This window comes from Heptranchias perlo, chromosome 8, assembly GCF_035084215.1.
Source record: "Heptranchias perlo isolate sHepPer1 chromosome 8, sHepPer1.hap1, whole genome shotgun sequence".
Lineage (NCBI taxonomy): Eukaryota > Metazoa > Chordata > Chondrichthyes > Hexanchiformes > Hexanchidae > Heptranchias > Heptranchias perlo.
Window position 1 is genome coordinate 62,246,214 of NC_090332.1, and position 144,179 is coordinate 62,390,392.

The 144,179-nt window shown below is 45.5% G+C and overlaps 1 protein-coding gene and 1 long non-coding RNA gene across 2 annotated transcripts; one reads left to right on the top strand and one right to left on the bottom strand.

The window, feature by feature from the left end:
• Nucleotides 1-10,622: 10,622 nt before the first annotated feature.
• Nucleotides 10,623-111,744, top strand: LOC137324642 (5'-nucleotidase-like). The gene is made up of 9 exons (XM_067989185.1): nt 10,623-11,125; nt 30,353-30,575; nt 30,654-30,842; nt 67,408-67,605; nt 70,133-70,287; nt 99,038-99,146; nt 105,817-105,966; nt 107,745-107,945; nt 108,050-111,744. The coding sequence occupies exons 1-9, from the start codon at nt 10,799-10,801 to the stop codon at nt 108,217-108,219; spliced, it is 1,722 nt and encodes a 573-aa protein (XP_067845286.1). The 5' UTR covers nt 10,623-10,798; the 3' UTR covers nt 108,220-111,744.
• Nucleotides 111,745-126,578: 14,834 nt separating this feature from the next.
• LOC137324214 (uncharacterized) lies at nt 126,579-132,721 on the bottom strand. The gene is made up of 2 exons (XR_010963556.1): nt 132,539-132,721; nt 126,579-126,869 (listed from the first exon to the last, which is right to left on the bottom strand). It is a non-coding gene; the product is annotated as an uncharacterized lncRNA (long non-coding RNA).
• Nucleotides 132,722-144,179: the final 11,458 nt, after the last annotated feature.

A 144,179-nucleotide genomic window follows, 5' to 3' on the forward strand; every position in this document is an offset into this window, starting at 1 on the left:
GTCAAGTAACTGAGCATGTCTGAGACCTGTTCTTCAGTGCATCTTAATCTTTGTATTTCTGCATACTAGTTGCCTCACAAGCAACATTTCACAGGAATATTAACATTCTGCTGGTCAGTTTCTTTTTCCTCATGGTATTTCCAAATGTGTTTCCATGGCACACGTCATATGTCCATAAGATTCAATCGTGTAGGAGCAACTGCTCTGTTTAAAGATTGGTTCCAATAGCTCACCAGGCCGTAGGCCTTTGTAATCATGTCCTTGATCCTGACCTCCATTTCCAATTGATGTCAACAAACATTTCTCACGTCCACGGTAGCCATTCAGGTTATCTTATCAAAAGATTAGTCTGGGCAGGAGGTCTTTACTTCTCTCCACCCCTTCCCCCCCCCCCCCCCGCCCCCCTGCATGGTCCCAGTGTCTCGGGTAGTGGCCAGGCAATCAAATGCAGTTTTCTCATTGTTCAGTATAGGCAAGGACACAAATATCTCCAAGAGAAAGCTGTCAATTAACTATTCTCAACTACACTTTCCTGACTTTCATTAGATTGTACATTTATACCAGATTAATATCTTTTGGTAAATCATGCCCAGGTCAGTGACTTTAAAGAAATTCCCATTTGGTGTAATTTCTCTGTTTCTATACTTTAATTCCCAATCACTCCCTCTCATCCAATTTTACACCATTTCATCTCACTCATGAGCACAGGAGGAACTTTACTGTCCAATACAATATTTATCTTCGAGTCCAATATCAATACATTTTTGGTTTATTTTACTTAAATTCTTCTTGGATCGCTTTTCATTTCCCAAAATATCCCGTTACGTTATTCCTGAGTCTGTTCCATCATTCCAAAATTATCCCAATTCCAGACAGCTGTATTGTTGGACTGACCGGACTTGTCAATGTACAATTTTATTTCCTCCCACAAAATACTTTCTTCCTTGATAAACAGCATTGGATAGGAACCAGTTAGGCTCAAATCCTTTTATTTTGAAATATAATTTGATTATCCCCTTAAACTACAGGTAAATTTTCCCTTCTTGAGTGCTTGAATTGCAACTCATATCAATTTATCTTATCAATTCCAATCAGGCTGGCTGCAGACAGGAGCTGCAATGCCTGGTGGGGGAGAGAAAGAGAGAGAGTGAGACGTCATCCGGCATTGGAAGAGAGAATGGAGGGCACTGAAGATCGGGGTGGGGGGTGGGGGGAAGATTGGGGAAGATCAGAGAGGGAGATCGGTGGGGCAAGAGGGGGAGATTGGGGGGGCGAGAGGGGGAGATCAGAGGGCAGAGGAAGATTTGTGAGGGACATTGGAGAGGAAGACATCAGGGGGAGGGGGGAGAGGGACATCGGAGAGGGAGACATCGGAAAGGGAGACATTGGGGGCTGAGAGGGACATCGGAGAGGGGAACATTGGGGGCTGAGAGGGACATCGGAGGGGGAGAGGGTCAGCGGAGAGGGAGACATCGGGGGCTGAGAGGGACATCGGAGAGGGGGACATAGGACATCAGAGCAGGTTTATTTTGTTTTTTAACTTTGTGCAATGGTTTTTTATTTAATTTGTCTCATGTATCCTGGATTCCAGAACGGTCCCAGTGGATTGGAAGGTAGCAAATGTGACCCCGCTGTTCAAAAAAGGAGGGAGAGGGAAAACAGGGAACTACAGGCCAGTTAGCCTGACATCAGTCATCGCGAAAATGATGGAAACCATTATTAAGGAAGTGATAACAGGGCACTTAGAAAATCATAGAGTCATAGAGTCATCGAGTCATAGAGTTATACAGCACGGATAGAGGCCCTTCGGCCCATCGTGTCCGCGCCGGCCATCAAGCCCTGTCTACTCTAATCCCATATTCCAGCATTTGGTCCGTAGCCTTGTATGCTATGGCATTTCAAGTGCTCATCCAAATGCTTCTTGAATGTTGTGAGGGTTCCTGCCTCCACAACCCTTTCAGGCAGTGAGTTCCAGACTCCAACCACCCTCTGGGTGAAAAAGTTCTTTCTCAAATCCCCTCTAAACCTCCCGCCTTTTACCTTGAATCTATGTCCCCTTGTTATAGAACCCTCAACTAAGGGAAAAAGCTCCTTAGTATCCATCCTATCTGTGCCCCTCATAATTTTGTACACCTCAATCATGTCCCCCCTCAGCCTCCTCTGCTCCAAGGAAAACAAACCCAATCTTCCCAGTCTCTCTTCATAGCTGAAGCGCTCCAGCCCTGGTAACATCCTGATGAATCTCCTCTGCACCCTCTCCAAAGCGATCACATCCTTCCTGTAGTGCGGCGACCAGAACTGCACACAGTACTCCAGCTGTGGCCTAACCAGTGTTTTATACAGCTCCATCATAACCTCCTTGCCCTTATATTCTATGCCTCGGCTAATAAAGGCAAGTATCCCATATGCCTTCTTTACCACCTTATCTACCTGTTCCGCCGCCTTCAGGGATCTGTGAACTTGCACACCAAGATCCCTCTGACCCTCTGTCTTGCCTAGGGTCCTCCCATTCATTGTGTATTCCCTTGCCTTGTTAGTCCCTCCAAAGTGCATCACCTCGCACTTTTCCGGGTTAAATTCCATTTGCCACTGTTCCGCCCATCTGACCAACCCATCTATATTGTCCTGCAGACTGAGGCTATCCTCCTCGCTATTTACCACCCTACCAATTTTTGTATCATCAGCGAACTTACTGATCATACCTTTTACATTCATATCCAAGTCATTAATGTAGACCACAAACAGCAAGGGACCCAGCACCGATCCCTGTGGTACCCCACTGGCCACAGGCTGCCAGTCACAAAAACAACCTTCGACCATCACCCTCTGCCTTCTGCCACTAAGCCAGTTTTGTATCCAAAGTGCCAAGGCACCCTGGATTCCATGGGCTCGTACCTTCTTGACCAGTCTCCTGTGGGGGACTTTATCGAAGGCCTTACTGAAATCCATGTATACCACATCCACTGCGTTACCCTCATCCACACGCCTAGTCACCCCCTCAAAAAATTCAATCAAATTTATAATATGATTAGAAATGTGAAGTTATTCAATTTGGTAGGAAGAATAGAAAAAAGTATATATTTTGAATGGTGAGAAACTATTAAATGTTCGTGTTCAGAGAGATTTGGGTGTCCTTGTACAAGAAACACAAAAAGTTAGCATGCAGGTACAGCAAGCAATATGGAAGGCAAATGGCATGTTGGCCTCTATTGCAAGGGGGTTGGAGTATAAGAGTAAGGAAGTCTTACTACAATTGTACAGGGCTTTGGTGAGACTACACCTGGAGTACTGTGTTTTGGTCTCCTTATGTACTTGCCCTAGGGGCGGTGCAGCGAAGGTTCTTATAGCAGAGATCTTTAACCATTCTTTTTCTTTTACATGGTCACTTTGGTTTGACCACCGTTAATCACAAGATCAAAGGGTCAGTTTGCTAACTATCACATTGCAGTATATCATAAAATACGATTAAACATAAGAACATAAGAAATAGGAGCAGGAGTAGGCCACATGGCCTCTCGAGCCTGCTTCGCTATTCAATAAGATCATGGCTGATCTTCGACCTCAACTCTACTTTCCTACCCGATCCCATATCCCTTGATTCCCCGAGAGTCCAAAAATCTATTGATCTATCTCAGCCTTGAAAAACTCAATGATTCAGCATCCACGCCCTTCTGGGGTAGAGAATTCCAAAGATTCACCACTCTGAGTGAAGAAATTCCACCTTATCTCAGTCTTAAATGGCTGACCTCTTATCCTGAGTCTATGCCCCCTAGTTCGAGGCTTTCCAGCCCAGGGAAACAATCTCTCAGCTTCTACCCGGTCAAGCCCCCTCAGAATCTTATCTGTTTTAATGAGATCACCTCTAATTCTTCTAAACTCCAGAGAGTATAGGCCCATTCTACTCAATCTCTCACAGGACAACCCTCTCATCCCAGGAATCAATCTAATGAACCTTTGTTGCACAACCTCCGAGGCAAGTATTTCCTTTAGATAAGGAGACCAAAACTGTACACACTACTCCAGGTGAGGACTCACCAAAGCCCTGTACAATTGGAAGACTTCCTTACTCTTGTACTCTAAAATGCCATTTGCCTTCCTAATTGCTTGCTGTGCCTGCATGCTAACTTTTTGTGTTTCTTGTGCGAGGACACCCAAATCTCTTTGAACACCAACATTTAATAGTTTCTCACCATTTAAAAAAATATGTTTTTCTATTCTTCCTACCAAAGTGAACAACCTCACATTTCCCCACATTACACTCCATTTGCCACTTTCTTGCCCACTCATTTAACCTGTCTACATCCTTTTACAGACTTTTGTGTCCTCCTTGCAGCCTACTTTCCCACCTAGCTTTGTATCATCAGCAAACTTGGATACATTACACTCGGTCCCTTCATCTAAGTTATTAATATAGATTGTAAATAGCTGTGGCCCAAGCACCGATCCTTGTGGCAACCCACTTGTTACAGCCTGCCAAACTGAAAATGACCCATTTATCCCTACTCTCTGTTTTCTGTCTGTTAACCAAACCTCTATCTATGCTAATATGGTTGCAAAAGACAAGGCTGAAGCATTTGCAACCATCTTCAGCCAGAAGTGCCGAGTGGATGATCCATCTCAGCCTCCTCCCAATATCCCCACCATCACAGAAGCCAGTCTTCAGCCAATTCAATTCACTCCGTGATATCAAGAAATGGCTGAGTGCACTGGATACAGCAAAGGCTATGGGCCCCGACAACATCCCGGCCGTAGTGCTGAAGATTTGTGCTCCAGAACTAGCTGCGCCTCGAGCCAAGCTGTTCCAGTACAGCTACAACACCGGCATCTACCCGACAATGTGGAAAATTGCCCAGGTATTTCTTGTCCACAAAAAGCAGGACAAATTCAATCCGGCCAATTACCGCTCCATCAGTCTACTCTCAATCATCAGCAAAGTGATGGAAGGTGTCGTCGACAGTGCTATCAAGCGGCACTTACTCACCAATAATCTGCTCACCGATGCTCAGTTTGGGTTCCGCCAGGACCACTCGGCTCCAGACCTCATTACAGCCTTGGTCCAAACATGGACAAAAGAGCTGAATTCTAGAGTTGAGGTGAGAGTGACTGCCCTTCACATCAAGGCAGCATTTGACCGAGTGTGGCACCAAGGAGCCCTAGTAAAATTGAAGTCAATGGGAATCAGAGGGAAAACTCTCCAGTGGCTAGAGTCAATCCGAGCACAAAGGAGGATGATAGTGGTTGTTGGAGGCCAATCATCTCAGTCCCAGGACATTGCTGCAGGAGTTCCTCAGGGCAGTGTCCTAGGCCCAACCATCTTCAGCTGCTTCATCAATGACCTTCCCTCCAACATAAAGTCAGAAATGGGGATGTTCGCTGATGATTGCACAGTGTTCAGTTCCATTCGCAACCCCTCAGATAATGAAGCAGTCCGAGCCCGCATGCAGCAAGACCTGGACAACATCCAGGTTTGGGCTGATAAGCGGCAAGTAACATTCGCGCCAGACAAGTGCCAGGCAATGGCCGTCTCCAACAAGAGATTGTCTAACCACCTTCCCTTGACATTCAACGGCATTACCATCGCCGAATACCCCACCATCAACATCCTGGGGGTCACCATTAAGCAGAAACTTAACTGGACCAGCCATATAAATACTGTGGCTGCAAGAGCAGGTCAGAGGCTGGATATTCTGCGGTGAGTGATTTTTAAAAAATTCGTTCATGGGATGTGGGCGTCGCTGGTGAGGCCGGCATTTATTGCCCATCCCTAATTGCCCTTGAGAAGGTGGTGGTGAGCCGCCTTCTTGAACCGCTGCAGTCCGTGTGGTGACGGTTCTCCCACTCTCCGACTCACCTCCTGACTCCCCAAAGCCTTTCCACCATCTACAAGGCACAAGTCAGGAGTGTGATGGAATACTCTCCACTTGTCTAGATGAGTGCAGCTCCAACAACACTCAAGAAGCTCGACACTATCCAGGACAAAGCAGCCTGCTTGATTGGCACCCCATGCACCACCCGAAACATTCACTCCCTTCACCACTGGTGCACCGTGGCTGCAGTGTGTACCATCTACAGGATGCACTGCAGCAACTCGTCAAGGCTTCTTCGACAGCACCTCACAAACCCACGACCTCTACCACCTAGAAGGACAAGGGCAGCAGGTACATAGGAACAACACCATCTGCACGTTCCCCTCCAAGTCACACACCATCCCGACTTGGAAATATATCGCTGTTCCTTCATCGCTGCTGGGTCAAAATCCTGGAACTCCCGACCTAACAGCACTGTGGGAGAACCGTCACCACATGGACTGCAGCGGTTCAAGAAGGCGGCTCACCACCACCTTCTCCAGGGCAATAAGGGATGGGCAATAAATGCTGGCCTTGTCAGCGATGCCCACGTCCCATGAATGCATAATAAAAAAAAATATTACTCCCAATCCCATGAGCCCTTATCTTGTGAAACAATCTTTTATATGGCACCTTATTGAATGCCTTTTGAAAATCCGAATATACCACATCCACTGCTAGTTACATCCTCAAAAAACTCTGATAAATTTGTCAAACACGATTTCCCTTTCATAAAACCATGTTGACTCTCCCTAATCATATTATGATTTTCTAACTGCCCTGTTACCACTTCCTTAATAATGGATTCCAGCATTTTCCCGATGACTGATGTCAGGCTAACTGGTCTGTCGTTCCCTGTTTTCTCTCCCTCCTTTCTTGAATAGTGGGGTTACATTTGCTACCTTCCAATCCGCTGGGCCCATTCTGGAATCTAGGGAATTCTGAAAGATCACAACCAATGCATCCACTATCTCTGCAGCCACCTCTTTTAGAACTCTGGGATGTACGCCAGCGGATTTATTGGCTTTTAGTCCCATTAATTTCTCTAGTACTTTTTCTCTACTGATGTTAACTACTTTAAGTTCCTCACTTTCATTTGCCCCTTGGTTGCTCACAATTTCTGGTATGCTTTTTGTGTCTTCTACTGTGAAGACAGATAATTTTTTAAAATATCTCTGCTATTTCCTTATTCCCCATTTTAATTTCTCCTGTCTCAGCCTCTAAGGGACCAACATCTACTTTTGCTACTCTCTTCCTTTTTACATATTTGTAGAAGCTCTTACAATCCATTTTTATATTTTTTGATAGTTTACTTTCATATTCTATTTTCTCCCTCTTTATCAATTTTGTGGTCATCCTCTGCAAGTTCCTAAAACTCTCCCAATCCTCAGGCTTACTACTTTTCTTGGCAACATTATAGGCCTCTTTTAATCTAATACTATCCTTAACTTCTTTAGTTAGCCACGGTTGAATCACTTTTCCTGTGGAGTTTTTATTTCTCAATGGAATGTATATTCATTGAGAATGTTGAAATATTTCTTTAAATATTTGCTATTGCTAATCTACCGTCATACCCTTTAATCTAATTTCCCAGTTTCCTTTGCCAACTTGCCCTTCATACCTATGTAATTGGCTTTATTTAAGTTTAAGACTCTAGTTTCTGACTTAAGTATGTCACTCTCAAACTCAATATGAAATTCTATCATATTATGATCACTCTTCCCCAGAGGATCCTTTACTGTGAGATTACTATTTAACCCTGTCTCATTACACAGTACGAGATCTAAAATAGCCTGTTCCCTGGTTGGTTCCATGACATATTGCTCTAGGAAACTGTCTCGAATGCATTCTGTGAACTCGTCCTCCAGACTACCTTTGCCAATTTGATTTGTCCAGTCTATATGTAGATTAAAATCCCGCATGATTATTTCATTACCTTTATCACAAGCTCCTATTCTTTCTTGATTAATACTCTGTCCAGCGGTATCGCTACAAATATGGGGCCTATAAACTACTCCTACCAGTGTTTTCTGCCCCTTGTTATTTCTTACTTCCACCCATACTGATTCTACTTCCTGATCTTCCTTTATTATCACGGCTACACCCCCACTTTTTCCACTCTGCCTGTCTCTTCGGAATGTCCACAGTCTCATCCCAGTGCCAGCCAGACTGTCTGCATGGCAAGTAGCAGATACCCATTTTGCGTGATAGCTGCAGTATAACTGCAGCTTTAACCTCTATCACTTTGGATCTTATCAGCCCTTTCACAGCTTACTCATGCAAACTGATATTAATTTTGCAAATTTGCAAATTTAAAATTCAAACCTTCAGGGTTGAAATGCAGTCTTTAAAGTACAGGAACTGACAGTTATTTGGTTATTAACCACTGGGAAGGGGAAGAGACAGCAATGGTCTATTCCTACAGCGTGCCACTTGACATTGTGGGAAAGGTATTTTGCAGAGGCCCAGGTTTGGGGTTTGCCAGCCCTGGCTTGATCCCTCCCTCTCCCCCCGCTGCTGTAGTGGTAGTGTCCACTTCTTCTTGAACGGGGCTGTTAAATTGGTGCAGTTCAGCACATTGCGGGGGTGATGGTTGGTTAATTAGACATTGTAGCATTTAAGTTACAGAGGCTATCAAATTTTGGGTACGGCGAGTACAAGGCACCCAGAGTAAGGGGCGATGGTGGGGGGGGGGGGGGGGAGGGGGGGAGGAAACTATTACTCCAGTTTGTTTTTTATCTTCTCTATTTAGATCTAAATTTCAGCAATCACTGTAGCAGCAGTAGTTCCAGTGCTGCTGTGTACTGAAGTTGGAGCTCAGGTTGGAGTCTTAAAAATTGACTTCTGCTTCCCCTCTCGTGACAGACCCTCACGGTGGTATTGTAACTAGTTAGCTGTGCATTATAAGTTTAAATGTAAGAACATAAGAACATAAGAAATAAGAGTAGGAGTAGGCCAAATGGCCCCTCGAGCCTGCTCTGCCATTCATCAGATCATGTCTGATCTTCGACCTCAACTCCACTTTCCCGCCCTATCCCCATATCCCTTGATTCCCCTAGAGTCTAAAAATCTATCGATCTCAGTCTTGAATATACTCAACGACTGAGCAACCACAGCCCTCTGGGGTGGAGAATTCCAAAGATTAGCAACCCTCTGAGTGAAGAAATTTTGGGGTGGAGGGAGTACGCCACAGTGGGGACCAGGAGGGACGACGAGGGAGCTTAAAGGGGCAGAAGCACGCTGCAAATAAACAATATTAACAACAACTTGCATTTATATAGCGCCTTCAATGTAGTAAATCATTCCAAGGCACTTCACAGGAGCGTTATCAGACAAAATTTGACACCGAGCCACATAAGGAGATGTTAGAACAGGTGACCAAAAGCTTGGTCATAGAGGTAGGTTTTAAGGAGTGCCTTAAAGGAGGAGAGGCAGAGAGGTTTGGGGAGGGAATTCTGGAGCTTAGGGCCTAGACAACTGGAGGTACAGCCGCCAATGGTGGAGCGATTAAAATCGGGATGCGAAGAGGCAAAAATTGGAGGAGTGCAGAGATCTCAGAGGGTTGTAGAGCTGGAGGAGGTTACAGAGATAGGGAGGGGCAAGGCCATGGAAGGATTTGAAAACAAGAATGAGCTCAGAAGAAAGGCTCCCATTGAAGACTATGGCCAAGACAGAGATCTTCAGTCGGCAGGGGTCTGGAGCAAACTGGAGGGAGAAGGAGCCGGATACTAGGCTAACATAACTTCCCTGCTTTTCAATTCTATTCTTCTAGAAATGAACACCATTGCTATGTTTGCATTTTTTATGGCCTTGTTAAACGTGCATTGCTACTTTTAATGATTTGTGAACGTGTACCCCAAGATTGCTTTGCTCCTCTACCCCATTGAGACTCTTATTTTCCAAGGAGTATGTGGCCTCCTTATTCCTCCTACCAAAATGCATCACCTCAACCTATATTGAAATTAATTTGCCAATTACACGCTCATTCTGCTAGTTTATTGTATTTTGTCACGGTCTTCCTCAGTATTAACTGTACAACCAATTTAATGTCATCCACAAATTTTGAATTTGTACTTCCGATTCCAAGTCAAAATCATTTATTTAAATGGTTAACAACAGTGGTCCCAGCACCGATCCCTGTGGAACACCACTTCCCACCTTCTGCCAGTCTGAGTAACTACCTTTAACCCCGACTCTCTGTTTTCTGTTTTGTAGCCAGCTTTCTATCCATTCTGCTACTCGTTCCCACTCCACTCTGATCTTAGTCATGAGTCTACTATGTGGTACCTTATTAAAGGCTTTTTGAAAATCCAAGTATATTACATCTACTACGTTACCCTTCTCTACTCTTTCTGTTACTTCTTCGATGAGACGTTGCACCCATGCTCTGTCTCTCCTCTCAGGTGGATGTAAAAGATCCCATGGCACTATTTCGAAGATGTGAAGCAGGGAAGAACTCTCCTGTTCTTCTTCAAAATAGTGTCATGGCATCTTTTACACCCACCTCGATTTAACGTCTCAGCTGAAAGACGGCACCTCCGACAGTGGAGTACTCCCTCAGTACTGCACTGGAGTGTTAGCCTGGATTTTGTGCTCAAGTCTCTGGAGTGGGACTGGAACACACATCCTTCTGAGCCCGAGCTACCAATCAGTGGCTTGTGAAAAGTTCCAGCCACATTTTAGTGGGAAAAAATGTAGAGATTGGAATAGGTACATGCAGTACAAAATTTTAGCTTTTTAATGTCAAAAATTGTTCTCAAACTCCTGCAGGTGATCTGCATCTCCCAGGGGCCATCAATGTGCTCAGTGTTTTACATTAGGAAGTACAGCCTAACTGGACTGCACGCTCCACCCACCCTGTGTGTGAGGGAGAGTCCAAGGCTCAAGTTCCTTTAAAGCTGGAGGAGCCGCGGGTCTGAAGCAGCCGCTCGCCGGTCTGATGCTCGCTCGCCATGGGCTGCGCTCCCACACTGTTCTCGTGTGTCTCCCTGCTCAGCGCCCTCTGTATCGGAACCACTGTCTCCTTGGACCTCACCATCCTCCACACCAACGACGTACACGCCAGGGTGGAGGAGACCAGCATCGACTCGGGCAAGTGCGGGTCGGACTGTTACGCCGGAGTGGCCAGGAGGTGGACTAAAATCCGCCAGATCAGAGCGAAGGAGAGGAACGTGTTGCTGTTGGACGCCGGGGATCAGTACCAGGGAACCATCTGGTTCAATTACTACAAGGGGGCTGAGGCTGCCCACTTCATGCACAAGCTGGGCTACGATGCAATGGTAAGAAGGCACCACTGTGCTGAAATTGCCTGTTTTTGAACCTGTGTAAGAGTAAGTGTATGTTCCCCCTGCAAATCCACTCTATTAAAGAAGGACTGTCTATTCTGATCAAGTGTTAGGCAAGCTTTTTTTCTAGTTTGAAAGAAAGAACTTGCATTTATATAGTGCCTTTCACGACCTCAGGAACGCCCCAAAGCGCCTTACAGCCAATGAAGTACTTTTGAAGTGTAGTCACTGTTGTGATGTAGGAAATGCAGCAGCCAATTTGCTCACAGCAAGGTTCCACAAACAGTCAATGTGATAATGACCAGATAATCTGCTTTAATGATGTTGGTTGAGGGATAAATGTTGGCCAGGACACCAGGAAAACTCCTCTGCTCTTCTTCAGTTAGTGCCATGGGATCTTTTACGTACACCTGATTTAACGTTTCATCCGAAAGATGGCACCTCCAATAGTGCAGCATTCCCTCAGTACTTTGGAGTGGGACTTGACTCCATGATTTTCTGACTCTGAGGCGAGAGTGCTACTAGCTGAGTCATGGCTGACACTGGACACAAAGCTGTATGAGTGTGGCATTGACTGGCATCATCACACCCTTTGCCCAAGTTTTAAAATAATGGACAACTCTTGTGCTTTCTCCTCAAAGTTTGACAAATATCCCCCCTCCCCCACAAAGGCAGCAGCCCTTTAAAATGCACTGGGTGCGAAGTGGTTCGCTTTTTATTGCAAACAGGCGTAAAGAAGGATGAGAAAAGAGCCATCAGACCCATCGAGCTGGCCCCATCCAGTCGCAGTGTAACCACGGACACCATTGACCCGTCCCCTTAACCACACAATCAGAGGCACAAAAAAAACTCAGGTAAACTCTGCAAAATTCCCATCCAGCTCCCTAAGGCAAATAAGCTGAACTCAGGAGATTACAGTAACTCACAACTCCTAATGACAGCTAACAACCAACCTACTCAATACAGTCTACCACTGAAAGTCATTGCTGAAAAAAATTGAATTATCCGATAATTTAATCAGGGCAAAGTGGGAATTTTGTGCTAAAATAAAATTGAACTGTCGGATAGTTTGAATGAAGTGATGATTTAGGAAGAGTAAGTTGTAATTGGAAATGTTTTCTTCATTCGGGAACCCGTCAGGTTCCCTGTTAAAGGACTGGAGCAAATCCACACCCACTGTATGTTCTGGTAGTCTGTTCCAGGGAGCGATGACTCTCTGTGAAAATAAATACTTCCTGGCCTCTAGCCTAACCCTTTGCCTGTGTATTTTATATTCATGCCCACTAGTCCTATCATCCTTATCCAACTCAAATAACCTATCCAACCTGACTGAGTTCAATCCTGTCATCATTATAAAACCCTCAATCATCTCCCCACTAAGCCTTTGTTTCTCTAAAGTAAATAGTCCTAACTCTTGGAGTCTGTCATCATAATTGAAAACCCGTGGACTAGGTACCTTTCTAGTCACCCACAACGAAGCCTCCATATTCTTCATCACGTATTGTTGTTCTGCAGGTGAAGGATTAGATAATTCTACCAGGGGGAGAGGCGTTCCTTCTTAGCACAGGAGAGGCATTAAATGAGTTAACTTATTCCTCCTCTTTTGTATGAACACCACAGTTAGCTTGGCTCAGTTAGTAGCAGCCTTGCCTCTGAGTCCGGAGATTGTGTGTTCAAGCCCTACTTGAGTATATAAGAGACAATTTTATGACTGTGTGCTCCCAGCCTGGAGCCTAGAAGTAAAGGGAATTAGGGGTTATGGGGAGCGGGCAGGAAATTGGACATGAATTTAGATTTGAGGTTAGGATCAGATCAGCCGTGATCTTATTAAATGGCGGAGCAGGCTCGAAGGGCCGATTGGCCTACTCCTGCTCCTATTTCTTATGTTCTTATGTTTTTCCACTGGGAGCATGCATCAGGATAGCGTGGAGGCGAAGCCTTTGATTTGTCATGTATCATAGGGCTGATTGAACAAAATATCTGTGAGCGTGATTCTGTAAAATCGCCCCTCATAATCTTCGGTGAGTTAGGGAGGGAATGCTGCATTGGCAGAGATGCTGCCCTTCGGACCAGGTGTTAAACCCGGGCCCTGTCTGCCTGTTCTGGAATTTAAATGGGCATCAAAGATCCCATGATACAAGCAGGGATTTAGTCCTGGTGCCTTGATGAACATTTTCACCCCAGTTTAAGATCAGATTAACTTGTCATTCATACAGTTGCTGTTTATGGGGATCTTGCTGTGTGCAGAATGCGTTTACTCACACAGCGACTGCACCGTTCAATCTTCAGGTGTTTCTCTGAGAGACTGGATAATGTGTAAAGTTCTCATTGCAGTTGCAGGAATGCACACCTTTCCACAGTGGACCCAGACTCCAGATTTAGCATTGGTATGGAATGCACCTTTCAGCATGTAACATTCCCAGTATCCCCTGACGTAGGATGGGATGGGGTAAAAGTTTTAATTTTTTTTTGAAGCCTTTATTTGTTTCTTTACAAATACATCTCTCTGTTTAACGTCTCACCTTACCCCCCCTCTTTTTTTTTTATCTTCCTTGTCATTCATTATCGTTTCTGTTGTCTTTTTCCCCTTTGCTGGGTTTCTTTTTATCCAGGTTTTCTGTTCATTGAGTGAGTGTCCATTTGTTCACAGGGTACTTTCCTGCCCGTGGAGCTGTCCATATTTCTCACACTTGGAGGAGTAGGATGTTTGACGCCAATGGTCCTGAAGTGTAGATGAGCGGGGAAGGGGGGGCAACATCACCTGGAATTTCCGAGGGGGTGTGGGGGATCGTTCTCCCGATCTTCACTGTAATTTCGGCGGCAGATTGGTGGAATCTCAAGAGAAACGACTAAAACAGCCGTCTGTTCAGGGTTTCCACCCATCTAGCAAAGTTACAGAGGGGGTTCAGGAGGATTAGCTGAAATTCTCCCTGTTGGTGATTTTATGGCCTTGTTTGAGAGTCCCATTGGGATCGTCCCCTCTTTACAACACAGGGCAGATGTTATACCCCTATCTTTCTTCTACTGTCGACCTGCCCTCTCCTTCCATTGTGAGGAGTGCTGGGGGCATGTGATTTCTGTTAATGGGGATTCATTGTGTGGACCTCCCAAAGGCCTTTGCCCTACCTCATGCATTTTCTTGACTTTTCTTCCACTCCAACATATACCGACTATAAAGTCCATATAAATAACATCCATTGACATTCCCCTGTCCACTACTTTAGTCACCTCTTCAAAAAATTCAATCAGGTTTGTCAGGCACGACCTACCTTTCACAAATCCATGCTGGCTCTCCCTGATTAACTGAAATTTCTCGAGGTGTTCAGTCACCCTATCCTTAATTATAGACTCCTGCAATTTCCCCACAACAGATGTTAGGCTAACTGGTGTATAATTCCCTGGTTTCCCTCTCTCTCCTTTCTTAAAAAGCGGAGTGACATGTGCAATTTTCCAATCCAGAGGGACAGTTCCTGAATCTAGAGAACTTTGAAAGATCATAGTTAGGGCATCTGCAATGTGCTCACCTACTTCCTTTAAAACCCTGGGATGGAAACCATCTGGTCCTGGGGATTTGTCACTCTTTAGTGCTATTATTTTCTTCATTACTGTTGCTTTACTTATGTTAATTTTATCGAGTCCCAGTCCCCGATTCAATATTAGTTTTCTTGGGATTTCCGGCATGCTATCCTCTTTTTCTACTGTAAATACTGACGCAAAGTAATTGTTCAACATGTCCGCCATTTCCCCATTGTCAACGACAATATCCCCACTTTCAGTTTTTAAGGGGCCAACACTGCTCCTGACCACCCTCTTTTTCCTAATACAACTATAAAAGTTCTTTGTATTGGTTTTGATATCCCTTTCGAGTTTCTTTTCATACTCTCTTTTTGTAGCTCTTACTATCTGTTTTGTGACCCTTTGTTGATCTTTGTATCAGTTCATTTTGATCCGTGCTGCAGTATTTGACCAGATGATGTATCATAATTGTAAGGAAAAACACCCTCTTCAGAGGGATGAACGTGCGAAAAATGACAGGCAGGAAAAGACCCTCTGGTCCATCCAACCTGTCCCACATAATTGTGATACACTCCCCACCCCACCAGAAACCACGTGATCTCCTGGGAGAGGCCAAAAACCAGATTAATAAAGCCAGGCCAATTTGGGGGGAAGAATCTGGGAAATTCCTCTCTGACTAAGGGCAAAGATAGACACATGGCAGCATGATATCATTGCTATAACGGAAACCTGGCTTAAAGAGGGGGATAATTGGCAGCTCAATATCCCTGGATACAGAGTTTTCAGGCAGGAGAGAGTGGGTGATAAAAAAGGAGGAGGGGTAGCATTATTGGTTAAAGAATCAATTACAGTTGTGAGAAGGGATGATATGCTAAATGGTTCATCAATCGAGGCCATATGGGTTGAGCTAAGAAATAAAAAAGGGGCAGTCACACTACTAGGAGTGTACTATAGACCCCCGAATAGCGAAAGGGAGATAGAAGAACAAATATGTAGGCAAATTTCTGAGTGCAAAAATAAGAGGGCAATAATAGTAGGGGACTTCAACTACCCTAACATCAGCTGGGATTCAAACAGTGTGAGGGGCACAGCGGGCGCAAAATTCTTGATCGGTGTCCAGGAGAACTATTTTCGCCAGTACGTGACAAGCCCGACAAGCCCAACAAGAGGGGATGCAATTCTAGATTTCGTCCTGGGAAATGAAGATGGGCAAGTGGGTGAAGTGACAATGGGTGACCATATTGGGGATAGTGACCACAATTCAGTTAGATTTCACATTATTATGGAAAAGGACAGAGTTAAATCAGGAGTAAACGTTTTAAATTGGGGGAAGGCAAATTTTACAGAACTAAGAGGTGATTTGGCAGAAGTGGACTGGACACAACTACTTGAGGAGAAATCAGTGGCAAGCCAGTGGGAGGCTTCAAAAAGTGAAATTCTACGGGTACAATGCAGACACGTCCCCTCAAAGAAAAAGGGTGGCACTGCCAAATCTAGAGCCCTCTGGTTGTCTAGAAGTATACGGGCCAAGATAAAGCAGAAAAAGAAAGCTTATGACTGTCACAGAAAACTAAGTATAGAAAGTACAGGGATGACGTAAAAAAGGAAATAAGGAGAGCAAAGAGAGGGCATGAAAAAATATTAGCAAGTAAGATTAAAGAAAATCTAAAGATGTTTTATCAGTACATTAAGAACAAGAGGATAGCTAAGGAAAAGGTGGGACCTATCAGGGATGATAAGGGTAACTTGTGTGTAGAAGCAGAGGATGTGGGTAGGGTTTAATATGAATATTTTGTCTCCGTATTCACAAAGGAAAGGGATGATCTGGACGTAGTAGTTAAAGTGGAGAGGTGTGAAATATTGGATAAGGTAAACATAATGAGAGAGGAAGTACCAGAGGGACTGGAATCCTTGAAAGTTGATAAGTCACCAGGGCCGGAGGGATTGTTTCCCAGGCTATTGAAGGAAGCCAGTGTGCAAATAGCGGATGCTCTGAGGATCATTTTCCAATCCTCACTAGGTACAGGGGAGGTACCGGAGGACTGGAAGACTGCAAACGTAGCACCATTGTTTAAAAAGGGTACAAGTGAAAGGCCGAACAATTATAGGCCGGTCAGTCTTGCCTCGGTGGTGGGCAAACTATTAGAATCAATACTGAGAGATAGGATAAACTGTCACTTGGAAAGGCATGGTTTAATCGGGGATAGTCAGCATGGATTTGTTCAGGGACGGTCACGCCTTTCAAATCTGATTAAATTCTTTGAGGAAGTGACAAGGAGGATTGATGAGGGTAGTGCAGTGGATGTCGTCTACATGGATTTTAGTAAGACATTTGACAAGATCGCACATGGCAGACTGGTCAGAAAGGTAAAAGCCCATGGGATACAGGGAAATGTGGCGAATTGGATCCAAAGTTGGCTTGGTAACAGGAAACAAAGGGTAAAAGTCGATGGATGTCTTTGCGAATGGAAATCCATTTCCAGTGGTGTGCCACAGGGCTCAGTGATGGGTCCCTTGCTGTTTGTGGTATATATTAATGATTTAGACTTGAATGTAGGGGGCATGATTGGCAAATTTGCAGACGACACAAAATTGGCCATGTCGTTGATAGTGAAGAGGATAGCTGTAGACTCCAAGAAGATATCAATGGGTTGGTGGAGTGGGTGGAAAAGTGGCAAATGGAGTTCAACCCAGAGAAGTGTGAGGTAATGCATTTAGGGAGGGCAAACAGCAAAAGGGAATACGCAGTAAACAGGAATATATTGAGAGGGGTCGAGGAAGTGAGAGACCTTGGAGTGCATGTGCACAGGTCCCTGAAGATGGCAGTACAGGTAGATAAGGTTGTGAAGAAGGCATATGGAATGGTCTCCGTTATTAGCCGAGGTATAGAATACAAAAGCAGGGATGTAATGATGGAACTGGTAAGGCCACAGCTGGAGTATTGTGCGCAGTTCTGGTCACCACATTACAGGAAGGACGTCATTGCTCTGGAGAGAATGCAGAGTAGATTTACAAGAATGTTGCCAGGGCTTGAAAATTGCAGCTGTGAGGAGAGATTGGATAGGCTGGGGTTGTTTTCCTTGGAGCAGAGGAGGCTGAGGGGAGACTTGATTGCAGTGTACAAAATTATGAGGGACCCAAATAGAGTAGACAGGGAGTACCAGTTTCCCATAGTGGAGAGTTGAAGAACTAGAGGACATAGTTTTAAGTTGATTGGCGGAAGGATTAGAGGGGACATGAGGAAAAACTTTTTTACCCAGAGGGTGGTGGGTGTATGGAATTTGCTGCCCGAATTGGTGGTAGAGGCAGGGACCCTCAACTCTTTTAAAAAGTATCTGGACCTGCACCTAAAGTGCTGTGAGCTGCAGGGCTACGGACTGGGTGCTGGAAGGTGGGATTAGAATGGGCACCTGGTTGTTCTTCAAGCCAGCGCGGACATGATGGGCCGAATGGCCCCCTTCTGTGCTGTACCTTATCAGCGGTTCTATGATTCAAGCTGACTCTGTGTTAACCAACTTCAGATGATGCCTACCACATAGCATGAGTACCTCATCCTTTATCTCCTGACTTAGAAGCTGCTTTTGTTCACAGAGACCGCAACTTTGTCTCCCCCAGCACCGCCCTTTTGCTAAATACCTAGATACTGTGTGAGATGGGAAACTTGACTCTGCTCAGTTTAAACTATATTTTTACATCTCCCTCCCTTTGAAACTACTCTGGGTCAATTTTCACCTTGCCCTGTAACTTTCTTCCCAGTCTTGTCTAAGATCACCTTGAGTTACATTTTATTACATAAACACACATAGAAATGTACAAATTGCATCTAAGTTTCATTTGGTTAATATTACACATCATGATATGGAGAAAAAAAATCATTGTGTCAGCTGTGGCTCAGTGGTAGTGCTCTTACCTCCGAGTCAGGATTCAAATCCCACTCCAGAGACTTGAGCATAAAATCGATGCTGATACCCTAGTGCAGTACTGAGAGAGCACTGCGTTGGAGGTGATGTCTTTTGGATGAGACGTTAAACCGAGGCCTCATCTGCCTTCTCAGATGGATGGAAAAGATCCCACGGCACTATTTCGAAGAAGAGCAGGGAAGTTATCCCCGGTGTCCAGGCCAAGATTTATTCCTCAACCAACATCATTAAAAACAGATTGGTCATTATCACTTACCTGTTTGTGGGACATTACTGTGAGCAAATTGGCTGCTGAGTTTCCTACATTACAACAGTGACTACACTTCAAAAGTACTTCATTGGCTGTAAAGTGCTTTGGGACGTCCTGAGGTCATGAAAAGTGCTATGTAAATGCAAGTCTTTCTTTCTTTTAATACACTATACAGAAAACTACAGTGTACCATATTATCAAGAAATCATGGACTTAAAAAATTCTCCAGCTCTCCTTTTACTAATATCCACCTTGTGGATATTTTTCCTCAGTTGTCCAACTCAAAGGAACCTAACCCTGAATTTTGAAAGTCCAAATTTCTATATCTTCCTTATTTTAATTTAAATCCCTCTGATAGGCACCAGTGTTCAACTCTATCCTGATTGTTTCAATATTAGTTGGTTTCTCTATGGAACATGTGTCAGTAGGTTGCTTAAAAGGTTTTCTCACTCTCCTGGGCCACATAAACTATTTCATGTCGTGCTGTTGTCAAGTAACTGAGCATGTTTTTGAGACCTGTTCTTCAGTGCATCTTAATCTTTGTATTTCTGCATACTCGTTACCTCACAAGCAACATTTCACAGGAATATTAACATTCTGCTGGTCAGTTTCTTTTTCCTCATGGTATTTCCAAATGTGTTTCCATGGCACACGTCATATGTCCATAAGATTCAATCGTGTAGGAGCAACTGCTCTGTTTAAAGATTGGTTCCAATAGCTCACCAGGCCGTAGGCCTTTGTAATCATGTCCTTGATCCTGACCTCCATTTCCAATTGATGTCAACAAACATTTCTCACGTCCACGGTAGCCATTCTTGGGCTTTCAGGTTATCTTATCAAAAGATTAGTCTGGGCAGGAGGTCTTTACTTCTCTCCACCCCCCTCTCCCCCCCCCCCCCCCCCCCCCCGCCCCCCTGCATGGTCCCAGTGTCTCGGGTAGTGGCCAGGCAATCAAATGCAGTTTTCTCATTGTTCAGTATAGGCAAGGACACAAATATCTCCAAGAGAAAGCTGTCAATTTACTATTCTCAACTACACTTTCCTGACTTTCATTAGATTGTACATTTATACCAGATTGATATCTTTTGGTAAATCATGCCCAGGTCAGTGACTTTAAAGAAATTCCCATTTGGTGTAATTTCTCTGTTTCTATACTTTAATTCCCAATCACTCCCTCTCATCCAATTTTACACCATTTCATCTCACTCATGAGCACAGGAGGAACTTTACTGTCCAATACAATATTTATCTTCGAGTCCAATATCAATACATTTTTGGTTTATTTTACTTAAATTCTTCTTGGATCGCTTTTCATTTCCCAAAATATCCCGTTACGTTATTCCTGAGTCTGTTCCATCATTCCAAAATTATCCCAATTCCAGACAGCTGTATTGTTGGACTGACCGGACTTGTCAATGTACAATTTTATTTCCTCCCACAAAATACTTTCTTCCTTGATAAACAGCATTGGATAGGAACCAGTTAGGCTCAAATCCTTTTAGTGAGAGACCTTAGAGTGCATGTGCACAGCTCCCTGAAGGTGGCAGTACAGGTAGATAAGGTTGTGAAGAAGGCATACGGAATGCTCTCTGTTATTAGCCGAGGTATAGAATACAAAATCAGGGATGTAATGATGGAACTGTATAAAACGCTGGTAAGGCAACAGCTGGAGTACTGTCGCATTTCTGGTCACCACATTACAGGAAGGACATCATTGCTCTGGAGAGAATACAGAGAAGATTTACAAGAATGTTGCCAGGGCTTGAAAATTGCAGCTACGAGGAGAGATTGGATAGGCTGGGGTTGTTTTCCTTGGAGCAGAGGAGGCTAAGGGGAGACTTGATTGAGGTGTACAAAATTATGAGGGGCCCAGATCGAGTAGACAGGAAGTACCTGTTTCCCCTCGCGGAGAGTTCAAGAACTAGAGGACATAGATTTAAGCTGATTGGTGGAAGGATTAGAGGGGACATGAGGAAAAACTTTTTTACCCAGAGGGTGGTGGGTGTATGGAATTTGCTGCCCGAATTGGTGGTAGAGGCAGGGACCCTCAACTCTTTTAAAAAGTATCTGGACCTGCACCTAAAGTGCTGTAAGCTGCAGGGCTACGGACTGGGTGCTGGAAGGTGGGATTAGATATGGGCACCTGGCTGTTCTTCGAGCCGGCGTGGACACGATGGGCCGAATGGCCCCTTTCTGTGCTGTATCTTTTCTATGTTTCAATGGTTCTATGGACCCTCTTAGGCAGTCGAAACTAATCCTGGAGAGGATGGCTGGGAGGCAGTGTGGCTTGTGGAGACTGCTACACTAGAAGAATGAAGAAGACTTAACCTAAGAGGGTGGTCCATCTTCTGCATTCTCCACACACCACAGGAGTACAACAAAGTAGTAAGAGTTTAGGAGGAGGGAGGACTCTGCAATGAGGACTCAACACTTGCTGAGAAGACAGATCCGCAAAGATTAGATCTGGAGAAGTTGTCAAATCCAGTGAATATTGCAAATGTGGGGCAATTCTTCTTATAAATAGATTTGATAGGCACAGGCTTAAAAGAAGCCCAAGAAAAAGCCATAGACTGGGTGGAATGGGCTTGAAATCAGGCTCTAAGTTCATTGGGGCACAAATCGCTCCCGAAATAATGGAGGAACTCAACAACGCTCTCCGTTGTTAGTGGTGAATTGAAGGAGCAAGTTCCCGCATTCGTATATTTGCAGTGAAACGTGGAAATCCGGAACTTGCTCCTGGTTTTCCGGTGATATGACAGCTTTGAATTAAAGGGACATTGCAGGTTGCAATCAGGGAAATCATTGAAAAAACGCCAACTTACTTATTTGCCCAGCTGGAAAGTAACTAATTACACCGCCAAACTGGTACGCTTAAAAATACAGGTCAAAACTAAGTTTTAACAGCGCGCTAAGTCTTAATGACTGCCAAACAACTAAAAATTAACTTTTAAAAATGTAGAGTCTCATTAATATCTTATTTTAATAGTTTTGGTCATTAAAAACATTTTTTTAAACTAAAAATTTTTTTTTTAATTTTTCCCTTCTGTCTTTTTATTTAATTCAATTATTTCTTTGGCATTTTAGAAAATAAATTTAAATTTTTTATTTACGAATAGAATACTAAGTTTCAAAGAATGAAGTCTGCTTGCCTGCTTGAGCAGTGCAGGCTGAATCTGTGGGCATGACTTCTCTTCCTGACAGATTTTGTGGGCGTGTCTTCTCTTATGTCGGGCAGTAGTGCTGCTCAGAGGCTGGGCTGATAGCGCACATTTTTAAAATTCAAATTCAATCAATTCAACGTCACAGAGCTCGCAGAAAGTAATTTCATTAATTTAATTCCCAGGAGCGGCGGTGACCGTTGCCTTGTTGCTCCGAGCGATTTCTGGCCCATTATCCATTAGCCTTTGACAGTGGAGAATGCCTTCCACTATTCATATAGCTCTGTGCTCTTTACTTAATGGCTGCCCCATGACTTTTGTTCCATTAAATGTAAATAACAGTTTTACATGGTGGAGAGGTTTTGTACAATTGATGTAAAATTCCAGGCACCGAGGAAATGGAGCGAGAATAAAACAAAAGAATAATAAACTCCTGATTGAAATTAAAGCAAGAGGTTATTTTGAGAAGGAAACTAGGGTGAATTTTGAGTGTTTCGATCAGGAAACCAGAGCAAATAGGGTTGATCTGTAATGGCTGCTTGCAGCTCACTGACTGTGCTGAGGGCACCCATTTTGAATTTTTGCTTCTTTATAAATCGATTTAGGTTGCTGTAAAATTGGGCGTAAGCCTCCCACCATTTTGGGTAACAGGATATGCCTAGAGTATAGATCCTGAGTGTCCTTTCCTGGGTCAGATCTACTCGATTGCAGTTAGCGTATTTCTGAAGATAGTGTGACAGTCTGAACAGCTACTAATCTAACTGGTGGATTTGAGGGAATAACCCTCCATTATGATCTCGAGCACCAATGCTTTCTTGGTGTTTTAAGGAATGTAGGAGTCAATTATGCACCTTGAGATCCAAGACACAGGAAAGCACGCCATTGAGAGATTGGATCTTAGCCTGCACCTCCACAGAATTCTCTAGAACTGGAGGAGGAGCCAGACTGATATGAAGGTTTTGAGAAAGGAAAATCAGAGACTGTTCCATAGGCAAGAAAGGACTGCTGCTGAGAATGTAGCGATTTGGGTTTATCCAACTGGCACAAAGGATTTATAAAAGGCGGTCTTCCTTTAGACATGCCTGACATAATGCTGATATCTTGCTGGATCTTCTAACAGAATTCCAACAGAATTTCTACTTGACTTCCAAGGGTGCCCTGCCCATTGATTGGGAGTTGCAGTAGTTATTGATGCAATTCATTCCGAGTGGATGCTAAATGAAGCTAGAAGACCCTAGACGGTGCTCTTTCAAAGTCTTAGGCTCCCAAGTTAGCTACGTGTTATCGTAATGCATCAGCCTAAATGTGATCCCATCAATTGGTAGGAACTAATCCCAGAGGAGGGATCAATCCTTCTCAGGACCAATAACAGTCTGAGATAGCATTGCTCTTTGGCATATGACTCCTGACTTGTGGGCTTGGTGACAACTCATGTGGATGTGATTAGAAACTTCAGTGTACAAATGTTTCTCATTGTATCCCAAAGTTTGGATTCATGTTCAACAGACTCTGGGTTGAACTCCTGAGCTTGAGGTCTTCCCAAATCGGGATAGGACCTGATGGACAACCATGGAATTTGCTTCAGGGATAGAATAAAATGGATCAGCCAACTCCTTGTACAATTTACAGTCTTTATCCCCTTGGGGCATGGGACTTGACAGTTTCTGTATGATCCAAGCAGATGGTGCAGATTATATCCCACGGAGCAATTGGCATCAGAGAACTGGGAAACATGATCTGCAGGAAAGGTTCCACTTTGGTGTTGGGAATGTCTGCCTGAACAGCGCTCACCATTATTTATGGGCAAATGGAGGAACAACTTCCGGCGAGCGCACATGCGCAGTCAAATGGGGAAATCCGGAAGTTGCTCTATGAGATTCCCTGCTCCACCGAAAGCTGCGTGGGAAGGAGATCTCACTGTCTGGAATGAATGGACCAGCACAAAGTTGCTCTCCTGTCTGGCTGGAAACAATCTGATCCACATAGAAAAAAGTATGCTGGGTTTTTAAGGTCTAAATTAACTTTTAACAGTGTGGTAAGTCTTAATGACTGCCAAACTACCTCTCTGGCACTGAAAAATAATTTTTAAAAATGTGGAGTCTCATTCCTTCCGATTTTAATTGTTGTCGGACATGTAACAAAAAATTAATTTTTTTTTCTTCTTTCTGTCTCTTTTATAAGAATATAAGAAATAGGAGCAGGAGTAGGCCCTAGAGCCCCTCGAGCCTACTCCGCCATTCACTAACATCAAAGCTGATCTTCTACCTCGACTCCACTTTCCCGCCCTATCCCGACATCCCTTGATTCTTTTAGTGTCCAAAAATCTATCGATCTTAGTCTTGAATGTACTCAACGACTGAGCATCCACAGCCCTCTGGGGTAGAGAATTCCAAAGACTCACAACCCTCTGAGTGAAGAAACCTTTTCTCATCTTGTTCCTAAATGGCCAACCCCTTACCTTGAGACTACGGCCCCTGGTTCTTGACTCTCCAGCGAGGGGAAAATCCTCTCAGCATCTACTCTGTCAAGCCCTCTAAGAATTTTATATGTTTCAATGAGATCACCTCTCATTCTTCTAAACTCCAGAGAAAATAGGCCCATTCTATTCATTTCTCCTCTCATCCCAGGAATCAATCTAGTGAACCTTCATCGCACCCCCTTTATGGCAAGTATATCCTTCCTTAGGTAAGGAGACCAAAACTGCACACAGTACTCCAGATGTGGTCTCACCAGAATCCTATATAATTGCAGCAAGACCCCCTTAATCTTATACTCCAAACTCCTTACAATAAAGGCTAACGTACCATTTGCCTTCCTAATTGCTTGCTGTATGTGCATGTTAACTTTCTGTGATTCGTGTACAACGGTACCCAAATCTCTCTGACTTGTGTGGCACCTTATTGAATGCCTTTTGAAAATCCAAAATGTACTACATCCACGGGTTCTCTCTCATCTGCCCTGCTAGTTACACCCTCAAAAACTCTAATAGATTTGTCGAACATGATCTCCCTTTCATAAAACCGTGTTGACTCTGCTTAATCATATTATGATTTTCTACATGTCCTGTTACTACGTCCTTAATAATAGCTTCTAGCTTTTTCTCTACTACTGATGGCAGCTAACTGGCCTATAGTTTCCTGTTTTCTCTCTCCCTCCTTTCTTGAATAGCAGGGATACATTTGCTACCTTCCAATCCACAGGGACCATTTTAGAATCCAGGGAATTCTGGAAGATCAAAACCAATGCATTCACTATCACTGCATCCACCTCTTTTAAAACTCTAAACGTGTAGGCCATCAGGTCCAGGGGATTTGCCAGTTTTTAGTCCCATTAATTTTTCCAGTACTTTTTCTTTACTAATCTTAATTACTTTCAGTTCCTCACCCTCATTAGACCCTTGGTTCTGCACTATTTCCGGTATGTGTTTTGTGTCTTCCACTGTGAAGACAGATACAAAATATATGTTTAACGTCTCTGCCATTTCCTCATTCTCCATTATAATTTCTCCTGTCTCAGCCTCGAAGGGACCTATGTTTACTTTCGCTACTCTCTTCCTTTTTATATACTTGTAGAGGCTCTTACAATGTGGTTTTGTATTTCTTGCCAGTTTACTCTCATATTCAATTTTCTCCCTCTTTATCAATTTCTTGGTCATCCTTTGCTGATTGCGAAAACCCTCCCAATCTTCAGGCTTACATCTCTTATTGGCAACATTTTAAGCCTCTTATTTTAATCTAATATTATCCTTAACTTCTCCAGTTAGCCACAGTTGGATCACTTTTCCCATGGAGTTTTTATTCCTCAAGGGAATGTATATTCATCGAGATTTATGAATTATTTCTTTAAATGTTCGCCATTGCTTATCTATCATCATATCTTTTAACCTGATTTCCCAATCTACCTTTGCCAACTCGCCCCTCATACCTACATAATTGGCTTTGTTTAAAATCATAGAATCATAGAAGTTTACAACATGGAAACAGGCCCTTTGGCCCAACATGTCCATGTCGCCCAGTTTATACCACTAAGCTAGTCCCAATTGCCTGCACTTGGCCCATATCCCTCTATACCCATCTTACCCATGTAACTGTCCAAATGCTTTTTAAAAGACAAAATTGTACCCGCCTCTACTACTGCCTCTGGCAGCTCATTCCAGACCCTCACCACCCTTTGAGTGAAAAAATTTCCCCTCTGGACCCTTTTGTATCTCTCCCCTCTCACCTTAAATCTATGCCCCCTCGTTATAGACTCCCCTACCTTTGGGAAAAGATTTTGACTACCTTATCTATGCCCCTCATTATTTTATAGACTTCTATAAGATCACCCCTAAACCTCCTACTCTCCAGGGAAAAAAGTCTCAGTCTATCCAACCTCTCCCTATAAGTCAAACCATCAAGTCCTGGTAGCATCCTAGTAAATCTTTTCTGCACTCTTTCTAGTTTAATAATATCCTTTCTATAATAGGGTGACCAGAACTGTACACAGTATTCCAAGTGTGGCCTTACTAATGTCTTGTACAACTTCAACAAGACATCCCAACTCCTGTATTCAATGTTCTGACCAATGAAACCAAGCATGCTGAATGCCTTCTTCACCACCCTATCCACCTGTGACTCCACTTTCAAGGAGCTATGAACCTGTACTCCTAGATCTCTTTGTTCTATAACTCTCCCCAACGCCCTACCATTAACGGAGTAGGTCCTGGCCTGATTCGATCTACCAAAATGCATCACCTCACATTTATCTAAATTAAACTCCATCTGCCATTCATCGGCCCACTGGCCCAATTTATCAAGATCCCGTTGCAATCCTAGATAACCTTCTTCACTGTCCACAATGCCACCAATCTTGGTGTCATCTGCAAACTTACTAACCATGCCTCCTAAATTCTCATCCAAATCATTAATATAAATAACAAATAACAGCGGACCCAGCACCGATCCCTGAGGCACACCGCTGGTCACAGGCCTCCAGTTTGAAAAACAACCCTCTACAACCACCCTCTGTCTTCTGTCGTCAATCCAATTTTGTATCCAATTGGCTACCTCACCTTGGATCCCGTGAGATTTAACCTTATGTAACAACCTACCATGCGGTACCCTGTCAAAGGCTTTGCTGAAGTCCATGTAGACCACGTCTACTGCACAGCCCTCATCTATCTTCTTGGTTACCCCTTCAAAAAACTCAATCAAATTCGTGAGACATGATTTTCCACTCACAAAACCATGCTGACTGTTCCTAATCAGTCCCTGCCTCTCCAAATGCCTGTAGATCCTGTCCCTCAGAATACCCTCTAACAACTTACCCACTACAGATGTCAGGCTCACTGGTCTGTAGTTCCCAGGCTTTTCCCTGCCGCCCTTCTTAAACAAAGGCACAACATTTGCTACCCTCCAATCTTCAGGCACCTCACCTGTAGCTGTCGATGATTCAAATATCTCTGCTAGGGGACCCGCAATTTCCTCCCTAACCTCCCATAACGTCCTGGGATACATTTCATCAGGTCCCGGAGATTTATCTACCTTGATACGCGTTAAGACTTCCAGCACCTCCCTCTCTGTAATATGTACACTCCTCAAGACATCACTATTTATTTCCCCAAGTTCCCTAACATCCATGCCTTTCTCAACCGTAAATACCGATGTGAAATATTCATTCAGGATCTCACCCATCTCTTGTGGTTCCGCACATAGATGACCTTGTTGATCCTTAAGAGGCCCTACTCTCTCCCTAGTTACTCTTTTGCCCTTTATGTATTTGTAGAAGCTCTTTGGATTCTCCTTTGCCTTATCTGCCAAAGCAATCTCATGTCCCCTTTTTGCCCTCCTGATTTCTCTGTTAACTCTACTCCGGCAATCTCTATACTCTTCAAGGGATCCACTTGATCCCAGCTGTCTATGCATGTCATATGCCTCCTTCTTCTTTTTGACTGGGGCCTCAATCTCCTGAGTCATCCAAGGTTCCCTACTTCTACCAGCCTTGCCCTTCACTTTATAAGGAATGTGCTTACCCTGAACCCTGGTTAACACACTTTTGAAAGCCTCCCACTTACCAGACGTCCCTTTGCCTGCCAACAGACTCTCCCAATCAACTTCTGAAAGTTCCTGTCTAATACCATCAAAATTGGCCTTTCCCCAATTTAGAATTTTAACTTTTGGGCCAGACCTATCCTTCTCCATAGCTATCTTAAAACTAATGGAATTATGATCACTGGTCCCAAAGTGATCCCTCACTAACACTTCTGTCACTTGCCCTTCCTTATTTCCCAAGAGGAGGTCAAGTTTTGCCCCCTCTCTAGTCGGGCCTGGTTTAAGACCCTGGTTTTGGACTTAACTACATCACTCTCAAACTCAATATGAGATTCTATCATATTATGATCACTCTACCCCCAGATTATCCTTAACTAAAAGATTACTAATTAGGCCTGTCTCATTACACAATACTAGATCTAAAATAGCTTGTTACCTAGTTGGTTCCTTGATATATTGTTCTAGAAAACTGTCTCCAATGCATTCCATGAACTTGTCCTCCAAACTACTTTTGCCAATTTGGTTTGCCCAGTCTATATGAAGATTAAAGTTCCCCACGATTATTGCATTACCCTTGTTACATGCTCCTCTAATTTCCTGATTTATACTCTGTCCAACAATATAACTACTGTCAGGGGGCCTATAAACTACTCCCACCAGTGTTTTCCGCCCCTTGTTATTTCTTAGCTCCACCGATACTGATTCTACATCCTGATTTTCTGATCTAAGATCCTTTCTCATTATTGCCTTTATCTCATCCTTTATTATCGGGGCTGCCACCATCCCCCACTTTTCCTTTTCCATTTTGCCTATCTTTTCTAATAGTCAAGTGAGTACACTGAATAATCTAGAGGTGTCACTCAGAAATAGCTGGTCTGGGCAGTTTCGCACAACTCTGAGCACAAGAGGGTCAGTCATTTCCTCACTAAACAAGTTTCCTCAAAAAAGCCTCAGATCCTTTCTCAATGGGTAGGTCGACACATTTTTGGTCAATTGTACCTTCCAGCAGCTGGAATGTAAACTGCAATCTCCTCCCCTTATCTGCTTGATTACCAGATCATCACTCTGGCCTGTTTCCCCTGACGGGCATATCAAACACGTAGACCATTTTCAGACAGACAATCACACCGATGAGAGACTAAAAGAAGGAAAGATTTGCATTTATATCACGCCGTTCATGACCTCAGGATGTCCTAAAGCACTTTACAGCCAACAAAATACTTTTGCAGTGTAGTCACTGTTGTAATGTAGGAAATGCAGCAGCCAATTTGCGCGCAGCAAGGTCCCACAAACAGAAAAGAGATGATGACCAGATGTTCTGTTATTAGTGATGTTGGTTGAGGGATAACTACTGGCAAGGAGACCAGGGAGAACTCTGCTGCTGTTTTTCGAAATAACACCATGGTATCTTCTGCATCCACCTGAGAGGGCACACAGCGCTTTGATTTAATGTCTCATCCAAAAGACGGCACCTCCAACAGTGCAGCACTCCCTCAGCACTGCACCGGATTGTCAGCCTAGATCATGTGCTTAAGTCTCTGGAGTGGGGCTTAGAACCCACAACCATCTGACTCAGGCGAGAGTGTTACCACTGAGCCTCGTCTGATGCTAGAAACGTGCCTCTACTTAGCATTTCAAAGACAAGGAATAATTTTAGGTGTGATTGGCTGAACACATAGACAATTGATAGGAAACTAACCAGTTGCTGCCCCTCAATACCAACAGCAATAGACTGAATTTGAGGATTTGGTTTACCTGCAGGCTTTCCAGCCAAAAGGACAAAGGCAAAATTAGCAGAAACAGTATCTATGGTTCCCATTGTAAAAGAAAATCCTAGCGCCCCAGCCTCATTATAATTCAAATGAAATAATATAACAGGGAAATGTTATCAGCTAAAGCAGGACAGATCTCTTATTCTTCCCCAAGCATTTTCCTTTATTTTATTCGGAATGAATATTTTCACCACTGTGTCAGCCAATGAGTTGGAGGCAGTGGCAGGACTTGTGGTTTTCATTACAGAGTCTCTGAACTCATGCCCGAAACTATAGCAAACAGTCTCCCAAGTACAGCAGAATTATTTCTCCAGCAAAATGCAGTGAGTGGAGGATAGTTGCATAATTATGTGCGGAAAATCAATGCCAATCACAGCAATACGGTCTGCAGGCTTGAATGATGGGGTGAGTTACCCAATCATCTCCATTCTGGCTGGGACTTGTGGTACCTCTATATGCAGCCAAAGAAGTTTGAACAAGACTGAATCCAGTTGTAGGAACAGAACGGTTTTGATTCCCTGAATGGGTTTGTATTTTGTTTTTAACGGTGTAACGTGACTCCTGTTCATTCTGTAGGCTCTGGGGAATCATGAATTTGACAATGGAGTGGACGGCCTCTTGCACCCCTTTCTTCAGAATGTTTCTTTCCCAGTGCTGAGCGCTAATATAAAAGCAGATCAACAGCTATCACCAAGCATCTCTGGCTACTATGAGCCTTATAAGATCCTAACCGTCGATGGACAGAGGATTGGTTTGGTTGGATACACCAGCAAGGAGACCCCGATGCTCTCAGACCCAGGTGAGTACTAATTGAAGCCGAGATTCACTGTGTTATGGAGCTTTGAAACGGCCACCAAATGTTTATTTTTGATTCCAGGCCCACATCTAATCTTCGAGGATGAGATTGAAGCCGTGCAGCGAGAAGTCGACAAACTCACAACCCTGGGGGTTAACAAGATAATCGCCCTGGGTCATTCAGGCTTCGAGGCGGACAAACAAATTGCAAGGAAAGTGAGGGGAGTTGATGTTGTAGTGGGAGGACACACCAACACTTTTCTTTACACAGGTAAAGTCTCAACCAACTCTTAATCGTCCAATCATAGAATCTTACAGCACAGAAGGAGGCCATTAGGCCCATCGTGCCTGTGTCAGCTCTTTGAAAGAGCTGTCCATTTAGTCCCACTGGCCTGCGCTTTCTCAATAGCCCTGCAAATGTTTTCTTTTCAAGTATTTATCCAATTCCCTTTTGAGAGTTACTAATGAATCTGCTTCCACCACCCTTTCAGGCAGTACATTTCAGATCATAATTCGCTGTGTAAAAAAAATTCTCCTCATCTCCCCTCTGATTCTTTTGCCAATTATCTTAAATCTGTGTCCTCTGGTTACCGACCCTCCTGCCGGTGGAAACAGTTTCTCCCTGTCTACTCTATCAAAATCCTGCATAATTTTGAACACCTTTATTAAATCTCCCCTTAACCTTCTCTGCTCTAAGGAGAACAACCCCAGCTTCTCTAGTCTCTCCACGTCACTGAAGTCCCTCATCTCTGGTACCATTCTGGTAAATCTCCTCTGCACCCTGACCAAGGCCTTGACATCCTTCATAAAGTGTGGTGCCCAGAATTGGTTGCAATACTCCAGCGGAGGCCTAATCAGTGCACCACATGTCCAAACTGCACTCAGTGTCTATACCAAATCACATGATTACTGGTCTAAGTATTAAGAAGCAATTAAGTTACAAGTTTTTACTGACATGTGAAATGGGAATGGTTTGCAGTGCGTTTCCAGTCAGGCCAGAAGTAACTCTTCCTACCTACCCATCCTGCAACACGACTCTTTAACGATTCATTTCCAGAGGGATAGAATTGAGAAGCAGAGAAATGGGGCTCGATTTTACCGTCGGGTTTCCTGTGCGTTTCCAGCGGGGGGGCCCTGAAAATCCCGATCTCCAGGCACGTGACCGGATCGCGCCACGATCCCGCCCACCTCCGGGTTCCCCGATGACGTGCGGGGGTGCCTGCGTAGCCCGCAGGCAATTAAAACCAGCGGGGTTCCACTTGAGGTTATTTATTTCGCTTGTTCAGGTCATTAACTGACCTGATTAAGGGACTGTGTGTGATTTTGGAGAAACATGGGACTGTTTCACACACTGGGGGAAACAGTCCCAGTTGAACTGGACGTGTTGCAGCCATCAGCCTGTGGCAGCTGCAAAGGTCCATTTGACAGGTGGGGGGGGGGGGGAGACCCTCAGCCATTGCAGGAGGCCACTCTGTCACTTGGGACAAAGTGTGGCCTCCACCACCCCCCTCCTGACGGTCAAAGTCACCAACCTGCACACTTACCCCGGGGTCCGGAGACATGTGCCTACCTTGCGGACCCCCTCAGATGTACATATTGCAGATGGGGGCCGTCGTAGCTGCAGTCATGACCCCCTCGGAGGGCGAACAGCATCACCAGCCTCGCCATCCACGCCGTCCACCTCTGACACCTGGAGCTCCACAACAGAGTGCTGTGACACATCCACCTGTGCAGCAGGAGGGAGGGCAACCGCAGAGAGAGACGCGTCGCAGAGGGCACTACCCTCGCCACAGGGTCCACAGACCAAGGCTCAGCTCCCCGGACCTCTCCGAGCAGCAGTGCACACGGAGGCGCAGATTCACTCGACATGTAGTCGTGGACATCTGCAGCCTCTTTCATGCCGAGCTGCTCCTGGCTGGCCCGAGCACCATCTGCTTACCTGTCGCTGCCAAAGTCACCACTGCCCTCAACAACTTCTCCTCCGCATCCTTCCAGGGTGCAGCCGGGTACACCGCCGATGTCTCTCAGTTATCTGCGCGGAAGAGCCTTGCAAATACACCTGCACCTACTCTGCAGTGACACAATGGGTGGCATCAGTGGTGGGTCCTCATAGTGATACCCAGGAGCGGGCATTATTGCACAAAACAGACAGGATTCGCGGAGACATGGCAGTGGTGGTGCCAATATAATGTGTGATGTGAGTTGTTCTGAAATTCAATATTGGTAACACCCATGACAAACTCTCAAACACCCTTGTGCATCCCCTTCATGCTCACGACACGTTTGCCTTACCCTGCCTACTGCACATATGTGATGCATGCCCTGTGGCTGCAGCACAGGTGGTGGCAGGTTGAGTGAGGCTGGCCGTGAGGGAGATGCACGAGAGGGTGAGTATGGGATAGAGCCATGAGATTGTATGAGGATTGGGTTGCGTGTTAGTGGCGGGGTGAGTACTGGCGAGGTGAGTAGGTGCAGGTAAGATGAGGATGGGGTTTGAGTGGGTATGAGGGGTGATGTGACAGAGTGGTGTTGGTGGTGCCGAAGGAGATGTGGGGTGGGGGCAGTGTTGTGGCAGACGGAGTGTAGGGGAAAGACTACGTGCACTCACTGTGGCTGACCTACTGCGGTCATTGGAGCGCCTCCTGCACTGTATGCAGGTGGGCGATATGTTGGTGGGGCAGGTGACCCCCTCTGCCACCTCGAGCCAGGCCTTCCTGGTGGCAGAGGCAGGCCGCTTCCTCCCGCCCCCGGGTGGAAGATCTCTGTCCTCCCCCTCCTCCTCACCCCATCTGATGATACCTGGGGTGAGGCATCATTAAACTGGGAGCAGCCTTCCCCCTGGGCTGCTCCATGCTGTAATGTGTTCTATTGGTTGCAGCATCTGTCAGTGGAGGACTGCCCCTTTAACCAGAGAGCCTCCAGCTGACAGATCGTACTGCGCATGCGCAGCTCGCCCGATGCGCAGACCAGCAGCGCGGAGCCCGGAGGAGCAGGTAATTGGATCCCATTAGTGGTTTGCCTGCTACGATCGCGCGGGCAACCCACTAATTTAACCGAGCGTGTTGCCCACGCTCCCGAAACCCAACCCGCCCGAAACCCGCAGGCCTGCTAAAATCAGGCCCATGATGTTAAACTTGTATAGAACCTTGGTCAGACCACACTTGGAGTATTGTGCACAGTGGTCTCCATATTACAAAAAGGATACAGAGGCTCTGGAGAAGGTGCAAAAAATGATTCACAAGGATGATACCAGAACTGAGAGGTTAGACATATCAGGAAAGGCTGAACAGGCTGGGACTCTTCCTGTCGAAAAAAGAAGGCTGAGGGGTGAACTGATAGAGGTCTTTAAAATTATGAAAGGGTTTGACAAGGTAAACGTAGAGAAGATGTTTCCACTTGTGGAGGAGACCAAAACTAGAGGCTATAAATATAAGATAGTCACCAACAAATCCAATTGTGAATTCAAGAGAAACTTCTCTACCCAAAGAGTGGTTAGAATGTGGAACTCACGATGACAAGGAGCAGCTGAGGCAAATAGCATAAGTGCATGAACATAAACTCATGAGGGAGAAAGGACTTGAAGGATATGCTGATAGGATTAGATGTAGAGGGGTGTGAGGAGGCTCGTGTGGAGCATAAATGCCGGCATAGACCAGTTGGACCGAATGGCCTGTTCTGTGCTGTAGATTCTATGTAATTCCACATAGTTCGATGTAATACACCGTGATTAGGGACACTGGACGTATGAACAACCGGTGTTCGGGTGACCCACTGATATCATCTTCCTGCACATGCGTCGGGCCACAAGGTGACATCACTGCGCACACGCCGGGCCTTCCGAGAATATCTTTCCCTGCGCATGCTCAAAAACGGTCTTCAAATTACACGTTTCAGGCAGTGCGCTGAGTGAGTGCCATCCAATTACACCTCCCCCTTCCCTGCATTCTCAGCACAGTTCAGCACTAGGCGAAATGTCGTGGTCATCAGACCCAGAGTGAACAAGAGCGCTTTATGTTACAGGGGCAATTCTTTGACCCCGCATTCACAGCGGGCAATCTTGCCCACAGGGAGCAGTTGTTAATTGTATGATTTATTTCAGTGAATGTTAATTGTATTCAAGCGGTGGGTATCAATTGGGGACTCTCTGGTATCCATTTTATAGGGTGTGGTGTGTGTGTAAGGGGAATCTCTGTGAATAAAGGCTCAGAAACAACAAAAGAACAGGCTCCAGTATTTGATCCCTCACCACAGGGCGATCCAATTACAACAGCAGTTGGTGGAAATTCAGGGACGCACGGTCAGAAGATTGTCAGCCGTGCTTCCGAATTTCCAATATGTGACCCGATGAGACAGAGTGAGACAATTCCCCCTGAGATGTGCAGTGGTCAGCTTTGAGTTTTTTTCAGTTGAGTATCACAGATGAAAGTGAGTGCTGGGTGCCGTTTATGTGAGTTCTTGATCTCTGCGCTTTGGAGTTTAGTGTTGAATCATGATCACTTTCATTTTGTTTCCAAATCTCTTTTAGATAAGTTGCCAGTAACTGAGGAGATGAGTATCAGCATTAGGAAAGACAGGCAAATCTCCCCACCTCAGTCATTCATCGAATCAGAGAACTTTTTAACACTGAAGGAGACCATTCACTTGCACTGACTCTGAGAGATCTGTTTATTGATTCCCATTCTCCTGCCCTTTCCACATACCCGTTTAATTTACCTTTCCTCAAACCCGTTTAATTTACCTTTCCCCATACCCGTTTAATTTTCCTTTCCCCATCCCCATTTAATTTACCTTTCTCCAGACCCGTTTAATTTTCCTTTCCCCATACCCATTAAATTTACCTTTCTCCACACCCAGTTAATCTTATCTTACCCCATACCCGTTGAATTTTCCTTTCCCCATAACTGTTCAATTTACCTTTCTCCATTCCCGTTTAATTTTCCTTACCCCATAACTGTTTAATTTTCCTTTCCCCATTCCCGTTTAATTTTCCTTTCCCCATAACTGTTCAATTTACCCTTCTCCAGACCTGTTAATTTACCTTTCCCCATCCACATTTAATTTACCTTTCCCCATACCCTTTTAATTTACCTTTCCCCAAACCCATTTAATTTACCTTTCCCCATACCCGTTTAATTTATCTTTCCCCAAACCCATTTAATTTACCTTTCCCCATACCCATTTAATTTACCTTTCCCCATACCCATTTAATTTACCTTTCCCCAAACCCATTTAATTTTCCTTTCCCCATACCCGTTGAATTTATCTTTCCCCAAACCCATTTAATTTACCTTTCCCCATACCCATTTAATTTTCCTTTCCCCAAACCCATTTAATTTATCTTTCCCCATACCCATTTAATTTACCTTTCCCCATACCCATTTAATTTATCTTTCCCCGTACCCATTTAATTTACCTTTCCCCATACCCATTTAATTTTCCTTTCCCCAAACCCGTTTAATTTACCTTTCCCCATACCCTTTTAATTTACCTTTCCCCATACCCATTTAATTTACCTTTCCCCATACCCTTTTAATTTACCTTTCCCCATACCCATTTAATTTACCTTTCCCCATACCCTTTTAATTTACCTTTCCCCATACCCATTTAATTTATCTTTCCCCATACCCGTTTAATTTACCTTTCCCCATACCCGTTTAATTTACCTTTCCCCATACCCGTTTAATTTACCTTTCCCCATACCCGTTTAATTGACCTTTCCCCATACCCGTTTAATTTACCTTTCCCCATACTCATTTAATTTACCTTTCCCCATACTCATTTAATTTTCCTTTCCCCATACCATTTTAATTTACCTTTCCCCATACTCATTTAATTTACCTTTCCTCATACCCGTTTAATTTACCTTTCCCCATACCCGTTTAATTTACCTTTCCCCATACCCGTTTAATTTATCTTTCCCCAAACCCATTTAATTTATCTTTCCTCATACCCGTTTAATTTACCTTTCCCCATACTCATTTAATTTACCTTTCCTCATACCCGTTTAATTTATCTTTCCCCAAACCCATTTAATTTACCTTTCCCCATACCCGTTTAATTTTCCTTTCCCCAAACCCATTTAATTTACCTTTCCCCAAACCCATTTAATTTACCTTTCCCCATACCCATTTAATTTACCTTTCCCCAAACCCATTTAATTTACCTTTCCCCATACCCATTTAATTTACCTTTCCCCATACCCATTTAATTTATCTTTCCCCATACCCATTTAATTTACCTTTCCCCATACCCATTTAATTTACCTTTCCCCATACCCATTTAATTTACCTTTCCCCATACCCATTTAATTTACCTTTCCCCATACCCATTTAATTTACCTTTCCCCATACCCATTTAATTTACCTTTCCCCAAACCCATTTAATTTACCTTTCCCCAAACCCATTTAATTTACCTTTCCCCATACCCTTTTAATTTACCTTTCCCCATACCCGTTTAATTTACCTTTCCCCAAACCCATTTAATTTACCTTTCCCCATACTCATTTAATTTACCTTTCCCCATACTCATTTAATTTTCCTTTCCCCATACTCATTTAATTTACCTTTCCCCATACCCTTTTAATTTACCTTTCCCCATACCCATTTAATTTACCTTTCCCCATTCCCATTTAATTTACCTTTCCCCATACCCATTTAATTTACCTTTCCCCATACCCATTTAATTTACCTTTCCCCAAACCCATTTAATTTACCTTTCCCCATACCCATTTAATTTACCTTTCCCCAAACCCATTTAATTTACCTTTCCCCATACCCTTTTAATTTACCTTTCCCCATACCCGTTTAATTTACCTTTCCCCAAACCCATTTAATTTACCTTTCCCCATACTCATTTAATTTACCTTTCCCCATACTCATTTAATTTTCCTTTCCCCATACTCATTTAATTTACCTTTCCCCATACCCGTTTAATTTACCTTTCCCCATACCCGTTTAATTTATCTTTCCCCAAACCCATTTAATTTATCTTTCCCCATACCCGTTTAATTTACCTTTCCCCATACCCGTTTAATTTACCTTTCCCCATACCCGTTTAATTTACCTTTCCCCATACCCGTTTAATTTACCTTTCCCCATACCCGTTTAATTTACCTTTCCCCATACCCATTTAATTTACCTTTCCCCATACCCGTTTAATTTACCTTTCCCCATACCCGTTTAATTTATCTTTCCCCAAACCCATTTAATTTACCTTTCCCCATACTCATTTAATTTTCCTTTCCCCATACCCTTTTAATTTACCTTTCCCCATACTCATTTAATTTACCTTTCCCCATACCCGTTTAATTTACCTTTCCCCAAACCCTTTTAATTTACCTTTCCCCATACTCATTTAATTTACCTTTCCCCATACTCATTTAATTTACCTTTCCACATACCCTTTTAATTTACCTTTCCCCATACCCTTTTAATTTACCTTTCCCCATACCCGTTTAATTTACCTTTCCCCACACCCATTTAATTTTATCTTTCCCCATACCCGTTAAATTTATCTTTCCCCAAACCCAGTTAATTTACCTTTCCCCATACCCGTTTAATTTACCTTTCCCCATACCCGTTTAATTTACCTTTCCCCCATACCTGTTTAATTTACCTTTCCCCATACCCATTTAATTTACCTATTCCCATACCCATTTAATTTACCTTTCCCCATTCCCATTTAATTTTCCTTTCCCTATACCCATTTAATTTACTTTTCCCTGTACCCATTTCATTTACCTTTCCCCACACCTGGGGCCCGAATTTAGCAGGCCTGCGGGTTCCCAGCGGGTGGTCCTCCGGGAGCGTGGTCAACACGCTCGGCGAAATTAGTGGGTTGCCCACGCGATCGTAGCAGGCAACCCACTAATAGGAATCAATTACCTGCTCCTCCGGGGTCCACGGCGCTGGCCTGCGCGTTGGTCGGGCTGCGCATGCGCAGTACGATCTGTCAGCTAGAGGCTCTCTAGTTAAAGGGGCAGTCCTCCACTGACAGATGCTGCAACCAATGGGACAATTTGCAGCATGGAGCAGCCCAGGGGGAAGGCTGCTCCCAGTTTAATGATGCCTCACCCCAGGTATCATCAGATGGGGTGAGGAGGAGGGGGAGGACTCAGATCTTCCCCCCGGCGGGCGGGAGGAAGCGGCCTGCCTCTGCCACCAAGAAGGCCTGGCTCAAGGTGGCAGAGGGGGTCACCTGCGCCACCAACATATGGCCCACCTGCTTACAGTGCAGGAGGCACTGCAATGACCGCAGTAGGTCAGCCGCAGTGAGAACACGAAGTCTTTCCCCTACACTCCGTCTGCCACAACACTGCCCCCACCCCACATCTGCTTCGGCACCGCCAACACTATTCTGTCACATCACCCTTCATACCCACTCACACCCCATCCTCATCTTACCTCCACCTACTCACCTCGCCAGTACTCACCTCGCCAGTACTCACCCTGCCACTAACACGCAACCCACTCCTCATACAATCTCATTGCTCCATACCATACTCACCCTCTCGTGCATCTCCCTCACGGCCAGCCTCACTCAACCTGCCACCACCTGTGCTGCAGCCACAGGGCATGCATCACATATGTGCAGTAGGCAGCGTAAGGCAAACGTCTCATCAGCATGAAGGGGGTGCACAAGGGTGTCTGAGGGTTTGTCATGGGTGTTACCCATATTGAATTTCAGAGCAACAAACAGCACACATTATATTGACACCACCACTGCCATGTCTCCGCGAATCCTGTCCGTTGTGTCCAATAATGCCCGCTCCTGGGTATCACTATGAGGACCCACCACTGATGCCACCCATCGTGTTACTGCAGAGTAGGTGCAGGTGTATTTGCAGGGCTCGTCCGCGCAGACGACTGAGAGACATCGGCGGTGTAGCCGGCTGCACCCTGGAAGGATGCGGAGGAGAAGGTGTGGAGGGCAGGGGCTCGATTTTAGGAGCGTGTGGAGCGTTTGCCAGCGACAGGTAAGCAGTTGGTGCTGGGGCCAGCCAGGAGCAGCTCGGCATGAAAGAGGCTGCAGATCTCCACGACTACATGTCGAGCGAATCTGCGCCTCCCTGTGCACTGCTGCTCGGAGAGGTCCGGGGAGCTGCGCCTCGGTCTGTGGACCCTGTGGCGAGGGTAGTGCCCTCTGCGACGCGTCTCTCTGCGGTAGCCCTCCCTCCTGCTGTGCAGGTGGGCGTGCAACAACACCGTGTTGGGGGGATCCACGTCCCTGCGGCGGACGGCGTGGACTGCGAGGCTGCTGGTGCTGGTCATGCTCTTCGTCCTCCGAGGGTCTCCACACACCACTCATCTGGCAGGTGTTGGTCTGAGGGGTTGTGCAGGGTAGGTGTGTGGTTCCTCGGACTGGGGCTGCGGTTTCGTGTCGGTCTGTCCTCTGGCTTGGCGGGGGGTGGTGGAGGGCAGGGGTTGCCCTTTGTGACGCGGTGGCTTCCTACGTGGGTGAGGGCTCTCCCCCGTGGAGCGCACCTTGGCACCTGCCACAGGCTGCTGGCTGCAACACGCCTGGTTGGAGGGAGACTGTTTCCCCCAGTGTGGGAAACTCACTGCCTTGAACCGAAAATCCCACACTTCGGGCTCGATTTTACCGTCGGGTTTCCTGTGGGTTTCCACCGGGGGGGGCTCCGAAAATCCCGATATCCAGTCACGTGACGGGAACCCGCCACGATCCCGCCCACTTCCGGGTTCCCCGATGACGTGCGGGGGTGCGTGCATGGCCCCCGCTGGTGGGAATCCCGCAGGCAATTAAAGCCAGCGGGATGCCACTTGAGGTTATTTATTTCGCTTGTTCAGGTCATGAACTGACCTGATTGAGGGACTGTGTGTGATTTTGGGGAACATGGGACTGTTTCACACACTGGAGGAAACAGTCCGAGTTGAAATGGACGTGTTGCAGCCGTCAGCCTGTGGCAGCTGCAAAGGTCCATTTGACAGGTGGGGGGGGGGGGGAAGACCCTCAGCCATTGCAGGAGGCCACTCTGTCACTTGGGACAAAGTGTGGCCTCCACCACCCCCCTCCTGACGGTCAAAGTCACCAACCTGCACACTTACCCCGGGGTCCGGAGACATGTACCTACCTTGCGGACCCCCTCAGATGTACATATTGCAGATGGGGGCCGTCGTAGCTGCAGTCATGACCCCCTCGGAGGGCGAACAGCATCACCAGCCTCGCCATCCACGCCGTCCACCTCTGACACGTGGAGCTCCACAACAGAGTGCTGTGACACATCCACCTGTACAGCAGGAGGGAGGGCTACTGCAGAGAGAGATGCGTCGCAGAGGGCACTACCCTCGCCACAGGGTCCACAGACCGAGGCGCAGCTCCCCGGACCTCTCCGAGCAGCAGTGCACACGGAGGCGCAGATTCACTTGACATGTAGTCGTGGAGATCTGCAGCCTCTTTCATGCCGAGCTGCTCCTGGCTGGCCCCAGCACCATCTGCTTACCTGTCGCTGCCAAAGTCACCACTGCCCTCCACAACTTCTCCTCCGCATCCTTCCAGGGTGCAGCCGGCTACACCGCCGATGTCTCTCAGTTGTCTGCGCGGAAGAGCCCTGCAAATACACCTGCACCTACTCTGCAGTAACACAATGGGTGGCATCAGTGGTGGGTCCTCATAGTGATACCCAGGAGCGGGCATTATTGGACACAACAGACAGGATTCGCGGAGACATGGCAGTGGTGGTGCCAATATAATGTGTGATGTTTGTTGCTCTGAAATTCAATATAGGTAACACCCATGGCAAACCCTCAGACACCCTTGTGCATCCCCTTCATGCTCACGACACGTTTGCCGTACGCTGCCGACTGCACATATGCGATGCATGCCCTGTGGCTGCAGCACAGGTGGTGGCAGGTTGAGTGAGGCTGGCCGTGAGGGAGATACACGAGAGGGTGAGTATGGGATAGAGCCATGAGATTGTATGAGGATTGGGTTGCGTGTTAGTGGCGGGGTGAGTACTGGCGAGGTGAGTAGGTGCAGGTAAGATGAGGATGGGGTTTGAGTGGGTCTGAGGGGTGATGTGACAGAGTAGTGTTGGCGGTGCCGAAGGAGATGTGGGGTGGGGGCAGTGTTGTGGCAGACGGAGTGTAGGGGAAAGACTATGTGCTCTCACTGTGGCTGACCTACTGAGGTCATTGGAGCGCCTCCTGCACTGTATGCAGGTGGGCGATATGTTGATGGTGCAGGTGACCCCCTCTGCCACCTCGAGCCAGGCCTTCTTGGTGGCAGAGGCAGGCCGCTTCCTCCCGCCCGCCGGGTGGAAGATCTCTGTCCTCCCCCTCCTCCTCACCCCATCTGATGATACCTGGGGTGAGGCATCATTAAACTGGGAGCAGCCTTCCCCCTGGGCTGCTCCATGCTCTAATTTGTTCCATTGGTTGCAGCATCTGTCAGTGGAGGACTGCCCCTTTAACTAGAGAGCCTCCAGCTGACAGATCGTACTGCGCATGCGCAGCCCGCCCGATGCGCAGACCAGCAGCGCGGAGTCCGGAGGAGCAGGTAAGTGAATCCAATTAGTGGATTGCCTGCTATGATCGCGCGGGCAACCCACTAATTTCACCGGGCGCGGAGGCCACGCACCCGAAACCCAACCCGCCGGAAACCCGCAGGCCTGCTAAAATCAGGCCCTTCCTCTTTTGACAGCTGCTTCAGCTCATTAACTGACCACAATGAGCAAGGTAAGTACTCTCAAGTGGAACCCCGCTTGCTTTAATTGCCTGCGGGATTCCCACCAGCGGGGCTTGCGCGCGCAGCCCCGCACGTCAGCGCGGTACCCGGAAGTGGCCGGGATTTCGTCGCGATCCGGTCACGTGACCGGAGATCGGGATTTTCGGGGCCACCCCGCTGGGAACCAGCCGGAAACACGCTCCTAAAATCGAGCCCCTGTTTATTTTACCTTGCTCCATACCTGTTAATTTACCTTTACCCATCCCCATTTAATTTACCTTTCTGCATACCCATTTAATTTACCTTTCCCCAAACCCGTTAAATTTACCTTTCCCCATACCTGTTTAATTCATCTTTCCCCAAACCCGTTTAATTTACCTTTCCCCAAACCCATTTAATTTACCTTTCTCCATACCCATTTAATTTACCTTTCCCCTTCCCCATACCTGTTTAATTTACCTTTCCCCATACCTGTATAATTTAACTTATCCCATACCCATTTCATTTACCTTTCTCCAGACCCATTTAATTTACCTTTCTCCACACCCAGTTAATCTTATCTTACCCCATAACTGTTAATTTTACCTTTCTCCATACCTGTTAATTTACCTTTCCCAATCCCCGTTTAATTTAACTTTCCCCATCCCCATTTAATTGACCTTTCCCCACACCTGTTTAATTTACCTTTCCTCATACCCGTTTAATTTTCCTTTCCCCATAACTGTTCAATTTACCTTTCCCCATACTCATTTAATTTACCTTTCCTCATACCCATTTAATTGACCTTTCCCCATACCCATTTAATTTACCTTTCCCCATACCCGTTTAATTTACCTTTCCCCATACCCGTTTAATTTTCCTTTCTCCATACCCGTTTAATTTACCTTTCCCCATACTCATTTAATTTACCTTTCCTCATACCCATTTAATTTACCTTTCCCCAAACCCATTTAATTTACCTTTCCCCATACCCATTTAATTTACCTTTCCCCATACCCGTTTAATTTACCTTTCCCCATACCCGTTTAATTTTCCTTTCTCCATACCCGTTTAATTTACCTTTCCCCATACTCATTTAATTTACCTTTCCTCACACCCATTTAATTTACCTTTCCCCAAACCCATTTAATTCACCTTTCCCCATACCCATTTAATTTACCTTTCCCCATACCCGTTTAATTTACCTTTCCCCATACCCGTTTAATTTACCTTTCCCCATACCCGTTTAATTTACCTTTCCCCATACCTGTTTAATTTACCTTTCCCCATACCCGTTTAATTTACCTTTCCCCATACCCGTTTAATTTACCTTCCCCATACCCGTTTAATTTACCTTTCCCCATACCCGTTTAATTTACCTTTCCCCATACCCGTTTAATTTACCTTTCCCCATACCCGTTTAATTTACCTTTCCCCATACCCGTTTAATTTACCTTACCCCATACCTGTTTAATTTACCTTTCCCCATACCCGTTTAATTTACCTTTCCCCATACCCGTTTAATTTACCTTCCCCATACCCGTTTAATTTACCTTTCCCCATACCCGTTTAATTTACCTTTCCCCATACCTGTTTAATTAACCTTTCCCCATACCCGTTTAATTTACCTTTCCCCATACCCGTTTAATTTACCTTTCCCCATACCCGTTTAATTTACCTTTCCCCATACCCGTTCAATTTACCTTTCCCCATACCCGTTTAATTTACCTTTCCCCATACCTGTTTAATTTACCTTTCCCCATACCCGTTTAATTTACCTTTCCCCATACCCGTTTAATTTACCTTCCCCATACCCGTTTAATTTACCTTTCCCCATACCTGTTTAATTTACCTATTCCCATACCCATTTAATTTATCTTTCTCCATACCCGTTTAATTTACCTTGCTCCATACCTGTTAATTTACCTTTACCCATCCCCATTTAATTTTCCTTTCCCCATACCCATTTAATTTACCTTTCCCCAAATCCGTTAAATTTACCTTTCCCCATACCTGTTTAATTTATCTTTCCCCATACCTGTTTAATTTACCTTTCCCCATACCTGTTTAATTTATCTTTCCCCATACTTGTTTAATTTACCTTTCCCCATACCTGTTTAATTTACCTTTCCCCATCCCTGTTCAATTTAACTTATCCCATACCCATTTAATTTACCTTTCCCCTCACCCGTTTAATTTACCTTTCCCCATACCCGTTAAATTTATCATTCCCCATACCCGTTTAATTTACCTTTCCCCATACCCGTTTAATTTACCTTTCCCCATACCCGTTTAATTTACCTTTCCCCATACCTATTTAATTTACCTATTCCCATACCCATTTAATTTATCTTTCTCCATACCCGTTTAATTTACCTTGCTCCATACCTGTTAATTTACCTTTACCCATCCCCATTTAATTTTCCTTTCCCCATACCCATTTAATTTACCTTTCCCCAAATCCGTTAAATTTACCTTTCCCCATACCTGTTTAATTTACCTTTCCCCATACCTGTTTAATTTATCTTTCCCCATACCTGTTTAATTTACCTTTCCCCATACCTGTTTAATTTACCTTTCCCCATCCCTGTTCAATTTAACTTATCCCATACCCATTTAATTTACCTTTCCCCATACCTGTTTAATTTACCTTTCCCCATACCTGTTTAATTTATCTTTCCCCAAACCCGTTTAATTTACCTTTCCCCATACCTGTTTAATTTACCGTTCTGCAAACCCATTTAATTTACCTTTCCCCAAACCCGTTTAATTTACCTTTCCCCATCCCCATTTAATTTACCTTTCCCCATCCCCATTTAATTTACCTTTCCCCATCCCCATTTAATTTACCTTTCCCCACACCTGTTTAATTTACCTTTCCACATACCCGTTTAATTTACCTTTCCCCATACCGGTTTAATTTACCTTTCCCCATACCCATTTAATTTACCTTTCCCCATACCCGTTTAATTTACCTTTCCCCACACCCATTTAATTTTCCTTTCCCCACACCCATTTAGTTTCTCTTTGCCCATAAAAATTTAATTTACATTTCCCCATACCCATTTAATTCACCATTCACTATACCCGTCTAATTTACCTTTCCCCATACCTGTTTATTTTACCTTGCTCCATACCTGTTTATTTTACCTTGCTCCATACCTGTTAATTTACCTTTCCCAATCCCCATTTAATTTACCTTTCCCCATCCCCATTTAATTTACCTTTCCCCATACCTGTTTAATTTACCTTTCCCCACACCCATTTAATTTTATCTTTCCCCATACCCGTTTAATTTACCTTTCCCCAAACCCATTTAATTTTATCTTTCCCCAGACCCGTTTAATTTACCTTTCCCCATATCCGTTTAATTTACCTTTCCCCATCCCCATTTAATTTACCTTTCCCCATACCCGTTTAATTTACCTTTCCCCATCCCCATTTAATTTACCTTTCCCCACACCTGTTTAATTTACCTTTCCCCATACCCGTTTAATTTACCTTTCCCCATACCGGTTTAATTTACCTTTCCCCAAACCCAGTTAATTTACCTTTCCCCATACCCATTTAATTTACCTTTCCCCATACCCGTTTAATTTACCTTTCCCCATACCCATTTAATTTACCTTTCCCCATACCCGTTTAATTTACCTTTCCCCATACTCATTTAATTTACCTTTCCCCATTCCCATTTAATTTACCTTTCCCCAAACCCATTTAATTTACCTTTCCCCATACCCATTTAATTTACCTTTCCCCATACCCGTTTAATTTACCTTTCCCCATACCCGTTTAATTTACCTTTCCCCATACCCGTTTAATTTACCTTTCCCCATACCCGTTTAATTTACCTTTCCCCATACCCGTTTAATTTACCTTTCCCCATACCTGTTTAATTTACCTTTCCCCATACCTGTTTAATTTACCTTTCCCCATACCCGTTTAATTTACCTTTCCCCATACCTGGTTAATTTACCTTTTCCCATTCCCATTTAATTTTCCTTTCCCTATACCCATTTAATTTACTTTTCCCTGTACCCATTTCATTTACCTTTCCCCACACCTGTTTATTTTACCTTGCTCCATACCTGTTAATTTACCTTTCTGCATTCCCATTTAATTTTCCTTTCCCCATACCCATTTAATTTACCTTTCCCCAAACCCGTTAAATTTACCTTACCCCATACCTGTTTAATTTATCTTTCCCCATACCTGTTTAATTTACCTTTCCCCATACCTGTTTAATTTACCTTTCTGCATTCCCATTTAATTTTCCTTTCCCCATACCCATTTAATTTACCTTTCCCCAAACCCGTTAAATTTACCTTTCCCCATACCTGTTTAATTTATCTTTCCCCATACCTGTTTAATTTACCTTTCCCGATACCTGTTTAATTTACCTTTCCCCATACCTGTTTAATTTACCATTCCCCAAACACGTTTAATTTACCTTTCCCCACACCTGTTTAATTTATCTTTCCCCATACCCATTTAATTTTCCTTTCCCCATACCCATTTAGTTTATCTTTGCCCATAAAAATTTAATTTACATTTCCCCATACCATTTAATTTACCGTTACCTATACCCGTTTAATTTACCTTTCCCCATACCTGTTTATTTTACCTTGCTCCATCCCTGTTAATTTACCTTTCCCCATCCCCATTTAATTTACCTTTCCCCATACCTGTTTAATTTACCAATCCCCATACCCGTTTAATTTAACTTTCCCCATACCCATTTTAATTTACCATTCCCCAAACCCATTTAATTTACCTTTCCCCATAACTGTTTAATTTACCTTTCCCCATACCTGTTTAATTTACCTTTCCCCATACCTGTTTAATTTACCTTTCCCCATACCCATTTAATTTACCTTTCCCCATACCCGTTTAATTTACCTTTCCCCACACCCATTTAATTTTCCTTTCCCCATACCCATTTAGTTTCTCTTTGCCCATAAAAATTTAATTTACATTTCCCCATACCCATTTAATTTACCATTCACTATACCCGTTTAATTTACCTTTCCCCATACCTGTTTATTTTACCTTGCTCCATACCTGTTTATTTTACCTTGCTCCATACCTGTTAATTTACCTTTCCCAATCCCCATTTAATTTACCTTTCCCCATCCCCATTTAATTTACCTTTCCCCATACCTGTTTAATTTACCTTTCCCCACACCCATTTAATTTTATCTTTCCCCATACCCGTTTAATTTACCTTTCCCCAAACCCATTTAATTTTATCTTTCCCCAGACCCGTTTAATTTACCTTTCCCCATATCCGTTTAATTTACCTTTCCCCATCCCCATTTAATTTACCTTTCCCCATACCCATTTAATTTACCTTTCCCCATACCCGTTTAATTTACCTTTCCCCATACCCGTTTAATTTACCTTTCCCCATACCCGTTTAATTTACCTTTCCCCATACCCGTTTAATTTACCTTTCCCCATACCCGTTTAATTTACCTTTCCCCATACCTGTTTAATTTACCTTTCCCCATACCTGTTTAATTTACCTTTCCCCATACCCGTTTAATTTACCTTTCCCCATACCTGGTTAATTTACCTTTTCCCATTCCCATTTAATTTTCCTTTCCCGATACCCATTGAATTTACTTTTCCCTGTACCCATTTCATTTACCTTTCCCCACACCTGTTTATTTTACCTTGCTCCATACCTGTTAATTTACCTTTACCCATCCCCATTTAATTTTCCTTTCCCCAAACCCGTTAAATTTACCTTTCCCCATACCTGTTTAATTTATCTTTCCCCATACCTGTTTAATTTACCTTTCCCCATACCTGTTTAATTTATCTTTCCCCATACCTGTTTAATTTACCTTTCCCCATACCTGTTTAATTTACCTTTCTGCATTCCCATTTAATTTTCCTTTCCCCATACCCATTTAATTTACCTTTCCCCAAACCCGTTAAATTTACCTTTCCCCATACCTGTTTAATTTACCTTTCCCCATACCAGTTTAATTTATCTTTCCCCATACCTGTTTAATTTACCTTTCCCCACACCCATTTAATTTTCCTTTCCCCATACCCATTTAGTTTCTCTTTGCCCATAAAAATTTAATTTACATTTCCCCATACCCATTTAATTTACCATTCACTATACCCGTTTAATTTACCTTTCCCCATACCTGTTTATTTTACCTTGCTCCATACCTGTTTATTTTACCTTGCTCCATACCTGTTAATTTACCTTTCCCAATCCCCATTTAATTTACCTTTCCCCATCCCCATTTAATTTACCTTTCCCCATACCTGTTTAATTTACCTTTCCCCACACCCATTTAATTTTATCTTTCCCCATACCCGTTTAATTTACCTTTCCCCAAACCCATTTAATTTTATCTTTCCCCAGACCCGTTTAATTTACCTTTCCCCATATCCGTTTAATTTACCTTTCCCCATCCCCATTTAATTTACCTTTCCCCATACCCATTTAATTTACCTTTCCCCATACCCGTTTAATTTACCTTTCCCCATACCCGTTTAATTTACCTTTCCCCATACCCGTTTAATTTACCTTTCCCCATACCCGTTTAATTTACCTTTCCCCATACCCGTTTAATTTACCTTTCCCCATACCTGTTTAATTTACCTTTCCCCATACCTGTTTAATTTACCTTTCCCCATACCCGTTTAATTTACCTTTCCCCATACCTGGTTAATTTACCTTTTCCCATTCCCATTTAATTTTCCTTTCCCTATACCCATTTAATTTACTTTTCCCTGTACCCATTTCATTTACCTTTCCCCACACCTGTTTATTTTACCTTGCTCCATACCTGTTAATTTACCTTTACCCATCCCCATTTAATTTTCCTTTCCCCAAACCCGTTAAATTTACCTTTCCCCATACCTGTTTAATTTATCTTTCCCCATACCTGTTTAATTTACCTTTCCCCATACCTGTTTAATTTATCTTTCCCCATACCTGTTTAATTTACCTTTCCCCATACCTGTTTAATTTACCTTTCTGCATTCCCATTTAATTTTCCTTTCCCCATACCCATTTAATTTACCTTTCCCCAAACCCGTTAAATTTACCTTTCCCCATACCTGTTTAATTTACCTTTCCCCATACCTGTTTAATTTATCTTTCCCCATACCTGTTTAATTTACCTTTCCCCATACCTGTTTAATTTACCTTTCTGCATTCCCATTTAATTTTCCTTTCCCCATACCCATTTAATTTACCTTTCCCCAAACCCGTTAAATTTACCTTTCCCCATACCTGTTTAATTTATCTTTCCCCATACCTGTTTAATTTACCTTTCCCCATACCTGTTTAATTTATCTTTCCCCATACCTGTTTAATTTACCTTTCCCCATACCTGTTTAATTTACCTTTCTGCATTCCCGTTTAATTTACCTTTCTGCATTCCCATTTAATTTTCCTTTCCCCATACCCATTTAATTTACCTTTCCCCAAACCCGTTAAATTTACCTTTCCCCATACCTGTTTAATTTATCTTTCCCCATACCTGTTTAATTTACCTTTCCCGATACCTGTTTAATTTACCTTTCCCCATACCTGTTTAATTTACCATTCCCCAAACACGTTTAATTTACCTTTCCCCACACCTGTTTAATTTATCTTTCCCCATACCCATTTAATTTTCCTTTCCCCATACCCATTTAGTTTATCTTTGCCCATAAAAATTTAATTTACATTTCCCCATACCCATTTAATTTACCGTTCCCTATACCCGTTTAATTTACCTTTCCCCATACCTGTTTATTTTACCTTGCTCCATCCCTGTTAATTTACCTTTCCCTATCCCCATTTAATTTACCTTTCCCCATACCTGTTTAATTTACCAATCCCCATACCCGTTTAATTTAACTTTCCCCATACCCATTTTAATTTACCATTCCCCAAACCCATTTAATTTACCTTTCCCCATACCTGTTGAATTTACCATTCCCCAATCCCATTCAATTTACCTTTCCCCATACCTGTTTAATTTATCTTTCCCCATACCTGTTTAATTTACCATTCCCCAAACCCGTTTAATTTACCTTTCGCCATACCTGTTTAATTCATCTTTCCCCATAACTGTTTAATTTACCTTTCCCCATACCTGTTTAATTTACCTTTCCCCAAACCCATTTAATTTACCTTTCCCCATACCCATTTAATTTACCTTTCCCCATACCCGTTTAATTTACCTTTCCCCATACCCGTTTAATTTACCTTTCCCCATACCCGTTTAATTTAACTTTCCCCATACCCGTTCAATTTACCTTTCCCCATACCTGTTTAATTTACCTTTCCCCATACCTGTTTAATTTACCTTTCCCCATACCCGTTTAATTTACCTTTCCCCATACCTGGTTAATTTACCTTTTCCCATTCCCATTTAATTTTCCTTTCCCGATACCCATTGAATTTACTTTTCCCTGTACCCATTTCATTTACCTTTCCCCACACCTGTTTATTTTACCTTGCTCCATACCTGTTAATTTACCTTTACCCATCCCCATTTAATTTTCCTTTCCCCATACCCATTTAATTTACCTTTCCCCAAACCCGTTAAATTTACCTTTCCCCATACCTGTTTAATTTATCTTTCCCCATACCTGTTTAATTTACCTTTCCCCATACCTGTTTAATTTATCTTTCCCCATACCTGTTTAATTTACCTTTCCTCATACCTGTTTAATTTACCTTTCTGCATTCCCATTTAATTTTCCTTTCCCCATACCCATTTAATTTACCTTTCCCCAAACCCGTTAAATTTACCTTTCCCCATACCTGTTTAATTTATCTTTCCCCATACCTGTTTAATTTACCTTTCCCCATACCTGTTTAATTTATCTTTCCCCATACCTGTTTAATTTACCTTTCCCCATACCTGTTTAATTTACCTTTCTGCATTCCCATTTAATTTTCCTTTCCCCATACCCATTTAATTTACCTTTCCCCAAACCCGTTAAATTTACCTTTCCCCATACCTGTTTAATTTATCTTTCCCCATACCTGTTTAATTTACCTTTCCCGATACCTGTTTAATTTACCTTTCCCCAGACCTGTTTAATTTACCATTCCCCAAACACGTTTAATTTACCTTTCCCCACACCTGTTTAATTTATCTTTCCCCATACCCATTTAATTTTCCTTTCCCCATACCCATTTAGTTTATCTTTGCCCATAAAAATTTAATTTACATTTCCCCATACCCATTTAATTTACCGTTCCCTATACCCGTTTAATTTACCTTTCCCCATACCTGTTTATTTTACCTTGCTCCATCCCTGTTAATTTACCTTTCCCCATCCCCATTTAATTTACCTTTCCCCATACCTGTTTAATTTACCAATCCCCATACCCGTTTAATTTAACTTTCCCCATACCCATTTTAATTTACCATTCCCCAAACCCATTTAATTTACCTTTCCCCATACCTGTTGAATTTACCATTCCCCAATCCCGTTCAATTTACCTTTCCCCATACCTGTTCAATTTATCTTTCCCCATACCTGTTTAATTTACCATTCCCCAAACCCGTTTAATTTACCTTTCGCCATACCTGTTTAATTTACCTTTCCCCATACCTGTTTAATTTACCTTTCCCCATACCTGTTTAATTTACCTTTCCCCATACCTGTTTAATTTAACTTATCCCATACCCTTTTCATTTACCTTTCTCCATACCTGTTAATTTACCTTTACCCATCCCCATTTAATTTTCCTTTCCCCATACCCATTTAGTTTATCTTTGCCCATAAAAATTTAATTTACATTTCCCCATACCCATTTAATTTACCATTCCCCATACCCGTTTAATTTACCTTTCGCCATACCTGTTTAATTTACCTTTCCCCATACCTGTTTAATTTACCTTTCCCCATACCCATTTAGTTTATCTTTGCCCATAAAAATTTAATTTACATTTCCCCATACCCATTTAATTTACCATTCCCCATACCCGTTTAATTTACCTTTCCCCATACCTGTTTATTTTACCTTGCTCCATACCTGTGAATTTACCTTTCCCCATCCCCATTTAATTTACCTTTCCCCATACCTGTTTAATTTACCTTTCCCCATACCAATTTTAATTTACCATTCCCCAAACCCATTTAATTTACCTTTCCCCATACCTGTTTAATTTATCTTTCCCCATCCCCATTTAATTTACCTTTCCCCATACCTGTTTAATTTACCAATCCCCATACCCGTTGAATTTAACTTTCCCCATACCAATTTTAATTTACCATTCCCCAAACCCATTTAATTTACCTTTCCCCATACCTGTTCAATTTATCTTTCCCCATACCTGTTTAATTTACCTTTCCCCATCCCCATTTAATTTACCTTTCCCCATCCCCATTTAATTTACCTTTCCCCATCCCCATTTAATTTACCTTTCCCCATACCCGTTTAATTTACCTTTCCCCATACCCGTTTAATTTACCTTTCCCCATACCCGTTTAATTTACCTTTCCCCATGCCCATTTAATTTACCTTTCCCCATACCCGTTTAATTTACCTTTCCCCATACCCGTTTAATTTACCTTTCCCCATACCCGTTTAATTTACCTTTCCCCATACCTGGTTAATTTACCTTTCCCCATTCCCATTTAATTTTCCTTTCCCCATACCCATTTAATTTACCTATTCCCATACCCATTTAATTTATCTTTCTCCATACCCGTTTAATTTACCTTTCCCCATTCCTGGTTAATTTACCTTTCCCCATTCCCATTTAATTTTCCTTTCCCTATACCCATTTAATTTACTTTTCCCTGTACCCATTTCATTTACCTTTCCCCACACCTGTTTATTTTACCTTGCTCCATACCTGTTAATTTACCTTTACCCATCCCCATTTAATTTTCCTTTCCCCATACCCAATAAATTTACCTTTCCCCATACCTGTTTAATTTATCTTTCCCCATACCTGTTTAATTTACCTTTCCCCATACCTGTTAATTTACCTTTACCCATCCCCATTTAATTTTCCTTTCCCCATACCCATTAAATTTACCTTTCCCCATACCTGTTCAATTTAACTTATCCCATACCCATTTCATTTACATTTCCCCATACCTGTTTAATTTACCTTTCCCCATACCTGTTTAATTTACCTTTCTGCATTCCCATTTAATTTTCTTTTCCCCATACCTATTTAATTTACCTTTCCCCAAACCCGTTAAATTTACCTTTCCCCATAGCTGTTTAATTTATCTTTCCCCATACCTGTTTAATTTACCTTTCCCCATACCTGTTTTATTTACCTTTCCCCATACCTGTTTAATTTACCATTCCACAAACACGTTTAATTTACCTTTCCCCACACCTGTTTAATTTATCTTTCCCCATACCCCCTTAATTTTCCTTTCCCCATACCCATTTAGTTTATCTTTGCCCATAAAAATTTAATTTACATTTCCCCATACCCATTTAATTTACCGTTCCCTCTACCCGTTTAATTTACCTTTCCCCATACCTGTTTATTTTACCTTACTCCATCCCTGTTAATTTACCTTTCCCCATCCCCATTTAATTTACCTTTCCCCATACCTGTTTAATTTACCAATCCCCATACCCGTTTAATTTAACTTTCCCCATACCCATTTTAATTTACCATTCTCCAAACCCAATTAATTTACCTTTCCCCATACCTGTTGAATTTACCATTCCCCAAACCCATTCAATTTACCTTTCCCCATACCTGTTTAATTCACCTTTCCCCATACCTGTTTAATTTACCTTTCGCCATACCTGTTTAATTTACCTTTCCCCATACCTGTTTAATTTACCTTTCCCCACACCTGTTTAATTTATCTTTCCCCATACCTGTTTAATTTACCTTTCCCCATACCCATTTAGTTTATCTTTGCCCATAAAAATTTAATTTACATTTCCCCATACCCATTTAATTTACCATTCCCCATACCCGTTTAATTTACCTTTCCCCATACCTGTTTATTTTACCTTGCTCCATACCTGTGAATTTACCTTTCCCCATCCCCATTTAATTTACCTTTCCCCATACCTGTTTAATTTACCTTTCCCCATACCCGTTTAATTGACCTTTCCCCATACCTGTTTAATTTATCTTTCCCCATCCCCATTTAATTTACCTTTCCCCATACCTGTTTAATTTACCAATCCCCATACCCGTTTAATTTAACTTTCCCCATACCAATTTTAATTTACCATTCCCCAAACCCATTTAATTTACCTTTCCCCATACCTGTTTAATTTATCTTTCCCCATACCTGTTTAATTTACCATTCCCCAAACCCGTTTAATTTACCTTTCCCCATACCTGTTTAATTTATCTTTCCCCATACCTGTTTAATTTACCTTTCGCCATACCTGTTTAATTTACCTTTCCCCATACCTGTTTAATTTACCTTTCCCCACACCTGTTTAATTTATCTTTCCCCATACCTGTTTAATTTACCTTTCCCCATACCCATTTAGTTTATCTTTGCCCATAAAAATTTAATTTACCTTTCCCCATCCCCATTTAATTTACCTTTCCCCATACCTGTTTAATTTACCTTTCCCCATACCCGTTTAATTTACCTTTCCCCATACCCATTTCATTTACCAATTCCCATACCCATTTCCATTACCTTTTCCCATACCCATTTAATTTACCAATCCCCATACCCGTTTAATTTACCTTTCCCCAGACCCGTATAATTTACCTTTCCCCAGACCCATTTAATTTACCTTTCTCCATACCTGTTTAATTTACCTTTCCCCAAACCCATTGGGCTCGATTTTGGCGTCGGGTTTCCAGCTGGGCGGCCCCGAAAATCCCGATATCCGTTCACGTGTCCGGATCGCGACGAAATCCCGGCCACTTCCGGGTACCGCGCTGACGTGCGGGGCTGCGCACGGAAGCCCCGCTGGTGGGAATCCCGCAGGCAATTAAAGCCAGCGGGGTTCCACTTGAGTGTACTTACCTTGCTTGTTGAGGTCAGTTAATGAGCTGAATCAGCTGTCAAAAGAGGAAGTGTGGTATTTTCGGTTCAAGGCAGTGAGTTTCCCACACTGGGGGAAACAGTCTCTCTCCAACCAGGCGTGTTGCAGCCAGCAGCCTGTGGCAGGTGCCAAGGTGCACTCCACGGGGGAGAGCCCTCACCCACGCAGGAGGCCACCGCGTCACATAGGGCAACCCCTGCCCCCCACCACCCCCCGCCAAGCCAGAGGACAGACCGACACGAAACCGCAGCCCCAGTCCGAGGAACCACCCACCTACCCTGCACAACCCCTCAGACCAACACCTGCCAGATGGGTGGTGTGTGGACACCCTCGGAGGACGAAGAGCATGACCAGCCCCAGCAGCCTCGCAGTCCACGCCGTCCGCCGCAGAGACGTGGATCCCCCCAACACGGTGTTGTTGCACGCCCACCTGCACAGCAGGAGGGAGGGCTACCGCAGAGGGCACTACCCTCGCCACAGGGTCCACAGACTGAGGCGCAGCTCCCCGGACCTCTCCGAGCAGCAGTGCACAGGGAGGCGCAGATTCGCTCGACATGTAGTCGTGGAGATCTGCAGCCTCTTTCATGCCGAGCTGCTCCTGGCTGGCCCCAGCACCAACTGCTTACCTGTCGCTGTCAAATTCACCACTGCCCTCCACATCTTCTCCTCCGCATCCTTCCAGGGTGCAGCCGGCTACACCGCCGATGTCTCTCAGTCGTCTGCGCGGACGAGCCCTGCAAATACACCTGCACCGACTCTGCAGTAACACGATGGGTGGCATCAGTGGTGGGTCCTCATAGTGATACCCAGGAGCGGGCATTATTGGACACAACGGACAGGATTCGCGGAGACATGGCAGTGGTGGTGTCAATATAATGTGTGCTGTTTGTTGCTCTGAAATTCAATATAGGTAACACCCATGACAAACCCTCAGACACCCTTGTGCACCCCCTTCATGCTCACGACACGTTTGCCTTACGCTGCCTACTGCACATATGTGATGCATGCCCTGTGGCTGCAGCACAGGTGGTGGCAGGTTGAGTGAGGCTGGCCGTGAGGGAGATGCACGAGAGGGTGAGTATGGGATGGAGCAATGAGATTGTATGAGCATTGGGTTGCGTGTTAGTGGCAGGATGAGTACTGGCGAGGTGAGTCGGTGGAGGTAAGATGAGGATGGGGTTTGAGTGGGTATGAAGGGTGATATTACAGAATAGTGTTGGCGGTGCCGAAGGAGATGTGGGGTGGGGGCAGTGTTGTTGCAGACGGAGTGCAGGGGAAAGACTTCGTGTTCTCACTGCGGCTGACCTACTGCGGTCATTGCAGCGCATCCTGCACTGTAAGCAGGTGGGCCATATGTTGGTGGCGCAGGTGACCCCCTCTGCCACCTCGAGCCAGGCCTTCTTGGTGGCAGAGGCAGGCCGCTTCCTCCCGCCCGCCGGGGGGAAGATCTGTGTCCTCCCCCTCCTCCTCACCCCATCTGATGATACCTGGGGTGAGGCATCATTAAACTGGGAGCAACCTTCCCCCTGGGCTGCTCCATGCTGCAATTTGTTCCATTGGTTGCAGCATCTGTCAGTGGAGGACTGCCCCCTTAACGAGAGAGCCTCCAGCTGACAGATCGTACTGCGCATGCGCAGCCCGACCGACGCGCAGGCCAGCGCCGTGGACCCCGGAGGAGCAGGTAATTGATTCCTATTAGTGGGTTGCCTGCTACGATCGCGCGGGCAACCCACTAATTTCGCCGAGCGTGTTGACCACGCTCCCGGAGGACCACCCGCTGGGAACCCGCAGGCCTGCTAAATTCGAGCCCATTCAATTTACCTTTCCCCACACCCATTTAATTTACCTTTCCCCATACCCGTTTAATTTACCTTTCCCCAAACCCAATTAATTTACCTTTCCGCAAACCCATTTAATTTTCCTTTCCCCATACCCGTTTAATTTACCTTTCCCCCATACCTGTTTAATTTACCTTTCCCCATACCCATTTAATTTACCTATTCCCATACCCATTCAATTTACCTTTCCCCATACCCATTTAATTTACCTTTCTCCATACTCATTTAATTTACCTTTCCCCATACCCATTTTATTTACCTTTCCCCATACCCATTTTATTTACCTTTCCGCACACCCGTTCAATTTACCTTTCCCCATACCCATTTAATTTACCTTTCTCCAGACTCATTTAATTTATCTTTCCCCATACCTGTTTAATTTACCATTCCCCAGACCTGTTTAATATACCTTTCCCCATTCCCGTTTAATTTACCTTTCCCCAAACCCATTTAATTTACCTTTCCCCATACCCATTTAATTTACCTTTCCCCAAACCCGTTTAATTTACCTTTCCCCATACCTGTTTATTTTACCTTTCCCCACACCTGTTTAATTTATCTTTCCCCATACCTGTTTAATTTTCCTTTCCCCATAACTGTTTAATTCATCTTTCCCCATACCCATTTAGTTTATCTTTGCCCATACCCATTTAATTTACATTTCCCCATACCCGTTTAATTTACCTTTCCCCATACCTGTTTATTTTACCTTGCTCCATACCTGTTAATTTACCTTTCCCCATCCCCATTTAGTTTACCTTTCCCCATACCCATTTAATTTACCTTTCCCCATACACATTTAATTTACCTTTCTCCATACCTGTTTATTTTACCTTTCTCCATACCTGTTAATTTACCTTTCCCCATACCCATTTAATTTATCATTCCCCTTTTCTGTTTAATTTACCATACCCCATATCGGTTTAATTTACCGTTCCCCATACCCATTTAATTTACCTTTCCCCATACACATTTAATTTACCGTTCCCCATACCCGTTTAATTTACCGTTCCCCATACCCATTTAATTTACCTTTCCCCATACACATTTAATTTACCGTTCCCCATACCCGTTTAATTTACCTTTCCCCAATCCCATTTAATTTACCTTTCTCCATACCCATTTAATTTACCTTTCTCGATACCTGCTAAATTTACCATTCCACATACCCATTTAATTTACCTTTCCCCATCCCTGTTTAATTTACCTTTCTCCATACCTGTTTAATTTACCTTTCCCCAAACCGATTTAATTTACCTTTCCCCATACCTGTTTAATTTACCTTTCCCCACACCTGTTAATTTTACCTTTCCCCAAACCCATTAAATTTACCTTTCCCCATACTCATTTAATTTACCTTTCCCCATACCTGTTTAATTTACCTTTCCCCATACCCATTTAATTTACCAATCCCTATACCCATTTAATTTACCTTTCTCCATACCTGTTTAATTTACCTTTCCCCATACCGATTTCATTTACCAATCCCCATACCCATTTCATTTACCAATCCCCATACCCATTTAATTTACCATTCCCCATACCCATTAAATTTACCTTTCCCCACACCTGTTTAATTTACCATTCCCCATACCTGTTTAATTTACCATTCCCCATACCTGTTTAATTTACCATTCCCCATACCCGTTTAATTTACCTTTCCCCATACCCATTTCATTGACCAATACCCATACCCATTTCATTTACCTTTCCCCATACCCGTTTAATTTACCTTTCCCCATACCCATTTCATTGACCAATACCCATACCCATTTCATTTACCTTTCCCCATACCCATTTTATTTACCTTTCCCCATACCCATTTAATTCACCTTTCCCCATACCTGTTTAATTTACCTTTCCACATACCCATTTCATTGACCAATACCCATACCCATTTCATTTACCTTTCCCCATACCCATTTAATTTACCTTTCCCCACACCCATTTAATTTACCTTTCCCCATACCCATTTAATTTATTTTTCCCCATATCTGTTAATTTATCATTCCCCAAACCCATTTAATTTACCTTTCCCCATTCCCATTTAATTTACCTTTCCCCAAACCCATTTAATTTACCTTTCCCCAAACCCATTTAATTTACCTTTCCCCAAACCCATTTAATTTACCTTTCCCCATACCCGTTTAATTTACCTTTCCCCATACCCATTTAATTTACCTTTCTCCATACTCATTTAATTTCCCATTCCCCATTCCCATTTAATTTACCATTCCCCATACCTGTTTAATTTACCATTCCCCATACCTGTTTAATTTACCTTTCTCCATACCCATTTAATTTGCCTTTCCCCATACCCGTTTAATTTACCTTTCCCCATACCCATTTAATTTACCTTTCTCCATACTCATTTAATTTCCCATTCCCCATTCCCATTTAATTTACCTTTCCCCATACCTGTTTAATTTAGCATTCCCCATACCTGTTATGTTTACCTTTCCCCATACCTGTTTAATTTTCCTGTCCGCATACCTGTTTAATTTACCTTTCCCCATGCCTGGTTAATTTACCTTTTCCCACACCCGTTTATTTTACCTTTCCCCATACCCGTTTAATTTACCTTTCCCCATACCTGTTTAATTTACTTTTCCCCATCCCTGTTTGATTTCCTTTTCCTCATACTGGTTTATTTACCTTTCCTCTTACCCATTTAATTAACTTTCCCAATACCTGTTTAATTTCCCTTTCCCCATACCCATTTAATTTATCTTTCCCCATACCTGTTTAATTTACCTGTCCCCATACCTGTTTAATTTCCCTTTCACCATACCTGTTTAATTTGCCTTTCCCCATACCCATTTAATTTGCCTTTCCGCATACCCATTTAATTTACCTTTCCCCATACGCTTTTAATTTACCTTTCCCCATACCTGTTTAATTTACCTTTCCCCATACCTGTTTAATTTACCTTTCCCCATACCTGTTTAATTTACCTTTCCCCATACCTGTTCAATTTACCTTTCCCCATACCCATTAAATTTACCTTTTCCCAACCTGTTTAATTTACCTTTCCCCATACCCATTTAATTTTCTTTTCTCAATATTTATCCACATCCCTTTTTAAGGCCGTTATGAATTCTACTCCTACCTCTGTTTCTGGCATGACATTTCATGTCCTGCATAAAGTAAATTCTTCATTTTTGATAATGATCTTAAATTTATGCCCTCTCGTTACCAACACCAACCAGTGCAAATCGTTTTTCCTGGTTTTCCTTATCTAAACACCATCATTAAATCGCCTCTCAACCTTCTTTGTTCCAATGAAAAAGCCCCAGGTTTTCTCGTCTCTCCTCATAACCAAAGTCTCAACCCTGGTAACATCCTAGTGAATATCTTCCGTACCCTCTCCCTGACCTTCTGAGAATGATTGGCTTTAACTTTGAAATGGTGGCTGTTCTGGAGATTGAAATGGTGACTCAGGTGAGGGAAGGGTAGGATTCAGTGATTGTGACTTGATAAATTGGTCTTCTGGAAAAGATAAATGTCATTGGGTGAGAGGAGGAGTGTTGTCATGGGGGAAGAGTAGTGAGCTTAAAATGGTGATTGAAGGGTGGAATGAAGTGCGCACTTTTTCTCTTCGTAGGGACACACCACACTTAGTGAGTCGAGAGGCAAAGGACAGCAGAACCAAGGCCTAGGAATTCCTAAGTGTGTGCAGGGTTAAAACGGATAATCCAAGCAGCTGACCAAAACAGAGCAGTGATGAACTTCCTGTGACTTCTCCAATCAGGACCACCCTACCCATCAGGACCTTGGCTTGCAGGTCTCCCCCTCCCCCTCAATCACTAGTAGTGCCCTGGATTCGGCCTGGTTCAAACATCAGACCACTGGGGCTGTCACAGTGGGTTCATGTTTGATAGGCATTTCACCTTGGAGTTAACTGGACTCCAAAGAGGCCCTCCCCAGAGGAGGATAGTCACTAATTGGTTAATTTTAATATTATCTGCATTTTCTAATTTTTTTTTATTCGTTCATGGGATGTGGGCATTGCTGGTGAGGCCAGCATTTTTGCCCATCCCTAATTGCCGTTGAGAAGATGGTGGTGAGCCGCCTTCTTGAACCGCTGCAGTCCGTGTGGTGAAGGTTCTCCCACAGTGCTGTTCGGAAGGGAGTTCCAGGATTTTGACCCAGCGACGATGAAGGAACGGTGATATATTTCCATGTCGGGATGGTGTGTGACTTGGAGGGGAACGTGCAGGTGGTGTTGTTCCCATGTGCCTGCTGCTCTTGTCCTTCTAGGTGGTAGAGGTCACGGGTTTGGGAGGTGCTGTCGAAGAAGCCTTGGCTGTTTACTATTTTCAATGTTATGTACAAGTTATATTGTAATACTCTACATCAAGTTAACGTTACCTGTTTATAATTTTAACGTTTATAGTATTTTTAAAATCTCTTTATTTCTCAGTGAAACCCTGGGCTCGATTTTGGGATCGTGTTTCCGGCGGGTTCCCAGCGGGGCGGCCCCGAAAATCCCGATATCCGGTCACGTGACCGGATCGCGACGAAATCCCGGCCACTTCCGGGTACCGCGCTGACGTGCGGGGCTGCGCGCGCAAGCCCCGCTGGTGGGAATCCCGCAGGCAATTAAAGCCAGCGGGGTTCCACTTGAGAGCACTTACCTTGCTCGTTGTGGTCAGTTAATGAGCTGAAGCAGCTGTCAAAAGAGGAAGTGTGGGATTTTCGGTTCAAGGCAGTGAGTTTCCCACACTGGGGGAAACAGTCCCTCCTCAACCAGGTGTGTTGCAGCCAGCAGCCTGTGGCAGGTGCCAAGGTGCGCTCCACGGGGGAGAACCCTCACCCACGCAGGAGGCCACCGCGTCACATAGGGCAACCCCTGCCCTCCACCACCCCCCGCCAAGCCAGAGGACAGACCGACACGAAACCGCAGCCCCAGTCCGAGGAAACACCCACCTACCCTGCACAACCCCTCAGACCAACACCTGCCAGATGGGTGCTGCGTTGACATCGTCGGAGGACGAACAGCATGACCAGCCCCAGCAGCCTCGCAGTCCACGCCGTCCGCCTCGGAGACGTGGGGCCCCCCAACACGGTGCTGCGGCACACCCACCTGCACAGCAGGAGGGAGGGCAACCGCAGAGAGAGATGCGTCGCAGGAGGCACTACCCTCCGCACAGGGTGTACAGAGCGAGGCTCAGCTTCATGGACCTCTCCGAGGAGCAGTGCATACGTCGGCTCAGAGTCAATCGCCAGGTAGTCGCCGACATCTGCAGCCTCCTTAACGACGAGCTGCTCCCTGATGGACCAAGCAGCATCTTCCTACCTGTCGCCGTCAAAGTCACCACTGCCCTCAACTTCTTCGCATCCGGTTCCTTCCAGGGTGCCACCGGGGACATCACCGGGGTCTGTCAGTCCTCTGCACACAAGTGCATAAGGCAGGTCACCGATGGGTTGTTCCGCGGGGCCTCGCACTACATCAACTTCGCCATGGACAAGCGCAGCCAGATGGAGAGAGCGGTTGGATTCCATGCCATGGCCGGCTTCCCACGGGTGCAGGGTGTAATCGACTGCACCCACATCGCAATACGGGCACCTCCGCATGAGCCAGGGCTGTTCATCAACAGGAAGGGGTATCACTCCATGAACGCCCAGCTCATCTGTGACCACCGCCAGAGATTCCTACACGTGTGCGCCAGATACCCCGGCAGCTGCCACGATGCCTTCGTCCTCAGGGAGTCCGCCGTCCCGCCCATCCTGCAGGCACCCAACGCCGGCAACGGCTGGCTCCTCGGCAACAAGGGGTATCCCCTACACACGTGGCTTATGACACCTCTGAGGAACCCCATCACCGAGCCGGAGCGTCGGTACAATGACAGCCACACTGCTACCAGGTCTACAATTGAGCAGACCATAGGGCTGCTCAAGATGCGCTTCAGGTGCCTTGATCGTTCTGGGGGAGCGCTGCAATACACACCATTCAGAGTGGGACGAATCATAGTTGTCTGCTGTGCCCTGCACAACATGGCCCAACAGAGAGGGGTGCCGCTGGAAGAGGCCCCATCCACACCTGCCACCCACATTGAGGAAGGCGAGGGCGAGGAGGAGGAGGAGGAGGCGGAGGAGGAGGAGGCGGAGGAGGAGGACGTGCCAGAGGATAGTGGACGACCCATGCGCCGAACCACGACTCACCAGGATGGTCGCCGGGCCAGGGAGGCACTCATACGTCAACAGTTCTCCTAGAGTCAGACACTGCGAGGCGCTCGCATCTCCTCACCTGCACATGCGAGCGGCCATACCAGCCCCCTCCACTGAAGAGTGCTGCCAGTAATCCTGCACCCACAGCAGTGTGCCCAATGGGTGGCAGCAGGTGTTCGCCGTCATGATGGCCTCCACGGAACGCAACTACTGCACAAGCCGCGGAAGAATGGACGAGAGGTGGCAGGAGTGGTGAGAATAGAGTATTTAATATCTCCAATGTGACATTATATATAAAAAAAATGTACAAATTAATAGACACCCTGGTGTATTCCCTTTGTGATTATAACGCCTTTGCATTTCTTTTCCGGGTACCCCTACGTGGTGCTACCCCTGTGGCTCCAGCAGAGGTAGTGGCAGGTTGCTCGTGTTCTCGCCTTGACCGGGTAGATGCTTTTGGCGGACGGCCCCTGGGTTTCGGTGCCCGTGAGGGCACCTCCACAGACTGCTCCTCCTGCACCGGGGCAGGGGCAGACTCGGCCACCTGGAGAGGAGGCACCATTGCGGGTACTGGTTGAGAGGTGGGCGACGGGTGGGACGTGGGGGCGCCTTGAGAAGCGTCCCCGCTTCCATGTCCCCGGTCACCATCATCCCTCTCTTGGCCTCGGCCCACATCACCCCTTCCACCCTGCTGGACGGCAGTTTGGATGGCATGTGTGAGGCCTTGCAAGGCCACCCCTAGTGTATCCGTCAGCCTGTTGATGGCGGCGGAATGTTGCTCACCCTGAATCCGTACAGACGTTGTCAGGGCCTGCAAGGACTCGATGTGGAGCTGTGCGTGACGCTCGAGGGAGGCCAGCCTGTCCTCCACCGCAGACAGTCCCGCACCTACCCGCGACACTGTGTCGCCGGTACCCTCCTGTGCCTGCGCCACCAATGCCCGCATGCAGGAGTTGGACTCCTCCATCGCCTGCGCTATTGTGGACAATGCGCGCGGCACCTCTCCCAGTACCTCAGCAATTAGCTGGTGCCCCTCGACGACTCTCCTTTTCACTGGTGGCCCCCTGGGTTCAGCATCTGGGTCCGGCTGAGCAGAGCCTGGAGATGAGTGCTCCCTCCGTCGCGGACCCTCCGCGGCTGCCCCTGCCACCAGGGTCTGCTCATGCTCACTCGTGCGCGGTGACTCACCAAGAGCTACCCCAACTAGTTGGCGAGGGGGACCCACCGAGGTGCGTGTCTCTGCGCTGGTGGATGGTTGGCTCTGATGTGACGATGTACCCTCAGAGACCGCCATGTCCTCTGAGGAATCGCCCTCCTCGAGCGCTTCACACACAGACGGACCTGCAAGAGAACAGAGGGCACTTTGAGGCATGTGGACCAACTTGACAGTGCGCCTGATGGCAGGTGATGATACGGTCACTCGCGATCATGGGTGTTGAGTGTCAGCTTTCCCTTACCGGCCGTTTCGGCAGCGACACACTCGCCATCAGCCACCGACAGGCAATGTCGCGTGCGGGCGAGGTCGAGCGCCTCCACCTCGGCGTCGGTCAGCTCCACCACTTGCGGCGGGCCACTTCCGGTGCGTGCCCTTTCGCGATTGTTCTTGCTTCTCTTCTCCTGTGAAGGCAAAACACAGATGTGTGAGTGGGTGCGTCTTGCATCGTGAGACGCATCGAGCATCGGTGTGGTTGGGTTGAGCGTGGCGCAGATGGATGGGAGGATGCGTGGGCCACGTGCCCATCCCATTGCGTGGGGATTGGGGTGTGTGGTAGTGTTCGGGTGGGGTCAGGGACGGTGGGTACTTGCGTGCACGGCGAGGATGGTGAATGAGTGGCTGTGAGGATTGCTGATGGAGCGCAGTGGTGGCTGTGCAGGAGGGGTTGTGATCTGTTTGGCGTGATGGTGGGGACGGGATGTGGGAGGGTGCGTTGGTGTACTCATCTTGCCAGACCTAGTCAGGTCATTGAAGCGCTTGCGGCACTGCTCCCAAGTCCTTGGGGTGTTGCCCCTGCTGCTCACCTCCGCCGCCACCTCTGCCCATGCCTTCCTGGTGGCGGCGGCAGGGAACTTGCGTCCATCTTCTGGGAAGAGCGTTTCCCTCCTCCTCCTCACGCCCTCCAGCATCAGCTGCAGTGCTAGGTCTGAAAAACGGGGCGCAGCCTTTCCCCTTGGCTGAGCCATCGTCTCAAACCTCTTGATTGCAGCAGGAGGGGCTTTGGGAGACTGCCCCTTTAAGTGGAGCTCCTACATCGCGTCGACGGTACTGCGCATGCGCAGCCGGCCGGCACGCAGCTGGGGAGCGCAGAACCCGGAAGCAGGGCTTAATCGGTCCAATTATCCCGCGATCGCGTGGGGGACGCACACGATTAGCCGTCCGCGTTTTCGACGCACCCGGAGGACCACCCGCTGGGAACCCGCAGGCTTGCTCAATTCGAGCCCCCTGTATTTGAGAGTCAACGTAAGTATGTGGGGAGAGTGCAAGAGTGCATTTACTGTTTTGGAGGGATTTTGAATAATTTATGATTGTCGTCTGGAGGATTAATAAACATGATATTCAGTCTTCGGGCGATGCTGAAAAGTTCACTCGTTTGTTTTTCTCCTCTGCTAATAACTTGGATTCTGTGTTTTCATTTACTTTGCCCAAGTTTCAAGGGAATCAGCACCTCGTCACCAACTGCCCATCCCCCTCCCCCTCCCCCACTCCCCACACATCTCATGTAGTCAAAATAGAAGCTTAAAACTGTTGCAGCTACCAGGGAAACAAAAGTGACATCGTTACGAGTGATTGACCAAATAATCCGTCTCCTCCAGTTCCTGACCCAAGAAATAGACCTGTAGCTTGGCTGAAAAGCTCTGATTTCAATGCTGAAAACCTAACTCCTTTTTTTGAATTTGTGTTCAAGGCTTCATTTAAAAAAAAAATTGATCTAAAAATTGCATCATGATTTTTGATAAAAATTCCGGTGCCAGATTTTCAAAGTTCTAATTGTGAACTTTGGTGAGTAAAGTCTCCCAGGGATTTCCATGGAAACCCTGGGGCCCCTCTTCTGTTTTGATCTGGTTGGAGAATGTTTGACCATGATGGTTTCGTGCCAAGTCTTTGAATCTTAACTGCAGGCTTGCCATGGACAGTCAATAAAGTCTTGTCACACTGCAGGCCCACCCACCCTGAGGTGCAGATCTGCACCCGTGCCTTCGATGCATGCACAGAGCTCTGCTGTGCCCCTGCCTCGGAGTGTTTATGTTAGGACAGAGTCCTGGGAGTGACCACTTTGTCCTCACATTAAAAATATTCTATGCAAAATGCCAACATATCCCAGGAGGTCCAATGGAGCATCTCGGCATTTTTTTTGAAAGTGCTTTTTTTGCACCAAATTGGAGTTATACTGTAACTGGTGCCAAGTTGAGGTAGTTGGTGGAGTGAGGTGGGGTGGGGGAGGGGGGTTCTCGCACTGCTTGGCTTTAGTGTGCTTGGGCGATAGATTGGGATCTGAAAGTTGAGTTAAATTGCCACCGTTTGTGTCAATGCTCACCTGAAACTGCATTCCGTCAGTGGCAGTATAACTGCAACCTGAAGTAGTGTGTCTGATTTCTCAGTTGCTGATCCCAGATGCATAGATAGGACAGTGCACAATAGAAGCCAGGCATCTCCCTACTTTGAAGAATGGGAAATTAAAGGGTGAGTTAACTTGAGATACCCTCCAGCCTTGGCTCAGTGGTAGCACTCTCACCTCTGAGTCAGAAGATTGTGGGTTCCAGTCCCACTCCAGAGTCTTGAGCACATAATATAGGCTAACACTTCAGTGCAGTACTGAGGGAGTGCTGCACTGTTGTAGGTGCTGTCTTTCAGATGAGATGTTAAACCGAGGCCCTCTCAGGTGGATGTAAAAGAGCCCGTGACCCTCAATCAACATCACTAAAACAGATTATCTGGTCATCACATTGCTGTTTGTGGGAGCTTGCTGTGTGCAAATTGGCTGCTGCGTTTCCTACATCACAACAGTGACTACACTTCAAAAGTATTTAAATGATTGTAAAGTGGTTTGAGACGTCCTGAAGTCATGAAAGGTGCTATATAACTGTCAGAAACTGAGGACAAATAAATAGATCCTAATAGATAGATGAAATAAATAACTTTTGCTGTCCACACCTATCTGCAATGCTTATATTGCTTGTTTTAACTTGACAGGCAGTGCTCCTTCCAATAATATCCCTGTTGGTCCTTACCCGTACATGGTTCAGACAGACGATGGCAAAGATGTTCCTGTCGTACAGGCTTATGCATACGGAAAGTACCTTGGATATCTAAAAGTGACCTTCAACAATGAAGGAATGGTGACCAAAGCTGAGGGAAATCCTATTCTGTTGGACAGCAGCATCCCTCAAGGTAACATTACACCTAGACATTGATTGGAAGACATTTCATTGCGGAGAAAAAAATGCAGCTTTTGGAGCAAGTTTTCTAAATGGTGCGTTTGTGATATGACAACGTGCAACTAAAAGAATTCAAGCAGATTGGATTTAAATGCTGACTGATTGAAGTTTATGCTCAGTATTGTTTGAGGAGAGTTGACTTCGGTTGATGATGACAGAATCTAAGTGTTAACTTCAGTCTCATGCACCAATTATTCAAACTATCCACAGTTTTACAGTCTGACCCGCGTGTGTATTAATGGTCCATGTTTTCCCTTCATATTTAAATTTTATTTGCTTTGTATTTAAGATACATAATAGTGATATTGGTTGAGGGATAAATATTGGCCAGGACACTGGGGACACTGCCCCAGCTTTTCTTCGAATAGTGCCATGGGATCTTTTACATCGACCTGAGAACGCAGACGGGGCCTCGATTTATACATGATTGTTGTTATTTATGATAAGGTCTATCTGAAAACTGGCTTCTTCAACTCCAGCTCAGTACATCCCCGCTGAATGAATGGGCTAGAATTCGGTTTGAAGAGGCTGCTTTGTCGACACACGCACTGCTTGGACAAAGAGCGGTGACTGATACTGTGTAAGGTGTCAGCTTTGGCTCAGTGGTAGCACTCTCGCCTCTGGGTCAGAAGGTTGTGGGTTCAAGTTCATTCTAGAGACTTGAGTACAAAATCTAGGCTGACACTCCTGTGCAGTACTGAGAGAGTGCTGCACTATTGGAGGTGCCCTGTTTCAGATGAGACGTTAAATCGAGGCCCCGTCTGCCCTCTCAGGTGGATGTAAAAGATCCCATGGCATCATTTCGAAGAGGAGCAGGCGTGTTCATTTAGAATCCTTTTCCAGAGTCCTTAAAAATCCTTAAATGGGTGCTTCAACTTCATGGAGTTCTCTCACACCAAAGTGATTTGGACCTGGGTTCAAACAAGTAAACTGAATAACCTAGAGATGTCACTCAGAAATAGCTGGTCTTCTCTCTCACCGGAGTGATTTGCATACTAAGTAGATCTACCACCTGAAACAGATAGGTGACCCCAAATGGCATGGGCCAGATGGGGAATGGGAATGAGTATAAATTTTTTCCCAGCAATTTTCGGGGTGTTACCTCCCTATTTCTGCCCAGCTGAGCCAGTGAGAACCTTCCCCCAGGAGTATATGGTGAGCCTCCTGTACTGTTTCTGGTACAATCCAATGGGAAAAGGATGGATTATCAGTCTTGAGGCACGTTACCTCCCCCTCCCATTACACACATTAGGTGAAGTTTGGATTCATTGGAGGCTTAGGCCTGATCATCTGGATGACCCGTCATGGCCACCCACTTGGATGCCCCACCCTCCCAAATGGCAAGCTGCCCACAAGCAGGGTGAGTGGTGCTGGCAGCTTCTCTCACTTTGGGACGTCCTGAGGTCGTGAACAGTGTGATATAAATCCAAGTCTTTCTTTTTTTCTTTACCTGTCTCAGTCGGACTTCATAAAAAGGGAAAGTCCAGCTTCAAAAAAAATCACACAATGGGTGAGTTAATAACTGAGAATGGAAGAGCATTTATGTCTCTCTGTTGTGGGAAGTGATTCACTTTTGTTTGTTGGAGCCTCTGATGAGAGATTCCGATCACTAAGGGAGTGATTTTCACACAGAGTTTAGTCTCACTGGTTGAGCTAAGAAGGGGATGGGGTGATTTTGTGTTCCCCGAAGGGAGCTGGGCTCACAGGGAGCACAGTTGGAGAATCAGGGCTACAGTGCGGTATCATTCTCTCTGAATTGCACTCCCTGAGAACACAGTTTCCTGCTGGGAGTATAAAATCACCCCGAGCAGGTCTTTAGAACCCATTAAATGAGAGCAAAGAGCAATTTACCGATATAGCAAAGAAGCGACATTCAGCATCATAATAGTCACAGTTGGCAGCGTCAGAATATAACTGATGGCCCCTGGATAGCTCAGGGACTTCAGCCAGCCGGTAGCTAAGCTTCAATGGGTGAATTCCCATGGGGATTCTCCCGATTGTCCAATATAACCTCGCCGGGAGTTCCAGAGAAACAGCATCAACACCATTTATGCTCTTTCTCCGGGGTTTCTGTGGATCTTCTACCGAAATTACAGCGGACGATCAGAAACCCTCCATCCCCCTCCCCGATGAAAATTCACCCCCACGTAGAACATGATGGCACAATCCATGATGTGCGCTGAGTTCGCTGCTCCTGGCATTACCTCATCACTCCCGACCGGAGTCTCTGCTTCCGATCGCTGTTCCCATTAGGGGGGAAGCAGGTGCTTGGACATGGTGCCTCCTGCGGCTGAATAGCCTGCTGACGCTCATTGCGAAGGGTCACGCTCAAATAATGCTGCCTTGGCTAAGGGCAACCGTAAAGCCACACCCCGGCAAGGAGTCAACGTCTTGAGGAGAAAAGGAGAAAACTGGTGAGGAATATCATTTAATTCTATAAATCGATGGCATTAAAACTTTATCTCCCGTCTTACCTTCAGATGAGGTGTTGCTGGCAGATGTGAACAACTGGAAAAAAGCACTTGCCAATTATTCAAAGGAGGTCATTGGGGAAACACTGGTCTATCTGAACGGAACGACTGAGGAATGCAGGAATCGGGAATGCAATATGGGGAATTTAATCTGTGAAGCTATGGTAAGGAACACTTGTGTGGACAACTTCAGTGCCATTTACTTCATGGATATAAACCCGGCAGTATGTGACTATCTGCCATTGTTTAACCAAGGTACGGGAGGGGAGCCTTCACTCCATTTTCTGCCACTTGCTCGGATAATCTGAGTTGTGCAGTGGTTGAGTGATACAGACCAGTGATTTATTAGCCTCATATTGATACTGTTTCCTTTCTCCCCCCTCTTCCACCAGTTTCCTCCCCGTCCCACCTCTCCCCTCTGAAAGGTAGAAACTCGTCCCAGGATATGGTTCTGCATCCAGTACCTTTCCCTTATGGCCATTCTTCCGTGTGTGTGAGCACAGTCAGTGACCGACTAGAGGCCTACACTGTCGAAACCGCCCTTCATGAACGACCATTTGCACCAGCGCTCCAAGGAGAAACTGTTTCCACTGGCAGGGTCGATGACCAGAGGACACAGGTTTAAGGTAATTAACGAATGAACCAGGGAGGAGAAGAGGAGAATTTTTTTACGCAGTGAGTTGTAATGATCTGGAATGCATTGCCTGAAAGGGTGGTGGATGCAGATTGAATAGATACTTTCAAAAGGGAATTGGATATCATAGTATCATAATAGCTACAGTGCAGGAGGAGGCCATTTGGCCCATCGTGCTTGTGGTGGCTCTTTGAAAGAACTATCCAATTAGTCCCATTCCCCTGCTTTTTCCCCTTAGCCCTTTATTGTTTCCCTTCAAGTATTTATCCAATTCCCTTTTGAAAGTTATTATTGAATCTGTTTCCACCACCCTTTCAGGCAATGCATTCCAGATCGTTACAATTCGCTGTGTAAAAAATGTTTCCTCATGTCTTCTCTGGCTCTTTTGCCAATCACCTTAAATCTGTGTCCTCTGGTTACTGACCCTTCTGCCACTGGAAACAGTTTCTCCTTATTTACTCTATCAAAACTATTCATGATTTTGAACACCTCTATCAAATCTCCCCTTAACCTTCTCTGTTCAAAGGAGAACAACCCCAGCTTCTCCAATCTGTTCATATAACTGAAGTCCCTCATCCCTGGTACCATTCTAGTAAATCTCTTCTGCACCCTCTCTGAGGCCTTGACATCCTTCCTAAGGTGTGGTGCCCAGAATTGAACACAAGACTCCAGCTGAGGCCTAACCAGTGATTTATAAAGGTTTAACATAACTTCCTTGCTTTTGTACTCGATGCCTCTATTAATAAAGCCCAGGATCCCATATGCTTTTTTAACAGCCTTCTCAACTTGTCCTGCCACCCCCAGTTCTCCCTGTTCCTGCACCCCCTTTAAAAATGTACCATTTAGTTTATATTGCCTCTCCTCATTCTTTCTACCAAGATGTATCACTTCACACTTCTCTGCATTAAATTTCATCTGCCATGTGTCTGCCCATTTCACCAGTCTGTCTTTGTCCTCCTGAAATCTGTTACTACCCTCCACATTTTTTATGTTACATTTTCGAGTTTCATGTCATCTGCAAACTTTGAAATTATACCCTCTGTACCCAAGTCCAGGTCATTAATATATATCAAAAAGATCAATGGCCCTAATACAGAAAAGTAGAAGGTCATCTTCTAAAGCACAGAACTGAAGCACAGGGTATCGCGAACCGAGTGGGAACTTGAGAACTTGGTGAGAGGGGGAAGGAGGTGCTAAATCTTAAAAAAAAAAGCAACAAAAACCAAAATAGGAAAAAAGTAATTATCGATAAATAAATATTGACTAAGATATGGCCGAGCAGGTTGTGTGTCTGGACTGCAGTATGTGGGAGTTTGTGGACATCGGGAATATCTTGAGCGAACACATCTGCAGTAGATGTCTCCGTCTCGAATCTCTCCAGCTCAGAGTCATTGAGCTGGAGTGTGAGGGGGAGGAGTATCTGGACAGTTTGCTCCAGACCTCGGTCACACCTCATAGAGAGGTACAAGATCATAACGGGGTTGGTGTGACCAATGGTATACAGAGTAAGGGGAACCCAGGAGAGGTAGAGAACGAGGATCCCCAGAAACTGATCCTATCCAACAGGTACAATGTACTTGCTACCTGTGAGGTTAAGGATAAGGATAAAGACTGTCGGAAGGACAGCCAGAATGCTGACAGTGGCGCTCTGGAGCAGGAGGCTGTCCAAAGGGAAGAGGAGGAGGAGGAGGAGGAGAAGCGTAATTGTAGGGGATTCAATAATTAGGGATACAGATAGCATCCTTTGTAAGCAGGATTGAGAGTCCCACATGGTATGTTGCCTACTTGGTGCCAGGGTCAAGGATATCTCGAACCAGCTTGAAAGGATATTGGAGAGGGAGGGTGAGGATCCAGCCGTTGTGGTACATGTTGGGACCAAAAACATAGGAAAGAGTGGGCAAGAGGTCCTGTTCAGAGAGTACCAGGAGCTTGGAGCTAAATTAAAAAAACAGGACCTCAAGGGTTATAATCTCTGGATTATTATCCAAGCCACGTCCAAATTGGCATAGGGATAAGTAGATTAGGGAGGTGAACACATGGCTGAAGGAGTGGTGTGGGAAAGAGAGGTTCTGCTTCATGGACACTGGCACCAGTACTGGGAATGAAGGAACTGTACCGTTGGGACGGGCTCCACCTTTTTTTTATTTATTCATGGGATGTGCGTGTCGCTGGCGAGGCCAGCATTTATTGCCCATCCCTAATTGCCCTTGGGAAGGTGGTGGTGAGCCGCCTTCTTGAACCGCTGCAGTCCATGTGGTGAAGGTTCTCCCACAGTGCTGTTAAGTTGGGAGTTCCACAATTTGACCAAGCGACAATGAAGGAATGGCGCTATATCTACAAGTCAGGATGGGTGTGTGACTTGGAGGGGAACTTGGAGGTGGTGTTGTTCCCATGTGCCTGCTCTTGTCCTTCTAGTTGGTAGAGGTCGCGGGTTTGGGAGGTGCTGTCGAAGAAGTCTTGGTGAGTTGCTGCAGTGCATCCTGTGGATGGTACACACTGCAGCCATGGTGTTCCGGTGGTGAAGGGAGTGAATGTTTAAGGTGGTGGATGTGGTGCCAATCAAGTGGGCTGCTTTGTCCTGGATCGTGTCGAATTTCTTGAGTGTTGTTGGAGCTGCACTCATCCAGGCAAGTGGAGAGTATTCCATCACACTCCTGACTTGTGCCTTGTAGATGGTGGAAAGGCTTTGGGAAGTCAGGAGATGAATCACTCACTGCAGAATATCCAGCCTCTGACCTGCTCTTGTAGCCACAGTATTTATGTGGCTGGTCCAGTTAAGTTTCTGGCCAATGGTGACCCCCGGGATGTTGATGGTGGGGGATTCGGTGATGGTAATGCGTTTGAATGTCGGGAAGGTGGTTAGACTCTCTCTTGTTGGAGATGGTCATTGCCTAGTATTTGTGTGGTGTGAATGATACTTGCCACTTATCAGCCCAAGCCTGAATGTTGTCCCGGTCTTGCTGCATGTGGGCTTGGACTGCTTCATTATCTGAGGGGTTGTGAATGGAACTGAACACTGAGCAATCATCAGCGAACATCCCAACTTCTGACCTTATGATGGAGGGAAGGTCATTGATGAAGCAACTTAAATTGGCTGGGCCTGGGACACTGCCCTGAGGAACTCCTGCAGCATTGTCCTGGGGCTGAGATGATTGGCCTCCAACAATCGCTACCATCCTTCTTTGTGCTAGGGCTCTTGGATGCCACACTCGGTCAAATGCTGCCTTGATATCAAGGGCAGTCACTCTCACTTCACCTCTGGAATTTAGTTCTTTTGTCCATGTTTGGACCAAGGCTGTAATGAGGTCTGGAGCCCAAACAAAGCATCTGTGAGCAGGTTATTGGTGAGTAAGTGCCGCTTGATAGCACTGTCGATGACACCTTCCATCACTTTGCTGTTGATCAAGAGTAGACTGATGGGGTGGCAATTGGAAGGATTAGATTTGTCCTTTTTGTGGACAGGACATACCTGGGCAACTTTCCACATTGTCGGGTAGATGCCAGTGTTGTAGCTGTACTGGAACAGCTTGGCTAGAGGTGCGGCTACTTCTGGAACACAAGTCTTCAGCACTACAGCCGGGATGTTGTCAGGCCCATAGCCTTTGCTGTATCCAATGCACTCAGCCGTTTCTTGATACCACGTGGAGTGAATTGAATTGGCTGAAGACTGGGTTCTGTGATGGTGGTGATCTTGGGCGGAGGCCGAGATGGATCATCCACTCGGCACTTCTGGCTGAAGATGGTTGCCAACGCTTCAGCCTTGTCTTTTGCACTCACGTGCTGGACTCTGCCATCATTGAGGATGGGGATGTTCACGGAGACTCCTCCTACCGTTAGTTGTTTAATTGTCCTCCATCATTCACGACTGGATGTGGCAGGACTGCAGAACTTTGATCTGATCCATTGGTTATGGGATCACTTAGCTCTGTCTATAGCATGTTGCTTCCGCTGTTTAGCATGCATGTAGTCCTGAGTTGTAGCTTCACCAGGTTGGCACCTCATTTTTAGGTACGCCTGGTGCTACTCCTGTCATGCTCTTCTACACTCCTCATTGAACCAAGGTTGATCCCCTGGCTTGTTGGTAATGGACTGGGCTTGGACCTAGCGGAAAGGATAAAAAGAGCACTCACAAGGACTTTAAACTAGCAAATGGTGGGGGAGGGCTCAGGTGGAAAAGGTAGTATGAATAATAATTGTAAAACAAACATAAAGGAAGAGGGTAGAGTAATAGTCAGAAATTATGCTTCGGGCACTACAGTTAAAGGAAAGCTAAAAGATATAAAATGATTAAATCAGGAGAGAGAAATAAGAAATGTTTGAGAAAAACAACATTAGAGCAGTAGGACAGGTTAGGGTGTGTGGCCCAAATAAGCATTCCTTATACAAATGCATGGGGTATAAGGAACAAATTCAATTTAATGTGTATGACATGGTAGCCATTATGTAAGGAATCTTACAACACCAGGTTATAGTCCAACTGTTTTATTTTAAAATCACAAGCTTTCGGAGGCTTTCTCCTTCGTCAGGTGAGTGTGGAACATTTGCTACCCTCCAATCTTCAGGCACCTCACCTGTAGCGGTGGATGATTCAAATATCTCTGCTAGGGGACCCGCAATTTCCTCCCTAACCTCCCATAACGTCCTGGGACACATTTCATCAGGTCCCGGAGATTTATCTACCTTGATGCGCGTTAAGACTTCCAGCACCTCCCTCTCTGTAATATGTACACTCCTCAAGACATCACTATTTATTTCCCCAAGTTCCCTAACATCCATGCCTTTCTCAACCGTAAATACCGATGCGAAATATTCATTTAGGATCTCACCCATCTCTTGTGGTTCCGCACATAGATGACCTTGTTGATCCTTAAGAGGCCCTACTTTCTCCCTAGTTACTCTTTTGCCCTTTATGTATTTGTAGAAGCTCTTTGGATTCACCTTTGCCTTATCTGCCAAAGCAATCTCATGTCCCCTTTTTGCCCTCCTGATTTCTCTGTTAACTCTACTCCGGCAATCTCTATACTCTTCAAGGGATCCACTTGATCCCAGCTGCCTATGCATGTCATATGCCTCCTTCTTCTTTCTGACTAGGGCCTCAATCTCCCGAGTCATCCAAGGTTCCCTACTTCTACCAGCCTTGCCCTTTACTTTATAAGGAATGTGCTTACCCTGAACCCTGGTTAACACATTTTTGAAGGACTCCCACTTACCAGACGTCCCTTTGCCTGCCAACAGACTCTCCCAATCAACTTCTGAAAGTTCCTGTCCAATACCATCAAAATTGGCCTTTCCCCAATTTAGAATTTTAACTTTTGTGCCAGACCTATCCTTCTCCATAGCTATCTTAAAACTAATGGAATTATGATCACTGGTCCCAAAGTGATCCCTCACTAACACTTCTGTCACCTGCCCTTCCTTATTTCCCAAGAGGAGGTCAAGTTTTGCCCCCTCTCTAGTCGGGCCATCCACATACTGAATGAGAAATTCCTCCTGAATACACTCAACAAATTTCTCTCCATCCAAGCCCCTAATGCTATGGCTGTCCCAGTCAATGTTGGGAAAGTTAAAGTCCCCTACTATTACCACCCTATTTTTCTTGCAGCTGTCTGTAATCTCCTTACATATTTGCTCCTCAATTTCCCGTTGACTATTTGGGGGTCTGTAGTACAATCCTATCAAAGTGATCTCTCCCTTCTTATTTTTCAGTTCTACCCATATAGACTCAGTGGGCGAACCCTCGGATATATCCCCTCTCACTACTGCCGTGATGTTCTCCCTAATCAAGAACGCAACTCCCCCTCCTCTCTTACCTCCTGCTCTATCTTTCCTATAGCATCTGTACCCTGGAATATTTAGCTGCCAGTCCTGCCCCTCCCTTAGCCATGTTTCAGTAATAGCTATAACATCCCAGTCCCATGTACCCATCCATGCCCTGAGTTCATCTGCCTTGCCCATCAGACTTCTTGCATTGAAATAAATGCAGTTTAATCTAGACTTCCCTTGGTCTTTGCCGTGTTTTCTCAGACCATTTGTCCGGTCATGTTTTGTACACTCTCCCTTACTGCCTTTTGTTTCTGTCACCACTTTACTTCCCACTGACTTCCTGCATCGATTCCCATCCCCCTGCCACTTTAGTTTAAACCCTCCCCAACAGCACTAGCAAACACTCCCCCTAGGACATTGGTTCCAGTCCTGCCCAGATGCAGACCGTCCAATTTGTACTGGTCCCACCTCCCCCAGAACCGGTTCCAATGTCCCAGGAATTTGAATCCCTCCCTCTTGCACCATCTCTCAAGCCACGTATTCATCCTAGCTATCCTGTCATTCCTACTCTGACTAGCCTGTGGCACTGGTAGCAATCCTGAGATTACTACCTTTGAGGTCCTACTTTTTAGTTTAACTCCTAACTCCCTAAATTCAGCTTGTAGGACCTCATCCCGTTTTTTACGTATATCGTTGGTACCTATATGCACCACGACAACTGGCTGTTCACCCTCCCCCTCCAGAATGTTCTGCAGCCGCTCCGAGACATCCCTGACCCTTGCACCAGGGAGGCAACATACCATCCTGGAGTCTCGGTTGCGTCCGCAGAAACGCCTGTCTATTCCCCTTACAATCGAGTCCCCTATCACTATAGCTCTGCCACTCTTTTTCCTGCCCTCCTGTGCAGCCAGCCACGGTGCCATGAACCTGGCCGCTGCCACCTTCCCCTGGTGAGCCATCTCCCACAACAGTATCCAAAACGGTATACCTGTTTGAGAGGGGGATGGCCACAGGGGACCCCTGCACTACCTGCCTGCACCTCTTACTCTTCCTGGTGGTCACCCATTCACATCCTGCCTGTACTGCCTTTACCTGCGGTGTGACCAACTCGCTAAACGTGCTATCCACGAGTTTCTCTGCATCGCGGATGCTCCACAGTGAGTCCACCCGCAGCTCCAGCTCCGAGATACGATCGGTCAGTAGCTGCAGGCGGACACACTTCCTGCACACATGGTCGGCAGGGACACTGGTAGTGTCCATTACTTCCCACATCTTGCAGGAGGGGCATATCACGGGTGCGAGGTCTGCTGCCATGATTTGCCTTAGCTTAGTTACCCCTTTTAAATTACGTTGAAATTTGAAAATGTTAACTATACCAGGGACCTAGGTTCACTAAAAAAAAACTACCTGCTATAAAAGCTGCTTAGTTTCCCAGCTCTTAGTTTAAACCAATGCCCTAATTTAGAGAAGAAAAAGAAACAGTAATACTCACCAACCAATCACTTACCTGCTGTCCTGTGACGTCACTCCTTGGTTTTCTGTTGTTGTTTTTGATCCGATCAGGTCCGCCGCCTCTCTGGTCTCGGGCCTCGGTCCTCGGTCCGCCGCTCTTTTATCCCCGCTCTCGGTCTCTCTCCTCTGCTCCCGATCAGGTCCGCCGCCGCTCTGGTCTTGGGCCTCGGTCCTCGGTCCGCCGCTCTTTTATCCCCGCTCTCGGTCTCTCTCCTCTGCTCCCGATCAGGTCCGCTGCCGCTCTGGTTTAATAATTATTATTAGATTTAATAATGAGTAATGAGCCAGATTTAGTTATCAGCCTAATGGTGCGTGAACATTTATCTAATAGTGATCATAATATGATTGAGTTCAACGTTATGTTTGAAAGGGAAAAACCCGTAACAGCTACTAAGATTCTAAATTTAGGTAAGGCTGACTTCAAAGGGATGAGACAGAGATTGTCCACGTAAACTGGGCAAACCTGTTAATGGGTAAAATGACAGAAGATCAGTGAGAGGTGTTCAAGAAAGAATTTAATGTGATACAGAACCAGTTCATACCCCCCCAAAAAAGCCATAGACGACAAAAGAGGTAAGGGACAACATACAACAAAAAGAAAAAGCATACAAAAAATGCAAAAAATAGTACCGATCCTGGCGACTGGGAGAGATACAAAGAACAGCAAAGCGTGACAAAACAGATAGTAAGAGCAACAAAAAGGGAGTATGAAAAGAAACTTGCAAGGGATATCAAAATCAACACAAAATTTTTTTACAATTATTTTGGGAAAAAGAGGGTGGTTAAGAGCAATGTGATGTGGAGATGCCGGTGATGGACTGGGGTTGACAAATGTAAGGAATCTTACAACACCAGGTTATAGTCCAACTGTTTTATTTGAAAATCACAAGCTTTCAGAGGCTTTCTCCTTCGTCAGGTGAAGTGTGGGATTCCTTGAAGGTTATCATATTTATAGTCAGAGAACAATACCTGGTGATTACAGATAATCTTTCCAACTGCCCGTTGTCAAGGCAATCAAAGTGTTCAGACAGAGAGATGTTACATACAGGACCACCGAATATACAAACGGCCAGAACAAAAGACAGAGAGAGAGAGAGAGAGAGAAACATCCGAAAGGAAGAGAAAGAGAGAGAATGACCCGTTGTATTAAAAACAGATAACTTTTTTTCGCTGGTCCGGTTACGTGGAGCCCTTAAAAAGTGATAATAATGATATTATAAATGAAAATAGCAGAAATGTTAAATAATTACTTTGTCGTTTGTCCCAAGGAAACTAATTTTGAATCAGTGATGGGGACTCACCATAATTAACGGAAGCAAATTAATAGTAATGAAGAAAATAATGGCACTAAAGAGTGACAAATCCCCACGACCAGATGGTTTCCATCCCAGGGTTTTAAAGGAAGTAGGTGAGCACATTGCAGATGCCCTAACTATAATCTTTCAAAGTTCTCTCGTTTCAGGTACAGTTCCTTTTAGATTGGAAAATTTCAGATGTCACTCCGCTATTTAAGAAAGCTGAGAGGGAAACCAGGGAATTATAGACCAGTTAGCCTAACATCTGTTGTTGGGAAATTACCAGAGTCTATAATTAAGCAAAGAGTGACTGAACACCTTGAAATTTTCAGCTGATCAGAGAGAGCCAGCATGGATTTGTAAAGGGTAGGTCATGCCTGACGAACCTGATTGAATTTTTTGAAGAGGTGACTGAAGTAGTGGACAGGGGAATGTCTATGGATGTTGTTCATATGGACTTCCAGAAGATGTTCGATAAAGTCCCTCATAAGAGACTGTTCGCTAAGGTTGAAGCTCATGGAATTAAGGGTAAATTATTGACCTGGTTAGGAAATTGGCTGAGCGACAGTAGACAGAGAGTAGGGATAGTGGGCAGGTACTCAAATTGGCAGGACGTAACTAGTGGTGTCCCACAGGGATCTATGTTGGGGCCTCAACTATTCACTGTATTTATTAACGACTTAGATGAAGGGTTAGAGAGCCACATGCAAGTTTGCCGATGACACAAAGATAAGCAGTATTGTAAGCAGTGTAGATGGAAACATAAAATTACAGAGATATTAATAGATTAAGTGAGCGGGCAAAACTATAGCAAATGGATTTCAATGTAGGGAAGTGTGAGGTCATCCACTTTGGACCTAAAAAGAATAGATCAGAGTACTTTCTAAATGGTGAAAAGCTCGAAACAGCGGAGGTCCAAAGACACTTGGGGGTCCATGTACATAGATCATTAAAATGTCATGGACACGTACTTAAAATAATCAAAAAGGTTGGGCTTTATATCTAGAGGACTAGAATACAAGTGGGTAGAAGTTATGCTACAGCTATACAAAGCCCTGGAGTACTGTGTTCAGTTCTGGGCACCGCACCTTCGGAAGGATATATTGGCCTTGGAGGGAGTGCAGCGTAGATTTACTAGAACGATACCTGGACTCCAAGGGCTAAATTACGAGGAGAGATTATACAAACTAGGGTTGTAATGCCTGAAATTTAGAAGATTAAGAGGTGATTTGATCGAAGTTTTCAAAATATTAAGGGGAACTGATATGGTAGATAGACAGAAACAATTTCCGCTGGTTGGGGAGTCTAGGACTAGAGGACATAGCCTGAAAATTAGAGACAGGGCTTTCAGGAGTGAAGTTAGGAAACACTTCTACACACAAAGGGTGGTAGAAGTTTGGAACTCTCTTCCACAAATGGCAATTGATGCTAGCTGAATTGTTAATTTTAAATCTGAGATTGATAGATTTTTGTGAACCAAGAATATTAAGGGATATGGGGCTAAGGTGGGTATATGGAGTTAGGTCACAGATCAGCCATGATCTCATTGAATGGCGAAACAGACTAGAGGGGCTGAATGGCTTACTCCTGTTCTTGTGTTCCTATGTACTTATGACCCCTGGGGAACACCACTGTAAACTTCCCTCCAGTCTGAAAAACAACCGTTCACCACTACTCTCTGCTTTCTGTCCCTAAGCCAATTTCATATCCATGCTGCCACTGTCCCTTTAATCCCATGGGCTTTAATTTTACTAACAAGTCTATTATGTGGTACTTTATCAAATGCCTTTTGAAAGTTCATATACACACCATCAACCACACTACCCTCATCAACCCTCTCCGTTACTTCATCAAAGAACTCAATCGAGTTAGTCAAACACAATTTTCCTTTAACAAAATCGATGTTGACTTTCATTTATTAGCCCATACTATTCCAAGTGCCAATTAATTTTGTCCCGTATTATTGTCTCTTAAAGTTACCCCACCACTGACATTAGGCTGACTGGCCTGTAATTGCCAGATTTACCTCTCTCCCCTTTTTTGAATAGGAGTGTAACATTTGCAATCCTCCACTCCCCTGGCACCATCCCCATATCTAAGGAGGATTGGAAGATTGTGGCCAGAGCCTCTGAAATTTCCACCTTTACTTCCCTCAGTAACCTTGGATCCCATCTGGACCGGGTGACTTTTCTACTTTGAGTATTGCCAATCTTTTAAGTACCTCCTGTTTATTTATTTTTATCCTATTCAATATTGTTACTACCTCCTCCTTTACTGCTACGATGGCAGCATCCTCTTCTCTAGTGAAGATGGATGCCAAGTATTCATTTAGTACCTCAGCCATGCCCTCTGCCTCCACAAGAAGATCTTTTTTTGTCCCTAATCGGCCCCACCCTTCCTTTTACTATTCATATGTTTATAAATGGCTTTTGGGTTCCCTTTTATGTTAGCTGTTAATCTATTCTCATATTCTCTCTTTGCCCGTCTTATTCCCTTTTTTAGATCTCCTCTGTACATTTTGTATTCAGCCTGGTTCTCTATTGTATTCTGAACCTTGTATTTGTCATAAGCCTCCTTTTTCTGTTTCATTTTATTATCTATATCTTTAGTCATCCAGGGAACTCTAGCTTTCGATGCCCTTCCTTTCCCCTTGTAGGAATATGTCTACTCTGTACACGAACCAACTCCTCCTTGAAGGCCTCCCATTGTTCAATTACTGTTTTGCCTACCAATTTTTGATTCCAATCCATCTGGGCAAGATCCCTTTATGACTCACTGAAATCAGCCCTCCTCCAGTTAAGTATTTTCACCTTTTATTGATCGTTGTCCTTTTCTATAACTATTCTAAACCTAATGATATTATGATCACTGTGCCTCAGATAGTCCCCCACTAAATATGCTCCATCTGCCCCACTTCATTCTCCAGAACTAGATCCAGCACTGTTTCCTTCCTCGTTGGGCTGGAACAAGTTTTCTTGAACACATTTCAGGAATTCCTCTCCCTCTTTGCCTTTTACACTGTTACTGTCCCAGTCTACATTGGGATAATTGAAGTCCCCCATTATCACTACTCTATAGTTCTTGCATCTTTCTGTAATTTGCCTGCAAATTTGCTCCTCTATCTCCTTCCCACTATTTGGTGGCCTATAGTATACACCCGGTAGTATAATAGCTCCTCTATCATTCCTTAATTCTAACCAAATAGATTCTGTCTTTGACCCTTCAATGACATCATCCCTTTCCAGTGATATAATAGTTTCTTTGATCAATGCTGCCCCCACTCTTTTCTCCATCCCTATCTTTCCTGAATACCTTGTAGCCAGGAATATTAAGTACTTGACAAGGAAACATTTGCAAGGTTATGGGGAAAGAGCCGGGGAGTCAGGCTAATTGGATAGCTCTTGCAAAGAGCAGGCACAGACACGATGGGCCAAATGGCCTCCTTCTGCACTTTGAGTCTATAAAATCATTTTTCAGTGTTCAAATGTGAGCCTTTTATTTATTATTGGGATATGAGCAACAGTGAAAAGGCAGCATGTATTGCCCATCCCTAGTTGCCCTGAAAGTATCAAGAGTCAACACATAGTTGGGACTGGAGTCACATGTAAGTCAGATAAGGGAAGGGAGTGGCAGGTTCCCTTCCCTGAAAGATATTCATGAACCTGTCAGGTTCTTAGGAGCATAGGAACAGGAGAAGACCATTCAGCCCCTTCAGCCTGTTCTGCCATTCAATTAGATCATGGCTGATCTGTATCTTAATTCCATTTACCCACCTTGGTTCCATATTCCTTAACACCCTTGCCTAACAAAAATCTATCAATCTCAGTTTTGAAATTTTCAATTGACCCCCAGTCTCAACAGCTTTTTGGGGGAGAGAGTTCCAGATTACCACTACCTTTGTGTGAAGAGGTGCTTCCTGACATCACCACTGAATGGCCTAGCTCTAATTTTACGGTTATGCCTCCTTGTTCTGGACTCCCCCACCAGAGGAAATAGTTTCTCTCTATCTACTCTATCAACTCCTTTAATCATCTTAAATACCTCAACTATATCACCCCTTAATCTTCTATACTAAATTTGTGCAAAATCTGTCATCATAATTTAACCCTTTCAGCCCCAGTATCATTCTGGTGAATCTGTGCTGCACCCACTCCAAGGCCAATATATCCTTCCTGAGGTGCAGTGCCTAGAACTGAATGCAGTACTCCAGATGGGGTCTAACCAGAGCTCTGTACAGCAGTAACATAACTTCCACCCCTTTGTATTCCAGCCCTCTTGAGAGGAAGGCCAACATTCCATTAGCCTTTTAAATTATTTTTTGTACCTGTCCACTAACTTTTAGTGATTTCTATACTTGGACCCCTAAATCTCTCTGCTCATCCACAGTTCCTAGCTTCTCGCCATTTGGAAAATACTCTTATCTATTTCTTCCAAAGTGGATGACCTCACAATTTCCCACATTAAACTCCATCTGCCACAGTTTTGCCCACTCACTTAATCCATCAATGTCCCTTTGCAACTTTCAGCTCCAATCTACACTATACTGTGCCACCTAACTTAGTGTCATCAGCAAACTTAGATATACGGCTCTCTATTCCTTCATCCAAGTCATTTATAAATATAGTGAAAAGCTGCAGACCAGTACAGATCCCTGGGAGACACCATTAGTCAGATCCTGCCAATTTGAGTACATACCCATTATCCCTAGTCTGTCTCCTACCTCCTAACCAATTCCCTATCCAAGCCAAAAGGTTGCCTTCAATTCCATGCACTGTTATCTTTGTGAACAGTCTCTTATCTGGAATTTGTCGAATGCCTTCTGGAAGTCCATATAAATAACATCCATAGCCACTCCCTTATCTACCACGTTAATTATCCCCTCAAAAAATTCATCTAGTTTCGTTAGACATGACTTACCCTTTACAAATCCACGCTGGCTCTCTCTGATCAGCTTATATTTGCCCAAATGTTCAATCACTCTGTCCCTAATAATAGATTCTAATAACTTCTCCACAACTAACGTTAGACTAATAAGCCTATAATTTCAACAACAACAACAACTTGCATTTATTTAGCGCATTTAACATAGTAAAACATCCCAAGTGGCTTCACAGGAGCGATTATCAAACAAAATTTGACACTGAGTCACATAAGAAGGTGTTAGGACAAAAGGTAGGTTTTAAGGAGCTTCTTTAAAGAGGAGAGAGAGAGAAGCGGAGAGGTTTAGGGAGGGAATTACAGAGCTTGGGGCCGAGGCAGCTGAAGGCACGGCCGCCATTGTTGGAGTGATTAAAATCAGGGATGTGCAAGAGGCAAGAATTGGAGGAGCGCAAAGATCATGGAGGGCTGTCGAGCTGGAGGAGGTTACAGAGATAGGGAGGTCCGAGGCCATGGAGTGATTTGAAAACAAGAATGAGAATTTTAAAATCCAGGCGTTCCTTGACCGGGAGCCAGTGTAGCAGTGAGCACAGAGGTGATGGGAGAACGAGTTAGGATACGGGCAACAGAGATTTGGATGAGCTCAAGTTTATGGAGGGTGGAAGATGGGAGACCAGCCAAGACAGCATTGGAATAGTCGAGTCTAGAGGTAACTAAAGTATGGATGAGGGTTTCAGCAGCAGATGAGCTGAGGCAAGGGTGGAGACGGGCGATGTTACGGAGGTGGAAGCAGGCGGTGCTAGAGTGGATATGTGGTCAGAAGCTCACCTCAGGGTCAAATAGGACGGCAAGGTTGCGAACAGTCTGCTTCAGCCTGAGACAGTGGCCAGGGAGAGGGATGGAGTCGATGGCTAGGGAACAGAGTTTGCGGCGGGGACCAAAGATAATGACTTTGGTCTTCCCAATATTTATTGTTCCTTGTATGGCTGGAATTTTATCCTCATTCTCTTCTGTGAAGACGATACAAAGTAGCTACTTAATAAATCTGCCATTTCCTGATTTCCAATTACAGTATCACCTGCGTCTGACATTAAGGGGCCCACATTACTCTTCGCCGCTCTCTTTTTCTTAATATACTTGTAAAAACCTTTAGTGTTGTCCTTGATATTCCTCGCAAGCTTTTTCTCATATTCCCTTTTTGCAGCTCTGACCACTTTCTTTGTATCCTTTGCTGTTCTTTTTATCTCTCCCAGTCTGCGTGATCTCTACTGTTATTTGCCTTCGTATAAACCCTTTTAGTTTTATACTCTCTCTCATTTACCTTGTTGACCAAGGTTGTTTTTTAAAATTCGTTCATGGGATGTGGGCATCACTGGCGAGGCCGGCATTTATTGCCCATCCCTAATTGTCCTTGAGAAGGTGGTGGTGAGCCGCCTTCTTGAACCATTGCAGTCCGTGTGGTGAAGGTTCTCCCACAATGCTGTTAGGAAGGGAGTTCCAGGATTTTGACCCAGCGACGATGAAAGAACGGCGATATATTTGCAAGTCGGGATGGTGTGAGACTTGGAGGGGAACGTGCAGGTGGTGTTGTTCCCATGTGCCTGCTGCTCTAGTCCTTCTAGGTGGTACAGGTCGCGGGTTTGGGAGGTGCTGTCGAAGAAGCCTTGGCGAGTTGCTGCAGTGCATCCTGTGGATGGTACACATTGCAGCCACAGTGCGCCGGTGGTGAAGGGAGTGAATGGTTAGCGTGGTGGATGGGGTGCCAATCAAGTGGGCTGATTTGTCCTGGATCGTGTCGAATTTCTTGAGTCTTGTTGGAGCTTCACTCATCCAAGCAAGTGGAGAGTATTCCGTCACATTCCTGACTTGTGCCTTGTAGATGGTGGAAAGGCTTTGGGGAGTCAGGAGGTGAGTCACTCGCCATAGAATACCCAGCCTCTGACCTGCTCTTGTAGCCACAGTATTTATATGGCTGGTCCAGTTAAGTTTCTGGTCAATGGTGACCCCCAGGATGTTGATGGTGGGGGATTCGGCGATGGTAATGCCATTGAATGTCAAGGGGAGGTGGTTAGACTCTCTCTTGTTGGAGATGGTCATTTCCTGGCACTTGTCTGGTGCGAATGTTACTTGCCACTTATCAGCCCAAGCCTGAATGTTGTCCAGGTCTTGCTGCATGCGGGCACGGACTGCTTCATTATCTGAGGGGTTGCAAATGGAACTGAACACTGTGCAATCATCAGCGAACATCCCCATTTCTGACCTTATGATGGAGGGAAGGTCATTGATGAAGCAGTTGAAGATGGTTGGGCCTAGGACACTGCCCTGAGGAACTCCTGCAGCAATGTCCTGGGGCTGAGATGATTGGCCTCCAACAACCACTACCATCTTCCTTTGTGCTAGGTATGACTCCAGCCATGGAGAGTTTTCCCCCTGATTCCCATTTACTTCAATTTTACGAGGGCTCCTTGGTGCCACACTCGGTCAAATGCGGCCTTAATGTCAAGGGCAGTCACTCTCACCTCACCTCTGGAATTCAGCTCTTTTGTCCATATTTGGACCAAGACTGTAATGAGGTCTGGAGCCGAGTGGTCTTGGCGGAACCCAAACTGAGCATCAGTGAGCAGGTTATTCGTGAGTAAGTGCCGCTTGATAGCACTGTCGACGACACCTTCCATCACTTTGCTGATGATTGAGAGTAGACTGATGGGGCGGTAATTGGCCGGATTGGATTTGTCCTGCTTTTTGTGGACAGGACATACCTGGGCAATTTTCCACATGGTCGGTAAATGTCAGTGTTGTAGCTGCACTGGAACAGCTTGGCTTGAGGCGCAGCTAGTTCTGGAGCACAAGTCTTCAGCACTACAACTGGGATGTTGTTGGGGCCCGTGGTCTTTGCTGTATCCAGTGCATTCAGCCATTTCTTGATATTATGTGGAGTGAATCGAATTGGCTGAAGACTGGCTTCTGTGATGGTGGGGATATCGGGAGGAGGCAAGTCCACAAGTAGAGCTCTTGCCTTTTATGGGTATGTACAGGTCTTGTATTCTACCAGATACTTTTTTGAACACCTCCCACTGTTCATCCGTACTTTTATCCATTTATAGATCTGCCCAGTCAATTCCTACCTTATTCCTCCAAAGTCAGCCTTACCTAAATTTAAAACCTCGGTTCGTGACTCTCCCTTCTCCCTCTCAAACCTAATAGCGAATTCAGTCATATTATGGTCACTTAGTTAGATGTTCCCTCACCGTTAGATTATTGACTTGTTCAGGCTCATCACACATTACTAAATCTAATACGGCCTGTTCTCTTGTTGGTTGAAGAACATATTGTTCCAGAAAAATGTTCCGAATACACTGAAGAAATTCACTGTCTTTGGCACTTGATCTGTTCTGTTCCCCCCTGTCTATGTGAGTAGTAAAGTCTCCCATTATAACTACTCTGTTTTCGCAACAGGCTTTTCTGATCTCCATGTTTATGTTCCACTGCTTTATCACTGCTATCTGGAGGTCTAGAAACCACTCCCACCAAAGTCTTCTATCCTTTTTTATTCCTCAATTCCACACATAACGTTTTCTCACCCTTACTGATATCCCCTCTTTCTAATCCTGTAATAGTGTCCCTTATCAATATGGCTACTCCTCCTCTTTTTCCAATTTCCAATCCTCTTTGTAGCCAGTTCTCAGTGATGCCCACTACGTCACACCCGGTTAGCTGAATTTACACTTCTAATTCACTTGTTTTATTTCTTATGCTACGTGCATTAGTGTGTAGAACTTTTAATTTGTCAATAGACCCTGTCCTGCCCTTACGTCCTAATGTTGTTTTTAACACATATTTTAACTTATCACATTCCTTGTTTTTCGTCACTTCTGTTGTATTTTGATCAATTATTTTGTTATTATTTCCTACATTTTTGATGAACCGGAAGTATTTCTATTACCTTTAACACTATTGATGACCTGGACTTCTCTCTCTTCCCTTTTTTTAACCTTTAGGTTATCTTTATTTCTGTCTGAACCCTCCCCCCCTCCACATTATTGGTTTAAAATCCTTTCTACAGCTCTATTTATCCTTTTCAGCTAGGATCTTGGTTCAGGTGAAGCCCCTCCCAGGGGTACAACTCCTTCCTGTCCCAGAACTGGTGCCAGTCTTTCCCACATCAGTCCTTTAGCCATGTGTTAACTTTCCCAATCTGTTTGTTCCTATGTCAATTGGCACTATGCCAATGTGGCTGAGTTAAGATTATTACCCTCAAGGTCCCGCCTTTTAATTTAACTCCTATCTCCTGGTACTCCCTCAGCAGGATTTGCTCCCTTTTCTTCCCTATGTCCTGACATAGTCCACGACAACTGGACCTACCCCCTCCCTTTCCAAATTCCTTTCCAGCTGCATGGAGATATCCCTTACCCTGGCACCAGGTAGGCAACACATCCTTTGGGACTCTCGATCATGGCTGCAGAGGATGCTATATATTCCCCATATTATTGAATCCCCTGTAACTATTATGTTTCTATTCTGGTCCTCCCGCCTTTAGACAGCCCTCTGTCCCTTAGTCTGCATTGTGGCTGCTCTCCCCGCAGCCTTACCCCTCATCCTCACGGGTATCAAGTACATTGGGGTAAATTTTAACCTCCAAGATTGGGTGAGTTGGGGGCGGGTGGGCAGTGAACATTGTTGATTTTGGGAGTGGGACCGAATCCCGGCTCCAACCTGCCGACTTCCGGGTTTGACCCAGACGCATCTGGGTGCGTGGGCACTTCTGAAACCCACAAGTCCCATCGGCATTTAAAGCCGGCGGGCCGATATTTAAAGGTTCAATTAATGCCGTTGAAGCAGTTAAGGGGATTACATTTTTATGCATTCAGCCAGACAAACGATTTTAGCTTTTCTTAACATGTCTCCCGTGACCACTAAAAGACGCCATGGAAACAGAGGCGAGTTGCAGCCGGCAGCCATTTGGACATTTAAACCAGTGATTGACACATGTGAAGAAAAGGTGAGTTTTTGCAGCAGGGCAATCAGTTCTCTCAGACAAGCCTTTAGCTGGGAGTTCTTTGTGTTCAGACTGAGATTTCTTTGTTCACACTCAGAATTCTTATGTTCACACATATTTACCTACATTTTGGACCCCCTCAAACTGACACCACCAGGATGGGGGGCACAATGGATTTATTCAGCGGTACATCTGAGGCGGAGGCACATCACCAGGCACGGTGTGCAGTTCTGGGAGTTGCAGCTCCAAAAGACAGACGTGCAACACGAGGACCTGCAGAAGAGCAGAGAGGGGAAGAACAGATGGGCCGAGATCGCAGGAGGCACTACCCTCGTGATAGGGTCTACAGGCAGAGGCTGAGCCAGCTGGACCTCTCTGAGGAGCAGTGCCTGCGAAGACTCAGGTTGAGTGGCCAGGTGGTCGCAGACATCTGCCCCCTCCTTCATGCAGAGCAGCTCCCAGAGTAGCCACGCATTTCCTGTCACAGTTAAAGTCACCACTGCCCTCAATTTATTCACCACCGGGACCTTCCAGGGCACCACCGGTGACATCGTCAGGATCTCTCAGTTGTCTGAACATAAGTGTATACAACAGGTCACAGATGGCTTGTTTTCCAGGGCATCCGACTATGTTAACTTTCCCATCAACAACATCAGCCTTAAAAGGGCAGTGGGTTTCCAATCTATGGCTGGCTTCCCTCGGGTACAGGGCGCAATTGATTGAAAACACGTATCTATACGAGGACCTCCACCTGAGCCAGGACTGTTCATCAACTGAAAGGCATATCACTCCATCAATACGCAGCTGGTGTGGACCACCGGAGGAGGTTTCTGCAGGTGTGTGCCAAATTCCCTCGCAGCTGCCGTGATTCATTCATTTTGCGCGAATCCAACATCCCAGCCCTCTTCCACGCACAAAACAGACTTAAGGGCTGGCTCCTTGGAGACCTAGCTCATGACACCTGTGAGAAACTCCACCAGTGAGGCACAGCAGTGGTAAAATGACCGTCACACCACCACCAGGTCTGTCATAGAGCAAGCCATAGGAATGCTCAAGATGCGCTTCAGGTGCTTTGATTGATCTGGGGGAGCCCTTCAGTACTCACCAGTGAAAGTGTGTAGAATAATATTGGTGTGTTGCGTCCTGCACAACATCGCTCAACAGAGTGGGTTACAGGTTGATGAGGTCCCATGCACTCATGAAGCATCTGCGCCTGCGATCAACATTGAAGAAGACAAGGATGAAGAGGAGGAGGAGAACGATGGGCTACCCATTGGCAGAGCTGCGGCACACCTGGCTGCTCGTGATGCCAGAGAGTCACTCATATTTGATAGATTCTCATAAGGAGATCTGCAAAGTGAAGATAGTCAAGTACTCAGACCACCTGGAACCACCACCAACACCAACACCAGCCCCCCTTCCCCACCTCTGTTTGCATAAAACGGTCCTACAACCACAAATATACCCATTGTAAACGCACCCCATGGGTGATATCAAGACTCACCGTTCATGATGAGCGATGTGCAAAGGCGCCTTCACAAAAGGGACTCAAGAATGGGCAAGACATGGCAGTGGTGGTGAAAATTATAACATTTAATGTGCAGGTAAGAAAAAACAATTATAAATGAAAAACGTGACATTCTATCAGACACCCTTTGCACACCCTTGGTGATTACAAAACCTACGCCTTCCTCTTCCTAGCACTACTACATGGTGCATCCCCTGTGGCTTCAGCAGAGGTCGTGGCAGGTTGCTCAGGTCCCTGCCTGGACTGCTGAGATGCTGTAGGCCTACACCCTCTGGGTTTTGGAGCCCGTGAGGGCCCTCCAAAGACTGCTCCACCTGCACCTGTGCAGGGGCAGACTCGGCCATCTGGAGAGGAGGCAGCATTGCGAGCACTGGTTGAGAGGGGGGCAACGGGTGAGACATGGGAACGCTTTGAGTGGAATCCCCACTTCCAAGTCCCCCTGGAATCCCCACTTCCAAGTCCCCCTGGAATCCCCACTTCCAAGTCCCCCTGGAATCCCCACTTCCAAGTCCCCCTTCGCCATCATCCCAGGGCCATGTCACTCCTACCACCCTGCTGGAGAACAGTTTGGAGGACATGTGTGATGCCTTTTGAGGCCGCTGCTAATGTATCTGCCTGCCTGTTTAAGGCGGCAGAATGTTGTTCACCCTGAGTCCTCACGGCCATTGTCAGGGCCTGAATGGACTCATTTGTGAGCCGTGCTTGAAGCTCCATGGAGGCTGCCATTCTCTTCATCTCAGACATTCCCGCACTTACCTGCGCCACTAGTCCACTAATGCTGGAGATGGGCTCCTCCATCCTCTCCGCTAATGTGGAGACTGAGCTTGGCAAGTTGCAAAGGTGCATCAGTCTCTCGATCATTCTCCTTTTAAAGGATGGCCCCCGGGGTTCAGCATCTGCGTCCGGCTGAGCAGAGCCTGGAGAGGAGTGCTCCCACCGACGCGGACTCTCCACCGCTGCCCCTGCCACCAGTGTCTGCTCGTGCTCACTTGTGTGTGGTGACTCACCAGGTGACAACTCAACTAACTGACTACTAGGACCCACCGAGGTGTGAGTATCTGCGCTGGTGCATGGCTCACTACAATGCGACAGTGCACCCTCAGAGGCAAGGTGCTCCTCTGAGGAATCGTCCTCGACCATGTCAACGGCCTGCTCAGCACTTCTTGAAGGCCCTGGAAGAGAACATACAGCAATATTAAGAATCATTGCAGAAGTGATGTTGCGATGAGCATTAGTGGATTGGTGGCCCAGATAAGTGCGGGAATGTTTGCAATGGAGAGAATGGCAGCCTCCATTGAGCTTCAAGCATGGCTCACAAATGAGTCCATTCAGGCCCTGAGGTGTGCAACAGGTCAATCGTTGATAACATCAATTCATGTTGTGTGTGAGAGATGTTAAAGTTCTGTTACCAGACATTTACAGGGTGCCAGTCTCGGCATCTCCGACGGTCAAACATTCCTTCTGCTGGCTTAGTTCCAATGCCTCCTCCTCCACCTCTGTCAGGGCCACTATTTGTGGTGGCCCCCCTCCAGTCCGACTCCTCTGCCATGCATTTTGCGCTCTCTTCTACAAGAGGAGAAAGAACAGATGGGTGAGTGAGGGTGATGGGGTCACCCAATGGATGCATTGCTTTGAGTGAGGCTGCCCATGAAAGTGATGCATCAGAGAGAATCAGACAGATTCATCACATCGCATCAGGACTGGAGTGAGTGGGAGTGGTGGGTTCACAAATGGGGAGATGAGGAAGTGCACAGAAAGTGAAGGTAAGTTGATAATAAGACTTAAGTGGGTGTGAGGAGTGATGTGATGGAGTGGGCTTGGAAAGACAGAACGAGGGGGGGCGTTGATGTGCACCACAGGATGTATGTGAATCAGTAACTGTACTCACTTTTCCTGACCTGGTTAGGTCATTAAATCGCTTCCTGCCCTGTACCCAAAACCTGGGCACCGCGCTCCTGCTGCTGACCTGTTCTGCCAGCTCCAGCCACACCTTCTTGGTGGCAGAAGCAGGTTTCCTCCTCCTGTCACCTGGGTATAACACCTCCCTCCTGCTTCTCACAGCAGCTAGTAGTATCTCAAGGGAGGTGTCCGAGAACCTGGGTGCTGCCTTTCTTCTATGTCCTTCCATTCTGCTTTTTACTCCTTTCTCCTTCAAAATCATTTGTTGCATGGCCCTTTAAATAGTGGGCTTTAAACGCATCATGCGGGTGCGCAGTCCGCCCACTGAGGAGCTTGAGGACGCAAAACCCAAAGTAGAATTAACTGCCTTCAATTGAGCCGTGATCGCTCTCCCACCTGCTTATTGACCCTCTCCCCCCCCCCCCCTTAGAAATCCCGCCTCATTATTAAAATTTACCCCATTGTACCTGTTAGACAGGACCAGTGTCTGCGGGACCTCCTCCTCTATCTCCCATCGGCTCCCCTTACCCCGCTGACTGACACTCACACTACCTGCTTCCTGCACCTGTGCTTTCCTCTGAAGTGTGACTGTACTCTGGAGAAAATGATTCAGAAATTCCTCCCCCTCCCTTATGTGTTGGAATGTCTCGAACTCGTACTCCAGCTCAATGACTCGAAGCTGGAATATCTCAAGGCAGAGACGTTTCCTGCAGATGTGGTGGTCCAGGTCAGTCCTGTTATCGACAAACTCCCACAAATCACAGTCCCGACTCATCGCCTGCGCTGCCATTTCTAGTATTTATTTATTTATTAGTAGTAATTTAATTCTAGATATAGCTTAACTGGACCAGCCACATAAATACTGTGGCTAAAAGAGCAGGTTAGAGGCTGGGTATTCTGCAGCGAGTGACTCACCTCCTGACTCCCCAAAGCCTTTCCACCATCTACAAGGCACAAGTCAGGAGTGTGATAGAATACTCTCCACTTGCCTGGATGAGTGCAGATCCAACAACACTCAAGAAGCTCGACACCATCCAGGACAAAGCAGCTCACTTGATTGATACTCCATCCACCACCCAAAACATTCACTCCCTTCACCACCGGTGCACCGTGGCTGCAGTGTGTACCATCTACAGGATGCACTGCAGCAACTCGCCAAGGCTTCTTTGACAGCATCTCCCAAACCCACAACCTCGACCACCTAGAAGGACAAGGGCAGCAGGCACATGGGAACATCACCACCTGCACGTTCCCCTCCAAGTCACACACCATCCCGACTTGGAAATATATCACCGTTCCTTCATCATCGCTGGGTCAAAATCCTGGAACTCCCTTCCTAACAGAACTGCGGGAGAACCTTCACCACTCGGTCTGCAGCGGTTCAAGAAGGCGGCTCACCACCACCTTCTCAAGGGCAATTAGGGATGGGCAATAAATGCTGGCCATGCCAGTGATGCCCACATCCCATGAACGAATAAAAAAAAGTAGAATTACTGTAGATCGAGATTATATTTAGAGGGATTCAGCTTGATTTTAGATTATTTTGTAATTAATTAGTCTTGTTTTTTGTTTACGTACTTATTTATTTAATTAATTATTTAAATTTGAAAGATTAGTTTATAGTTGAAATTAGATTGTGTAAAGTAAATTCGATATTTCTCCTTATCTTAAATTCCTCGGGTTCCGTTGCTCCTTTCACTCTGCGATGAATTTGAGGTCACTTTTCATGTCACTTATTCAGATTTTTCTCCTGTTTGTTTAGGTCACACCTTGCCGCACTCTCTTTATACTCTGGGTCTCCGCTCTCACCGTGCTCTCTTTATACTCTGGGTCTCCGCTCTTACCGTGCTCTCTTTATACTCTGGGTCTCCGCTCTCACCGTGCTCTCTTTATACTCTGGGTCTCCGCTCTCACCGTGCTCTCTTTATACTCCGGGTCTCCGCTCTCACCGTGCTCTCTTTATACTCCGGGTCTCCGCTCTCACCGTGCTCTCTTTATACTCTGGGTCTCCGCTCTCACCGTGCTCTCTTTATACTCTGGGTCTCCGCTCTCACCGTGCTCTCTTTATACTCTGGGTCTCCGCTCTCACCGTGCTCTCTTTATACTCCGGGTCTCCGCTCTCACCGTGCTCTCTTTATACTCCGGGTCTCCGCTCTCACCGTGCTCTCTTTATACTCTGGGTCTCCGCTCTCACCGTGCTCTCTTTATACTCTGGGTCTCCGCTCTCACTGTGCTCTCTTTATACTCTGGGTCTCCGCTCTCACCGTGCTCTCTTTATACTCTGGGTCTCCGCTCTCACCGTGCTCTCTTTATACTCTGGGTCTCCGCTCTCACCGTGCTCTCTTTATACTCTGGGTCTCCGCTCTCACCGTGCTCTCTTTATACTCTGGGTCTCTGCTCTCACCGTGCTCCCTTTATACTCTGGGTCTCTGCTCTCACCGTGCTCCCTTTATACTCTGGGTCTCTGCTCTCTCTGTGCTCCATTTATACTCTGGGTCTCCACTCTCACCGTGCTCTCTTTATACTCTGGGTCTCTGCTCTCACTGTGCTCTCTTTATACTCTGGGTCTCCGCTCTCACCGTGCTCTCTTTATACTCTGGGTCTCCGCTCTCACCGTGCTCTCTTTATACTCTGGGTCTCCCCTCTCACCGTGCTCTCTTTATACTCTGGGTCTCCGCTCTCACCGTGCTCTCTTTATACTCTGGGTCTCCGCTCTCACCGTGCTCTCTTTATACTCTGGGTCTCCGCTCTCACCGTGCTCTCTTTATACTCTGGGTCTCCGCTCTCACCGTGCTCTCTTTATACTCTGGGTCTCTGCTCTCACCGTGCTCCCTTTATACTCTGGGTCTCTGCTCTCACTGTGCTCTCTTTATACTCTGGGTCTCCGCTCTCACCGTGCTCTCTTTATACTCTGGGTCTCCGCTCTCACCGTGCTCTCTTTATACTCTGGGTCTCCCCTTTCACCGTGCTCTCTTTATACTCTGGGTCTCCGCTCTCACCGTGCTCTCTTTATACTCTGGGTCCCCGCTCTCACTGCGTTCTCTCTAATCCCTGGGTCCCCACTCTCACCGTGCTCCCTTTGTACTCTGGGTCTCCATTCTCACCGCATCCTCTTTATGCTCTTGGTCTCCGCTCTCACGGTGCTCCCTTTATTCTCTGGGTCTCTGTGCTCTCTTTATACACTGGGTCTCCACTCTCACCGCACTCTCTTTATGCTCTTGGTCTCCGCTCTCACCGCACTCTTTTTATACTCTGGGTTTATACTGTCTCATCCCTTTATACTGTTGGGTCACTCACTCCACGCTCTCATTATACTGTTGGGTCACTCATTCCATGCTCTTATTATACTGTTGGGTCACTCGCTCCGCGCTCTCATATTACTGTTGGTTCCCCACTCGCTCCGCGCTCTCATATTACTGTTGGGTCACTCGCTCCGCGCTCTCATTATGCTGTTGGGTCACTCGCTCCGCGCTCTCATATTACTGTTGGTTCCCCACTCGCTCCGCGCTCTCATTATACTGTTGGGTCACTCGCTCCGCGCTCTCATTATACTGTTGGTTCCCCACTCGCTCCGCGCTCTCATATTACTGTTGGGTCACTCTTCTCAGCGCTCTCATTGTGCTGTTGGGTCACTCGCTCCGCGCTCTCATTATACTGTTGGGTCACTCGCTCCGCGCTCTCATTATACTGTTAGGTCACTCGCTCCGCGCTCTCATTATACTGTTGGGTCTTCACTTGCTCAACGCTCTCATTATACTGTTGGGTCACTCTTCTCCGCGCTCTCATATTACTGTTGGGTCACTCGCTCCGCGCTCTCATTATACTGTTGGGTCACTCGCTCCGCGCTCTCATTCTACTGTTGGGTCACTCGCTCCGCGCTCTCATTCTACTGTTGGGTCACTCGCTCCGCGCTCTCATTCTACTGTTGGGTCACTCGCTCCGCGCTCTCATTCTACTGTTGGGTCACTCTTCTCCGCGCTCTCATTATGCTGTTGGGTCACTCTTCTCCGCGCTCTCATATTACTGTTGGGTCACTCGCTCCGCGCTCTCATTATACTGTTGGGTCACTCGCTCCGCGCTCTCATTCTACTGTTGGGTCACTCGCTCCGCGCTCTCATTCTACTGTTGGGTCACTCTTCTCCGCGCTCTCATTATGCTGTTGGGTCACTCTTCTCCGCGCTCTCATATTACTGTTGGGTCACTCGCTCCGCGCTCTCATTATACTGTTGGGTCACTCGCTCCGCGCTCTCATTCTACTGTTGGGTCACTCGCTCCGCGCTCTCATATTACTGTTGGGTCACTCGCTCCACGCTCTCATTATACTGTTGGGTCACTCGCTCCGCGCTCTCATTATACTGTTGGGTCACTCGCTCCGCGCTCTCATTCTACTGTTGGGTCACTCGCTCCGTGCTCTCATTCTACTGTTGGGTCACTCGCTCCACGCTCTCATTATACTGTTGGGTCACTCGCTCCGCGCTCTCATTATACTGTTGGGTCACTCGCTCCGCGCTCTCATTCTACTGTTGGGTCACTCGCTCCGCGCTCTCATTCTACTGTTGGGTCACTCGCTCCGCGCTCTCATATTACTGTTGGGTCACTCGCTCCACGCTCTCATTATACTGTTGGGTCACTCGCTCCGCGCTCTCATTATACTGTTGGGTCACTCGCTCCGCGCTCTCATTCTACTGTTGGGTCACTCGCTCCGCGCTCTCATTCTACTGTTGGGTCACTCGCTCCGCGCTCTCATTCTACTGTTGGGTCACTCGCTCCGCGCTCTCATTCTACTGTTGGGTCACTCGCTCCGTGCTCTCATTCTACTGTTGGGTCACTCGCTCCGCGCTCTCATTCTACTGTTGGGTCACTCGCTCCGCGCTCTCATTCTACTGTTGGGTCACTCGCTCCGCGCTCTCATTATGCTGTTGGGTCACTCGCTCCGCGCTCTCATTATACTGTTGGGTCACTCGCTCCGCGCTCTCATTATACTGTTGGGTCACTCGCTCCGCGCTCTCATTCTACTGTTGGGTCACTCGCTCCGCGCTCTCATTATACTGTTGGGTCACTCGCTCCGCGCTCTCATTATACTGTTGGGTCACTCGCTCCGCGTTCTCATTATACTGTTGGGTCACTCGCTCCGCGCTCTCATTATACTGTTGGGTCACTCGCTCCGCGCTCTCATTATACTGTTGGGTCTTCACTTGCTCAGCGCTCCCTTTGTACTCTCGGGTCTTCGCTCTCTCCGTGCTCCCTTTATACTCTCGAGCCTCTGCACTCACCGCGCTCTCCCTATATGCCTCTATAAGTTTTAGCTGTGGCTCAGTGGTAGTACGCTGGCCTCTGAGTCAGGAATTTGTTGGTTCAAGTCCCACTCCAGAGACTTAAGCACAAAATTGAGGCTGACACTCCAGTGCAGTAATGAGGGAGTGCTGCATTGTCGGAGGTGCTGTCTTTCTGCTGAGATGTTAAACCAGATGTCTGCCTTATCTGGTGGCAGTAAAAAATCTCATGGCACTATTTGAAGAAGAGCAGGGGAGATCTCCCCGGGGTCCTGGCAATATTTTAACTTAAACCAACATCACTAAAAAAACAGATTATCTGGTCATTATCACATTCCTGTTTGTGGGACCGGGCTGTGCAAATGGCTGCCGCGTTTCCCTACATTACAAAAGTGACTACAATTCGAAAGTACTCATTGGCTGTAAAGCACATTGAGATGTCCTGAGGCCCTGAAAGGCGCTATATAAATGCAAGTCTTTTCTTTCATCCTGTGAATATCCATATTAAGTTAGCTCCTTGGCTTTTTACTGAATGATTATTTCTGCACCAGCTGAATGCAAAGCATGTTATAGAATGAGTACAGCTGGGCGGATCAGATGGAGACGAGGTAGTAATTGTCCTTTAATTCCACCTTCAAAGGAGCATCTCTGCTGATTTTTTTTTCACTTCTGACACCATTCTAGCCAAGTGTGAAATTGCAACTTTAGTGCAAAATTAGAGGCAATTTTGTGTTGTGGGCAATATGCCCTGTGGCACTAGGTTGTGACTATGCAAATCCAGAGCATGTAGGACTCTTGCAGCCAACAGGGAGAGGAAATGTGAAAAGGCAATCCACTGCATCACCTCCATTCCTCATATTCTCTAATTACATCAATTTAGAATGAAACTCGAAATCTCATTATTGGTTTGACAATGATGATTGAGTTGTGTACATTGGGATCTCAGTAACCAGGAGATGGCTGTAACAATGTACATGCAGAGAACGCAGAGATAGGAATGGCTGTCCTGCAGTAAGGAGCATCTAAGTGAGCTGACAGAACCTACACCAGGCTCTCGTCTCTCTCTCTCTCACGTCACTCTCTCTCTCAATCTCTCTCACACTCTCTCTCTCACTCTGTCTTTGCAACGGTTTCAGATCTACCAAAATATCCGCAAACCAGACGAGAGGTTTTGGAACCACGTCTCCATTTGTTTGACGCAAGGGGGTGGAATCCGTGGGCCCATTGACGAGCGCAGTAACAACGGTACGTGGGTCAGCTAATATCACACACTTTTATCTCTGATGAACAGGGCCACCTTTAGTTAAAATTTAAGTCTCAACTGGAAATGGCCCAAATTGGGCAATTTGAAAAGTATTAATGAATTGAAAAAATAAAAGAAAATGTTGTCTAATTGTGTGTGAAGTGATGCATTTTGGAAGGAAAAATGAGGAGAGGCAATATAATCTAAATGGTATAATTTTAAAGGGAGTGCAGGAACAGAGAAACCTGGGGGTTCACACACACAAATCTTTGAAGGTGACAGGACAAGTTGATAAGGCTGTTAAAAAAGCATATGGGATCCTGGGCTTTATAAATAGAGGCGTAGAATGCAAAAGTAAGGAAGTTATGATAAACCTTTATAAATCACTGGTTAGGCCTCAGCTGGAGTATTGTGGCCACTTTTGGGCACCACACTTTAGGAAGGATGTCAAGGCCTTGGAGAAGGTGCAGAGGAAATTTACCAGAATGGTCCCAGGGATGAGGGATTTCAGTTATGTGGAGAGACAAGAGAAGCTGGGATTGTTCTCCTTAGAACAGAGAAGGTTAAGGGGAAATTTAATAGAGGTGTTCAAAATTATCAACGGTTTTGATAGAGTAAATAGGGAGAAACTGTTTCTACTGGCAGAAAAGGTTGGTAACCAGAAGACACAGATTAAAGATAATTGGCAATAAATCCAGTGGCGAAATGAGAAGCATTTTTTTTTATGCAGCGTGTTGTTACGATCTGGAATGCACAGCCTGAAAGGGTGGTGGAAGCAGATTCAATAGTGACTTTCAAATGAGAATTAGATAAATACTTGAAAAGGAGAAATTCTCAGGGCTATGGTGCACCTAATGACTGCCGGCAGAATGTTAAGTAGGGAAATTATGATATTAATCAGTGTGCAACGCTGATTTGAAGCAGCTGTGCCATTTTGGAACTCCCCGCTCCAGCCAACGCACTGTCCTAAACTCACACATCTGAACAGGAGTTAAAGGGCATGAAGGACCCCCCCCACCAGCGAGCGCTATTTAAAGGGAGCATACAGGAGGTAAAGGTTAGATGCAGGATTAGTTATTCTGGCTGCTGGTACAATTGTGGTTGTTTGTCGAAGTTTCCTATACTTGGAGAAAGTTGCAATGTTCTATAGAGAGTGGTCTGGCTGGTCGTGCAGTACTGTTAGTGGCATTTAAAATAGTGTGTTGACCAAAGTTGCTTCCAGACATGGGTGGCCTGTTAGGGCTTCCTCTGGGAATTGAACATGACTGGGAGCATGCAGAGAGGTCATGCAGAGCAGGACAAGCTGCTAGAAGAGGGAGAAGGAGGAGGAGGTGCAGGGCACTCAGTAGGAGGTCAAATCCAACGAGGGTCTTCAGGGACCAATTCTCTTACCTCAACTCTTAGATGACCAGTGCATCTGATGGCTACGGTTCACAAAAGAGGTCGTGACTGAGATTTGTCAACTGCTGCAGGCCCAGAGCAGGGCAAGGATATCATTGCCTGTGGTTGTCAAGGTAACCGTGGTGCTTAATTTTTACGGCTCTGGCTCCTTTCAGGCTGCTGCTGGCGACATAAGCAACGTCTCGCAGTTTGTAGCGTACTGCTGTATAAGGAAGGTCACTAAGGCTCTGCATGCACTCAGAAACAGATTCAGCACATTCCCTCTTGACAGAGACAAGCAGAATGAGCAATGAGAATGGGTGGTGGAAGGCTGCTGACCTTCAATTGAGGAGAGTGCAGATGGCCTTGGAGCACAACCTTGAGCAGCTCTGGGCTGGGAGGGCCTGGCTGCAGACTGCACCATCTCGGCCTGGGCTGCAGCGGTCTGGCCTGGCTGGCTGACAGGCAACAGCAAGGGCACTGGCGGAGTGGCAGGGGTGGGAGCAGGAACGCTGTCATCCTGAGAGAGGACAGCAGGTTTGTCTTCCATGGCGCCACTGCCACTCTCCCGGGGCGGTGCCTCAGCAATCCTGGTGATCTGCTGGAGAACGGATTGCTGGACTGCTGTGATGCCCTGGAAGCCCCGTTCCACAGTGGAACCCAGAGCCTCGATAGCAGCAGTCTGAGCTGCAAATGCAGCAGTCAGACCTTGGATGGCAGATGTTTGTGCTGCAATAGAAGCTGTGACATCGGTCATCAGACGCTGCATCATGGTGGGTTCCACAGATGTGCTGATGGAGGTGACCACCCATTCCACGTTGGAAAGGATGGGCTCCAAGTTCTGCACAAAGCCCAAGTTGGAGCTGGATTCCTCCATGCCCCTTGACATTGTGCGCAGGCTTTCTGGCAGGCTTTCTAGTGCACCAACATAAGAACATAAGAAATAGGAGCAGGAGTAGGCCATACGGCCGCTTGAGCCTGCTCTGCCATTCAGTCAGATCATGGCTGATCTTTGACCTCAACTCCACTTTCCCGCCCGATCCCCATATCCCTTGATTCCCCTAGAGTCCAAAAATCTATCTGTCTCAGCCTTGAATATACTCAATGACTCAGCATCCACAGCCTTCTGGGATAGAGAATTCCATAGATTCACAACCCTCTGAGTGAAGAAATTCTTCCTCATCTCAGTCTTGAATGGCCGACCCCATATCCTGCAACTATGCCCTCTAGTTCTAGAATCTTTAGCCAGGGGAATCAATCTCTCAGCATCTACCTTGTCAAGCCCCCTCATAATCTTCCCACCAAAGTGAATAACCTCACATTTCCCCACATTATACTCTACCTGCCATCTTCTTGCCCACTCACTTAATCCATCGATATCACTTTGCCGACTCTTTGTATCCTCCTCACAGCTTAACTTTCCCACCTAGCTTTGTATCGTCAGCAAATTTGGAGACATTACACTCAGTCCCTTCATCTAAGTTATTCATATAGATCGTAAATAGCTGAGGCCCAAGCACTGATCCTTGTGGCACCCCAGCCTGCCAACCTGAGAATGACCCATTTATCCCTACTCTCTTTTCTCTATTTTAACTAACCCTCTATCCATGCTAATATATTACTCAAGATTTGGTGTACGCCTTCTTCTGTAGCCTAGCCCATCGAAGTCATCACCTGACTCCTCTGCAGCAGAACTAGTGAGTGACCTTGCCCTCCGGTGAGCTGGGACCTGGGGTATCCATTCCCCTCACCCTGGCTCCTGCGCACTTGTGTTCGATGCCTCACCACATGCAGATCCCTCCTCTATCCTAGCCTCTGAAGTACATGAAATGTCAGTATCTGAGCTGGTGGCTGCGAGTGGGAGATCAAGTGATGGTGTGTCTACATCATCACTGTCATCTTCCTCTGCCTCCTCTGACTGTGCCAGTTCCAGTTCTTGGGTAGCTGAAATGACAAAGGGACATGGGGTGAGTTGTGGTTCAGGGAGAGGAGAAAGTAAGACATGCGTGCTTACATCATCTGCAGAACATGAGTCAGAAAAGATTGTGGGCTGAGGGAGAAGTGGGAAGAGAGGAGGAGGATTAGATATGGAGAGACCCTCATCATCGATCCCTCCAGCACCGCCAATGGCCACGGCCTCAGCGACGGCCCTTCCAATGATAGACAGCACCGTCTCCCCCATGGGGGTGAGAACTTGTAGATGTGCCTGTCCTCCTCCAGGTCTTTCTTGCTGCCTGCTGTTATACGCCACCTTCTCCTGCAAGAAAGAGGGAAGTGTGTCAGTGAGAGTCCTGCAAGATGTTTGGGTGATGTGGCTGTCATGGTTGAATAGCTGTCATTGTGTGTGACCTGTGAATTGTGGGTGTGCGGTTTTCAAGAGTGGTACTATGAGGATGAGATGCAGCATCTAATTTGAAGAGTTGCGTACTGATTGAAAGAGTTTGTTGGTATGCGGGTGATGAGGGGTGTAGTGCGTGGAGCAGTGGATGAGACTAGTGGTGCAGTTGGCAGGATATGCCACGTGACAGTTGAACTCACTCACCTTAACCACTCGTGTCAAATCATTGAACTTCTTCCTGCACTGACTCCATGTGCGTGGTGCGATGCTCCTGGCATTGACCTCATGCGCGACTTCCTCCCACTGCCTCTTCAGCATATGTCTGGAGGGCCTCCTGCCCCCCCCCCCCCCGTGGATAAAGGATGTCCTTCCGTGCGTCCACCTCTTGCACCAAGGCCTCTAGTGCGTCATCCGAGAACCTTGTTGCTCGCTTCTCTCGCAGGCCTAGCCATTCTTCAGTATATTCCAGAACAGAGTTAGTTGCCACACCAATTCTAGGTCTCCCTGCAACCACAGTGCACCTCCCCTTTAAGAGGTGCAGGCTGCCTTTAAGTAGTGCTTGCCACTCCCGCTCTCGGGGTCTCCTGCTGGTGTGTGCAGCCAATCAACAGCACAGGTAGTGCTGGCTGCACGCAGCAATCATTGCAATCACCAGGCAGCATGAATGTTACGTGCTGCCTGCATCTCAAAGACCGGGCATGGGTTATTCGTGCACTGCGATCCCAGGGCACATTTTCAGGGGTTAATCAATTTAAACTCCTAAGATTCTCTGAATTCAAGTCGTGAATATCCTTGAGCTTTATGGAGATTGAAGAGTTGGGTATTTGGTATGAAGGAGAAGAGCAAGCCTCTTATCAATGGAGGAGATGTGGGAGTTCTACTTGAGAAAGTGAGGCCAAGAATGTTAACATGAAGAATGAGAATGGGTGGAACCACTGAAAGTAAGAGCTCAGCTGTTGGTTGGACTTTAAAGAGTCAAGAAAACACTGTGTAATTGAATGGGTAGGACTACTCAGGACTGAAGGAGAGGGTCTGATTGTGGAGGACGATGGTAAGGGGCAGATATTAAATAAATATTTTGTATCGGCTTTTTACAAATGATGGTGGAAAGTGTATTAAGAGGAGGATAAAGAACAGTTCTTAGGGATAATTGCAGGAAAGAAATTAGTTCTGAAAACATAACAACTTAAGATGGATAAGTCACGGCCCTGATGGAACATACCTGGGCTGTTGAAAGAAGACAGGAGATAGCAGAAACTCTGGCCACAATTTCTCAATCCTCCTTAAATATACAGATTGCGCCATTGGACTAGAGAGTAGTTAATATATCGTCAGTTTAATAAAGTAGAGAAGGACAGACCAGGGAATTATAGTCCAGTTAGTCTAACATCAGCTGTCACAAACTCTTAGAATCCGCAATTTGAGATAAAATTAGTGAGCATTTAGAGATGCATGTGTTAATCAATGACAACTAGTAGAAGAGGCTGGTTAGAATAATGAAGACATTTGGTAAAAGAGGAAATGTAGCAGCACGGATAGAAAGTTTGTTCATGGACAGGAAACAGACTTAGGGTAAATGGGTGTTGCTCAGATTAGAGCAGAGTTAGAAATGAGGTACCCCAGGGATCAGTAACTTGCCCACTTCATATGTATTGATAATTTGGACTTGGGTGTGGGGAACACAGTTTCAAAACTTGCTGATGACAAAGGTAAGGGTTTGGTAAACAGTGAGGAGGACTTAAGGAAGACATAGAGAGTTCACTCAGAGGGTTGTGAATTTCACTCAGAGGGTTGTGAGCCTTTAGAATTCTCTATCCCAGAGGATTGTGGATGCTGAGCCATTGAATATATTCAAGACTGAGATTGATAGATTTTTGGACACTAGGAGAATCAAGGGATATGGGAATCGGGCAGGAAAGTGGAGTTGAGGTTGAAGATCAGCCATGATCTTATTGAATGGAGGAGCAGGCTCGAGGGGCCGTGAGGCCTACTCCTGCTCCTATTTCTTATGTTCTTAAATAGATTTTTGGTTTTTTACACTCCTGTGAAATGCACGTTTCACTATGTTAAAAGCACTCTATAAATGTAAGTTGTTGTAGAATGGGCAAACAGGTGGTCGATGCACTTTAATGTGGATAAGTGTGAGGTAATATATTTTGCAACAAAAAATAAGGAATGGGAGAATGCACTCAATGGAAAGACAGGGAAGGGTGCAGATGAACAGAAAGGCCTCATGGTTCAAATACATAATTCCCTGAAAGTGAGAGTGCAGGTAGATAAAACCCTAAAAAGGGCAACAGCATTTTGATTTTTTATAATTCGAATACAAGAGTAAAGAGGTAATGATAAATTTGTACAAAACATCGGTTAGGCCACAGTTAGATTACTGTGTGCAGTTTTGTGCATCCCATTATAGAAAGGACATTAAAGCCACAGAGAGCGTAGAGTGTAGATTCACCAGGATGATGTCAGGGCTGGGAGTCTATAGTTATGAGGAGAGACTTGAGATACTGGGACTATTCCCATTGGAGCAGAGAAGGCTAAGAGGGAATTTAATAATGTGGTTTTAAATTATGCAGTTTTGAACAGGGAAAGATCATTTCCTCTGGTTGGGGAGTCATCAATTTAGAATAATTACTGAGAGAACGAGGAGAGAGGTTGGGAGAAATTTCTTTACACAGAGTGTTGGTGGTTCATGGAATATTTTGCCAGAGAGAGTGATTGCCACAGGCAGAGACCACGGCATCTTTTAAAAGAAAACTGGATAAATATTTGAAGCCGAGAAAACTAAATAGATGGACTGGAAATATAAATTCTCCAGTTTGAGACACACAAACTCAACTGAATGAATGTAAAAAGGTGAAAGAGGGAGGAGAGGGGAGGGTCATCTGTGATTAAAATGGTCGATTGCAATCAAATTAAAAAATTGCTTCATCTTTTTTCCCTACACACAGGAACGATACTAGTAGAAAATATTTTAAGTGTTTTACCGTTTGGAAGTACGATTGATCTGCTTGAGGTCCGAGGTTCAACATTAAAAGCAGCTTTTGAACATTCTGTCAGACGATATGGGCAGAACACAGGGGAGTTCCTGCAGGTGTCTGGTAAGGTCATTCCCCACTGCTGAACATGGCACCATCCTACAAGCCAATTGTTGCTGAAATAGGAGAGTCGGTCTCTTCTGTGGCAATAAAACACTTCAGCAACAATTCATACCACTTTTGACACTGTTGCTTGTTGATTTAAGATCATAAAGGAGACGTACTCGTCAGTGGGGATTGTGGATGTGCAAATGTGTAACTATGGAGCAATTTTAACTTACTGAAATCGTAACAATTTAACGCCTGTGTTAAATTGTTTATGCACTTGACCTACCACAGGGTCGTAGGTCAAGTGCATAAAGCATTTGTACATGAACTTCACTGATTAGAATTTCTATCCTAAAAGGTTTATTTTATTACGATAATGTCACGTTAATCAAGGTGGGAAAAGGTTGTCTGTGAGTGAAACTAGAAAGTGACAGATAAATCAAAGGTTTATTTTAGAACTGGGGCCAACTGTTTCCAACGAGGCTTGAGATGAACTCCAAGGCATTGTCATTCCTTTGCTGTTTAACAATTCTTAATGCTGGTCCGCAGAAGAAACTGCTATTTCCTGTTGCGTTTAGAAACCAATTTGATTGGTGTATTTAACTGAGTATTAATATCTTACTGGCCACTTTTAGTATCTTAGGACATTGACCCTCCCCCCAATATAGTCACTGTCCACAGTGATTAGAAATGCCAAATTTCAGGGTCACCTCAGGTCAGACTGGCAGGGCTGGCAACATACACTCAGGGCAATGCCAATGTCACTCTTAGTCAAATGACACAAGAATGGCCCATTGTTGACTCTCTGATTTCACACCCTCCTTTGATGAGGTATCTAGTCTACACTTAGCTTGTGATGGGGGGGGGGAAGGGAAGGGAGGTTATAAGAGGCAACAATGGCTCCCAAATGGGCACCAACTGATTTGTCTGCACAGGAAGTCCAAACAGTACTTGAGTGCCCCACACCAGCACATTGGGCCGATGTTAAGTGCCTCCGCCTGGCATAAACAGGGCAGCTGTGGCCTGAAAATGGCATCAGGTCACTTACCACCCCATTTATGCAGGCACTCCAACCGCTGCCATCTTGGGTAGGGTCCTGAGAAGGGCGGCAGTGAACCTGCCTGTTTCAGGTGGGAGGCCATTTATAATATGTAAATTGACCTACATAGGACCTTGATTACAATTTTGAGGTCCAAATGGGCAGAAGATGGTCACTGATGCTCCGCCCATTTGTATCAACATTGAGCGGCCTAACCAGCGGTCCTCACAGGGATGGCTGCAGACCGCTCCAGAAATGGCCGAAGATGTTTTTAACTTTTATGTTTGTGCGGCTGGGAGGCGCAGGTGTGCTGTTCCTGGACCCACAAAAATACTCTGGCACACTACCAGCCCTCCCAGGGATCATCTCCTCCTCCTCCGCCCCACCCCCAGGCTCCGACTGTTGGCTGGCTCCGTGTCGGAGACGGCTGATTTCCCGCCCATCCCAACCAGCGAGCTTCCTCGAAGGTGCAGCTCGGCGCCACGCGGCTCGTTGGCACCGTGCAAATGGGACCCGGGCTTCGACAAGGTGGTAAACAGGGGTGGGGGAAGGGGTGGACCAGGCAAGGGTGGGGGCAGGTCGGAGGGGAGGGGGAAGGGGCGGGGAAGGCAAGAGTGGGGGCAGGAGAGGGGAGGGGGAAGGGGATGGGGGTTGAGCACAATCTGCCTGCCGACTGCCCATGTGTGCCTAAAATGATTGTTTGTAATGTTAATTCTCTCCCTGCTGCCAAGTCTGATGTAATGAATTTTCCCAGGTGTCCATGTGGTATTCGACCTGAGTCGAAACTCGGGACACAGAGTGGCCAAGCTGGATGTTCTGTGCTCAGACTGCCGTGTGCCACACTATGAACCACTCGATGAATCCAAAGTTTACAAAATCGTTACCAACTCCTACATCGCTGGAGGTGGAGACGGGTTCACTATGTTGAAGAACGAAAGCCTGAAACACGACACTGGTAAACACACATTTTAAATCGATGTTCAATCCAGCAGCTATTTACTGCCAATGTTTATATGAAATATGAAATATATCCTTTAATAAGCATTTTTTCCCCTCTAGGTGACACAGATCTTTCAGTCGTTTCAAATTACATCAGAGAGATGCAGCGGGTTTATCCTGCAATCGATGGAAGAATATCTTTTATAGGAAACAGCAGCACGAGGCTTTGTATTAATCTGAAAATTGGATTGTTTTTTTTCTCACTTTTTGCTTTGTTTTTCCATTTTTGACGATTATGACCAATGAATTAATTGCTGCATTCGATTCTAGAAAAGTATTCAGTGAAGTAGCTGTTGGCCCTTTTCAAATGTTTTAATGTAATTTGCACATCCCGAGAGAAGTTAATCTTATTTCCTGTTTAAAGCACTGACTGATTGATCCCCAGTCTCGACACTCACTCCCACATCCACACAGTGTGAGGGTCAGAGAGACCCACAGGCACAAAGGTTTCTGGGTAATGGAGTGGGGCTGGACAGTGCAACCACCTAACGCAATGAGGACTTGCATTTATATAGCGCCTTTCACGACCTCAGGATGACCCAAAGCGCTTTACAACCAATGAAGAACTTTTGAAATGCAGTCACTGTTCTAATGTAGGGAACGTGGCAGCCAATTTAGACACAGGCAGGTCCCACAAACAGAAATGATCTAAATGACCAGATAATCTACTTTTAGTTGTTGGTTGAGGGATAAATATTGGGCTGGGACACCAGGGAGAACTCCCCCCTCTTCAAAATGGTGCCATGGGATCTTATACTCCCACCTGAGAGGACTTGGTTTAACGTCCCATCTGAAAGACAGCACCTCTGACAGTGGAGCACTCCCACAGTACTGCACTGGACTGTCAGCCTGGATTATAGGCTCAAGTCTCTGGAGTGGGACTTGAGCCCACAATCTTCTGACTCAGAGGCGAGAGTGCTACCGTTGAGCAACAGATGACAGTGTATTGCAGCATAATGTACAAAGCCCAGACACACAGCTTTGTTTGGAGGAAGCATCTTGTGGTCCCCTGACCCCCCGCCTGTCCCCCTCCATTCTGCCAGCCCCAGGACGTAGCAAGTCACCATCAGCGAATTTGGTAATGCAGATATCGATCTGTGCGTGTGTACAAAGTCCCATCACCAGCAGAAACTTTTCAATTTCCTGACTGAGCACATTTGCAGATACAGCACAGCTCAGCCGTCGGAACTGTGCTTCAATTAGAATGCGCTCTGGAACATCCCGGGGGGAGGGGCGTAGGGTTACCAACCCATCAGGATTGTCCTGGAGTCTCCAGGAATTAAAGATTGATGATCTGGGAGAAAAATCATCGGGGTGTTAAAAAATGTGGGGCTTTTTTCCATTTACTTTTAACAATTCTGTTTATTAGTTATAAAAAATATTGGAAATAGGAAGGAAAAGGCTGTTTGACCGACAGTCAAGAATCATTCAATCAGGTAACAAAGAGTCTCTTCACTTTCCATTTGGTGTGGAAAGGCAGTGATAATGGACGTGTCGGGCGACCAATGGCAGGAGCGTGGATGGACGTGTCGGGCGACCAATGACAGGAGTGTGGATGGACGTGTCGGGCGACCAATGGCAGGAGCGTGGATGGACGTGTCGGCCGACCAATGACAGGAGCGTGGATGGACGTGTCGGGCGACCAATGACAGGAGCGTGGATGGACGTGTCGGGCGACCAATGACAGGAGCGTGGATGGACGTGTCGGCCGACCAATGACAGGAGCGTGGATGGACGTGTCGGGCGACCAATGACAGGAGCGTGGATGGACGTGTCGGGCGACCAATGACAGGAGCGTGGATGGATGTGTCAGGTGACCAATGACAGGAGTGTGGATGGACGTGTCGGGTGACCAATGACAGGAGTGTGGATGGACGTGTTGGGTGACCAATGACAGGAGTGTGGATGGACGTGTCGGGTGACCAATGACAGGAGCGTGGATGGACGTGTCGGGTGACCAATGACAGGAGTGTGGATGGACGTGTTGGGTGACCAATGACAGGAGTGTGGATGGACGTGTCGGGTGACCAATGACAGGAGTGTGGATGGACGTGTTGGGTGACCAATGGCAGGAGCGTGGATGGACGTGTTGGGTGACCAATGACAGGAGCGTGGATGGACGTGTTGGGTGACCAATGACAGGAGTGTGGATGGACGTGTTGGGTGACCAATGACAGGAGTGTGGATGGACGTGTTGGGTGACCAATGGCAGGAGCGTGGATGGACGTGTCGGGTGACCAATGACAGGAGCGTGGATGGACGTATTGGGTGACCAATGGCAGGAGCGTGGATGGACGTATTGGGTGACCAATGACAGGAGTGTGGATGGACGTATTGGGTGACCAATGACAGGAGCGTGGATGGACGTGTCGGGTGACCAATGACAGGAGCGTGGATGGACGTGTCGGGCGACCAATGACAGGAGTGTGGATGGACGTGTCGGGTGACCAATGACAGGAGTGTGGATGGACGTGTCGGGTGACCAATGACAGGAGCGTGGATGGACGTGTCGGGTGACCAATGACAGGAGTGTGGATGGACGTATTGGGTGACCAATGACAGGAGTGTGGATGGACGTATTGGGTGACCAATGACAGGAGCGTGGATGGACGTGTTGGGTGACCAATGACAGGAGCGTGGATGGACATGTCGGGTGACCAATGACAGGAGTGTGGATGGACGTATTGGGTGACCAATGACAGGAGTGTGGATGGACGTATTGGGTGACCAATGACAGGAGCGTGGATGGACATGTCGGGCGACGAATGACAGGAGTGTGGATGGACGTGTCGGGTGACCAATGACAGGAGTGTGGATGGACGTGTTGGGTGACCAATGACAGGAGCGTGGATGGACGTGTCGGGTGACCAATGACAGGAGCGTGGATGGACATGTCGGGCGACGAATGACAGGAGTGTGGATGGACGTGTCGGGTGACCAATGACAGGAGTGTGGATGGACGTGTTGGGTGACCAATGACAGGAGCGTGGATGGACGTGTTGGGTGACCAATGGCAGGAGCGTGGATGGACGTGTTGGGTGACCAATGGCAGGAGCGTGGATGGACGTATTGGGTGACCAATGACAGGAGCGTGGATGGACGTGTCGGGTGACCAATGACAGGAGCGTGGATGGACGTGTCAGGTGACGAATGGCAGGAGCGTGGATGGACGTGTCGGGCGACCAATGACAGGAGCGTGGATGGACGTGTCAGGTGACCAATGACAGGAGCGTGGATGGACGTGTCGGGCGACCAATGACAGGAGCGTGGATGGATGTGTCGGTGACCAATGGCAGGAGCCCAGTGGGGGTGGGGTGGTTGGAGGCGGGAGGGTCATGTGATGATACCTCCAGGAATATGTCCAACCAGGGTTAGCAACCCTAGAGGGGTGCCAGTGTGGGCACGCTGGCATGGAGGCCTGAAAGGTCATGCCATGCGCCTGGCACTGTGGGAGACTGAGGGACAGTGACTTCTCAGGGGAGTGGGGAAAGCAAAGTGGGACCAACCAAACAGTAAGATCCGAGGCCCAGCTAAACTCTGCAAGTAGTGAAGAGGCAAGGCCTAGGCCCTGAGAGAAAGGAGGCCTGTGGTTGTGAAAGTCCTTTTAGCTTTTGGGGGAGTGGATTGTTAAGTTTTGTGCGTTCTTTTTCCATGATTGTTAAATTTTTAGCTGTTTATGTTGTAAGTTTTATATTTAAGGATATCAGAGAATTGTGACGGGCACTATGATTCTAAGAAAAATAAAGTTAAGCTTCCTGATTTGTTTGGAAGAGCTGATGAGTATTTTGTTTAGTTTTGTTTCTCTTTACCTCTGTGAGGTGTACACACCTGGTAATTTCATCTCCCATTTAATCCTTCGACACAATCCTCGGATCACTGTGATTTGACCGTGTGCACACTGCTCAGCTAAAGCCGACCCATAAGAGAGCAGTGCTGGTTATGGAAAGGGTGCTGGGTAATTTAAAGTACTGGTTTGGGCTGCGAGGGGTATGGGGCAAAATGCATGAGCTGCTGTGGATAATATCACTAGTCTGGCGGACAGTGGTGGGGTGTAGGGAGTGGGGATGCACAAGAGGCCAGAGTTGGAGGAACGCAGAGTTCTCGGGGCTTTAGGGCTGTAGGAGGTTTCAGAGATGGGGAGGGGTGAGGCCAGGAGGGATTTGAACATGAAGATGAGAATTTTAAACTTGAAGCAGTGAGGCACTGGGATTAATGTAGGTCAGGGGTGATGGGTGAGCAGTGTGGGTGCAGGATAGGATAGTGAGGCAAGGGTGGAGATGGCCGATATTACGGAGGTGGAAGCACATGGTCTTTGTGATGGAGGTTTGAAGCTTAACTCAGGATCAAATCGGCTGGTTCAACTAGAGACCTTGGCCTGGGAAAGGGATGGAATCAGTGGGAAGGATACGGAGATTGTGGCTGGGACCGAAGGTGATGGCTTTGGTATTTCCAATGTTGAACTGCAGGAAATTGCGGCTCACACATGACTGGATATTGGACAAGCAGTCTGGAGGGGTCGAGGAGGTGATGGTGACGTAGAGCTGGCTATCATCAGCGTACATGTGGAACCTGACCCCATGTCTCCCAGTGATATCGCCAAGGGGTAACATGTAGATGAGGAAGAGGAGTGGGGCCACGGATAGAGGTAATGGTGCTGGGGCGGGAAGAGAAACCATTGCTGTGATGCTCTGGTTACGCTTGAATATGTAAGAGTGGAATCTAACGAGGGCAGTGCCACTGAGTTGGACAATGGAGGAGAGGCATTGGAGGAGGATGGTGCGGTCGACCGTGTCAAAGGCTGCAGAGAGGTCAGGAAGGACGAGGAGGAATAGTGCACCATGATCCGTTATAAAGGATGTCATTTAGAACGTTGATTAGGACCATTTCAGGGGCGGAAACCTGACTGGAGAGGTTCAAACATGGAGTTACGAGAAAGATGGGCACGGATTTGGGAGGTGACAACATGTTGAAGGACTTTGCAGAGGAAAGGGAGGTTGAAGATGGAGATGAGGCGGTCGTTTCCAAGGACAGAGGGTGGGACCCACACAATACAGCTTTAGGACAAAGTCAAAAGCCAGGAAGTGAGATTCAGAATGTACCAGTTTCTAACTGCCATCTGAAGTGACCTAGCAAACCATTCAGTTGTATCAAACTGCCACAAAAAAGAATAATAAGAAAAAGACCACTCGGCTGCAACCTAGGCATCGAATTCGGACACGACTAAGACACACCCAGCCCAGTCGACCCTGCAAAGTCCACCTCACTAATATCTGGGGACTGGTGCCAATGTTGGGAGAGCTGTCCCACAAATTAGTCAAGCAACAGCCTGACATAATCATACTCACAGAATCATAGCTATCAGCCGGTCTCCCAGATTCCTCCATTACGGTCAGGTCAGACCCACTAGAGATGGGGGCACAGTGGTATACAGTCGGGTGGGAGTGGTCCTGGGAGTCCTCAACATTGACTCCAGACTCCATGAAATCTCATGGATTCAAGTCAAACATGGGCAAGGAAACCTCCTGCTGATTACCAACTCCCACCCTCCCTCAGCTGATGAATCAGTACTACTTCACGTTGAACAACATTTGGAGGAAACACTGAGGGTAGCAGAGGAAAAGACTGTAGTCTGGGTGGGAGACTTCAAAGTCCATCAGCAAGAGTGGTTCAGTAGTAACATCACTGACTGTTCTGGCCGAGTCCTGAAGGACATATCTGCCAGACTGGGTTTGCAGCAGGCGGTGAGAGAACCAACACGAGGGAATAACCTACTTGACCTTAACTGGAGGAGGGCAAATTTCAGTGAGTTGTAAAGAGATCTTGGCCAGGTGGATTGGAATCAAAAATTGGTAGGCAAAACAGTAATTGAGCGATGGGAGGCCTTCAAGGAGGAGTTGGTTCGGGGACAGTGTAAACATATCCCTATGAGGGGGAAACATAAAAACATAGAAAATAGGAGCAGGAGTAGGCCATTCAGCCCTTCGAGCCTGCTGCGCCATTTGATATGATCATGGCTGATCCTCTGTCTCAATACCATATTCCCGCTCTCTCCCCATAGTGCCTTTTGTGTCTAGAAATCCATCTAGCTCCTTAAATATATTCAGTGACTTGGCCTCCATAGCCTTCTGTGGTAGAGAATTCCACAGGTTCACCACCATCTGAGTGAAGAAATTTTACAGTCCGCTTTTATGTTCCTTGCAAGTTTACTCTCATACTCTATTTTTCCCCTCTTAATCAATCTGTTGGTCCTTTTTTGCTGAATTCTAATCTGCTCCCAATCCTCAGGCTTGCAACTTTTTCTGGCAACTTTATATGAAAGGAAGGATGTCCAAAGCTAGAGTTCCCTGGATGACTAAAGACATAGAGATAAAAATGAAACAGAAAAGGGCTTACGATGAATGTAAGGTTCATAATACAGTAGAGGAGCAAGCTGAATGCAGAAAGTATAGAGGAGATCTAAAAAAGGGAATAAGAGGGGCAAAGAGAGAATATGAGACTAGATTAGCAGCTAACATAAAAGGGAACCCAAAAGTCTTTTATAAACATATAAATAGTAAAAGGGTAGACTAAGGAAGCGTAGGACCAATTAGGGACAAGAAAGGAGACTTTCTTGTGGAGGCAGAGGGCATGGCTGAGGTACTAAATGAATACTTTGTATCCGTCTTCACTAGAGAAGATGATGCTGCCATTGAAGCAGTAAAGTAATGTAGAAACATAGAAAATATACGGCACAGAAGGAGGCCATTCAGCCCATCGTGTCTGTGCCGGTCGAAATAGAGCTATCCAGCCTAATCCCACTTTCCAGCACTTGGTCCATAGCCTTGTAGGTTACGGCACTTCAAGTGTATATCCAAGTACCTTTTAAATGTGATGAGGGGTTTCTGCCTCTACCACCCTTTCAGGCAGTGAGTTCCAGACCCCCACCACCCTCTGGGTGAAAAGATTTTTCCTCAGCTCCTCTCTAATCCTTCTACCAATTACTTTAAATCTATGCCCCCTGGTTATTGACCCCTTGCTAAGGGAAATAGATCCTTCCTATCCACTCTATCTAGTCCCGTCATAATTTTATACAACTCAATTAAATCTTCCCTCAGCCTCCTTTCTTCCAAAGAAAACAACCCCAGCCTATCCAATCTTTCCTCTTTTAGTAGAATGGTACCAGGGATGCTGGACTTCAGTGATGTGGAGAGACTGGAGAAGCTGGGGTTGTTCTCCTTCGAGCAGAGAAGGTTAAGGGGAGATTTAATAGAGGTGTTCAAAATTAGGTTTTGATAGTGTAAATAAGGAGAAACTGTTTCCAATGGCAGAAGGGTCAGTAACCAGAGGACACAGATTTATGATGATTGGCAAAAGAACCACAGGCGAGATGAGGAGAATTTTTTTTGTGCAGCGAGTTGATATGATCTGGAATGTCCTCCCTGGAAGAGTCATGGAAGCAGATTCAGTAATAACTTTCAAAAGGAAATTGGATAAATACTTGAAGGGCAAAAATTTGCAGGGCTATGGGGAAAGAGCAGGGGAATAGTAATAATTGGATCAATATTTCAAAGAGCACAATGGGCTGAATGACCTCCTTCTGTGCTGTATCATTCTACGATTCTTAATAGAGATTAAAATGAAACAGAAAAAGGAGGATTATGATAAATGTCAGGCTCATGAGACAGAAGAGAATCGAGCTGAATACAGAAAATACAGAGGAGAACTAAAAAAGAAAATAAGAGGGGTAAAGAGAGTGCATGAGAATAGATCAGTGGGTAACATAAAAGGGAGCCCAAAAACCTTTTATAAACATATAAATAGTAAAAGGGGAGTCAAAGGAAGGGTGGGGCCGATTAGGGACAAAAAAGGAGATCTTCTTGTGGAGGCAGAGGGCATGGCTGAGGTACTGAATGAATTACTTCACATCGGTCTTCACTAGAGAAGAGGATGCTGCTAATGTCACAGTAAAGGAGGAGGTAGTAAAGAAATTGGACAGGATAAAAATAGATAAAGAGGAGGTACTTAAAAGGTTGGCAATGCTCAAAGTAGAATGGTCACTTGGTCCTGATGGGTGGCATCCTCGGTTGCTGAGGAAAGGTGGAGATAGTGGATGCTCTGGCCGGGGAAATGGGACTAATTGGATAGCTCTTTCAAAGAGGCAGCACGGGCACGATGGGCCGAATGACCTCCTTCTATGCTGCATCATTCTATCATTCTATGATTCTATGATCAATGGCAGCGAGAGCATTTTCTGCAATCTGTATTTTACTTCAGTTGCAGAATATCTCCCCGTTCTATAACAACATCAGGAACATGTTACAGAACCTCCTGGTGTGAGGAAATCTCCCTCCGACAGACCCAGGATGTGGCCTATTAGAAAGAACTTGTGGGACGGCAGAACAAATCCTCACCCTTCCGGGAGGGACAAAAAAGTGGGCTGCCTCTAATTTATTTTAAAACGTGTTTCGATCTTTAATTAAATCTTTTTTCCCGGCAGGTAAGTCTCTCCACGGACCCGTCATTCCCAGGCTAGGGCATGAGGACTGTCAGGACACACCCTGTCTGCACCTTAAATTTGTGTAAAGTTACAATTAACAATTACCAAAACCACAGTCAATACTTAGGGATTTTTTTCTTGCTTGTCACAAAGATGAATCATTTGTTTGGTCTGTTTTCAAAGAAAAGTTTTGTTTCCCATTTCGTTCAAGAATCTGGTTAATCTTTATCTAATCATGCAAAAATTCAGAGTACTCCCAAAGCAGATAACATAATCACATACTCTCAATGAAACGGGTTATTCTACTGGTTCCGTGTGTGTTTGACCCTGTGTAGTTTATCAGCCTGAAGGAAAAGAGAGGTGAAGAGCAGAAAGGGAATGAACAGTGAACAAGGCAGGAGCCTTTCTTTTAGGTGGTCGAAGTATTGCGGGCAGTGCAGGCCCGAATTTCCAATACGTTCTCCCGGCAGGCGAGGCTCCCTGCCAGGAGCCTCCAGTCAGAAAATTAACCCCATTATCTCTCTCACTCACTCACTCACTCACTCACACACACACACGTGAACAATTACTAACCTTCAGCGCGAGCTGCAGTCTGAAACAGGGAGAATAATGTTCACCATTACAGGTTAGATCACTTCAAGAATATAATGTGAATAGTTTTCATCGGTGCTGCAATAAAAGGTGGGCACGGTCTATTTTTCCATTGAGTGTTTGTTAAAAAAACAAGTAGGTTGTTGAAGTGAAAGGATTTTATAAAGAAATAGCAAAAAATAACTGCACACACTGGGAACCCGTCAGCAGGCCAATCACAAACTGGAGAAATGATGTCGGTGATGGACTGGGGTTGACAAATGTAAACAATCTTACAACACCAGGTTATAGTCCAACAATTTTATTTGAAAATCACAAGCTTTCGGAGGCTTCCTCCTTCGTCAGGTGAATGTCAGGAAATCCTTGAACGTTTCGCATTTATATTCAGAGAACAATACCTGGTGATTACAGATAATCTTTCCAACTGCCCGTTGTCAAGGCAATCAAAGTGTTCAGACAGAGAGGTGTTACCTACAGGACCACTGAACATACAAACGGCCAGAACACAAAACAGAGAGAGAGAGGGAGAAACATCCAAAAGGAAGAGAAAGACAGGAAATGACCCGTTGAATTACAAACAGATAACTTTTATTCGCTGGTGGGGTTACGTGTAGCGTGACATGAACCCAAGATCCCGGTTGAGGCCGTCCTCATGGGTGCGGAACTTGGCTATCAATTTCTGCTCGACGATTTTGCGTTGTCGTGTGTCTCGAAGGCCGACTTGGAGTACGCTTACCCGAAGATCGGTGGCTGAATGTCCTTGACTACTGAAGTGTTCCCCGACTGGGAGGGAACCCTCCTGTCTGGCGATTGTTGCGCGGTGTCCGTTCATCCGTTGTCGCAGTGTCTGCATGGTCTCGCCAATGTACCATGCTCCGGGGCATCCTTTCCTGCAACGTATGAGGTAGACAATGTTGGCCGATTCACAGGAGTATGAACCATGTACCTGGTGGGTGGTGTCCTCTCGTGTGATGGTGGTATCTGTGTCGATGATCTGGCATGTCTTGCAGAGGTTGCCGTGGCAGGGTTGTGTGGTGTCGTGGACGCTGTTCTCCTGAAAGCTGGGTAATTTGCTGCGAACGATGGTCTGTTTGAGGTTGGGTGGCTGTTTAAAGGCAAGTTGTGGAGGTGTGGGGATGGCCTTAGCGAGGTGTTCGTCGTCATCGATGACATGTTGAAGGCTGCGGAGAACATGGCGTAGTTTCTCCGCTCCGGGGAAGTACTGGACCACGAAGGGTACTCTGTTGGTTGCACTCTACACCAGTATCCCCCATGATGACGGCATCGCTGCAACAGCATCAATACTCAACACCAACGACAGCCAATCTCCAGACGCCATCCTACAACTCATCCGCTTCATCCTGGATCACGAGTTCTTTACCCAAACACACGGAACAGCCATGGGGACCAAATTTGCACCCCAATACGCCAACATTTTCATGCACAAGTTCGAGCACGACTTCTTCACTGCACAGGACCTCCAACCAACGCTGTACACCAGATACATCGACGACATTTTCTTCCTATGGACCCACGGCGAAGAATCACTAAAGAGACTACACAATAACATCAACAAGTTCCATCCCACCATCAAGCTCACCATGGACTACTCCTCAGAATTGGTTTCTTTCTTGGACACACGAATCTCCATCAAAGACGGGCACCTCAGCACCTCACTCTACCGCAAGCCCACGGACAACCTCATGATGCTCCACTTTTCCAGCTTCCACCCTAACCACGTCAAAGAGGCCATATCCTATGGACAGGCCCTGCGAATACACAGGATCTGCTCAGACGAGGAGGAATGCGATGGACACCTACAGACGCTGAAAGACGCCCTCGTAAGAACGGGATATGATGCTCGACTCGTTGATCAACAGTTCCGACGGGCCACAGCGAAAAATCGCATAGACCTCCTCAGAAGACAAACACGGGACGCAACCAACAGAGTACCCTTCGTCGTCCAGTACTTCCCCGGAGCGGAGAATCTACAGCGTCCACGACACCACACAACCCTGCCACGGCAACCTCTGCAAGACATACCAGATCATCGACACAGATACCACCATCACACGAGAGGACACCACCCACCAGGTACATGGTTCATACTCCTGTGACTCGGCCAACGTTGTCTACCTCATACGTTGCAGGAAAGGATGCCCCGGAGCATGGTACATTGGCGAGACCATGCAGACACTGCGACAACGGATGAACGGACACCGCGCAACAATCGCCAGACAGGAGGGTTCCCTCCCAGTCGGGGAACACTTCAGCAGTCAAGAACATTCAGCCACCGATCTTCGGGTAAGCGTACTCCAAGGCGGCCTTCGAGACACACGACAATGCAAAATCGTCGAGCAGAAATTGATAGCCAAGTTCCACACCCATGAGGACGGCCTCAACCGGGATCTTGGGTTCATGTCACGCTACACGTAACCCCACCAGTGAATAAAAGTTATCTGTTTGTAATTCAACGGGTCATTTCCTGTCTTTCTCTTCCTTTTAGATGTTTCTCCCTCTCTCTCTGTTTTGTGTTCTGGCCGTTTGTATATTCGGTGGTCCTGTAGGTAACACCTCTCTGTCTGAACACTTTGATTGCCTTGACAACGGGCAGTTGGAAAGATTATCTGTAATCACCAGGTATTGTTCTCTGAATATAAATGCGAAACGTTCAAGGATTTCCTGACATTCACCTGACGAAGGAGGAAGCCTCCGAAAGCTTGTGATTTTCAAATAAAATTGTTGGACTATAACCTGGTGTTGTAAGATTGTTTACAAACTGGAGAAAAGCGATGAAATCACATTTCAGGCGCAGACCTTTTGTCAGAATACATTTTGTATTTTGATGTGCGAGAAGGCTGGAGTTAACACCATACGTGCTATCTTTTTATAACTAGAATTGCTCCAGATTCGCCCAAACATTACGGCTTGTTCCTTGTGAGTAAAAAGGGGCTTCAACAGGTTTTAGTGATATTCACATTAAGGGGGTGATTTTAAACCCCAAGAACAGGTGGGTTGGGGGCAGGTGGGAGTTGAAAATAGTTGTTTTTTGGGTCATGACCGCAACCCGGCTTTATTTCCGGGTTTAACGTCGGCATGAAAAAGTACCGGCTTCCCACTGGGAATGCAAAGTCCGAAAAGTTTGTGATTGCGAGGCAAAAAAACAACTATTTTCAACTCCCCCCCCCCCCCCCAACCCACCCATTAAAATCACAGTCGATGGGCAGACCCGGTTGCATCATAAATGTCTAGCAGTTAGTCTGGCTGCTCTTTCCAATCAGAGGTGCAATGGTTTTAATTAAAACAGTGGGAGGGTTCAATACAAATCAAGTTAATCCTATCATAGGATAGCCCACATCCTCCTTGGCCATCACTGTCCTGGGATATCCCACATCCTCCTTGGCCATCACTGTCCTGGGATATCCCACATCCTTCTTGTTCGCCATCACTGTCCTGGGATTTCCCACATCCTTCTTGTTGGCCATCACTGTCCTGGAATTTCCCACATCCTTGTTAGCCATCACTATCCTGGGATATCCCACATCCTTCTTGTTGGCCATCACTGTCCTGGGATATCCCACATCCTTCTTGTTGGCCATCACATGCCTTGCTTGGGTGTGGGCTGGAAATGAGAAGTGCTAAAACATTGCATCAGGCTGTTCACTGAATGATTGTGGGAGCGGGGAGTGCTGCTGATGTGGGTAAGAGGCAGCAGAGAGACGAGTGGCACCTTGCAGGCACTCAGACAGAAGGATTCCTCAGATCAGGAATACAAAAAGGAGGAGAAATTTCTCAACCAAAGAGCTGGCAGGAAGGGAAACTTCCTGGCTATGGAGCAGAAAGAAAGGCAGGTCAGGGTAAGGAGAAGCAGCATCCAAATATACTGCTGGGGCAGGGATCAATATATCAAGCATACAGTACCATAGTGGTTATGTTACTGGACTAGTAATCCAGAGCCCTGGATTAATAATCCAGATAAATGTAAGTTCAAATCCCACCCATGGCAGTTTGAGAATTCGAATTCAATTAAAAAAAAACAAAATCTGGAAATAAAAAGCTGGTATCAGTAAAAGTGACCATGAAGCTGTCGTTTTGTCATAAAAATCCAACTGGTTCAATAATGTCCTTCAGGGAAGGAAACCTGCCCTCCTGACCTGGTCTGGCTTATATGTGACTCCAGTCCCACACGTAGTTGATTCTTAACTGCCCTCTGAAGTGGCCAAGCAAATCATTTAGTTGTTTCAAACCATTAGAAAGGAACAAAAGAACAAAATCGGACGGACCACTCAGCTGCGACCTAGGAATCGAATCAGGATATAGAATCATAGAATCATAGAAGTTTACAACATGGAAACAGGCCCTTCGGCCCAACATGTCCATGTCGCCCAGTTTATACCACTAAGCTAGTCCCAATTGCCTGCACTTGGCCCATATCCCTCTATACCCATCTTACCCATGTAACTGTCCAAATGCTTTTTAAAAGACAAAATTGTACCCGCCTCTACTACTGCCTCTGGCAGCTCGTTCCAGACGCTCACCACCCTTTGAGTGAAAAAATTGCCCCTCTGGACCCTTTTGTATCTCTCCCCTCTCACCTTAAATCTATGCCCCCTCGTTATAGACTCCCCTACCTTTGGGAAAAGATTTTGACTATCGACCTTATCTATGCCCCTCATTATTTTATAGACTTCCAAAAGATCACCCCTAAACCTCCTACTCTCCAGGGAAAAAAGTCTCAGTCTATCCAACCTCTCCCTATAAGTCAAACCATCAAGTCCCGGTAGCATCCTAGTAAATCTTTTCTGCACTCTTTCTAGTTTAATAATATCCTTTCTATAATAGGGTGACCAGAACTATACACAGTATTCCAAGTGTGGCCTTACTAATGTCTTGTACAACTTCAACAAGACATCCCAACTCCTGTATTCAATGTTCTGACCAATGAAACCAAGCATGCTGAATGCCTTCTTCACCACCCTATCCACCTGTGACTCCACTTTCAAGGAGCTATGAACCTGTACTCCCAGATCTCTTTATTCTAATACTCTCCCCAACGCCCTACCATTAACGGAGTAGGTCCTGGCCCGATTCGATCTACCAAAATGCATCACCTCACATTTATCGAAATTAAACTCCATCTGCCATTCATCGGCCCACTGGCCCAATTTATCAAGATCCCGTTGCAATCCTAGATAACCTTCTTCACTGTCCACAATGCCACCAATCTTGGTGTCATCTGCAAACTTACTAACCATGCCTCCTAAATTCTCATCCAAATCATTAATATAAATAACAAATAACAGCGGACCCAGCACCGATCCCTGAGGCACACCGCTGGTCACAGGCCTCCAGTTTGAAAAACAACCCTCTACAACCACCCTCTGTCTTCTGTCGTCAATCCAATTTTGTATCCAATTGGCTACCTCACCTTGGATCCCGTGAGATCTAACCTTATGTAACAACCTACCATGCGGTACCTTGTCAAAGGCTTTGCTGAAGTCCATGTAGACCATGTCTACTGCACAGCCCTCATCTATCTTCTTGGTTACCCCTTCAAAAAACTCAATCAAATTTGTGAAACATGAAACCATGCTGACTGTTCCTAATCAGTCCCTGCCTCTCCAAATGCCTGTAGATCCTGTCTCTCAGAATACCCTCTAACAACTTACCCACTACAGATGTCAGGCTCACCGGTCTGTAGTTCCCAGGCTTTTCCCTGCCGCCCTTCTTAAACAAAGGCACAACATTTGCTACCCTCCAATCTTCAGGCACCTCACCTGTAGCGGTGGATGATTCAAATATCTCTGCTAGGGGACCCGCAATTTCCTCCCTAACCTCCCATAACGCCCTGGGATACATTTCATCAGGTCCCGGAGATTTATCTACCTTGATGCGCGTTAAGACTTCCGGCACCTCCCTCTCTGTAATATGTACACTCCTCAAGACATCACTATTTATTTCCCCAAGTTCCCTAACATAACAAATGCACACCCAGCCCCATCGACCCTACAAAGTCCTCCTCACTAACATCTGAGGAATGGTGCCAATGTTGGGAGAGCTGCTTCACAGACTAGTCAAGCAACAGCCTGATATAGTAATACTTACTGAATCATACACATCATCTAAAGTCCTACAGTCCTTCATCACCATTCCTGGTTATATCCTGTCCCCCCAGCAGGACAGACCCTCCAGAGGTGGGGCCAAAGTGGTATATAGTCAGAGGGGAATGGCCCTGGGAATCCTCAACATTGACTCTGGATCATGAAGTCTCATGACTTCAGGTCAAACATGGACAAAGAAACTTCCTATTAATTATCACTTACCGCCCTCCCTCGGCTGATGAATCAGTATTCCTCCATGTTGAACAGCAATTGGATGAATCACTGATGATAGCAAGAGCACAGAATGTAGTCTGGGTGGGGGACTTCAATGTCCATCACCAAGGGAGGCTCGGTAGTTCCACCACTGGCCGAGTCCTGAAAGACATAGCTGCCAGACTGGGCTTGTAGCAGGTGGTGAGAGAACCAACATGAGGGAATAACCTACTTGACCTCGTCCTCACTAACCTATCTGTTGCAGCTGCTTCTGTCCATGACAGTATTGGTTGGACTGACCACCACACAATCCTTGTGGAGACCAAGTCCTTTCTTCACACTGAGGACACCCTTCATCGTGTCGTGTGGCACTACCACCATGCGAAGTGGGATAGAATAAGAACAGATCTAGCAGCTCAAAACTGGGCATCCATGAGGTGCACTAAGATAGGAAACCCCATTTACATCTATCATTGTTTCAACTCTGCAGGTCATTGAGTTACACCATGACTCCTACTCTCACATCCCCCAATGTGTTGTTTCCTCGGGAACTTCCCATGATTGTCCATTAGGCACAGGGAAGACTTCACCACACCTCCTTTCTGCTCCCCTCACCCTGAAAATCTGCTCCTCTTGACAACCTCTTCCAGCTCTTGCAAAAGCTTGAGGCCTCTTCCTGCCAATTATGGACTCTATGGTCAGCAGGCTGGCAAAGGATTCGACTCTTATTGCAGGAGAAGATTATCCTTAAGAAGAGGGAGAGAAGCTACTGAGAGGGAACCTCCCCTTCCCTTCAAACTCCAGGCTGTCACCCCTTCTGTCGAGGCAATACTACAAATCTTACACGGAGGTAATATGGAGCATGGTGGAGATTGGAAAGCTGCAGGTTTGGTCCGGCTCAAGTTGCATGGACAACTTTTCCATCTCCTTTTTTTTTCTCCATATCTCATTCCCTCAATCACTGCAACTGCATCACCTCACGAACATGCAAATTTTGGTCTAGTGCTGAAAATCATCCTACCTCCAAACTATATCCTATCCCTTGTCCCTCTTCTCTTTTCATGGATTGGACAGATGACTCCGGACAATGGGTCCAGAAAGAGGAATGAAGAAAGTCCTGCTGCAAATGTATCATCACTCAACCTTACCCTGCCTGGCACCAGCTTGGAAATAGGCACCACACCAATTTTACACAGTGACTTTGAGGGGAGTGCAGAAGTGGGCAGGAGCAGGTGGCAATGGCAAAGGAGGAAAAGGAACAATTTAGGGACTGGGGGAAATGGTTGGCAGGGCTGTTAATAGAGAGGAGGGAGGGGCATCCAGGGACCTATTAATTGAAGGATTCATTAATCAGATGTTGACCTATAGCACAGGTGGGTGGTAAGTGTTTGTCCCCAGCAGCCTCCTCAATGTCACTGGGACCTTCCCCTTCACAAGGCTGAAGGTCCTCCTCCACCAGATGCTCCATGTGTGGCCCTCATTGTACAGCAAAATGGTGAAGTGTGCAGCAAACCATGTTGGTGCCTGACACTCTGTCTGGACTGTATTGGAGATGTTCCCGATTGAGGTATCAGGATGACTATTCTATCATTCTAAGGGTCTGTCCAATGATGGCCCAATGATGAACATTCCCACCTGTCCCACAATCTTCAAGGCTTACAAACTGGGATAAAATACTGGCAGCTTCCAATTGCCCCAGCTGTAACTTTGTTCTCACGTTTTTTTGCTCCTAGTTCCTGAGGTCCTCTGACTTTCAGCGATGCTGCTGATTGTCATTTGGCTCTCAATTTAAAGTTAATAATATTTTTAATACATAATTATGTCAGCTAAATAACCTACCAGTTTTCAACTGGTTAAATAAATAGATCAAAAGGTAATATGTTTAGAATCAGGATGTGCAACAGTCGTTCTGTTTAACATCAATCAACTCGAAGCTGGGTGGTGGAAGATGCCAATATTTACTTCAGCCAATAAGCTCTGTGTCGGATCAGATTCCAGGAAGGGGTCAGGGGGTTCACTGACAGCCTGGTACAGTCAGGCTCAATGTGATCTTTGCAAAATTGAAGGATACAATTTGGTTGGAGGCTGAAATTTTGTCACTACATTCAAGGGACTGACATAGGGAAAAAGGTTTGGGAAACAGGCAGCACAAACCTCTTCCAGGAAGGCAGGGTCATTGTCAGGCAGTGTTACTGCAAGAGTTTTAGTTGAGATTCATACCAATCCCTTCCAAATGCTTTCAAAGAATTTTCTGATACCTAAACATTTCCAACAGTGTACGAAATTGTATTACTAAGTTTGATGCCCTTAACCAGTTGGGCCGAATGGCCTGTTTCTGTACTGTCGTTTCGATGTAACTTGATGTAACCTTTATTCTCATTATTCATTCAGAAAGCTGGATATTTATGGAGAGAAAACATTCTTACACTAAGGAGCATTCGCTCTTCGATGCACGCAAGCATTAAATACAATCCAAAAGTCAAGATCAGGATTGGCATGAACCTTCATGACTCCTGTGTGGCAGTGCTGTCTTTTCTTTTCAGTGGTTCTATTAGGAACATAGGAACAGGAGCAGGCCATTCAGCCCCTCAAACCTCTTTCCCCATTCAATGAGATCATGGCTGATCTGTATCCTAACTCCATCCACCCGCCTTCGCTCCATATCCCTTAATACCCTTGATTAGCAAAAATCTATCGATCTCAGATTTAAAATTATTAATTGAGCTCGCATCTACTGCTTTTTGTGGGAGAGAATTCCACACTTCTACCACCCTTTGCGTGAAGAAGTGTTTCTTAACTTCTCTCCTGAATGGTCTGGCTCTGATTTTAAGGTTATGTCCCCTTGTCCTGGATTCCCCCACCAGGAAAAAGTTTCACTCTATCTACCCTAACAATTCCTTTCAAAATCTCAAATACCTCAATCAAATCACCCCTTAACCTTCTATATTCCACTCGAGCTGCTATCTATGACGTATTTCAAATCTAAATCCAGTGCTACCATGGGTACAGACCAGCCACATTCTTTGTGTGTCAAAAAGACTGGGTTTGATCAGCTTATTGTTTTGAAATTGTCTACACACCAATCTCTGACTGGGCAGGTCAGATTATAAAACAATATACAACTTCAGTTTTTGCTTAACTCAGTCTTCCAAAGCATTAGACCTAATGTTCAAACCAACTATAGATAAAGTCACTGGATCATCTGGGCTCTACAACACAATGATGCAATCTCCTTTATTGGTGTAGTGTAGTACAACACGCACATGTTCAGAAATGAAATCAGCATTTTCATTAAAATAAAATTGATCTTCACAGTCACAACACATGAGTTTCACTAAAAACATTCTTCAGTATTCCATACACATAATTAAATGTTTCTGCGGTATATACACAGCATGGCTCTATTGCACTCCAGCTCCTAAAATAGAGGCTCTCTCAGGGAAATGGGTATCAGTACTCTTCACTTCCATGTGGATACAGACGCAACCTCTTTCTGCACCTGTAATATACAGAACAAGACCATTTAGAAAAATATACTTTAAAGCAAACAGAGGCCACAAATGTATCCAGAGCACAGGGACGTTTTCAGCTTTCTTTCTCACTATTCCAGTCCCTATTAATAAAGTCATGGCCTAGAGCACAAAACCACACAACATCGGGCACTAAATTGGCAATCTGAGACCAAACAATGGTTGCCATGAGAAATTGTAGTGATTCTCTGAGGTTGGGGTTAAAGGCAGAATGTTAGGGACACATTAAACAAAGCTTTACTATGTATGTGGCTCATGCTGTACCTGGTGTCAGAGCTTCAGTACTGGCACGGGATTGAAATGGAAAAATGTTCTATTCGTCAACATCCCCCATCATGATAAGCACCAACATTTCAGGAAATATCTTTCCTCGCTCCACTTCCACTCATTTTCCAAACCTTATCCACTGGATGAGTTCGCTCCACATTCATCAACTTCTTTCAGATCACAATCCCTTAATGCAGTCAACCTCCATTGCACTCAGTTCAGTGGCTGAATTACTCCATCTGGACATCTTCCATGACCTTCGATGGAACAATCAGAATCTCACTTTCAATTCTTCAGTTTCTTTGTGTCTCTTGCAAGTCTAACCAACAGCTACCACATCTCATTTGATGGCTCCATCCTTGGTCACAAAGAGAAGCAAGGATGTGGGATGCCATTCAGCCCATTTAGCTCATCCTCCCACGAAACCTACGGACCCCTCATCACAGTATCTAATTGCCTCTTGAATGATTCCAGGTTTTGTCTCCACCATCCTACCTGGAATCCTTCCAAGTATTGATCACTCTTTGTGTGAAGAATTGCTCCCCAGTATCAATGCCGAACTTGCCTTTTACCAGTTTGTATCTGTGCATCCTGTCTTCCGATCCTGGTTTAAGTTGAAGTAGGGCCCTGGATTAACCCCCACTTGGTAACTTATATACCTCTTCAAGGCCACTTTCATTTGCCTCTTTTCAAGGCTGCAAAGCCTGAGTTTTCTCATAACTGACTCTTGGGATCACTTTTTTCGTCCTTCCCTACATCATTTTGAGGTTCTGGATGCTTCCCTTGTGCCAGTGATTGATACTGCGTTCCGTTCCAATCAGCAGCTTGACAACAGCACTGTACAGCTTCAGCATTACGATCTCAGGCTTGTGCTCTACTGATCTGACAACATAACTCAGCATTGTTTGCTTTGTTGAGCGCTGCTTTGTAATGAATGATCTCCCCTAGCTAGTAATACCATTCATCAAATATGTCTCCCATTTTTTCTTTCCAATATCTAACAGCTTACACTTACCTGTATTGAATTTAATTTGACATAATTATGTCTATGCACAAATTTTGACCAGATCCTTCCTCAGCTGTTAGGAAGGATTTGACACTTCCCACCTCACCTTCCCTCCCCACCCCCCACCCGCTCGGCATCTGTGAATTTGACCAACGCCAACTTCCATTTATATCACACCTTTAACGTAAAGTGAAACCTGTACAAACGGACAACTCCAAAAACGGACACCTGTAAAAAAAAAATGGACACTCATTGACAGTCCCAAATAATTTACATTGTAAAATACACAAGCTACATCTTGAAACAAGGGACATTCGCAAATTACGAACTATGGACAGCCTTCAAAGCACCAAGTCCATTTACAACTTGAAACACTGGACACGCTCTATCTCTGGGACTGAATGCTTGCAAGGCTCTATCCCAGGTATAGAGCGGTTTCTCTGCCACTATGGATGCTGGGTAAAGAACTCCCCATTCCAGAAAAGTCAGGAACTGCACTGGGCAACATCACATCTCACTCCACCAGTACGTCAGGTACTGATAAGCTGCTAAAAGCCCCCTACCCACCCCCCAACACTTCAAACATTAGCAGCTGCAGCACACGGCAGGTGGGGGTCCCGGACAGGGGTCTGCTGGACATTGATCCCCCCCAATTTGGCTGGGATCTCCCAGACACTCCGGCCCTACAGCAGCCACCTCACCCTGTGCAGGCTGCCAATGTAGCAAATCCCAGGCTAAGAACAACCATCCCTCAAAGGAACAGGACTCCAGGATGGCAATGAACTGGGAAACCCAACAAACATAAAATTAAGTGAAATCACATCCTGCTGGCAGGGCTCCAGAACTAGGCACGATCTCAGGCGAAGGCGAAAAAAAGAAGGAACGCTGCAGGAGATACAGGCAATCCCGGAATATTTGGCTCATCTGGTTTACTGTATATACAATGACCATTTTGAAAATAGGGACATCTGCAAATAAAGGACACCTGATGCAAATCCCTTTAGATGTCCTTAATTTACAAACTTCAATGTAGTAAAGTATCCCAAGGCACTTCACAGGAGCATTATCAGACAAAATTTGACACTAAGCCACATAGAATCATAGAATGGTTACTGCACGGAAGGAGGCCATTTGGTCCATCGTGTACGTGCTGGCTCTGCAAGAGCAATCCAGCTAGTCCCACTCCCCTGTCCTATCCCCATAGCCCTGCAAATTTTTTCCCTTCAAGTACTTATCCAGTTCCCTTTTGAAGGCCATGTTTGAATCTGCCTCCACCACCCCCTTGGACAGTGCATTCCAGATCATAACCACTTGCTGTGTAAACAAGTTTTTCCTCGTGTCACCTTTGGTTCTTTTGTCAATCACCTTAAATCTGTGTCCTCTGGTTCTTAACCCTTCCACCAATGGGAACAGTTTCTCTCTGTCTACTCTGTCTAGACCCTTCACGATTTTAAATACCTCTATCAAATCTCCTCTCAACCTTCTCTGCTCTTTGGAGATCAACTCCAGCTTCTCCAGTCTATCTGCGTAATGAAGTCCCTCTTCCCTGGAATCATTCTAGTAAATCTCTTCTGCACCCTCTCTAAGGCCTTCACATCTTTCCTAAAGTGCGGTGCCCAGAACTGGATACAATACTCCAGTTGTGGTCGAACCAGTGTTTTATAAAGGTTCATTATAACCTCCTTGCTTTTGTACTCTATGCCTCTATTTATAAAGCCCAAGAACCCGTATGCTTTTTTAACTGCTTTCTCAACCTGCCTTGCCACCTTCAACGATTTGTGCACATATACCACCAGATCTCTCTGTTCCCCTTTTAGAATTGTACCCTTTAATTTATATTGCCTCTCCTTGTTTTTCCTACCAAAATGTATCATTTCACACTTTTAGAGATATTAGAACAGGTGACCAAAAGCTTGGTCAAAGAGGTTTTAAGGAGCGACTTAATGGAGGATAGAGAGGTAGAGAGGCAGAGAGGTTTAGGGAGGGAATTCCAGAGCTTAGGGCCGAGGCAGCAGAAGGCACAGCCACCAATTGTGGAGCAATGGAAATCGGAGCTGCACAAGAGGCCAGAATTGGAGGAGCGCAGAGGTCTCGGAGAGCAGTAAGGACAGAGGAGGGAATTGAACACCAGGATGAGAATTTTAAAATCAAGGCATTGTCAGACTAGGCATCAATGTAGGCCAGCGAGCACAGAAGTGATGGGCGAATGGGACTTTAGTACGAGTTAGGATACAGGTAGCAGGGTTTTGGATGAGCTGGAAAGTGGGAGGTTTGCTGGTAGAGCATTGGAATAGTCGAGTCTGGAGGTAACAAAGGTATGGATGAGGGGTTTAACAGCAGGTGGACTGCGGTAGGTGCGGAGACAGGCGATATTACAATGAAGCATTGCTTTTCTGAATCGAACATCTTGACGTAGATTAGAAACGGTCAGGGTCACAGTGCCAATCCTTGTAGTATTCCACTCAGCCTGACATAATTCCCCAAATTAATGCTCTCAACTTCTCTTTCAGAGAATTCCTCAACTGCCTTCGAGTTTTACCTTGGATACCCACTGCCTTAAACTTGTGCAGCCTTTGATACAGAACTTTTATCCAGGATTCCGGAAATCTAGGTACACTACATAATAGAACTTTATGACATCAACTTGGGCTGCCATTTCCACAAAAAAGTCAGGAGGCTCATTCAGGCAGAATCTCCCCCCTGCTGGGTGCCCATCACCAAGTTATTTTCATATAAAGGTCTCCCAAGTTTGTTCCAACAATTCCATTATTTTGCTGTTAATTATTCATCCAGTCCACTCCTGATAATTTACATTCTTTGACAGGCTAAAAAATAACTGAATTATCCAACAATTTGAATTAAGCAGCTTTGAATTAAGAGTAGCTCGTATCACATTCTGGCTTCTTTATCAAAACTGACATTAAATTCACACCTCTCCATCACTGAAGATGCCTCCAAGAAACTGCATTTCCTCCTTGGTGTCACTTTTCCCCTCATTGACTCGATAAAACCCAAGTCTGCCAAGACATTAATACTGTTCCCACATCCGAGGAGGTTCTTCTATCGTTTTTCTTGCCGCCCTGGGCAGGATGAAAGAAAATGTTTGCCCTTCGTTATGCAATCTCTCTCACCTCTCGCTTCCAACAAATCTTGGTCCAACACAAACTTTCTCTATTTTATTGATCCTACTCTGAACACTGCTCCTCTGAACTTTCCTACAATTTTCCCATGTTAATCACTCTTCCACTTCTCTGCATCCTCACTGGTTTCAAATAAAGATTCATTACAGTCTCCTGCTTGAATTTATTCTTTCCCAGGAACTCAAAATTGTGGAGCTCCTTATCTCCCTTAAGATTCCCTTCCTCTTACATTCTTCAGGCTTCTGAACTCTAAGCTAGGCATCACTTGATCACAAACATCCTGATTTACGTCACCTCCTTTCAACCACAGAGGTGTCCTGCACTGTGGGCTTTGGGCGCAGCCTTAGTTTCCCAATTGAAAGCTTGAAAATTATTGCCCTCCCTGGTCTAGGCCAATGTTTAATCAGCAGGTATAAGGTGAGAGAGAGAGAGAGAGAGAGAGTAGGGCAATTCTAGCCTGTACGTTTTCTGTGGGGACCACTAGTCTCAACAAAGCACCTTTCCATTAAGGCCCAAGCTACACAGGAAATTTATCTGAGAAGAATCATGCTTAATATTCAGTTTTCATTCTGTAATCTTCTTTTGATTCAGATTAACTTTACAGGTAAAGCACATTATCCAGTGATAACAAAAACACCTGCCAAAATATACTGTGAATCCACCTTGAAGGAACAAAAAAAACAACAGCAGAGTGTGGGACAGAGTGACAGGGAAGGGGTAGTATGTGATGACAGCGACACACTGTGGACAATGAAGACAGGAGTACATGAGCACATGGAATAAGAGAATAATGAGCATCAGTAAAGAGTGACACAATCTGCAACACAAAGACGACAAACAGGTGCAGATAGACAATGTATCCAAGGTCTTATCTCGGGCAATGACACAAGAAATCCACTAGAGTGAAATAATGATTTTGTGCAATTTATTGTGGTCAGAGATAGGGCAGGGAGAGAGAAAAGTTCAGGGAGACAGTGAGATTTCATACATAGTTCGAGAGAGAGTTGTTAAGACACTTGGAAACAACATAGTTCAGAGACAGGGAGGAGGGAGTGAGAGAGATAGAGAGAGAGAGAAAGAGAGAAAAGAACCAAAGCTACACACAAGGACAGGGATTAGCTTTGGTTATTTACAACTACGGGTGAATAAATCATGAGTGAAGCCACCCGTGAAAATAAAATCATTTTGCTCCAACAAAATTAGGTGTGCCCATCCCCGCTCTTACCTTACTGAGTTCAGGAAACAGTTCCTGTAGTACTATGTCCAGCAGTACATACGTCAGATGAAATAAAAGTGGAATAAGTAAGTGCTCTGTCCAGGTGGAATCTAAACTATTTACCAATTCAGAAATGTACAATGATTTTTTTAAACTATTACTGTTCTTCGTTGGGAACCAGTTGCAACTTTTAATGAGCATCACCTCTGATAACCAGTCTGTGGCTTCAGATTATTTACGCTCGTCCCACATGTGGTCTCCTAGCAATGGCTTTGCTTAGTGCAACAAACCTGAACTGACATTATCATGCCCATTTCTACCAGTTGTTAAATATATCTCCATACACAATCTCCCAAAGGGCTACTAGTCACTGTGACCTTCAAATCTGAAGTATGTGCAGCCTGCACTTAATACCATGAAGAGTAAAAGTCTTGACCTAGTGAGTGAGGTAATGATTCAGTCTCACTCTAAAACCTCACATCTGTAGCCCTATGGAGTGAAATTCATCTCACCAAGACAAGAATGCCCATTTTTCTCTGGAGTTAACACTCCTGAGTCTCCAAAATTGCTTGTTTCAAAGCTGCCTGGCAGGGAATCTAGGACTAGGGGACATAGCCTAAAAATTAGAACCAGGACTTTCAGGAGTGAAGTTAGGCAACACTTCTACACACAAAAGGTGGTAGAGGTTTGCAACTCTCTTCCGCAAACGGCAGTTGATGCTAGCTCAATTGTTATTTTTAAATCTGAAATTGATAGATTTTTGTTAACCAAAGATACTAAGGGATATGAGGCTAAAGTGGGTATATGGAGTTAGGTCACAGATTTCACTGAATGGTGGAACAGGCTGGAGGGGCTAGATGGCCTACTCCTATTCCTATTCCTATGCTTGCTTTCATGATTTCGTTAACTGAAAGAAAGTTCCACTTTCCCAATGTTTCTTAAAATAGGAACTTTTCATAGAATATGACCAAAAAAAAAAGTCAGCTTCCAATTGTATGCTGACGACACCCAGCACTGCCTCTCCACCATCTGCCTCGACCCCTCCACTGCCTGTGTTGTCAGACTGCTTGTGCAACATCCAATCTTTGATGAACCTCAATCTTCTCCAGTTAAAGGCTGGGAAGATCAAAGCCATCATTTTTGGCCCCGACCACAAACTCCATAACCTTACCACCAATTCCCTCCCTCTCCCTGGCCACTGTCTCTGGCTGTACCTTGCTGTTGCAATCTTGGTGATCTATTCAACCCCGAGCCAAGTTTCCAACTCCATATCCTCTCCATGACAGGACTGCCTACTTCCATCTCCATAACATATGTCTCTGCCCTACCTCAGCACATCTGTTGCTGAAACCCTCATTCATGCTTTTGTCACCTCCAGACTCTAATATTCCAATGCTCCTAGCCAGCCTCTGCCCCTGCAACCCATTGCAGCCCTACAACCCCCTGAACACTCCTGTATCTCTGACCCTGGCCACTTGTGCATTTCCCTCTCACCACCTGCCATTCACCCCACCATTGGTGGCTGTCCCTTCAGCTGCCTAGGCCCCACGCTCTGGAATTCCCTCTTTAAACTCCTCCACCTCCCTCTCCTTCTTAAAACCCACCAAGCTTGTGGTCACCCCGCCTAATAGCTCCTCCTCTGGCTTGGTATCCATTCTTTCCTTACTCCTCTGTGAGTTGTGCTGGGACATTTTTTTCTATGTTAAAGGCACTATATAAATGCAAGTTGTTGTTGAAGTGGTAAAATTTAGCTTCCAAGTCACACCGTGGGCATGATTTTTGCCGGGAAAAGAGTGGGGTTGAGGGTGAGGGGGACGGGGGAAAGGTAATCGTACACGAAACCCGGAAGTAAAGTTGCCGAGTTGGAATCTGTGATTGCGATCTAATTGAAGAATAAAAATTTTACTTCTGGACCTGCTCACCTCCGTTTTACTGATTGACATGCTGGCTGGCTGTCATGCAGGAAGGTCCGCGGTAGCAGGCCACAGCCGGGGATTGGAGAGGTGGGAGGGAGGGAGTGAGGGAGAGATCGTGGGTCATGGAGGACATCAGGTGGGGAGGGGCATTGGAGAAGATTGGAGGGGGGGTGGGGTGGAGAGGCGATAGGCTCGGGAGACGAGTTGGTGATTGGAGGCAGGGGGGATCTCGGGCTATCGGTGGGGGTGGTGGGGGGGGCGGGCAGCCGATCGCGGTAGTTTGTTCGTGGCAGGTAAGCTTGTCGAGCCTCGAGGAAACATTCCTGCTCCTCCTGGCCCACAAGCAGTGCAATAAAGGCACTTACCTAATCTTTTTACTGGCGAGATTCAGTAGCCCTGGGAAACCCATGCTGGAGAAGTTAAATGTTAAGTTGGGTTAAATTCAATTAAAAAGCTTATTGATGTCTCCTAATGATGCTAATTGTCCCCCGAACGACCCATCCACCGGCACTAATTGGGAATGCGAACTCAGCGAGTACGTTCCCCGCACGCATCCAAACCCGGAAGTGGGCACATTGGAGCTGGGGTACATTTGCGATCCGTTCTTGGGGGTTAAATGCCTCACTCTGCTTTTGGACTAACAAGCCAATCAACAATGAGAGACAATCTTCTCTTCCCATGTTAGAAAGAGAACATGTAATAGACAGCAGAGAGACAGGATAAAGAGCTACACAGAGAGAGTGATCAGAAATGACCAAATGCTGAAGTGGAGATATTGTTACCCATTTGTTTCACACACAGTGTAGGTATGTGAAAACTCAAAGGATTTACCAGAGTGGACACAGTTTGAAAAGGAGGCCTGGTTTGGCAAACACCAGCCGATATTTGCTTAACCTACATTTTTGGTCTAGGCGCCACTATAACAAACTTCCAAATACAATATTCTTTCCTGTCCCACGCATCTCGTGCAAAAAAAACCCCCAGGCAAACATAACAAAAGGTAAATCTGCAGAACTGGTACGAGGACTATCTATAATGGTCAATACCAACACAGTTCATGATTATTTTTGAAGATAAAAATCCTTCGACAAGCATAATACATCTCAAGCGTTAACTTTTAATGCTCTGTTGAACACTATTGATAAATATCATTGCTTATGTCAGTATTTTTAGCCATGTACAGTAACAACATTTCTGCTACAGTATGAAAACTATGCAGTATGCTTCTAATATGCTTCTAAGCTACTGGAGCTCAGTAAAGATCTAACAAAATAGCACAGTGGTGTTGAGTTGAAATTTTGACAAAGTAACATGCAGTGTTATTGGTTGGTCCAAGTGTCACCATGGAGGTAAAGCTCCATGAGTGGGGGATAATTAGACATTATTCAGTCCCATTTTTAAAAACATACTTTCTGACCTTATTGTTCAGATTATTTATAGTTTAATGGCAATTTGGGAAAGAGAAATAGAGATGTTTGCAACATAGGAGTTTTTCTGCAGTGAGGAGCTGGCAGATGATAAACTGAGGTGCCACAGTGTCACCAAATGTTCCAATTCCTGTGCCTGCTTCCATGATTTCGTTAACTAAAAGAAAGTTCCATTTTCCCAATTTCCCTTAAAATAGGAACTTTTCACTGAATATGGCAAAAAAAATTAGTCAGCTTCCACATGTATGCTGACGACACCCAGCTCTGCCTCTCTACCATCTGCCTCGACCCCTCCACTGCCTGTGTTGTCAGACTGCTTGTGCAACATCCAGTCTTTGATGAACCTCAATTTCCTTCATTTAAAGGCTGGGAAGATCAAAGCCATCATTTTTGGCCCCCATCACAAATTCCATAACCTTACCACCAATTCCATCCCTCTCCCTGGCCACTGTCTCTGGCTGTACCTTTCTGTTGCAATCTTGGTGATCTATTTGACCCCGAGCCAAGTTTCCAACTCCATATCCTCTCCATGACAGGACTGCCGACTTCCACCTCCATAATGTACGTCTCTGCCATACCTCAGCACATCTGTTGCTGAAACCCTCATCCATGCCTTTGTCACCTCCAGACTCTAATATTCCAATCCTCCTAGCCATCCTCTGCCCCTCCAACCCCCTCCAGCCCTACAACTCACTGAACACTCCTGTATCTCTAACCCTGGCCACTTGTGCATCTCCCCCCACCACCTGCCATTCACCCACCATTGGTGGCTGTGTCTTCAGCTGCAACGCTCTGGAATTCCCTCTCTAAACTCCTTCACCTCCCTCTCCTCCTTAAAATCCACCAAGCTTGTGGTCACCCCGCCTAATAGCTCCTCCTCTGGCTCGGTATCAATTCTTTCCTTACTCCTCTGTGAGTTGTGCTGGGACATTTTTTTCTATGTTAAAGGCACGACATAAATGCAAGTTGTTGTTGAAGTGGTAAAATTTAGCTTCCAAGTCACACCGTGGGCATGATTTTTGCCGGGATGAGAGCGGGGTTGAGGGTGAGGGAAGCGTGGGAAAGGTAATCGTACACGAAACCCGGAAGTAAAGTTGACGGGTTGGAATCTGTGATCGCGACCTAATTGAAGAATAAAAATTTTACTTCTGGCCCTGCTCACCTCCTTTTTACTCGGAACATAGGAACATAGGAACAGGAGTAGGCCATTCAGTCCCTCGTGCCTGCTCCGCCATTTGATAAGATCATGGCTGATCTGATCCTAACCTCAAATCTAAATTCATGTCCAATTTCCTGCCTGCTCCCCGTAACCCCGAATTCCCTTTACTTCTAGGAAACTGTTGATTTTTGTTTTTTTTTATTTATTTAATGATGTAACTTCCACAGCTTCCTGGGGCAGCAAATTCCACAGACCTACCACCATCTGAGTGAAGAAGTTTCTCCTCATCTCAGTTTTGAAAGAGCAGCCCCTTATTCTAAGATTATGCCCCCTAGTTCTAGTTTCACCCATCCTTGGGAACATCCTTACCGCATCCACCCGATCAAGCCCCTTCACAATCTTATATGTTTCAATAAGATTGCCTCTCATTCTTCTGAACTCCAATGAGTAGAGTCCCAATCTACTCAACCTCTCCTCATATGTCCACCCCCTCATCCCCGGGATTAATCGAGTGAACCTTCTTTGTACTGCCTCGAGAGCAAGTATGTCTTTTCTTAAGTATGGACACCAAAACTGTATGCAGTATTCCAGGTGCGGTCTCACCAATACCTTATATAACTGCAGCAATACCTCCCTGGTTTTATATTCTATCCCCCTAGCAATAAAAGCCAACATTCCGTTGGCCTTCTTGATCACCTGCTGCACCTGCATACTAACTTTTTGATTTTCTTGCACTAGGACCCCCAGATCCCTTTGTACTGCAGTACTTTCCAACTTCTCGCCATTAAGATAATAACTTGCTCTCTGATTTTTCCTGCCAAAGTGCATAACCTCACATTTTCCAATATTGTATTGCATCTGCCAAATCTCTGCCCACTCACCCAGCCTGTCTATATCCCCTTGTAGGTTTTTTATGTCCTCCTCACTCTCTACTTTCCCTCCCATCTTTGTATCATCTGCAAACTTTGATATGTTACACTCGGTCCCCTCCTCCAAATCGTTAATATAGATTGTAGAGAGTTGGGGACCCAGCACCGACCCCTGTGGAACACCACTGGCTACTGGTTGCCAGTCCGAGAATGAACCATTTATCCCAACTCTCTGCTTCCTGTTAGATAACCAATCCTCCACCCATGCCAGAATATTACCCCCAATCCAGTGATTCTTTATCTTGAGCAATAATCTTTTATGTGGCACCTTGTCGAATGCCTTCTGGAAGTCCAAATACACTACGTCCACTGGTTCCCCTTTATCCACCCTGTACGTTATGTCCTCAAAGAACTCAAGCAAATTTGTCAGACATAACTTTCCCTTCATAAAGCCATGCTGACTTTGTCCTATTAAATTATATTTATCCAAATGTTCTGCTACTGTCTCCTTAATAATAGACTCCAAAATTTTACCCACCACAGCTGTTAGGCTAACTGGTCTATAATTTCCAGCCTTCTGCCTACTACCCTTTTTAAATAAGGGTGTTATATTAGCAGTTTTCCAATCTGCCGGGACCTTTGCCGAGTCCAGAGAATTTTCGAAAATTATTACCAAAGCATCCACAATCCCTACTGCCACTTCCCTCAAGACCCTAGGATGTTAGCCATCAGGTCCAGGGGATTTATCCGCCTTGAGTCCCATTAATTTACTGAGTACCAATTCCTTAGTGATTTTAATCGTATTTAGCTCCTCCCCCCCTAGAGCCCCCTTTATGTCCAGTGTTGGGATATTCTTAGTGTCCTCTACCGTAAAGACTGAAACAAAATATTTGTTCAGCATTTTTGCCATCTCCATGTTTCCCACCATTAATTTCCCGGTCTCATCCTCTACGTTTGCCTTAGCCACCCTTTTTCTTTTTATATAACTGTAGAAACACTTGCTATCTGTTTTTATATTTTTTGCTAATTTATTTTCATAATCTATCTTCCCTTTATTAATCAATCCTTTAGTTACTTTTTGCTGTCTTTTGAAGACCTCCCAATCTTCTATCCTCCCACTAAGTTTGGCTACCTTATATGTCCTTGTTTTTAGTCGAATACTATCCTTAATTTCTTTACTTAGCCATGGATGGCTGTCATTTCTTTTACACCATTTTTTCCTCAGTGGAATATTTTTTTTTGAAAGTTGTAAAATAACTCCTTAAATGAACACCACTGCTCATGTACCGTCTTACCCTTCAATCTATTTTCCCAGTCCACTTTAATCAATTCCGCTCTCATACCACCATACCATCTGAGATATCTATCTCAGATTTAAATTTAGCAATTGACCTCGTATCAATTGCCGTTTGCGGAAGTGAGTTCCAAACTTCTACCATCCTTTGTGTGTAGAAATGTTTTCTAATCTCACTCCTGAAAGGTCTGGTTCTAATTTTTAGACTGTGCCCCCTACTCCTAGAATCCCCAACCAGCGGAAATAGTTTCACTCTATCCACCCTATCTGTCCCCCTTAATATCTTATAAACTTCGATCAGATCACCTCTTAACCTTCTGAACTCTAGAGAATACAACCCCAATTTGTGTAATCTCTCCTCGTAACTTAACCCTTGAAGTCCGGGTATCATTCTAGTAAACCTACGCTGCACTCCCTCCAAGGTCAATATGTCCTTCCGACGGTACGGTGCCCAGAACTGCTCACAGTACTCCGGGTGTGGTCTAACCAGGGTTTTGTATAGCTGCAGCATAACTTCTGCGCCCTTGTACTCCAGTCCTCTAGATATAAAGGCCAGCATGCCATTAGCCTTACTGATTATTTTCTGCACCTGTTCATGACACTTCAATGATCTATGTACCTGAACCCCGAAGTCCCATTGGACATCCACTGTTTTTAACTTTTTACCAGATTGACATGCTGGCTGGCTGTCATGCAGGAAGGTCTGTGGTAGCAGGCCACAGCTGGAGATCGGAGAGGAGGGAGGGAGGGAGATATTGTGGGTCGTGGAGGTCGTTAGGTTGGGGGGGGGCCATGGAGAAGATTGGTGGGAAAGTTGGGGGGGGGGGAGAGGCAATAGGCAGGGAGAAGATTTGGTGATCGAGGGGAGGTGGAAGATTTGGTGATCGGAGGCAGGGAGGGATCTTGGACATATTGGGGGGGGGTCTCGGACATCGGGGGGGGGGGGTTGTGGGCAGCCAATCGTGGTGGTTTGTTCGTGGCAGGTAAGCTTGCCAGGCCTCGAGGAAACATTCCTGCTCCTCCTGGCCCACGAGCAGTGCAATAAAGGCACTTACCTCATGCATCTGGCCTTTCTCACCTCCTTTTTACTGGCGAGATTCAGTAGCCCTGGGAAACCCATGCTGGAGAAGTTATAAGTTAAGTTGGGTTAAATTCAATTAAAAAGCTTATTGATGTCTCCTAATGATGTTAATTGCTCCCCTAACGACCCATCCACCGGCACTGATTGGGAATGCGAACTCAGCGAGTACGTTCCCCGCACGCATCCAAACCCGGAAGTGGGCACATTGGAGCTGGGGTACATTTGCGATCCGTTCTTGGGGGTTAAATGCCTCAATCTGCTTTTGGACTAACAAGCCAATCAACAATGAGAGACAATCTTCTCTTCCCATGTTAGAAAGAGAACATGTAATAGACAGCAGAGAGACAGGATAAAGAGCTACACAGAGAGAGTGATCAGAAATGACCAAATGCTGAAGTGGAGATATTGTTACCCATTTGTTTCACACACAGTGTAGGTATGTGAAAACTCAAAGGATTTACCAGAGTGGACACAGTTTGAAAAGGGGGCCTGGTTTGGCAAACACTAGCCAATAGTTACTTAATCTACATTTTTGGTCTAGGCGCCACTATAACAAACTTCCAAATACAATATTCTTTCCTGTCCCACGCATCTCGTGCAAAAAAAACCCCAGGCAAACATAACAAAGGGTAAATCTGCAGAACTGGTATGAGGACTATCTATAATGGTCAATACCAACACAGTTCATGATTATTGTTGAAGATAAAAATCCTTCGACAAGCATAATACATCTCAAGCGTTAACTTTTAATGCTCTGTTGAACACTACTGATAAATATCATTGCTTATGGAAATATTTTTAGCCATGTACAGTAACAACATTTCTGCTACAGTATGAAAACTATGCAGTATGCTTCTAATATGCTTCTAAGCTACTGGAGCTCAGTAAAGATCTAACAAAATATCACAGTGGTGTTGAGTTGAAATTTTGACGAAGTAACATGCAGTGTTATTGGTTGGTCCACCTTTTGCACCAAAGTGTCAGCATGGAGGTAAAACTCCATGAGTGGGGGATAATTAGACATTATTCAGTCCCATTTTTAAAATCATACTTTCTGTCCTTATTGTTCAGATTATTTATAGTTTAATGGCAATTTGGGAAACAGAGAAATAGAGTTGGATGCAACATAGGAGTTTCTCTGCAGTGAGGAGCTGGGAGATGGTAAACTGAGGTGCCACAGTGTCACCAAATGGTGGAATCAATGTAATTAAAGAGTGACAAATTTACATACAATGTCCATTAGAAACATAACCATAGGAACTTGAGAAAAGTTGACACAAAAGTATGACAAAAACATGAAAAAAAATACGGTTTTGTAGACAGAAATGTTCACACATGCAAAATTTTTCATACAGATGAGTTGTGAAGTTTTTTGGACTGAATTTATTGGGGAATATTTTATACTTATAAGGTATTTTAGCACTTTTCACTTTTATTCAGAAGCACTTGGCTGCCACATACATGAACACATCGGAGAGAAAAGTGTTTTATTCTTTGTCACCCAGCTACTGAAAATGTTCTGAATACTAGACTGACAGACAGACATGCAATTATACAACATCTTCATCACAAAGCTATTCACACAATTAGCTTATGGAGTGATCTCCAACATCCATATGGATCCTTTGTAAAACAAGTTTGGACAGTCTCAGCTCAGTGTCTGCTGAAAGCTTGTCCACAGCATGAAACTGTCCCTAACTCAGCACCAACCAGCTTTATATCTACAGTGCTGCCCAGAAGAGCCCTAAGCATAGCAGCTTTGGAAGTGGACACGCTTATTCAGCTATTATAAACATCGTTTGCAACCATCTTCATCCAGAAGTACCGACTGGATGATCCTTCTCAGCCTCCTCCCGAAATCCCCACCATCACAGAAGCCAGTCTTCAGCTAATTTGATTCATTCCACATGATATCAAGAAATGGCTGAGTGCACTAGATAAAGCAAAGGCTATGGGCCCCGACAACATCCCGGCTGTAGTGCTGAAGACTTGTGCTCCAGACCTCGCAGCAACTCTAGCCAAACTGTTCCAGTACAGCTACAACACTGGCACTTACCCGACAAAATGGTATGTCCTGTCTACAAAAAGCAGGACAAATCCTATCCGGCCAATTACTGCCCCATCAGTCTACTCTCAATCATCAGCAAAGTGATGGAAGGTGTCGTTGACAGTGCTAACAAGGGGTGCTTATTCACCAATAACCTGCTCACCGATGCTCAGTTTGGTTTCCGCCAGGACCACTCGGCTCCAGACCTCATTACAGCCTTGGTCTAAACATGGACAAAAGAGCTGAATTCCAGAGATGAGGTGTGAGTGACTGCCCTTGACATCAAAGCAGCATTTGACCGAGTGTGGTATCAAGGAGCCCGAGTAAAACTGAAGTCAATGGGAATCAGGGGGAAAACTCTCCAGTGCTTGGAGTCAGACCGAGCACAAAGGAAGATGGTAGCGGTTGTTGGAGGCCAATCATCTCAGCCCCAGGACATCACTGCAGGAGTTCCTCAGCCCAACCATCTTCAGCTGCTTCATCAATGATCTTCCCTTCATCATAAAGTCAGAAATGGGGATGTTCACTGATGATTGCACAGTGTTCAGTTCCATTCGCAATGCCTCAGATAATGAAGCAGTCAGTGCCCACATGCAGCAAGACCTGGACAACATCCAGGCTTGGGCTCATAAGTGGCAAGTAACATTTGCGCCAGACAAGTGCCAGGCAACGACTATCTCCAACAAGAGAGAGTCCAACCACCCCACCTTGACATTCAACGGCATTACCACTGCCGAATCGCCCGCCATCAACATCCTGTGGATCACCATTGACCAGAAACTTAACTGGACCAGCCACATAAATACTATGGCTACAAGTGCAGGTCAGAGGCTGGGTATTCTGCGGCGCATGACTCATCTCCTGACTCCCCAAAGCCTTTCCACCATCTACAAAGCACAAGTCAGGAGTGTGATGGAATACTCTCCACTTACCTGGATGAGCGAAGCTCCAACAACACTCAAGAAGCTCGGCACCACCCAGGACAAAGCAGCCCGCTTGATTGGCACCCCATCCACCACCTTAAATATTCACTCCCTCCACCACCGGTGCATCGGGGCTGCAATGTGTACCATCTACAGGATGCACTGCAGCAACTCGCCAAGGCTTCCAAACCTGCAGTGTCTACCACCTAGAAGGACAAGGGCAGCAGACGCATGGGAACACCAACACCTGCACGTTCCCCTCCAAGTCACACACCATCCCGACTTGGAAATATAGCGCCGTTCCTTTATTGTCGCTGGGTCAAAATCCTGGAACTCCCTACCTAACAGCACTGTGGGAGAACCTTCACCACACGGACTGCAGCAGTTCAAGAAGGCGGCTCACCACCACCTTCTCAAGGGCAATTAGGGATGGGCAATAAATGCTGGCTTTGCCAATGACGCTCACATCCCATGAATGAATTAAAAAAAAGCAGAGTGGAGGGAACTTTACTGTGGAACTGACCACGCTATACTTGACAAGGGAGGTAATTTGATGCTGACACTGGGTATCCAAAAGGCAAATTCAGCATTGATAATTTCTCACGATTCAGCACAAAAAATACATAAACCGAAGAAACATTTTGCATGTTTAGCTCTAGTGCCCTCCTTATGTTGTTCGACGGCCAATTGGATAATCAGAATCACATGTTCAATGCATGAAGTAACTTGAGACATTACCCTAAAGCAGTGGACAGACCTGTTTGTTCAGCACTGGCTGCTGCAGCCCTTCAAACAGCAGTCTAATCCCCTCGTACTTCGCTTCTTCCCCAATGCACTTCACGATAAAATCTGCCAAGTAAAGAAGTAGGTCATCACTGCTGTGGGAATAGGTTTAAAAAACTAGCAATATTATGATACATTCAACATGTTTACC

Coding starts and splice junctions, on each gene's coding strand:
- LOC137324642 (XM_067989185.1), top strand. CDS start 10,799: ATGGGCTGCGCTCCCACACTGTTCTCGTGTGTCTCCCTGCTCAGCGCC. Junction 11,126..30,352: donor AGCTGGGCTACGATGCAATG/GTAAGAAGGCAC, acceptor TTCATTCTGTAG/GCTCTGGGGAATCATGAATT. Junction 99,147..105,816: donor TGACGAGCGCAGTAACAACG/GTACGTGGGTCA, acceptor CCCTACACACAG/GAACGATACTAGTAGAAAAT.